The 137,531-nt window shown below is 49.2% G+C and overlaps 3 protein-coding genes across 4 annotated transcripts; 1 reads left to right on the forward strand and 2 right to left on the reverse strand.

Moving 5' to 3' along the window:
- Window positions 1–1,225: 1,225 nt before the first annotated feature.
- LOC141054025 (tubulin delta chain-like) lies at window positions 1,226–30,124 on the reverse strand. Its single transcript, XM_073551174.1, has 11 exons — window positions 29,723–30,124; window positions 26,157–26,257; window positions 25,669–25,764; window positions 24,492–24,553; window positions 23,608–23,745; window positions 8,497–8,638; window positions 6,499–6,684; window positions 6,327–6,422; window positions 5,847–5,922; window positions 4,925–5,066; window positions 1,226–4,842 (listed from the first exon to the last, which is right to left on the reverse strand). The coding sequence occupies exons 1-11, from the start codon at window positions 30,122–30,124 to the stop codon at window positions 4,607–4,609; spliced, it is 1,677 nt and encodes a 558-aa protein (XP_073407275.1). The 3' UTR covers window positions 1,226–4,606.
- Window positions 26,251–28,817, reverse strand: LOC141053986 (uncharacterized). Its single transcript, XM_073551129.1, has 3 exons — window positions 28,466–28,817; window positions 27,670–28,424; window positions 26,251–27,622 (listed from the first exon to the last, which is right to left on the reverse strand). The coding sequence occupies exons 1-3, from the start codon at window positions 28,815–28,817 to the stop codon at window positions 26,468–26,470; spliced, it is 2,262 nt and encodes a 753-aa protein (XP_073407230.1). The 3' UTR covers window positions 26,251–26,467.
- A 109-nt stretch (window positions 30,125–30,233) lies between the features above and the next one.
- SETD2 (SET domain containing 2, histone lysine methyltransferase) lies at window positions 30,234–111,700 on the forward strand. Of its 2 annotated transcripts, XM_073551163.1 has the most exons (22): window positions 30,234–32,016; window positions 39,360–39,416; window positions 56,693–56,711; window positions 63,592–68,864; window positions 69,375–69,506; window positions 71,523–71,651; window positions 72,251–72,374; window positions 72,988–73,065; window positions 73,154–73,251; window positions 73,550–73,676; window positions 73,965–74,099; window positions 74,644–74,772; window positions 100,485–101,132; window positions 101,374–101,419; window positions 103,977–104,136; window positions 104,682–105,366; window positions 105,658–105,792; window positions 105,869–106,014; window positions 106,191–106,305; window positions 109,434–109,514; window positions 110,169–110,270; window positions 110,893–111,700. In XM_073551163.1, exons 1-22 carry the CDS (start codon window positions 31,982–31,984, stop codon window positions 111,052–111,054), a joined length of 8,616 nt encoding a protein of 2,871 aa, XP_073407264.1. In that variant the 5' UTR covers window positions 30,234–31,981; the 3' UTR covers window positions 111,055–111,700. The 2 variants fall into 2 exon arrangements, with proteins under 2 accessions (XP_073407264.1, XP_073407265.1); XM_073551164.1 differs by lacking the exon at window positions 39,360–39,416.
- Window positions 111,701–137,531: the final 25,831 nt, after the last annotated feature.

A 137,531-nucleotide genomic window follows, 5' to 3' on the forward strand; every position in this document is an offset into this window, starting at 1 on the left:
CGGATCCTGGTGGTCTAGGGCAGTGAGGTGTTATTGTATGGATCCCTGGTGGGCTAGGACAGTGAGGGGTTACTGTACGGATCCCTGGTGGGCTAGGACAGTGAGGTGTTATTGTACGGATCCCTGGTGGTCTAGGACAGTGAGGGGTTATTGTACGGATCCCTGGTGGTCTACGGCAGCGAGGGATTATTGTACGCATCCCTGGTGGGCTAGGACAGTGAGGGGTTACTGTACGGATCCTGGTGGTCTAGGACAGTGAGGGGTTATTGTACGGATCCTGGTGGTCTAGGACAGTGAGGGGTTATTGTACGGATCCCTGGTGGTCTACGGCAGCGAGGGATTATTGTACGGATCCCTGGTGGGCTAGGGCAGCGAGGGGTTATTGTACGGATCCTGGTGGTCTGGGGCAGTGAGGGGTTATTGTACGGATCCTGGTGGTCTAGGGTAGTGAGGGGTTATTGTATGGATCCCTGGTGGTCTAGGGCAGTGAGGGGTTATTGTACGGATCCCTGGTGGTCTAGGGCAGTCAGGGGTTATTGTACGGATCCTGGTGGTCTGGGGCAGTGAGGGGTTATTGTACGGATCCTGGTGGTCTAGGGCAATCATATGCTTATATTACATATCCCTGGCGGAGGGAAGTGAATGTTTATCCTTATGCCCCGGGATCTGGTACTTTCCCACCTCTTTGGTCCCTGGCACTGTCCTTGCTTCAGACTGATCGCTCAGCTTCCTTTCTCCCTACGCTGACCATAGAGAGGGATAGAGGAGGGACGTTGCGGCTGCTCTATGGAGGACTGCACCGTTCACTCTGCCCAACCATATACAGGTGCCCGTTTATGGTCCTGGTCTCATGGGCCGGCGTGGTTAGCGCACCGGTTCTGTCCCTGCACAGCGTGCGTTCTGTCGGCAGCGTCCCCCCGATGCAGTGTGCTGCAGCCAATGCATTTTACTCACTTGTCGGCTAAGCGGCGGCACGTTTACCTCCGCAATGTGGGGACGATCGGCCCGGCCACATGGGCAATCACACATCAGGGGCCGTGCAAACAGGTAATAATGCTGCAAACTTCAGAGCTGACATCGCAGCATTCTGCCCGTGCCCGGTGTCATCTGATGCAGGAAATACTCCCTGCCCCTCTTCCCAGCTGTCTGTGCACATGCTTGTTGACAGTTTCCAATGAGATCATATGTTTGGTGTTTTGTCACCACATTCTCTCCGCAAACAATAGAAAAGAATAAGATTTAATAAACATTTTGAGGATATAAAAATTATTAATAAATATACTGAAATGAGAAGAAACGGGGGAGCCTTCAGCGAGCCCGACGGCACGAAGCAGTGACCCAGTCCTTGACTTGACAATTTTAGTTCCATCTGGTTCATGGAAAGCCGGGTGATCATCTGACCCTGATATTACCCCCGCTACTGCCCTCACCCATCAGGGTGCTGATATTACCCCCTCTACTGCCCTCACCCACCAGGGGTGCTGATATTACCCCCTCTACTGCCCTCACCCACCAGCGGTGCTGATATTACCCCTTCTACTGCCCTCGCCCACCAGGGGTGCTGATATTACCCCCTCTACTGCCCTCACCCACCAGCGGTGCTGATATTACCCCTTCTACTGCCCTCGCCCACCAGGGGAGCTGATATTACCCCCCTCTACTGCCCTCACCCAAAAGCGGTGCTGATATTACCCCCCTCTACTGCCCTTACCCAAAAGCGGTGCTGATATTACCCCCTCTACTGCCCTTACCCACCAGGGGTGCTGATATTACCCCCTCTACTGCCCTCACCCACCAGGGTGCTGATATTACCCCCTCTACTGCCCTCACCCACCAGGGTGCTGATATTACCCCCTCTACTGCCCTCACCCACCAGGGGTGCTGATATTACCCCCGCTACTGCCCTCACCCACCAGGGGTGCTGATATTACCCCCACTACTGCCCTCACCCATCAGGGGAGCTGATATTACCCCCCTCTACTGCCCTCACCCAAAAGCGGTGCTGATATTACCCCCGCTACTGCCCTCACCCACCAGGGGTGCTGATATTACCCCCTCTACTGCCCTTACCCACCAGGGGTGCTGATATTACCCCCTCTACTGCCCTCACCCACCAGGGTGCTGATATTACCCCCTCTACTGCCCTCACCCACCAGGGGTGCTGATATTACCCCCTCTACTGCCCTCACCCACCAGGGGTGCTGATATTACCCCCTCTACTGCCCTCACCCACCAGGGGTGCTGATATTACCCCCTCTACTGCCCTCACCCACCAGCGGTGCTGATATTACCCCTTCTACTGCCCTCGCCCACCAGGGGTGCTGATATTACCCCCCTCTACTGCCCTCACCCAAAAGCGGTGCTGATATTACCCCCTCTACTGCCCTCACCCACCAGGGGCGCTAATATTACCCCCTCTACTGCCCTCACCCACCAGGGGCGCTGATATTACCCCCTCTACTGCCCTCACCCACCAGGGTGCTGATATTACCCCCTCTACTGCCCTCGCCACCCACCAGGGGCGCTAATATTACCCCCTCTACTGCCCTCGCCACCCACCAGGGTGCTGATATTACCCCCTCTACTGCCCTCGCCACCCACCAGCGGTGCTGATATCACCCCCTCTACTGCCCTCGCCACCCACCAGGGGCGCTAATATTACCCCCTCTACTGCCCTCACCCAAAAGCGGTGCTGATATTACCCCCTCCACTGCCCTCGCCACCCACCAGCGGTGCTGATATTACCCCTTCTACTGCCCTCGCCCACCAGGGGCACTGATATTACCCCTTCTACTGTCGTCGCCCACCAGGGGCGCTGATATTACCCCATCTACTGCCCTCACCCACCAGCGGTGCTGATATTACCCCCTCTACTGCCTTCGCCACCCACCAGGTGTGCTGATATTACCCCCTCTACTGCCCTCGCCCACCAGGGACGCTGATATTACCCCCTCTACTGCCCTCGCCACCCACCAGGGGTGCTGATATTACCCCCTCTACTGCCCTCGCCCACCAGGGCCACTGATATTACCCCTTCTACTGCCCTCGCCCACCAGGGGTGCAGATATTACCCCCTTCTACTGCCCTCGCCCACCAGGGGTGCTGATATTACCGCCTCTACTGCCCTCGCCCACCAGGGGCGCTGATATTATCCCCTTAACCGCTAGGGCCGCTGCTATTATCCCTTCTACTGCCCTTGACCACCAGGGTTGCTGATATCCCCTCGCCCACCAAGGGCGCTGATATTATCCCAACCACTAGGGGGCGATGCTATTATCCCCTCGACCACTAGTATCAGGTACATTCACTGCAAAAAGCCCAAAGCTGAGGTCAGTAAACTGGTGAGCGGGTCAGTGACCACCGCGGCTTTTGGAGTTGGAGCAGCGGGTGACTCCCAGCTCATCCGATACTGATTGGTTGTTGTAATGGCCCCGTACACATCAGATGTAAGGAGTCTAAACCCTGGGATTTCAGCGGGATTTGCTGCCACTCCGTTTGGGGGTCTCCTAACTCCCCTTTTGATCGGTGAAGAGAGAAGCTGCTGCCGAGGAATAGGGACGACACAGGTGATTCTGTCAGCGGCTCTCGGAGAGCACAGGAGCGTTCCTGTGTGCGGCGGAGTCAGGAGAGACACCTATGTAATGTGTACATCACCTAATCTGACAGCAGCATTATGTGGGAGCAGAGCTCCTGATTCCAGTAATGTGTCACTTACTGGGCTGCTTGCTGTAGTTTTATCAGCAGGAGATTATCACCAGTAACCCTGCTGCCGTGTAGTCCTCCATATTCATTCTGTATTGCCCTATCACCCATCATTCATTGCCCGCTTTCTGCCTATGCACAGTGTACGCAGAAGGCTGCCAATCAGTTATTTTTATCACAACTTCAGCAAGCAGCCCGGTAAGTGTCACAGTGCTGGAATCAGGGTCTCGCCCCCCTCATCATGCTGCTGACATTGATTTTTAAGGGGTTGCCTGTTTTTCCCCACAGGCTCATAGATGTGTAAACTAATAAGCTGACCGGTACTTACCCTCCCCAGGTCCAGCATGGAGTCTTCGCCACTGCCCTGGTTTGTGTTTGGCTGCAGCGGTGACGTCACAGGGCTGTAGCCAAACACTAAGCTCAGCACGCTCTGCCAAAGTAAACCCTGTGAGTTGCTGAGCTCAGTGATTGTCTGCAGCGCTGTCGATCTGATGTCAATGCTGATCAACAAGAGACCAGGGCAGCAGCAAAGACACAGCTCTGGACCTGGGGAGGGCAAGCACAGCTCAGATTATCATTTTGTGGGTAAAAAATAAGTGAAAGCCGGTGACCGCGGTAAGGATCGGCCCTCCGGTTATTAGTCCCAATAAACCCTAAGACCACTGCTGATGACCCTGGGGTGATGACATTACCCCTTCTGCCCTACATTTACCATTCAGGACTGTAGCTAGGTGCTGGAGCCGCAGCAGCGGCCATACTGCTGGTCACCCAGCTTTCCTGGACACAGATGGGACTAAGGAATGGACATCGGGACAATTCACCCCCATTGGTCTGTCAGGCCTGCGGTGTTCACACATACGTGTGCCGAGGTTACGGAGCGTCGTAGTCATGGCTGCTCTGCCGCTCACGGGACCCCCAGACCCCGATATTCCTCCACTGTGGAGGTCAGGGTATCGAAGGACATCTGGAAGTGGTCGTCCTCGCAGCCGTACCCCCGGTACCAGTGCAGATAAGCTCCTGCGTTGTACATCGCCCGGGCCCTGGACAGGACGCCGCTCATCAGGTCAGCTGCACTGGAGTGATTGGCGCAGACCGTCAGGGAATGGCTGTGACACGAGGGGTCCAAAATGTTCTGGGGGTCTACGGAAAGATAACACAAAGACGTGAGCAAAGTGCATGACCCCGCGCTGGCTGTGGGGTAATAGTCTGAGCATGCACTCACCCGTCCAGCACTGGATGGCGGAGGGGTGCCACGGCACACAGCGGTACGCCTGCCGCAGCTTCATCAGCACCGAGTCCCGGGACAGCAGGAATGGATAGTCCTGGGAGTTACGAGCCACAGCCAATACGGACAGACTGTGATGCTGGGCAGGAAAGAGTTAACGATCGTGCTGACGTAGTGCAGTGCCACGTAACCTGCACTCCGGAGCCCGGGAAAGCTGGGTGACAGAAACAGCTGAGCATAGCACCTAGTAACCCTGCACGTCACCGACCATTTTTAATTTCTTTGCTTTGTTCTTTTTCCTCCTTTTCTTCCAAAAGTCTGAAAGGTTTAACCCCGCGGGCGGCACATAATAAGAGACGGCGATTTCCTCTATACACCCCATACTGGCTGTGAGGTATGGGAGAAGCGATCAAACGATCACAGGAGAAAATCCCCGAAGGGGAACTAAAGAATATAGCGGGAAAATAAACATTTTTTACAAAAAAATTATATATTTAAAAAAAAAAAAAAAAATTGTATCTCGATGTCTGAAAAAATACATAAATTATCATTTTAATAAAAAAAAAACACCAAGAACCCAGCTTCATAGCTGCCGCAACGCCACCAAAAAATTCAATAAAAGAAATCAAAACCTGGTGTAATCCCCAGGACGGCACCAGTAAAAGCGTCAGCTCCGCTTATCACGTGGGTTCATAAGTGGCCGAATGCAGCTCTGGATGTGACTGGAGTATGACACTTATCTGGATTGTGTATCTGTAGATGTTCTCAGTGTTGTTACACTGTAATGCAGGGCTGCACTCCAGTCACACCCAGAGCTGCGTCCAGGATATCAATATTTAAAGTAAAATTGTGATTCTATTAGAATTTTTAGAACGTTAGGAAGAATAAAAAGTGATATTGTAGTTGCAGGAAAGGATACGAGCCGGCCGTGTGGATCGGCTCGGGGGATCGTCTGCACCACGGAGCTCGTCACTTTGTCCCAGGAGGCCGTTCCCCTGTGGATACCATGAAACGAAAAGGAACCAGTGAAATAATCTGCAGCTGCCTTGTTCGGAGCAGATTGCCAGGGGTCCGCTGTTAGGACCGCCAGCGCTCAGCTTAAGGGCAGAGTCAGACGGTCGTATTTCTCCTGCGAGAATCACATGGTAAACCTCGTCCATCATGCTGTCTTGCTCAGGTCAGGAGAGGTGCTGGGCCAGTCCGTGCGATGCGATTCTCGAACGAGTTCTACGGCCGTCGGACTCTGCCCTAATAGAGAGGATCTGCACTTGGAGATCTTCTTGGCTTAATTTAAGGCAGTATCGGCGCCCGTGGTGGGGGTAAATGGCTGCCACAGTCGCCTGACTTGTCCAGAATTGCAGGAATTAGATACATGTATTTCAGGAAAGCCGCCCCTCACCTGTTACAGACCAGAGATGTGTGGAGGAACTTCATGGTGGACATCGGACATAGACAACGGATCAGCTCCCAGGGCTCCAGGCCTACACTCACCGAACTGAAATGACACAAAAGAGACGTCAGTGCAACACACCCAATATTTCATCACCCATACAGGACCCTTAAGACGGCACCTTCTGGTCCTCAGCGAATATACAGGACAGAAGAGCCCTGCAAGACAGGAGGCAATGTGCGTGTTCATAGAGGTCAGGGAGATGGATGGATGAAGCCCAGACGCAGGGAGTGTCTTGTTTTCCACAAAAGAGGCCGCTCTCTTCATTACCTCATCATTCTGGAACAGGAGGACCCCGTCACAGAACCTATGTTAAAAAAAAAAAAAATTATTGCATAGCTGAATGAGACCCCATTGCGGTACCTAAAAATAGGATTAAGGCTGTGTTCACACACAGCTTTTTTTTAACGGTTTTTACCGCGGTTTTCACTATAAACCGCTAAAAATAAGCTGCAGTCATTTCTATGCATTTTGCACTTTTTGTGCACATTGATGCGTTTTTACCGCGAAAAAACCGCATCGCGATAAAAAACGCAGCATGCTCATTAATTTTGCGGATTTTCCCCGTTTTAGGCCTCTTCCATGCGGTTTTAAACCGCTGCGGAAAAAAAACGCATCAAAACCGCCCAAAAAACGCAAGCGAAAAATAGGTGCGGTTTCTGGGAAGGGATTCAGGTTTTTGAGCAGAAAATTTCTGCAACGTGTGCACTTAGCCTAACTTCTACTTCCACTGAAACTGCCCTAAGGTCACCAATGACCTACTAGCCGCCAAAGCCAAGCGACACTACTCTGTCCTCCTCCTCCTGGACCCGTCTTCTGCCTTTGACACAGTGGACCTCTATGCTGATGACACACAGATCTACATCTCCGGACCAGATATCACCTCCCTACTAACCAGAATCCCTCAATGTCTGACTGCTATTTCATCCTTCTTCTCCGCTAGATTTCTAAAACTTAATATGGACAAAACAGAATTCATCCTCTTTCCCCCATCTCACTCGACTCCGCCAACGGACCTATCCATTAAAGTCAATGGCTGCTCACTCTTCCCAGTCCCACAAGCTCGCTGCCTCGGGGTAATCCTTGACTCCGATCTCTCCTACAAACCACATATCCAAGCCCTTTCCGCTTCCTGCCGACTTCAACTCAAAACTATTTCCTGGATCCGTACATGCCTCAACCAAGAATCTGCAAAAACCCTAGTCCATGCCCTCATCATCTCCTGCCTTGACTACTGCAACCTCCTGCTCTGTGGCCTCCCCTCTAACACTCTCGCTCTCCTCCAATCTATTCTAAACTCTGCTGCCTGACTAATCCACCTGTCCCCCCGCTATTCCCCGGCCTCTCCTCTCTGTCAATCCCTGCGCTGGCTCCCCATTACCCAGAGACCCCAGAACAAGACCCTAACCATGACATACAAAGCCATCCACAGCCTGAGTCCTCTGTACATCTGTGACCTCTACTTACCTACACGAAACCTCCGATCCTCACAAGATCTCCTTCTCTACTCCCCTCTTATCTCCTCTTCCCACAATCGCATACAAGATTTCTCCCGTGCTTCCCCCATACTCTGGAACTCTCTACCCCAACATATCAGACTCTCACCTACCATGGAAACCTTCAAAAAGAGCCTGAAGACCGACCTCTTCCGACAAGCCTACAACCTGCAGTAACCACCGATCCACCAAACCGCTGCACGACCAGCTCTACCCTCACCTACTGTATTATCACCCATCCCTTGTAGATTGTGAGCCCTCGCGGGCAGGGTCCTCTCTCCTCCTGGACCAGTCGTGACTTGTATTCATTAAGATTACTGTACTTGTATGTATTATGTACACCCCTCCTCACATGTAAAGTGCCATGGAATAAATGGCGCTATAATAATAAATAATAATAATAATCTATAAATGCAGCACTGGTCAGGACCCCAACGCAGTACCTAAAAAAGTGAATAATTGCTATAACTCAAACCAGTGAATAATTGATTGCATCAGTGACCAACTCTCCGCAGTACCCATAATATATGACTGTAGCTGTGTAAATGACCCCAGCAGAGTATGTAAGTCACTGCACTACCGGACAGGAGCACGTCGCAGAACCCAGATTCATATTGTGTTACCTTTGCATCCAGGTCAGGCAGAGCAGCGAGTTATAATGCTGGAGCGGAGAGTCGCCTGTGTCGTGTGGGGCTGCGGTGACAGACAAAATATACCCGGCGGGATATGCATCTCTTATCTCTTCACATAGTCGAGAACCCAAACCTGAGGGGCAGAACAAAGGACATCCCGATTTATTACATACTGTGTAGTCCAATAAAGTGTCCTTTCTGAAAGGGGTTTCATTAAAAGTGATTAATCACTGACGCAACAGAGAAAAGCGCTCGCCTGAGTGATGCACCCATTCCTCTGTACTCCGCTCTTGTCAAAAAATGCATAAAATAGCGGTGTACCTACCCATGTACCATCCATGGATCTATGAATGCTCAGCTTTCCAAGGAGGACTTAGCGCAGCTGATCACGACGAGAGCTCTCCGCAAGACATCAGAATGGTTCACAGAGACAGGGGGCTCCTAGAGGCAGGGGTCTCACAGCGGCAGGGGTCTCACAGCGGCAGGGGTCTCACAGAGGCAAGGGGCTCCTAGAGGCAGGGGTCTCACAGAGGCAGAGGTCTCACAGAGGCAGAGGTCTCACAGAGGCAGGGGTCTCACAGCGGCAGGGGTCTCACAGCGGCAGGGGTCTCACAGCGGCAGGGGTCTCACAGCGGCAGGGGTCTCACAGAGGCAAGGGGCTCCTAGAGGCAGGGGTCTTACAGAGGCAGGGGTCTCACAGAGGCAGGGGTCTCACAGAGGCAGGGGTCTCACAGAGGCAGGGGTCTCACAGAGGCAGGGGTCTCACAGAGGCAGGGGTCTCACAGCGGCAGGGGTCTCACAGCGGCAGGGGTCTCACAGCGGCAGGGGTCTCAGAGGCAGGGGTCTCACAGAGACAGGGGGCTCCTAGAGGCAGGGGTCTCACAGAGGCAGGGGTCTCACAGAGGCAGGGTTCACACAGAGGCAGGGTTCACACAGAGGCAGGGTTCACACAGAGGCAGGGTTCACACAGAGGCAGGGGTCTCACAGAGGCAGGGGTCTCACAGAGGCAGGGTTCACACAGAGGCAGGGTTCACACAGAGGCAGGGTTCACACAGAGGCAGGGTTCACACAGAGGCAGGGTTCACACAGAGGCAGGGGTCTCACAGAGGCAGGGGTCTCACAGAGGCAGGGGTCTCACAGAGGCAGGGTTCACACAGAGGCAGGGGTCTCACAGAGGCAGGGTTCACACAGAGGCAGGGTTCACACAGAGGCAGGGGTCTCACAGAGGCAGGGTTCACACAGAGGCAGGGTTCACACAGAGGCAGGGTTCACACAGAGGCAGGGTTCACACAGAGGCAGGGTTCACACAGAGGCAGAGGTCTCACAGAGGCAGGGTTCACACAGAGGCAGGGGTCTCACAGAGGCAGGGTTCACACAGAGGCAGGGTTCACACAGAGGCAGGGTTCACACAGAGGCAGGGTTCACACAGAGGCAGGGTTCACACAGAGGCAGAGGTCTCAGAGGCAGGGTTCACACAGAGGCAGGGGTCTCACAGAGGCAGGGTTCACACAGAGGCAGGGTTCACACAGAGGCAGGGGTCTCACAGAGGCAGGGTTCACACAGAGGCAGGGTTCACACAGAGGCAGGGGTCTCACAGAGGCAGGGTTCACACAGAGGCAGGGGTCTCACAGAGGCAGAGGTCTCACAGAGGCAGGGTTCACACAGAGGCAGGGTTCACACAGAGGCAGGGGTCTCACAGAGGCAGGGTTCACACAGAGGCAGGGTTCACACAGAGGCAGGGGTCTCACAGAGGCAGGGTTCACACAGAGGCAGGGTTCACACAGAGGCAGAGGTCTCACAGAGGCAGGGTTCACACAGAGGCAGGGGTCTCACAGAGGCAGGGTTCTCCCAGAAGCAGGGGTCTCACAGAGGCAGGGTTCACACAGAGGCAGGGTTCTCCCAGAAGCAGGGGGCTCCCAGAGGCAGAAACTTTTGAGCTTTCTATAAAAGCACAAAGAGGAGGACGGTCGGGGGCTCATCCCTAGAGCAGAACGGGAGACGCCATTGTCTGTTTTGCTTATTGGCCATTTCTTATTCCTATTAGCTGGTGGCCCTGAGTGTGGGGAGGAGGACTCCCAGACAGTGACCGGGCAGGTACCCAGGGGACCGCCATCAGGGTTCCTGACGGAACGATACTGGGAGGACATTAAAGGGAGAGACTTGACTAAAGTTGTCAGGGAAACAGGGGGCGGGGCAAGGATAAAAGGAGCAGGGGGCGCGCTGAGGTGGCAGTTGGGAGAGAGTGTGACAGGAGGCAGGAAGCCGGGTGACTTGGAGGGACACCGACAGGAGCCTGTGAGGAGGATACTGCGCACTCACCGACAAGGGAGACTTGAGAGACTTACCGGAGGCCGCTTCCCGCCCCCGTTCGCAGAGAGTCACGCCCGCCGCCCCCTGCCTTTGTGAGACTGATCCCTTACATAAGGTTGCGGCTGTGACTACACGTAAACCGGCCACAGAGGCCTGGACACTGCCCCCCGGCCTTCTCCCACTGCGGCGACCCTATCATCACCGGCCTCAGGGGACACCACCTCGTCCTAGGCGACATTAGAGGCCCATTTCCTGGCTGTGGAGGGACCCTTATCAGAGGACAGCTACTGGTCATTTGGGGAACTGCGTCATTACCGTGCCCCACCGACATCGTTTCTTCAGGGCCTGTTGCGCCCCACCGACATCGTTTCTTCAGGGCCTGTTGCGCCCCACAGACATCATTTCTTCAGGACCTGCTGCGCCCCACCGGCATCGTTCCTTCAGAGCCTGTTGCACCCCACCGGCATCGTTCCTTCAGAGCCTGTTGCACCCCACCGGCATCGTTCCTTCAGGGTATGTTGCGCCCCACCGGCATTGTTTCTTCAGGGCCTGTTGCGCCCCACCGGCATCATTTCTTCAGGACCTGCTGCGCCCCACCGGCATTGTTCCTTCAGGGCCTGTTGCGCCCCACCGCCATCGTTTTTTCAGGGCCTGTTGCGCCCCACCGTCATTGTTTCATCAGGGCCTGTTGCGCCCCACCGTCATTGTTTCTTCAGGACCTGCTGCGCCCCCACCGACATAATTTCTTCAGGGCTTGTTGCGCCCCACCGCCATCGTTTCTTCAGGGCCTGTTGTGCCCCACCGGCATCGTTTCTTCAGGGCCTGTCGAGCCCAAATCTTCCCGGAATATCGAGGTGTCAAGACAGCCACATCAACGATCTCTAAACGGCCGCATCTGCGATCCCGAGTGACGCAAGGAAGGATAAGTGGACTATAGCCATAAGTACTATAGTTTGGCCACGTTCCGGCTTTCTACATCTGGACTAGCCGGGGTACTCCCAGTTTCCTTAGAAAAGTATTGTTTGTTTTATTGAGTCCCTGCGAGGACAGATTTGTGTTTACCCCTTTCTGCCTGTTCAGCATGGCCCTAGGGGCTCCCATTTATATAGTTGATTATACAAGTTATACCCTGTCTTGTGTCTCGTCACTGCATCCTGAGAATCTGCTGGTCACTACACTTGGCGTAGTCGGCAGGATGCAGTCTCCGAGCGCAGACAGTGGTGCCCCCGATCAGGGCGGAGCTGTCATCTCTATAAATAATGAGGGTCCCCGCTCCAGCATTTCATTGGGAGCCATGCTGAACAACCTGCCTAGATTTTCCGGCTCCAATAATATGTTATGGAGCTGGACAGAGCGGATGCGGGGGCTCTTTCGGATGCACCCAATGACCCCTGATCTGGAAGCCGAGGTGGCACTCATGGCACTGGATGGGGAGGTGCGGAGGTCAGTGATGTTGAAACCTCCGGGGCACCGCAACACTTTTGAAAAAGTGTTGCAGATAGTAGAACAGACCCATGGGGAACCTACTATTGTGGGAGAGTTAAGGACCCATTTGTTTAGTCGGATGCAGGTAGAGGGGGAGACGATCACAGAGTATATGAATGTCCTCCAGGAATTGCATACGGCTATAGAAAGAAAGGACGGGGTAGGGGTAGGACCTGTTGACATTACCCTACGTGACCTACTGGTGACTGGTTTGCGAGATCCATTACTCAAACAGGCACTGCGGGAGCAGATCAGAATGAATCCCCGAATAGACTTTTCAGAGGTGGGAAGTCAGGCACGTGCTCGAGAGCGGGAGCAGGGGTTGGCGGTCCCCGTGGGGAAAATCTGAGGTGTGGAGGCCTCCGCGAATGTAGTCGAGGAGCCTCAGTGGGTGGAGGAGATGAAGCAAGAGCTGAAAAATATTAAGGGCGATTTGGCCGAAGTAAAGAGAAGAACCGAGACTGGACGACCTAGCTTTAACCCCGGCTCCTGGGGATCACGCTCCCCGTGGAGTGGTCAGCCTACACAGGCCCGGTGTTTTGAGTGTGGAGAACCAGGCCTCTTTGCCCGAGAGTGTCCGCGGCGTGGGAGACACCCACCCCGGCGGCCATTAAACTAAAGGTCTCCGGGCTGGGGGGATGCCGCTCGGAGCCGAAAACCACAACTAGGGGTGGTGGAAGTCCCGAAGATTTGGTAGCAAAGTGTCCGGTGGTTTGGGCAGAAGTGGAGGGCCGGGCCGTCCGGTGTCTGGTAGACACGGGGTCACAGGTAACCACCATGCCTGCAACGTACTTTCAACAAAACTTCCCGGAGGCAGCAAGACCCCAGTGGGGGCCCATGATTAGGCTAATAGCCGCCAACCAATTGCCGGTCCCGGTTGCCGGGGTAGTGTGGGTGCAGGTGACGTTGTGTGGCAAATCCCTTGGTCGCAGAGGGGTGGTGCTAACTCAAGGAGAAGCTGACCAACGGCACCCCGTCACCCTAGGCATGAATATTTTACAAGAGTTCAGCCACTTACTACTAAATGATCCCACACAGAAGATCCTGAAGCAGTGGGGTTCTCGCACAGCTCAGGGACAGGTATTCCAGTAGCTGGTACGAGGTGCGCGAGTGCATCAGGACTGCCGGGAGGGCGAGGCTCTGGGCAAGGTCATCGCGTCAGTGGCTCCCCTGCTTGTGCTACCTCCTGAACAGACAGTGGTGGCCCTGTCAATTCGAGCCCCGATACCTTTAGAGGGCGTGGAGGTGCAGGTGAAGCCGTGTCACTCAGAGCGCTTACCTCCTGGCATACTGGTGGCCCGTTCCCTGGCTACGGTGCAAAAAGGAACAGTCCTGGTACGCTGCGTTAACCTTGAAGACCAAGACACCGTTCTGAAAGCACGGACTGTACTGGCCAAACTAGTAAGGCCGTTAGAAGAAGTGCTGCCAGCTCCTGCGGTTCAATTACGAGTATACCCCGAGGATCCTTGAGAAGTAACAATACGAACCTTGCAGGCCCACGAAGTCTCGGCACAAGAGAAGGGCCAAAATATTTTGAAGCAGATGTGGGCCGAGCTTTATGGATTAACTGCAGCCCAACTCTCACAGATAAAAACATTGCTTGGACAGTACAATGAAGTTTTGCTAATCATGAGGACGATTTTGGGTGTACCACCGCCATCACTCATGAAGTCCCCACAGCAGGAGCGGCCCCTATCCGGGAACGATATCGACAGATTCCGCCACAACTCTATCAAGAGGTGAAAACACCAAGGTTACTTACCGGTAGCCGTTTTTTCCGGAGCCCATGACGGCACACATGAGAGGGGGGATCCGCCCAGTCAGGACAGAAACCCTACTGAAGATAAAAGGGGCGGTACCTCTCCCTCGCTTCAGTTGGTTTACAGAGCATGAGAGGCCCCCCAGGTTAGTACACATGGTAAAACTATCACCACATTATATCTAACTAAAAAAAGCACCCAAACTATAGTGCACACCAAAGAAGTGAAAAAGGGGGGGAATATACAGGTGCCGTCATGGGCTCCAGAAAAACCGGCTACCGGTAAGTAACCTTGGTGTTTTCCCGTCTCCCATGACGGCACACATGAGAGACTTTTGTAGAATAAGACACCTTAGGGAGGGACCACCGCTTGGAGCACCCTTCTACCAAAGGTTAGGTCAGTAGAGGAAGACAGATCAAGTCGGTAGTGCTTAAAAAAGGTGGAAGGTGAGGACCAAGTAGCGACTTTACAAATTTGTTCAATCGATACCTCAGCCTTCTCTGCCCAGGAGGTAGCCATGGCTCTGGTGGAGTGAGCCTTGATGCCTTCTGGAACCGGAGCGCCACTTGCGGAGTAGGATAACATAATAGCCTCCCTGATCCATCTGGCAATCGTACTCTTAGCTACCCCGTGCCCTTTTCTACTACCCTGAAAGGCTACAAAAAGGGACTGGACCTTTCCTCCACTGACTAGTTACTGACATATATTGTACTATGGCTCTTCTTACATCTAATGTATGGAACTTTTGCTCCCCAGGGTTTCTAGGATTGTTACAGAAAGATGGCAAGGAGATCTCCTGAGTCCTATGAAACTTTTGGACTACCTTGGGGAGATAGGCCGGGTCTGGTCTTAGAACCACTCGGTCATCCAAGATCTGTGTATATGGAGGACATATAGATAGAGCTTATAGGTCGCTTACTCTTCGGGCTGATGTTAAGGCTACCAGTAAGACAGTTTTAAGTGTAAGTAGCTTTGGTGACAGCTCTAGTAGTGGTTCAAAGGGGTCTTTGGTTAAGGCCTCTAAGACTAGGTTGAGGTCCCAGGGTGGTATCTTTGGGATAATGACCGGCCTTGACCTGCCACAGGACTTTATGAATCGGGACACCCACCTATTGGCTGCTAAATTGCAGTTATATAGGGCCCCCAAAGCTGAGACTTGGACTTTGAGTGTGTTAGTGGCTAACCCCAGTTGTAGCCCCGACTGTAAGAATTCTAGGATAGGTCCCTCTGGCGCTACATCCCCCAAGGGTTCCCCCAGGAAGCCTAGGACCTTTTTCCACGTTCTACTGTAGATTTGGGATGTTATAGGTTTCCTACTTTTCAACAGGGTGGAGACTAACCCTGAAGAGAATCCCTGGCGACTCAGTAGCGCCCTCTCAAATTCCAGGCTGCTAGATGGAAGCCCTTCACCTGAGAGTGGACCACTGGTCCCTGGGAAAGCAGGTCTGGAATCTCCGGTAATATCCATGGATCTGTCACCGACATGAGTCTCAGAAAGGAGAACCAAGGCCTCCTCGGCCAAAACGGAGCTATAAGAATTATTCTCGCTCGATCCTCCCTGATTTTCCTGACCACTACTGGGATCATTGTTATCGGGGGAAATGCATAGGCCAGGATGAACTTCCAGGGTATTTGTAGGGCATCTACTGTGAAGGGGTTTTCCCTTGGATTTAGTGAGCAGAACTTCCTGACCATCCAGTTGTGTGCAGTAGCGAACAGGTCTATTTCTGGTTTGCCCCAGGCCTGAACTATTTGTTGGAAGACTTGGGGGTTTAGGGACCATTCCCCTTGTCTTAGGTGCCTGCGACTCAGGAAGTCTGCCTGTATATTTTCTACCCCCTTTATGTGCAGTGCTGTGATGGATAACAGATGTTGTTCTCCTAGCTGGAAGAGTAGATCTGATATTTGCATGAGGCCCCGAGATCTCGTTCCCCCCTGGTGATTGATGTAGGCTACTACTGCCTGATTGTCCGTCATGACTCGGGTGTGGCGGCCCCGAAGTAAAGGAAGGAAATGTTTCACGGCTTTTTCCACTGCCCATAGTTCTTTTACATTTGAACCGTGATCCTTTTCTAGCGAGGACCAGGTCCCCTGTATTGAGTGGGATCTCAGGTGTGCTCCCCATCCTGTGGCACTCGCGTCTGTTGTAATGTCCTCGACTGGTTTTTGCCACGGGACACCAGCTGTTAAATTCTTTTCTACAGTCCACCAGAGCAGGGAATCTCTTACAGCCACTGAGAGACATAGTTTGCCTTCTAAATGCCCTTTTAATTGTTTCTGTGCTGACAGAACTTCCCACTGTAGTTGCCTTACGTGGTACTGCGCCCATGCTACTGCGGGTATGCATGATGTCAACGAGCCTAAAAGGGACATTGCGTTCCTCAGTGTCATATTTGGTCTTTGTATTGCTGTGCGAGCTAGGCCCCTTATCTTGGTCACTTTGCTCTCTGGTAGGAGGCAGTGTTGTTGCTCGGAGTCCAATATCAACCCTAGGAAGGATTGCTCTTTTGCTGGGGTTATCCTTGACTTGGGGATGTTTACTATCCATCCTAGTCCTACTAGAAGTGCTATCACTTCCTTCACTTGATGTGTGCAGTGGGACTCCGACCTCCCTATTACCAGAAAGTCGTCTAGGTATGGGACAATCAATATGTCCCTGGAACGCAGAAAAGACATTACTTCGGCCATCACTTTGGTGAATACTCTGGGGGCTGTAGACAGGCCAAACGGAAGGGCTGCGTACTGGTAGTGTTTCACCTGCCCCTGGACATAGAGTGCTACTCTCAAATATTTTTGATACTCCCGATGAATTGGGATGTGATAGTAGGCATCTTTTAAGTCTATCACTGCCATGAGGCAATGCTGGAACAGGATCTTTGTGGCCGTGTTGATTGACTCCATTTTGAAGGAGCAATTGTCTACCCACTGATTGAGTCTCCTCAGGTTGACAATGGTTCTCCAAGAGCCGTCTGGTTTTTGTATTAAGAAGAGGAGGGAGTAGAACCCCCTTCCTTCTTCTTGCACTGGGACTTCCTGTAGGACTTGTTTTTCCACTAGTCCCAAGACTTCCGTCTCCAGGGCCAGCTGTTGCTCTTGGGCTTTCCTTCTGGGTGTCACTATGAAGGTATGCCTGGGCGGACAGATGAATTTTATTTTTAAACCGTCCTTTATTATGTTTAGGACCCATGTACTGGGGGAGATATTCGCCCAGGCGGAAAGGAAGAGAGAAAGCCTTCCCCCTACCTCCGGCCCGATGTCATTGGGGAGATTTTTTGGAGGAAGTGGAGGGCCCTTTAAACATATAGCCCGATCCTCTTCTTTCTTTAAAGTCCCAGCTTTTTCTATCTCCCGGGGGACGACCCCTGTTAAATCTCCTCCTCCGAAAGGGCTGCTTTTTAGGTTCTCCCGGAAATCGGGGAAAGCTTTTCTTCCTATCCCCCGCATGTTCCAAAATCTCTTCTAGTTTTTTTCCGAAGAGGAATTGGCCATCGCATGGAATGGAACATAACCTATGCTTTGATGGTAAATCTCCGGGACACCCTTTAAGCCACAGGGCTCGTCTTGCCGCATTTGACAGACTTGCTGCTCTAGCTGTCAATCTTGCGGAGTCTGCAGAGGAATCTGCTAGGAAAGCCGCTGCTCCGTGTACCTGTGTCAAATTAGAGAGAATTTTGTCCCTAGGAACTCTATCCTTGATCTGGTCCTCTATTTGTTGCAGCCAGACCATGAGGGCACGAGCAGTACAGGTACCAGCTATCGGTGGCTTTAATCCACCTGCCGAAGCTTCCCAGATGTGCTTTAGGAAACCATCTGCTTTTTTATCAAGCGGGTCTTTCAACACGCCAGAGTCCTCTGATGGTAGAGATACCTTTTTTGAGGATCTGGCTACGGCCCCATCAATTTTAGGGACTTTTTCCCAGGTTTCTGAATCCTTTTGCTCAAAAGGGTACATCCTCTTTGATGTGGAAGGTAAGCCCCCTGACCTCTCCAGTTTTTTCCATTCCCTGTCAATTAGTGCTTTTATTTTATCATTTACAGGGAAGGTACGTTTTCTCTTTTCCTCCAGTTCTCCAAACATTACATCCTCTAATGATTTGGGAGTCTTTTCCTCTTTAAGGCCCATTGTAGCCCTGATAGCTTTGACCAGCTTTTCCATGTCCTCCGTTGGGAAACATGGACGGCCGCCTATATCGCTGTCCGAGGAGGATTCTGAGGACTGAGCAGAGGAAGAGGAGGTTGAGGGGGACAAGGATCTATCCCGCCCCTTCTGCCTTGGCGAGGCCTCTGAATCGGAGCTCCTTCTATTATCTTTCTTTTTAAGGGCTGCCTTTAGAGAACCTTTCACCTCCTGTTGTATTAACTCTTTAAGGCTAGTCACCAAATCAGGGGTCTCCTCCTGCATAGTTTTGTTTATACAGTCAGCGCAGAGGTCTTTCTGCCACTGATCTGCTAGCGGGTGTTTGCAAAGGGCGCATTCTCTATTCTTGGTTTTGCTGCTAGCCTTCCTCGACCCCTAGTGATCAAACAGAGAAAATGGAACCCCGTTACCATAAGGGTGACATTCACGTAGATCACTCACCACCGCTGTCAATCAGGGGTACCGATCTCGGAGGCTCCTCAGATGCACTCGTGACGTTTCTCCTGGATGTCTCAGAGTCATGCCGGTTGCGTTTATGACTGACGCTCCCACCAATCGAGCGACTGCTCCTAGCATGCTGGCGGCTCGGCCTGGCATCTGGCGAGAGGTCTTGCTGCTGACGCTGCTGTTGCTGACGCTGCTCATCTTGCCCCACTTCCATCATGAAGCCTTGGGCATGAGTGCGTCTTCTGTGGTCATCCCCCTTATGTAAGGGGGATCCACTGCACTCTCCGCCTCCTCCGGTTACCCCCACAGCCCTCCCCCCTCCTGCCATGCCGCCGGGATCTCCTTTCGCCGGCCGGCGTTGTTTGCTATGGGTGCCGCCATCTTGGATCACCGGCGCCGCCTCCCAATGCCACGCGGGCACGCCCCTTTCCCAGCGTGCCCTGCGTGTGACGTCAGAGGTGCGCGACCCAGAAACGGCCGCTCCCTGACGCTCCTGCGCTGCTTCTGGACGCGGCAGAGGGGGAGAGGGCGGCGCGGCAGCCACGGCAGAGCCCCAGGACCCCAGCCGTGCTGCTTCTGTGCCCGCTCGGACGCTGAGCCCCCGGGGGACCCGCGGACGGCGCTTCCCCCTCCCGACACACAGCGCTCAGGAACCAGCCTGATCTTCCACGCCGGCACGAGAGAGGGGCATGTATGTGATCTTCAGAACACGGGTCCCTGTCAGGACAGGAAACCCAACTGAAGCGGGAGAGGTACCGCCCCTTTTATCTTCAGTAGGGTTCCTGTCCTGACTGGGTGGATCCCCTCTCTCATGTGTGCCGTCATGGGAGACGGGAAAACTTTGCTGGCCCAAATGCTGCGAAAAGGAGTGATACGGGAAAGTCAAAGCCCCTGGGCGGCCCCAATCGTGTTGGTCCGGAAGAAAAATGGTACACTACGATTCTGTGTGGATTATCGTAAACTGAATGCTTGCACTATTAAAGACTCATACCCACTGCCCCGCATAGAAGAATCCCTGTCTGCCTTGGGGAAGGCAACATATTTTTCGACCCTGGACTTGGCCAGTGGGTACTGGCAGGTGCCCATGTCAGAAGAAGATAGAGCCAAGACGGCGTTCATAATGCCCATGGGACTGTTTGAGTTTTATCGGATGCCATTCGGGCTGGCCAATGCCCCCGGGACCTTTCAGTGATTGATGGAGCGATGTCTATGGGATCTCAATTTTAAGGCCACGTTGATCTACCTGGACGACATCATTGTCTATGCCGCCACCTTCGAGGACCACCTGAAGCGGTTGGGACAGGTACTCAGCCGGTTGCAAAAGTACGGGTTGAAGGTGAAGCCTCAGAAATGCCACCTATTTTGCTCTCAGATTGAGTATCTGGGTCATGTCGTTTCGGCAGAGGGTGTGAGGCCATCCCGAGAGAAGGTTGCTGCTATCCAGGAATGGCCTACCCCCGAGACGGTGAAAGATGTGTGGGCTTTTCTGGGGTTGGCCGGATATTACCGTTGCTTCGTAAAGAATTTTGCATGTCGAGCTCGAGCCTTGCACGACCTGCTGAAGGGGACTCCCGCTGGGGCCAATGGGCGAAGAATCCAGTGGCAACACCCTCAAGAAGAGGCCTTCCGAGACCTCAAGGCTGCGCTTTCGGATGCCCCAGTGTTGGCTTTTGCGGATTTCTCCCAACCGTTCATCTTGCACACTGACGGGAGTCTTCACGATCTGGGGGCTGTGTTGTCACAGGTTCAGGATGGCCAGGAGAGGGTGATCACATATGGAAGTCGCTCACTCCATGACTCCGAGCGTAACCCTGACAATAACAGCTCCTTTAAGCTCGAGCTCCTCGCAGTGGTGTGGGCTATGACGGAGAGATTCGCAGAGTACCTAGCGGGCTCCGAGGTGGTAGTGCGAACTGACAACAACCCGCTGGCTCATTTGGAACACGCCAAATTGGGGGCTCTGGAACAGCGACGGGTGGCCCGGATGGCGAAGTACAATTATAAGATTATCTACAAAAGAGGGGTCGAGAATGTCCATGAAGACGCCCTCTCCAGAATTCAACATACAACTCCAGGACGGAATCGAGACGAAGAATTAGAAGGAGAGGAAATACCGTTCGCTCTCACTGCTGCCGTGCTCACAACTGACAATAAAAAAATATCTTCCTCTGAGACCCCGAGGGGCATACTGGAACAATCCCGGGATAAGTGGATACAACAGCAACAAGAAGACGAAGAGGTTGGCCTTCTCAGGACATGGGTCGCCGCTGGGCAATTACCCCCTGACTTTCAACGGCAAAATTTGACTCAAGACCTGTTGCTTATGCTGCGACAATGGGAGAGGTTGGTTATCCGAAATGGATTATTGTATCGTAAAATAACATCACAAACAACCTCAATGACGGTTTTGCAGGTGGTTACGCCAGGAGCCCAACTTCACGTACTGGCTCGGGAGGCTCACAAAAAAGGGGCCCATTTCGGAACAAAAAAAACTTTGCAATGGCTGCACCCGCGCTTGCCGGCTGTTGTGGACGAAATTTGCCGGACCTGCCGCTTGTGTGAATTAGCCAAACCACCCGCTCAGCGAGCCGCAACACAGACTATTGTGACCTCAGCGCCCCTTGAGCTCCTGACGGTGGATTATCTGACCATTGGGCCTGCATTTCAGGGATACGAACACTGCCTCGTCATGGTGGATCACTTCACCAAGTTCGCTGTGGTCACCCCCACTCGGGATCAGACTGCAGAGTCAGCTGCCTCCGCAATTTGTAGAAACTTTATACAAATATACGGCTGTCCTCAACGAATACATTCTGATCAGGGAGCATGTTTTTTGGGAAAAGTCATGGAAGAACTACATCACCTCTATGGAACTGACAAATCCCGGACCACACCGTATCACCCGCAAGGGAATGGGGCTTGTGAACGATTTAATCAGACATTGATTCAGATGTTGCGCACTCTGGAGAGTGACAAGAAGGCCCGTTGACCCGAATATGTTTCTGAATTAGTTTGGGTTTATAACAATAGGGTACATCGAGTGACTGGCTATACCCCCTATTCCCTGTTGTTCGGACGAGAAGGTAAAGGGATCACGGAGGTGGAGTTAGACCCCAAAGAACCTCAGCCCTGGACTGGAGTGTCGTCTTGGGTCCAAAATCATCGCCACCGGCTGCAAACTCTTCACCGAATTGTACACACCAAGCTCCGAGACTGGGAGCACCCAGGGAAGAATGCAACCCCAGCTCCTCACCTCCAAAGCGGGGACCGGGTGCTTGTACTAGATCAACGCCCCCAGAACAAACTGGAGCCGCGTTGGGAAGAAAGTCCTTATCGGGTCTTACGCCGTATCCATACAGACGGACCGGTGTACGAAATACGACCTGAGGAGGATGAAACACTGCCCACTCGTATTGTGCATCGTAATATGTTACGCCCATGTACTTCCTCCGACCCGAAGCAACCGGAGCCTACCCCGTCGACATCCGAACCGTCTTCCATATGTTGGGACCCGGACGACGACGAAGATTGTCTCCCAGGACACAGAGGCCCTCCACTCAGTAATGAATCATATGACACAATTAGCCCGCCCGCACCAATCAGCCCACCGATGTCCACCACCCCAGACGACTCTGCCCCAGTTGAACTTAGACGCTCCAAGCGGTCAACAGCCGGCAAACCCCCTGAACGATATGAGCAAGATCAATTCATATGGCAACGAACATTGAAACCCCTACAGACCGATCTCAATAGACTAAGGCCCTCGCCCGAGGACTGATGAGCTTACAGGGTGGGGGAGTGTGGGGAGGAGGACTCCCAGACAGTGACCGGGCAGGTACCCAGGGGACCGCCATCAGGGTTCCTAAGGGAACGATACTGGGAGGACATTAAAGGGAGAGACTTGACTAAAGTTGTCAGGGAAACGGGGCGGGGCAAGGATAAAAGGAGCAGGGGGCGCGCTGAAGTGGCAGTTGGGAGAGAGTGTGACAGGAGTCAGGAAGCCGGGTGACTTGGAGGGACACCGACAGGAGCCTGTGAGGAGGATACTGCGCACTCACCGACAAGGGAGACGTGAGAGACTTTTACCGGAGGCCACTTCCCGCCCCCGTTCGCAGAGAATCACGCCCGCCGCCCCCTGCCTTTGTGAGACTGATCCCTTACCTCAGGTCGCAGCTGTGACTACACGTAAACCGGCCACAGAGGCCTGGACACTGCCCCCCGGCCTTCTCCCACCGCAGCAACCCTATAATCATCGGCCTCAGGGGACACCACCTCGTCCTAGGCGACATTAGAGTCCCATTTCCCGGCTGTGGAGGGACCCTTATCAGAGGACAGCTACTGGTCATTTGGGGAACTGCGCTATTACCGCGCCCCACCGACATCGTTTCTTCAGGGCCTGTTGCGCCCCACCATCATCGTTTCTTCAGGGCCTGTTGCGCCCCACCAGCATTGTTTCTTCAGGGCCTGTTGCGCCCCACCGACATTGTTTCTTCAGAGCCTGCTGCGCCCCACCGGCATCGTTCTTTCAGGGCCTGTTGCGCCCCCACCGACATCGTTTCTTCAGGGCCTGTTGCGCCCCACCGCCTTCGTTTCTTCAGGGCCTGTTGTGCCCCACCGGCATCATTTCTTGAGGGCCTGTCGAGCCCAAATCTTCCCGGGATATCGAGGCGTCAAGACAGCCGCATCAACAGCCACGTTCTGGCTTTCTACACCCGGACTAGCTGGGTACTCCCAGTTTCCTTAGAAAAGTATTGTTTGTTTTATTGAGTCCCTGCGAGGACAGATGTGTTTACCCCTTTCTGCCTGTTCAGCATGGCCCTAGGGGCTCCCATTTATAAAAGTTGATTATACAAGTTATACCCTGTCTCGTGTCTCGTCACTGCATCCTGAGAATCTGCTGGTCACAACATGAGTGTCGGTGGTCTCCACAGTATCCCCCCTTTTATACATTCTTGGACATACCGGATCCAGTGCCGCCACACAGGCTGTGCAGCATCACCGCGCCGCTGTAACAATCCCGCCTCTCCACCTCTCTCCGGACAGCCTCCATGGTTCTGTGCAGCAGACTCTCCTCCGCGCTGCTCGTAATCTCCTGGTATCCTATTAATCAAGTGGAGAACGGCAACATGAGTGATGGCGGAGCTATATTATAGACACTACGTGGCCACACACATGGCAGCGGGCCCTGGGCCGTCCTGTGCGTAGCCCCTGCTCTGGACGGCTCCTTCTGCAAAACCCTGAGATGAGGGCTACACAACAACGTGAGTCTCTGGCATCAGAGGTGATGATTCTCCATGGTGCCACATTGGGAACTTCGTCCTACGGTAACTGCAGGACTCTGTCCCATATACTTCACTGCATGTCACATGCGACCACAGCTCCATGACACATGCATGATGCAACTGTGCTACAGCGTGCTGCAACTGCTACAATGTGCGACAACTGTGCTACAGCGTGCTGCAACTGCTACAATGTGCGACAACAGTGCTACAGCGTGCTGCAACTGCTACAGCGTATTGCCACTGTGCTATAGAATGCATCAACTGCTACAACGTACAACTGTGCTACAGAGTGCTGCAACTGCTAAAACGTGCAGCAACTGTGCCACAACGTGCTGTACCTGCTACAGTGTGCTTCTACTGTGTTACAACGTGCGGCAACTGTGCTACAACTTGCGAGAACTGCTACGACAGCGTGCTGCAACTGTGCTACAGAGTGCTGCAACTGCTACAACTATGCTACAACGTGCGGCAACTGTGCTACAACGTGCGGCAACTGTGCTACAACGTGCGGCAACTCCTATAACTTGCCGTATACAGTACACAGCACCCCTGCCATCTTCTTACCATACGCCCAGTTGTTGCCTCTTCCTCTCTGTCCCACGATGACATTGGAGTCTCTGAAGTATCTGAATGAGAAGACACAAACGTTAGTCACAGCTGGACGAGGGTCGCGGTGCAGACCCCGGTGAGGACACCAGGGAGGGGGCTGCAGCATGGAGGCAGTGACGTCTGACGGTAATTATACCCCCACTTGGTGGGGATTTCCCCCCTTAGTGGGCTGTCCTAGTAAAGGTCTACGGAGGCGATATAGGGAGAGACGCCATTCTGGGCTGATTGCTGTATAACAAGTGACCTCCTCTGAGAACATAAGATGAGGACGCACTCGCCCCACAGCAACAATCAGAGCCGCTGAGCCCAGTGATTGGCTGCAGCAGTGATGCATGCTGCAACACGTCATCACCGCTGCAGCCAACACAAAGAGAGCAGACAAGGGAGGGCGAGTGCCGTTGTTATTTTACATGGTTGCCGGTGCTTGGGGTCCAGTGTAATTAACATGGGAAACCTCTCCTAGGGGCTGTCTATAGCCCCTTACTGCTGTGGCGCAGACGTCCGTCATGCTGATTCTATCGGGTATTGGTTCTGCATCCGTGCGATTAGCTGTCACTGATCAGCGAGCACACAGATCCCTACAGCTTAACCCTTCACATGCTGCAGTCAGTAGCGACTGCGCCGTCAGGTTCGCTATAGAAAAGGCGGAAGCCCACCGGCTGCATCTGATAATCACTGCAATGCAAAGGTATTAAATGGGGGATCGGGACCATTCAAGAACAAGTACCCAAGATGGACTACAATAAGATAAGAAAAAAGAAATTATATAAAAGTAGGAAAATATAAAAATATCAAAATTTGGCATCGCTATGATTGAACTGACCCAGTTACCTTATCACGTATCCCGCACAGTAAACACTGCAAAAAAAATGCAGAATTGCTGTTTTCTCCCCATTCAGTCCATGAGAAAATATTAAATGTTTTTCAACACATTAGATCTTCCCAGAAATTATTCCATTACATTAGAATTTGTGCAGCAAACAAAAAACACTCGTGGCATCAGCTGATGAGTAATAAAAAACTAAAATAGCTGTGTCCTTTTAAGGGTGAACTTTACTGTTGCAATAGTATACACACCCAGGTACAGCTCCCCAGACCCCCGGTGATCAGCCATCGTGGGAACCCTACTTACCCCCTCTTCACTTGCTGGCGGAGTTTTCGGATAACTTTAGGTTCTGTGTCCACACAGATGGCGTTAATGAATCCATCACGTGAGAAATACGGATACCTGTGAGAGATGAGAATGCAGCACGCTCAGCTCATCCGTACATGTGATCATTGGCAGCCGCTCCGCTTCAGAGCCGGAAGACCCCTCAGAAAATGGTCGAGGGGTAGGACAATATGGGATACGATGACTAAATACCTTTGGTCTGAAACGCGTCTGCCAGTGTGAACTCTCCTCTATAGGGTTAGTGGCTACTATGCTGTTATAATGGATTTTAAAAAATTTCAATAAACATTCATTTTATGGGATTTCTGCAGCTGGATCCTTTTTTCTTCACTCACCTGAAGACCCCTTCTCCCATAAATCAGCGGATACCATTAGGGGGCCACGGCCATTCTATTCCCTTAAAAGAGACTTACTGGAAAAAAACAGGCACAAGATGGTGGCCATCTTACCGGTCAGCGTCGGCGAGGTTGCTACTGAGGATTTGCCACCATTCCTGTCCGATCTGGTTGCCACATTGTCCAACCTGGAGCCAGATCAGCGACATTTCCAGCTGGGAAAAAAATGGATTAATTCTCACAGATTTTGGGGGTAAATGGATTAAAAACGGTAAAATTTTGATGTGTCAATATCGAATACTCAAGATTGCTGGACGGGCAACAGAACAGGAACATGAAGGAAGCATGCCAAATATACAAAGGGTTTTCTACAGCCTTTAACCCCTTCAAGCTCTATGACATATCTGTAGCGGGCTCAAGATCCTTCATAGACAGCCAGCATCTGCCGGTAACAGCAATGAGCGAGCATTTAAGTCAGGGGCACACCAACATAACCGTGATGTACTGATAGGTTGTCGTGAGCTTGGGGACCTACTGGCGTCTTCCATGGCAGGTGTGGACGTACTGACGGTTTCCACGGCAGCTGAGAGCCTACTGACGGCTTCCACGGCAGCTGGAGACCTACTGACGGCTTCCACCGCAGCTGGAGACCTACTGACGGCTTCCACGGCAGCTGGAGACCTACTGACGGCTTCCACGGCAGCTGGAGACCTACTGACGGCTTCCACGGCAGCTGGAGACCTACTGACGGCTTCCACGGCAGCTGGAGACCTACTGACGGCTTCCACGGCAGCTGGAGACCTACTGACGGCTTCCACGGCAGCTGGAGACCTACTGACGGCTTCCACGGCAGCTGGAGACCTACTGACGGCTTCCACGGCAGCTGGAGACCTACTGACGGCTTCCACGGCAGCTGGAGACCTACTGACGGCTTCCACGGCAGCTGGAGACCTACTGACGGCTTCCACGGCAGCTGGAGACCTACTGACGGCTTCCACGGCAGCTGGAGACCTACTGACGGCTTCCACGGCAGCTGGAGACCTACTGACGGCTTCCACGGCAGCTGGAGACCTACTGACGGCTTCCACGGCAGCTGGAGACCTACTGACGGCTTCCACGGCAGCTGGAGACCTACTGACGGCTTCCACGGCAGCTGGAGTCCTACTGACGGCTTCCACGGCAGCTGGAGACCTACTGACGGCTTCCACGGCAGCTGGAGTCCTACTGACTGCTTCCACGGCAGCTGGAGTCCTACTGACTGCTTCCACGGCAGCTGGAGACCTAATGGCGGCTTCCACGGCAGCTGGAGACCTACTGGCGGCTTCCACGGCAGCTGGAGACCTACTGGCGGCTTCCACGGCAGCTGGAGACCTACTGGCGGCTTCCAAGGCAGCTGGAGACCTACTGGCGGCTTCCACGGCAGCTGGAGACCTACTGGCGGCTTCCACGGCAGCTGGAGACCTACTGGCGGCTTCCACGGCAGCTGGAGACCTACTGGCGGCTTCCACGGCAGCTGGAGACCTAATGGCGGCTTCCACGGCAGCTGGGGACCTAATGGAGCTTCCACGGCAGCTGGGGACCTACTGACGGCTTCCACGGCAGCTGGAGACCTAATGGCGGCTTCCACGGCAGCTGGAGACCTAATGGCGGCTTCCACGGCAGCTGGAGACCTAATGGCGGCTTCCACGGCAGCTGGAGACCTAATGGCGGCTTCCACGGCAGCTGGAGACCTACTGGCGGCTTCCACGGCAGCTGGAGACCTACTGGCGGCTTCCACGGCAGCTGGAGACCTACTGGCGGCTTCCACGGCAGCTGGAGACCTACTGGCGGCTTCCACGGCAGCTGGAGACCTACTGGCGGCTTCCACGGCAGCTGGAGACCTACTGGCGGCTTCCACGGCAGCTGGAGACCTACTGGCGGCTTCCACGGCAGCTGGAGACCTACTGGCGGCTTCCACGGCAGCTGGAGACCTACTGGCGGCTTCCACGGCAGCTGGAGACCTACTGGCGGCTTCCACGGCAGCTGGAGACCTACTGGCGGCTTCCACGGCAGCTGGAGACCTACTGGCGGCTTCCACGGCAGCTGGAGACCTACTGGCGGCTTCCACGGCAGCTGGAGACCTACTGGCGGCTTCCACGGCAGCTGGAGACCTACTGGCGGCTTCCACGGCAGCTGGAGACCTACTGGCGGCTTCCACGGCAGCTGGAGACCTACTGGCGGCTTCCACGGCAGCTGGAGACCTACTGGCGGCTTCCAAGGCAGCTGGAGACCTACTGGCGGCTTCCAAGGCACCTGGAGACCTACTGGCGGCTTCCACGGCAGCTGGAGACCTAATGGCTGCTTCCACGGCAGCTGGTGACCTAATGGCGGCTTCCACGGCAGCTGGGGACCTAATGGAGCTTCCACGGCAGCTGGAGACCTACTGACGGCTTCCACGGCAGCTGGAGACCTAATGGCGGCTTCCACGGCAGCTGGAGACCTAATGGCGGCTTCCACGGCAGCTGGAGACCTAATGGCGGCTTCCACGGCAGCTGGTGACCTAATGGCTGCTTCCACGGCAGCTGGTGACCTAATGGCGACTTCCACGGCAGCTGGAGACCTACTGATGGCTTTCACGGCAACTGGGGACCTACTGACGACTTCCACAGCAGCTGGAGACCTACTAATGGCTTCCACGGCAGTTGGAGACCTAATGACGGCTTCCATGGCAGCTGGGGATTTACTGGCGGCTTCCATGGCAGCTGGGAATTTACTGGCGGCTTCCATGGCAGCCATCTTGGGCCTGCTGTGAAGCTGCAGGCTGAACTCCATAGAAGGCTGCGTACTGCAGGGTCCAGAACAGATGACCGCAGAATCCAGTCCCCTATGGGGTCTAAAATAAAGTCAAATACAAAAAAAAAGAAAGAAAGGAAAAGGTTTTTGCTGTTAATCGCTGTTCTTTGCTCAGCGCAGCCACCTCCACCCAAAAAAAAAGTAAAAGGCGACCGGAATGCTCTATGCGCCACGCGGAGGACGCGCCTCGCAGAAACACATTTTTTCACCATCACATTAGGAATTGTTTCCTCTTTCTCGGTACATTATATGGTAAAACTGAAGCAGCCATTCACAACTATGACACTTCCTACAAAAGTGAAAAACAACAACAGGCCTCATGAGGCGAGAGAGGGAAAAGGAAAGAGGTCCTGGCTTCAAAAACGGAAGTTGTCTGTGTCCTTCAGCAGTTAATAATTATCAATTTATTTACGCTAAAAACCACTGGACACAATAAGTTAATGTTATTGATAAGTTTCCCATAGCAACCAATCATATTTCCATCAATGGCTGCTGTCACACCTGCTTCTGTATTGTATAAATAAAGTTTATTGAAAGACAGACAATGGAGTCCATAGCAACCAATCAAAACATGTCTTTCATTCCGTATTCTTCAACGGCAGCAGAAGAGCTGGATTCGGATTGGTTGCTGTATGCGGGCGCTGTACTAACTTTCATTGTGTATAAATAAAGTTTATGGAAATTATTCGCGACCAATCAGTACGCTTCTTACATTTTCTAACTGAAGGGAAAAATATATGAGCTGGCATCTGATTGGTTGCCATAGGTAACAGGACTAGCTCTGAATAACATCGGGGCTGTGTGAGGCCCGGTTGGCGGCCACGGAGCCCCGAGAGTCGTGCGCTCACCTGTGTGCGGGGCCGTGCGCTGTCCTCGCCGCTGGGGGTGCAGTCTCCTCCCCTCCCCGTGTTACAGTTGTGACTGGAGGAAGTGGACGAGTTTGCGCCATTTCCGCTCCGTGTTCTGGGGAGGAGGAGCCGATCAGCCGGAGGCCGCAGAGCCGCGATCCTGCCGGGAAACCTTGCACCTTCCTCCGGCCTAGACTGGTAACTTGTCCCCGTCGTGTCTGCGGCCCTAACAACTCCGGACAAGCCGCGGCCTGTGGTAAGCGCGCAGCCCGAAACACTCTCCAAGTAGGCGGCCTTCCTAGAAAGCGGGAGCCGGGGACGCACAGGAGTGAGAGGCCGGAGGGAGAGCAGCGGCATCATGGCCTGAGAGCGGAGGACGGAGCCGCCGCCGCCATTGTCCATCCTGTCTGCAGCCCAGAATCACTGCTGAAAGGGGGAAGCCCTGCTAAAGACCGTGCACCCGCGGAGTCACTGCACGCCAGTCTCTGCACCCCCAGAGTCACTGCACCCCCGGATTCACTGCACCCCAGGTCTGTGCACCCCCCGGATTCACTGCACCCCTGGTCTCTGCACCCCCGAAGTCTCTGCACCCCCGGTCTGTGCACCCCCGGTCTGTGCACCCCCGGTCTGTGCACCCCCGGTCTGTGCACCCCCGAAGTCTCTGCCCCCCGGTGTCTCTGCACCCCCGAAGTCTGTGCACCCCCGGTCTGTGCACCCCCGAAGTCTCTGCACCCCCGGTCTGTGCACCCCCGAAGTCTCTGCACCCCAGGTCTGTGCACCCCCGAAGTCTCTGCACCCCAGGTCTGTGCACCCCCGAAGTCTCTGCACCCCCGAAGTCTCTGCACCCCCGAAGTCTCTGCACCCCCGAAGTCTCTGCACCCCCGAAGTCTCTGCACCCCCGAAGTCTCTGCACCCCCAGAGTCACTGCACCCCCAGATTCTCTGCACCCCCGAAGTCTCTGCACCCCAGGTCTCTGCACCCCCGAAGTCTCTGCACCCCAGGTCTGTGCACCCCCGAAGTCTCTGCACCCCAGGTCTGTGCACCCCCGAAGTCTCTGCACCCCAGGTCTGTGCACCTCCGAAGTCTCTGCACCCCAGGTCTGTGCACCACCCCCAGAGTCACTGCACCCCCAGGCCTGTGCACCACCCCGAAGTCACTACATGCTCAGGTCTGTGCAACACCCAAAGACACTGCACCCCAGTTCCGTGCTCCCCCAAAATCACTGCTGGAAGGGAGAAGCTCTACTAACGTCGCTGCACCCCAGAGTTACTGCTGCAATGGGGAAGCCCTGCTAGAGTCTGTGCACCGCACCCCAAAGTCACCACCAGCCAATGAGAGGGAAGCCCTGCTAAAGTCTGCACCCCCAAATCACTGGTGGAACGAGATAAACTCCTTCTGAAATCTGCACCCCCAAAGTCAAGGACTGATGAGAGGGGAGACTTGCTGGAGACTGCACCTCAGGTCAGTGCATTCCCAAAATCCCTGGAGCCGTGCTGAAATCTGCACCCAAAGTCTCTGTTCCCCAAAACCACTGCTGAAAGCAGCGCCCTGCTGAAAAGTCTGCACCCCAAATCTGTGCACTGTCACCAGCGGCTGATGGAAGGAGAGGGAGGCTGCACCCTAAAATCACTGATGGAAGGAGGGGATCTCTATTGAGCAACACTTCTGCACCATAATATCTAGGAAAATCTATTGTGCCCCCCAAAGTCATCAGGACCTTTGTCAGATTGTAGTTGAGGGCCTTGAACACAAATCTTTAGGGAACCCTGCTGTGTGCACCCTGATATCAGGAATTAATCCTTTTGTAAGCACCTTAATATCTGGAACTCCTTCACCCCGATACCTTAAAGCTGTTTGCAGTTCGCTGCGCTCAGTCTCTAGAGGCTCTCTGTGTGCACCCTAATATTTGCCATTGATAAGGACTTCTTCACTCTCTTGAAGCTTCAGCATCCCTCTGAAGGTGTTTTTCCTGCACCCACCCAGTCTGAGGATATGTGAGCCCCCCCAATATCTGGAGATAACATTATCTGGAGCTCCTTCACCCCAATATCTTTGGATCATCTTATCTGGAGTTATTTTCTGCGTGAACCCCAATATTTGACATTGACGACGTCTCTAGGATCTGTTCTCCCTCTGGATCCCTGTTTCCAGGGGTGTCCGGTGATTGACCCATTTGAAGTCCTCCTTTCCTGCACCCCGTCTCTCTGGAGTCGCTCCCCCACCTCTCCACAGGCTGGATGCCTTGCTCCACCACTGACAATGGGGGATTTCTATGATCCTGAACACCCAACTGAGTAAGTATATCTCGCCTGTCTGTTAGTCGCACCCCAAAATGATCAGGGGCCTGCCCCCTCCATATCACTCCGTGATCCACCTCTGAAGGTTCACAGTGTTGTATGGAGGGGAGATATGTATGATGATTATAAGCCTGCGATGGGTGTGTATTTGTGGGGTATTAATGATCTCCCCCCCCCCCCCCTCACTTCCTGCCCCGACATGTGAGACCGTTATCTCCGAGCCGCACCTCATCTCTGCTACATTCCTATGTATCCCTAACTATCTAATATTAACTACAACTCCCAGCATGACTTGCCTGCCTTCTGGGATTTGTAGTGACCCACAGAGGCATGTTAGTGTCCTCAGCTGATGGAAATGTATGATTGTAAGAAGTGGCCCACGGTCACCTGTAATATACTGTGTATGTGATAAGAGTAGAGTGTGTGCAGAACGCCATAGATGTGATACAACATGGGGGCGCTCATATTTACTTAGTGACTTATAAGCTCGGTGTATCCAGCTGCCCTCGGTCTCAGTGGATAAGTGCAGATTCCAGCGGTCATCCATCCATTATGCCGGCCTTCCTGTTAGGTGTAGTTGTCAGCGGTCAGGCTGATAGCTGATGTGAATGGGGGTTAAGATAGGAAAATAATGACCCTATAAAATATATAGTGGCCTCCAAATCGGGACATTTTTTATCTTTAACAATGCAATATGCGTTTAGTCAGCACCAGCAAAAGCATTCTTATTACCCCGGACAATGAGATATCGACTACAAGTCTTGTCAAAGCAGTAAAAAGTTCAAAGTGCAATGAATTAGTGATGCCTAGATTATCCAATGTAACATCAATATTCAGTCAATACAACTGGAAGGGGGAAAGGGAAGAAAGAGGAAGGGGGAAAGGCAGAACAACATCTTCTTAAGCCAACATGGTGACAGTCGTCCCATGCAGCCCAGTTACGGTTAAATGAATGAAGCCCGCTTGGAGCGTCTCCATCTGCCTGGTCTCCATGATCCTCGCTGGTGCTCCTTAATAATGGGAGCAGATGTTTTCTCCCATTGGGAGGCAATAAGGCATTTAGCCGTTGTTCATATATAGAGGAGCAGCCTGGCAGGATGTTTTCCCATAGAGCGAGGAGGTACATTGAGCAGGGAGGTCAGAGGATCTAGCACCAGGAATTAATTTCCTGGAAGAAGTCGGGGACATTATGTCTATACAGAGACTCAAAAGACCCCATTATAAAGACACCAAGGTATTTGCGTTTGTCTCTCCAGGCGAATTTAAGTTTTCCTCGTGGGACCCGCACTGCTGAGTGAGGTTATTGGGGGGGGGGGGGGGGGGGCTTCAGTTTTTGTAGTTTTTACTTTATATCCTGAAATGCTCCATATTCCATTAAAGTAGCATGTAATTGGGTAAGGAGACTTGTGGATTGCATAAAGTGAGAAGAATGTCGTCTGCTAAAAGACAACTTGAAGTCCTACCCCTTTACTGGGAATCCCTGAATGTTCTGGTTATACCTTATGTTGCAGGCCAAGGGGAGATGGGGGCATCACTGTCTAGATCCATTAAAAATATTATTACGTGAGGGAGCGTAACTACTTAACTGGGTGAGGAGTAGAGCGTTATGGCTTAGAGCAAAGGACCCGAGAAACCGGATCTGTTTAAAGGCGCAAATCAAGACGGCCACTTCAGCCTATCAGGCACCTTCAAAGCAGCGAGACTGAAGGCCCCGTCACACATAGCGAGATCGCTGTAGCGTCACCGATTTGGTGACGCGACCTCGCCAGCGATCTCGCTAAGTGTGACATGTAGCGGCAACCAGGCCCCCGCTGTGATGTCGCTGATCATGCTGGAATGTCCTGCGCCATTTTTTGATCGCTGTTGACCCGCTGGCCAGCATGCATCGCTGTGTTTGACACCGACGAGCGACCTCGTTAGCGACTCAGAAATCGTGGACGCAGGTGGGAGTCGTCAGAATCGCTGCTGTGTGACAAGGTCCCAACGACCGCCGAGGTCATTATATGGATCGTTGCTGCATTGTTGAATAAATCTGCCTTTTTGACGGCCATGTAGCGACGGACCAGCGATCCTTACCAGGTCGTATCATTGTCAGGATCGCTGGTGCGTCGCTTAGTGTAACGGTACCTTAAGTAAAAGACCAGACCGTTCGCATCTTTTAAGAACATCAGCTCAGTAGTGAGCGTGGACATGTAAAAGCTGAGATCCAGAGATTAGGAACAGGACATTTACAGGACATTTCATAGCTTTCCCATCTTTCATAAAAACCCCTTACATCACATCCTGCAGTGTCGGAGGCAGTCCATTTTACTTAGAATCCACCAAAATGGACACTGACTCCGAGACTCCCGACTCCACAGCCCTGGAAGGCACATAAGTATAAATCTGATCATACGCTTGGGGATTGGTGTAAATATGGGGTGTAGTAATTGTGACCCAAGCCAGATGTGTATGAGGAGGACTGACACCGACTTGCCAGGGTTCTCGCCTTTTGTTTGGTGCACACATCATCAGCATTGTAGATAGGGTTTAGTAGAGTGTCATCCGTGTGCTGCTGAAAAAATCCAGGGGAAGAGGAAACCCGCAGCCTTTCCATCAGTGTGGATTTTTATTGCAGTAATTCACACTTGCTGTCTGGTTTACCAGCAACAGGAGCAGAATTTCCGCCCTCATTAGCTCCACGTGGTCGTCCCCTTAGAGCGCAGCGTAGCCCTGTATATATGTGAGTGGATATAACTGTCTGCTCAGGCTCTGTGGACCTGCCAAGTGCAGGTCCTGGTCCAGTCTCCTGTACATAAAGCTCTCGGGTTCTCCGGCATCATCGCGTGCCCGTCCACATTAGGCCTGTTTCACACATCAGTTTTTTCAACAGTTAAAATCCGCCAAAATGGCGGACAACGGATCCGTTCCTGTACTGACCACAACGTTTGGCACCGGACCGTTGTTTTAACGGATCCGGTGAAGGAGGAATTTTAAAGGAACCGCTTCCCAGGGAAGAGAGAGAGAGAATTTTTTTTCAGACGCCAGAACTGAGTTTAGGGTTAAATTACCGACACAGGCATTTCTCCCGGGCATGCGCAGTAGAAAATGCGGAGCCGGCCGGGGAAAAAACATTTCATTGTCCTTCCTGCCCGCTCAGCGGACGGCAAAATCTTGGCGGATCCGTTAAAAAACGGATCGAACGGATGACCATCCGTCAAGATCCGCCGTTAATACAAGTCAATGGGGAAAAAACGGTTCCGCCAAGAAAAATGGCGGATCCGTTTTTTTTGCAAAACGGCAGATTTTGACTGATGGGGGGAAAAACGGATGTGTGAAACAGGCCTTAGGAGGTGACCGGCGCAGATGGACATGCAGCGGCAGATTCTCGCCAGGACAGGAGGCACACACATTCTTGCGGGAATCTGCCGATGCAGCGCCATCCGCGCCTGTCACCTCCCAATGTGGATGTGCCGGGATCCCTATATCATTGTGCAGTGAAAGGTTGACTTTGGCTATGTACGCACATTAAGTATTTGCTGCGGTTTTTTTTCTTTACAGATTTGCCACAAAAACTGAAGCATTTCCTTGTGCCAGCAAAGTACTGAGATCCCTGTAGCCTCGTGCACACCGCACTTAGTTGCTTATCTTGCAGATTTGAAGCAGTTTCATTTCTGCAGCCTCAGTCCTTTCAGCATATTTGCAGCATTTTTCACTATTCTAATGGGGAAAAATGCTTCAAAAAGCCACGTATTTTTTGCTGTGTTTTTCTACCAACACATCAGAATTTACAGCTGATGTTTCTGCTGCACGTACACACTGTGGGGAACTTATTAAAGGGATCCTGTCACCAGTTTTGGCCGATATAAGATACGGCCATCACCTTTCAGGGCTGATGTACAGCATTCTGTAGTGCTGTAGATAAGCCCCATATCTTACCTGCAAGAGAAGAAAAATGAGCTTCACTATTCTCACCTGTGGGGCGGTCCGGTCTGATGGGTTTCGCTCTTCTTGGTCCAGCGCCTTCCATCTTCTTGCGATGCCGCCGTCCTGCTTGCTTCATGTGGATGACGCGTCCCTGCATCATCCACACAGGCGTACTTCTCTGCCTTGTTGAGGGCAGAGCAAAGTACTGCAGTGCACAGGCTCTGGGAAAGGTCAGAGAGGCCCAGATTGGTAGAGATCTCAGCTGTCAGACACCAAATTATCTGGGGGGCCTCTGCTATTCTGTGGATCGGTGATTACATGATCTTAATGGAATACCACTTTAAGCTTAGAAAACTTTGTAGCTGCCTCTGGTCTATGCAGTGGGCGCTACGTCAGACCTCCCCCAAAAGGCTGGTGCTAGGGTGAGGATGTGAATCACGAGGCCGTTGGGACCATTGATGGCAGCAATTGGGTTCAGATTCATCAAGATGAGTGATCCTGTGGCGGTAAATTAGATCAGTCCCGTCACTCCCAGATCCTGCAGTCGGGGTTGGCGTCCTGGCTGTACATGGCAGTAGAGGGAGACCCTTGATCTTGATTTGGGGGACCACCTTTAAGGTCCTTTTACACAGACAAACCATTGGCACAATATATGATGGTCAATCAGTAAACTTCTAGGCAGAGAGTAAATGATGCACACTGTAGTAGATCGCTCCGCGCATAGGCCGCCGTTGTTCTTGGGAGCGCATAGAGGATGATGCTCGGACGTGAGCGAATATCCCTTATGCTGCACAGAAGATTGTTTCATCCGATGAGCGAGTGTTTTGCTCATTCATCTGGTGCTCGGCAGCCTGTTTATATGGCAAGATAATCGTGAAATGTTTTTCGCCATGAACGTTTTATTCAGTGTAAATTCCCCTCTAGGGTCCAGGCGGTCATGCACTTTGACCTCCCGGATGACATTGGTATGTATAACTGATAATCGGCCACCGATGATGGGCAGACGGGCTCTGGGCCGGGGAGAGTTGTTAGTCCAGTCCAGGGTGGACGTCGTCAGTTGGATCAGGGTTATGCACTTAAAGGTCTGCAGAATTGTGACACATCTTGCTTTATCCTGCAGTTGCTCTGGGGAAGGGGCGCGTTTATACTGCCGTCCATGAATGATGGGTTTCAGGCCTGTCCTCCTTCTCCGGACTCCCTGGATGGGTCCGGCACTCGGCTGTTCTACTCGCATCGCTCCTCGGCCGCTGTCTTAGATGCTTAACATTGCTGAGCAGCAGTCAGCAAGGCTTTTAATAGCTTGTGCCTTAAGCGACTGGTCCAACAACTGGATCTCAGGGTCGTCCATGGATGAGCCGAGAGAAATGTCCATTGTAGATCACATCAATGGTTTGCAATCATGGCAGCTCGTCATAACCCAAATGCTATGGGTAGCTCCATTGTATTGTCGTGGAGAGACTCTGTGCTTCCTATACTTTATACCTCCATGGAGAGAGAAGTGTAACACCTGTTTGTATCCTTCACCCTCCTGTGACAGAGCGACGTTGCAGGAGAGGCACTCTGATGACTACAGGTTGTGTCTTATGGGAGTTGTAGTCCTGTAGGGTCGGCAGAGCACTCGAGCCCCCCCAGCGTCTCGTGACCTCAGATGATCACAGTCACTTAGTGTAAAGTCTGCAGCTGTAACGGGGGCCAACGTGACCCCATAGACGTAAGATAATCTGCTTAACCCAGAGCCGCAGCTGAATATCTGATGTGATTATCTGATAGGTAGCAGTTGAGGAGGAAGAGGATGGGACATATTTAATTTCAGCATGCTCCATCCATTTTTTCCTTTGGCGATCTGTCTGGCAACGACTTATCCTCCATTGCACCTTGTAGAGACCGATCCGCTGAACCCGATGTGAATAACGGGATCGGGAGGAATTGCTGAACTCCCCACAAACCCCAAATAAACAGCAGTCTGTGTCTCCATGTATATGACTGAGCCCGGAGCTGAACTCCCCATAAACCCCAAATAAACAGCAGTCTGTGTCTCCATGTATATGGCTGAGCCCGGAGCTGAACTCCCCATAAACCCCAAATAAACAGCAGCCTGTGTCTCCGTGTATATGGCTGAGCCCGGAGCTGAACTCCCCATAAACTCCAAATAAACAGCAGCCTGTGTCTCCCTGTATATGGCTGAGCCCGGAGCTAAACTCCTCACAAACCCCAAATAAGCAGCAGCCTGTGTCTCCCTGTATATGGCTGAGCCTGGAGCTGAACTCCTCACAAACCCCAAATAAAAAGCAGCCTTTATCTCCCTGTATATGGCTGAGCCCGGAGCTAAACTCACAAACCCCAAATAAGCAGCAGTCTGTGTCTCTATGTATATGGCTGAGCCTGGAGCTGAACTCCCCATAAACCCCAAATAAACAGCAGCCTGTGTCTCCCTGTATATGGCTAAGCCCGGAGCTGAACTCCCCATAAACCCCAAATAAAGAGCAGCCTGTGTCTCCATGTATATGGCTGAGCCTGGAGCTGAACGCCCCATAAACCCCAAATAAACAGCAGCCTGTGTCTCCCTGTATATGGCTGAGCCCGGAGCTAAACTCACAAACCCCAAATAAGCAGCAGCCTGTGTCTCCCTGTATATGGCTAAGCCCGGAGCTGAACTCCCCACAAACCCCAAATAAACAGCAGCCTGTGTCTCCCTGTATATGGCTGAGCCCGGAGCTGAACTCCCCACAAACCCCAAATAAACAGCAGCCTGTGTCTCCCTGTATATGGCTGAGCCCGGAGCTGAACTCCCCACAAACCCCAAATAAACAGCAGCCTGTGTCTCCCTGTATATGGCTGAGCCCGGAGCTGAACTCCTCACAAACCCCAAATAAGCAGCAGTCTGTGTCTCCCTGTATATGGCTGAACTCCCCTCAAACTCAAATAAATGGCAGCCTGTGTCTCCCTGTATATGGCTGATCCCGGAGCAGTACTCTCCACAGACCCCCGACCCCCCCCCCCCCCCCCAAAAAAAAAAAAAAAGAAGAAAAAGCAGCCTGTGTCTCCCTGTATGTGGCTTATTCCGGAGCTGAACTCACTCCCCACAAACCCCAAGTAAATGGCAGCTTATGTCTCCCTGTATAGGACTGAGCCCGGAGCTGAACTCCCCACAAACCCCCCCCCCCCCCCCCCCCTCGAAAAAAAAGAAAAAAAGTCAGCCTGTGTCTCCATGTATATGGCTTAACCCAGAGCTGGACTTGCTGTATTGTGTCCCTTACCTGTCATCAGCCCATGGCAGCATTCACTATATAGAACCATGTCGGATGGCCCTCAGGTCGCTGCACAGCCATTAGCACTGTTATATTAGGGGCGTGAACACTTTTTTTTTTTTTTTTCACTTTTACCCTTTAAATCATGCGGCTTGTATTCTTAATGTGTGTGTATTTGTCTTTCAGGGCAGAAAAAGATGATGAGACAGAACAGGAGGAATCGCAGAGGCCTCCTGACCAACAGTAAATGCACTTGTTTGTGACTATACATATATGTGACTACATCATTATCTGCAGTCTCTGCACCCCCCACCCCAGTACATAAGGGGAAGGGGAAAGACGCCACAATGGAGGCCCCTGCTGTGTCTGATAAGGCCTGTGGTTTCTGTCATCCATATGTGTAGTAATGGGGCGTTCTTATTTAGCGGTTTTCTACCCAGCGTGTAATAAGTAGAGTCCATAAAACCTCCCATAGATCAGAATCCCAGAGCTGTACTCGCTGTTCTGCTGGTGCAGTTACTGTGCACATACTTTACCTTACTTATTCTGTACTGATCCTGAGTAACATCCTGTATTATACCCCAGAGCTGCACTCACTATTCTGCTGGTGCAGTCTCTGTGTACATACATTACATTACTGATCCTGAGTTACATCCTGTATTATACCCCAGAGCTGCACTCACTATTCTGCTGGTGCAGTCTCTGTGTACATACATTACATTACTGATCCTGTGTTACATCCTGTATTATACCCCAGAGCTGCACTCACTATTCTGCTGGGACAGTCACTGTGTATATACATTACATTACTGATCCTGAGTTACCTCCTGTATCCCCAGAGCTGCGCTCACTATTCTGCTGGTGCAGTCACTGTGTACATACATTACATTACTGATCCTGAGTTACATCCTGTATTATACCCCAGAGCTGCGCTCACTATTCTGCTGGTGCAGTCACTGTGTACATACATTACATTACTGATCCTGAGTTACATCCTGTATTATACTCCAGAGCTGCACTCACTATTCTGCTGGTGCAGTCACTGTGTACATACATTACATTACTGATCCTGAGTTACATCCTGTATTATACTCCAGAGCTGCACTCACTATTCTGCTGGTGCAGTCACTGTGTACGTACATTACATTACTGATCCTGAGTTACATACTGTATTATACTCCAGAGCTGTACTCTGTAGTTTTCAACTTCTGAGGTGAAGTCTTCCATTATTTGCTGTTTGTTCGGTGTCTGCACATTGTGTGTTCGGGACGGGGTCTCTCTGTGTAGCTGCTTGCTGAGCGGTGAGGACGGGGTCTCTCCGTGTCGCTGCTTGTTGAGCGGTGAGGATGGGGTCTCTCCGTGTCGCTGCTTGCTGAGCGGTGAGGACGGGGTCTCTCCGTGTCGCTGCTTGTTGAGCGGTGAGGACGGGGTCTCTCCGTGTCGCTGCTTGCTGAGCGGTGAGGAGGGGGTCTCTCCGTGTCGCTGCTTGCTGAGCGGTGAGGACGGGGTCTCTCCGTGTAGCTGCTTGCTGAGCGGTGTGGACGGGGTCTCTCCGTGTCGCTGCTTGCTGAGCGGTGAGGGCAGGGTCTCTCCGTGTAGCTGCTTGCTGAGCGGTGAGGACGGGGTCTCTCCGTGTCGCTGCTTGCTGAGCGGTGAGGGCGGGGTCTCTCCGTGTTCCTGCTTGCTGAGCGGTGAGGGCAGGGTCTCTCCGTGTAGCTGCTTGCTGAGCGGTGTGGACGGGGTCTCTCCGTGTCGCTGCTTGCTGAGCGGTGAGGACGGGGTCTCTCCGTGTCGCTGCTTGCTGAGCGGTGAGGACGGGGTCTCTCCGTGTCGCTGCTTGCTAAGCGGTGAGGGCGGGGTCTCTCCGTGTCGCTTTTTGCTGAGCGGTGAGGGCGGGGTCTCTCCGTGTCGCTGCTTGCTGAGCGGTGAGGGCGGGGTCTCTCTGTGTCGCTGCTTGCTGAGCGGTGAGGGCGGGGTCTCTCTGTGTCGCTGCTTGCTGAGCGGTGAGGGCGGGGTCTCTCTGTGTCGCTGCTTGCTGAGCGGTGAGGGCGGGGTCTCTCTGTGTCGCTGCTTGCTGAGCGGTGAGGGCGGGGTCTCCGTGTCGCTGCTTGCTGAGCGGTGAGGGCGGGGTCTCTCCGTGTCGCTGCTTGCTGAGCGGTGAGGGCGGGGTCTCTCCGTGTCGCTGCTTGCTGAGCGGTGAGGGCGGGGTCTCTCCGTGTCGCTGCTTGCTGAGCGGTGAGGGCGGGGTCTCCGTGTCGCTGCTTGCTGAGCGGTGAGGACGGGGTCTCTCCGTGTCGCTGCTTGCTGAGCGGTGAGGGCGGGGTCTCTCCGTGTCGGTGCTTGCTGAGCGGTGAGGACGGGGTCTCTCCGTGTCGCTGCTTGCTGAGCGGTGAGGGCGGGGTCTCTCCGTGTCGCTGCTTGCTGAGCGGTGAGGGCGGGGTCTCTTCTGGGCGGACCTCCCTCCTGATCCTGTGATACCGTTGGTCCAGGCCCGTTTTGCGGTTGTGTATTACGGCTCTTGTGACTCTGGCTTCGTGGAGCTGTGTCTGGCTGGTTTTGGGGCCGCCGTCTGCTGTGTCTTCTGCTTGTTGGGCTCCGGCTTTTGGTCTGGATACATTTTTCTGGACTCTATTTTTCTACTTCTTCGGGGCTTGTGCACACGTCGTAGGTTTGATGCGGTTTTGCCATGCAGATTTGCTAGCATAACCTGAGGCAATCCTGATGCCAGCAAAGTGAATGAGAAACCTGGAGTGTCATGCACACGCTGCTTACTTGTGCCTTGCAGAAAATAATCTGCAGCGTCGATTCATTTTTGCAGCATTTTTCACCATTGACTTCACTCAAATTAGTCAAAAGTGCAGGAAAAAGCGCATCAGAACATGGCAATAACACGCGTTTTTGAAGCAGCATTTTTCCTGCCAAGAGCTGCAGAAAGTTCTCTATCTGTTTCCTCGTGGTGCGCACATAGCTGCTGACATCTGCTGACCACATGGTAACGCCTCCTCTGTGTACGCCGTCCCCCATACATGACGTGTGATCTGACCTCTCGGACTCGTCTTGAACCTTGAACCCGACCGTCCCCTCGTGTCGGAGGCTGCACTTTCTTATAGACCTTTTCTCTCTTGTGCCAGAACTCGTTTTTTTTTCTGCTGGATGTTTCCTTAAATAAAATGCATTTTTGCATCGACATTTGGGTGGGAGTCAAGTACCACCTGCCGCCTCCTGGCTCTGGCATCACTGAAAATTCCCTGTTGCTATGACGACAGTCGCCCGTCCGTCACGGGGTGCAGTATAATGCCAGCTCTGTGATTTAGTGGAATTGCTGATGTCACCATGCGAGCGCAGGCGGGGAGAGCGTCCATCTGTCAAGGCCGTAGAGGGTTAATCCTGGGTTCATTACCCATCAGTGTTACTGAGGGCAGAAGTCTACAATGCCCACCTTACTCCAGCACTTGTGATCTTGTGGGGGAGATGTTAGCGACTCCTGGTGACTTTTGGGTTGTTGGCAGCTCGCCCTATGGCAGGATTCAGGTGAGGTGGAAAAACTAAACTTGCGCTCGGTGTCAGATCCATTGCAGGGTCTCACAGGAAGCTCAAAGGATGAGAAAGGGGCACCATTACATTTGGCTAAAAATCATTTTTAAATTAGGTTTTATTATAAATATTGTGGAGTTTGTCTTCTACATCTAATATGCATCATTGTGCATGGCAGACTGCAGAGCGAGTTACCGGTGGTCGCTCAGTGAGCTCATTCTCAGGTCTGTAATGTGGATCTCTATCCTCTGTGTATCACCATGCATGGCAGGTACAGAGCGGGTCACCAGTGATCAATCAGGTAACTGTCACAGAACAGATGAGATCACTGGTGGCTCATTCTGCTGCTGCTATGTACAGTAATGCATAGCGGATGTAGAAGAGAGATAAGTCACTGACTGGAAGCTAGTGCACTGTCTGACTAGTAACCCATTCTATGTACAGTGATACAGAAAAGATGTAGAATTGAAATTGTCCAAAAAATTTTATCAAAACCCCTTTTTGCCAAAGTATTAATGGAATTGCCAATTAAAGACGACCAAAAAACGCGTTGAGGCAGCAGATGAGAAAGGTGTCAGACTCTGGGAAATCCGGAAACCACGAAGGCCCGTCTCCTTCCACTTCTCAGGACATTCTCCATCTGGCATCAATGTGTTGTCAGATTGTTAAAAGAATTGTCCACACTCATATTATTTTTTATTTTTTTTTTTTTTTTAGTCTGCAGGCATACTTCTTCAAAAAAAAAAAAAGTAGTGAAATTGTCTTTACATACTCGCTGCTGCCCCTAGTTTCTGTGTATTTGGCTGCTGTGGTGAAAATCCATCTACAGCACATGATCGTCTGCAGCGGTCAGATGCTATAGTCGTGATGTCACCACAACAATCTCAACAAGACTAGTTGGGCAGCAGTGAGGCATCACTGGGATGTCGTGGAAGTACGGCTGATTGTCTTTAAACCTTCGACTAAAAAACATGAAGTTGAAAACCCCTTTAATCTGTAGTCCACAGCAGATGTCTGATGGCTGCCCTCACCTGGCCTAATGCCGCACCATGGCAAATAGCCGTTCACCTGCCATATTGAGTTTCTTTATTTTTCTTTTATGGACGCTGTTGTGGAAAGACTGTTCATAGCGAATGACCACTGTGCGTCTTATCATTAGCCGCCCAAACCACGGGTCACTGCGGAGAGCAGTTCATCATGGTGTCCAAAGTGTCATCGGTGGCCAATACACCAACCCTGAACGACTAGAAGAAGTGACCGCAGTGTGTACGTGTGGTGGGGAGGCGCCATTGAGGCCCTCTGTGGACAGCGGGTGACGAGAAACACACAAGGGCAAGAAGCGCAAAGGCCTGGGTTGAACTATAGGGACACCCCACTTTTTTGGCTCAAATAGGTTGGTTGGTTGTGGTATCTGTACGTGGAAGATCGGCTAAAGACGTCGTATCAGCAGTTTCTGGATATCTCCGGTGTGCTCCAATAATATGTTCGAGTCCCTGCAGCTGTCAGACGTGCGGGATTGCCTAACAAACAGGCAATCCCCACGTGTGTTGGATAACTCTTGAGCGTGCTCGGATGACATAATATCCGAGCACGCTCGCTCATCACTTGTCATCAAAAATCAGGAAATTGTCTGATCGCTTCTGGACAATGACCACCAAAGTCAGGGTGGTCTGTCTGCAGTCAGAAGACCTGCAACAGATGGTGTATCCTCCACTGAGCCTAAATATGGCTGCGGTGAGGCCGTAACGACCAAGGCCACGTGTGGAGATCAGACTCTGGATCCGTGAGCTGCAGCCGAGAGTAATACATCTTGACAATTTTTGTACTTTGTGCCATTCTGAAGCGTCTTCAGCATATCGCTCCACACCTGACTTTTCAGGACAAGTCCTCAAACAGTTGTGTGAAAGAGTTCACCCCTTTACTATTCTTCTGCATGTTTGTCACACTTTACATGTCTTATGTTTGTCTAATATTTACATTTGTTTGATGATCTGAGACATTAATCACAAAATGCAGTTTATAAATGAACGTCTTTATTATTAATCTAAAAAGAAATCCAACCCTACAGAGCCTGTGTGAAAAAGTGATTACACCCCTCCTTTTAAAATATATTAATTGGTTTATCACATCTTTGGGAAGCTGAGGTCACATCCCCTATCCACACCCAGGCCTGATTACTGCCATACCGGTTCTCAATCAAGAAATCACTTAAATAGGAAGTGCCTGACAAAGTGAAGTAGACCAAAAGATCCTCAAAAGCTAGACATAATTCCACAGTCTTGATAAATTCTAGAACAAATGAGAAACCAAGTACCATATTTTTCGGACCATAAGACGCACTTTTTTCCCCCAACATTTTGGGGAAAAGTGGGGGGTGCGTCTTATGGTCGCAATGTACTAACCTCCGAGGCTGGTGCGGGGGCTCTGTAGTGCAGTGGTGGCAGCAGGCTGTGACCCGGTGCAGGGGTAGCGGCTCTCTGTGCTCCGGTGCAGGGGCGGCGGCTCCGCCGGCATTTCCTCCAAGACCGGAGGCCCCCCGCACATCCCTTGCTGGCCGCCGCCATGTTGCGGTGGCCTCCGGGAACATGGACGCTGGGAAGATGGCCGCCGGTCCAGGGACGGCGCATGCGCAGGTTCAGATCTCATCCCGAGATCTCGGGTGACGAGATCTCATTGCCGAGATTTGAATCTGCCCAGCTGCCCCAACCCAGCTTCCCCAGCCCGAGCACAGCCCATCTGCCCCAGCCCACCTGCCCCAGCACAGCCCAGCTGCTCCAGCACAACCAACCTGCCACCACCGCACGAGCCTGGAGCACTTAATGACCCCTGTGACCACTCCTCCACCTGTGACTGATCCCTTCCCAGGTAAGCTGAATTCGGACTGTAAGACGGACCCCCATTTGACACATTATTATTTTTTTCCCTATTTTCCTTCTGAAAATTGGGGTGCGTCTTATGGTCCGGTGCGTCTTATAGTCCGAAAAATACTGTAATTGAGATCTATTAGTCTGGAAAAAGTTATAAAGCCATTTCTAAAGCTTTGCGGCTCCAGCGAACCACAGTGAGAACCATTATCCACAAATGGTAAAAACATGGAACAGTGGTGAACCTTCCAAGGAGTGGCCAGACGACCAAAATTACCCCAAGAGCACAGCGCAGACACATCCAAGAGGTCACAGAAGACCCAACAACAGCATCCATAGAACTGATCCATAGAACTGCAGGCCTCACTTGCCTCAGTTAAGGTCAGTGTTCATGACTCCACCATAGGAAAGAGAGCCGGCAAAAATGGCCTGCATGGCAGAGTCCCAAGATGAAAACCACTGCTGATCAATAAGAACATAAAGGTTTGTCTCCGTTTTGCCAGAAAACATCTTGATGATCCCCAAGACTTTTGGGAGAATACTCTGTGGACTGGCGAGACCAAAAGTTGAACTTTTTGGAAGGTTTATGTCCCATTACATCTGGCGTAGAAGTAACAGCATTTCAGAAAAGGAACATCATACCAACAGTAAAATATGGTGGTGGTTGTCTGTTTTTCCACTTCAGGACCTGGAATGGTTGATGTGGAAAATGGAACCTTGAATTCTGCTGTCTACCAAAAAATCCTGAAAGAGAATGTCCGGCCATCTGTTCCTGACCTCAAGCTGAAGCACACTTGTGTTATACAGGACAATGATCCAAACACACACCTGCAAGTCCACCTTTGAATAGCTGAAGAAAAACGAAATTAAGACTTTGGAGTGGCCTAGTCAAAGTTCTGACCATAATCCTATTGAGATGCTGTAATGACCTTAAAAAAGCGGTTCATGCTCAGAAACCTCCAATGTGGCTGAATTACAATAATTCTGCAGAGATGAGCGGCCAGAATCCCTCCAGAGCGTTGTAAAAGCCTCATTGCAAATTATAGCAAACACTTGGTTGCAGTTGTTGCCGCAAAGGGCAGCCCAACCAGTTATTAGGTTTAGTGTGCAAAGACTTTCTCACACAGGGCCCTGTAGGTTTGGATTTCTTTTTCCCTCAATAAAGACCTTCATTTATAAACTGCATTGTGTTATCTTTGTCTAGTATTTACATTTGTTTGGTGATTGGAAATATTTAAGTGTGACAAACATGGAAAAGAAAAGGAAATCAGGAAGGGGGCGAACACTTTTTCACACAACTGTACGTGTAAATTGTGATGGTCCATAGACGCCCAGGAGCCCAGAGATCTCTCAGCGAGTCGCTGCAGGACATTCACAGGGTGAGGATTTGCAAAAGCAAATTCCATGGTGGATTTGTGGTGAAATCTGCAGCTGCTGTTCGGGATTGATGTTCCTGGTCTGGATTGTAAAAGCCACGTCCCGGTCTTAAGTATTTGCAGATCATCTGAAATGTGGGATAAAAAAAAATTCTCATACGTCGTCAGCAGAATCCTTTGTGTGAACGTGGCCTTAGTGACTTCTGGCAGCTTTACTGAAAGCTTTCACAAGCCGAACGATCCCAGGGTATTGAAGCCATTGGATCTCTATGCCATAGACCTGGCGCTGCATAGATGGACCGATAAATGTATCTGCATCATCCTGAATGAGCTTCTCCGGGGGCCACATATAGCTGCATGGCTATTATACCGCCATACCCTCCCGCATGAGCCGCAGGACTTCTGTGGGGGATATGGAGGCTAGGAATTAGGTTAGGTGCTTTACATAAGCCGGTAATTTCCAACACTCAACTTAGCAAAAAGTTTTCATTTTAAAGTGACAGCATAAAGTTGTGACAGATTCTGATTGCAGCCACTTCTGTCACATGTTCGATGTCCTGCAGGCGATGAAGTCGCCCTGTATTGGCTGCAGCGTGACCCCCCCCCCCCCATCTTATCGCTGATTTGACCGTTTTCTCTCTAATCTGTGGATGTTAGCTGTCTGCGGCAAGGGGGGCGAGTAGCAAGAAAATAGAGCAGACTGCTGGACGCGCTCGCTCGCCTTTGAGCAGACTGCTGGGCGCGCTCGCTCGCCTTTGAGCAGACTGCTGGGCGCGCTCGCTCGCCTTTGAGCAGACTGCTGGGCGCGCTCGCTCGCCTTTGAGCAGACTGCTGGGCGCGCTCGCTCGCCTTTGAGCAGACTGCTGGGCGCGCTCGCTCGCCTTTGAGCAGACTGCTGGGCGCGCTCGCTCGCCTTTGAGCAGACTGCTGGGCGCGCTCGCTCGCCTTTGAGCAGACTGCTGGGCGCGCTCGCTCGCTTTAGAGCAGACTGCTGGGCGCGCTCGCTCGCCTTAGAGCAGACTGCTGGGCGCTGCCATACGTAATCGCCAGAGCTCAGTTCACACCTCAGCTGCTGTTTTATGAAAACTGCAGTGAGACATCTAGCAAGTGATAAAGCCCCAGGCGGCTGCCTAAACCTGGCCACAGATTCCCTCTACAGATCTTAGTTTGGGTTTGCAGCTGACTGGTCTGTCTCCATGGTAACAGACAACAAAACAGGCTGCGTAGTCTGATCCTGCTCTACTTATTAATACAACACGTGTGTTACAATTAATGAGGAGGTGAATGGGCAGGAGCGGGCGTGCAGAAAAAGGTGTACACCATAAATAGATGTATACCTGTGTGCTAGTATGTCCTTCCCAGGAACACGTAGGACCCATAACAAGTGTGCTAAATTACAGAAAATGTTACGTATATATGTAAATCCACACCAATGCAAACAAAAGGCTGTATATGTGCACTGTACACTCGATAGCAAGCTTAGGGGTAGGTGACAAACCGGAGCACAAACAGGTAATCTATAAATATAGGCGTATGGAGGTCAGCCTAGTTTGCCCAATCTGCCATCATAGCTTACGTGCCAATATGTATCTGGTTACACGGTAAAAAATGCAACAAACCTAGTGCGAAACACTGTACAGTAACAAAGTAATTACCATATTCACCGCTCTGCAGTCCAGCAAAGTTCTTAGTGGCATCCACTGTAAAGAAGAGTCGCAGGACTAGGACTGTCGATCGTGGACTGCGTGACGTCACACGCTGCTGTACCTGTGACCGCATTACCCTGTATTTGTGCGTTCAGCCACCCCACCGGCCGGGGCCGCCAGTCTGCTACGTCGCATCTCTACTTGCGTCATTATTTGGCCAGGGTCCTCCGCACGTTAGCTGCGATGTCATGGTGGGAAAACTGATCTCCTTAGGTATTTTATTAAAAAAAATAGAAGTGTTTGTAGCTTTTTTCCCATACGCTGTCCTTCTCTGAAGGATTTTAGCACAGGCGTCTCTCGTTTGGTGTCTGTTACCGTATTACTCAGCTCAGCAACCGTGGATGCGGAAAAAAAATTTATAAAGTAATTCTTTTTTTTTTTTTTTTTCAGTTTGACAAAACACTTCCCCCACCCCGACCACATATATGGGGCCTGCAGGAGATTAAAATGTGAAGCCATTGTCACATACCCGCTTCTTGGCACGTGACTTGGGGTTGCGCCTGCAAGGGTTAATCTATCTCCTCTCACTCAGTCCAGCATTCAACCTCTGTCCTATGCTGCAATGGGAGCATAAATCACACCCCGACACAGATCACACACCGAATACACAGGCGATGAGTCCCAGAAGTACCACTCTACTGTCTGCCAATCCCCAGGATCACACACTAAAGTTACTGTCACACTTAGCGATGTACCAGCGATATGACGCGGTCAGGATCGCTGGTACATCGCTAAGTGGTCGCTAGTGAGCTGCCACACAGGCAGATCTCACCAGCGACATCGCTGGGGACGGGGGGTCGCTACTTACCTGTCACACTAGGCGATCCTGACGTCCTCCCGCCCGGCTCCACACTCGTCTCTCCACAGGAAGCTGACGACGAGAAGCGGTCCTGAACGTTCTCGCGCGATCAGCGATAACCAACGGGTCGTAGGTAAGTATCACACACAGCGATATCGCTAGCAATATCGCTATGACGGCACTAGTTATAGCGATATTGCTAGCGATATCGCTTAGTGTGACAGTACCTTAAGGCTATGGATTCTTTAGAGCATACAAGGTTCAAACTTATTAAAGTTTTAAGCTTTAATAGGATGTGGAAATAAAAAGTGACATACAAACATGCAAAACAGTTATAAAAATAAAAGGGAGAAACTTACCGAAATATCAAAACTTTGCAGTCTGGTATTCTGCTCCCTGAGGGGGGAGGAATATGAAATGGATTACACCAGCTTGACTGTCCCTCAGTCTGTGAACATCTTTCTTTGTGTAAAGGCCTAATTTATAGATTTAGCCTGGAGATCAGATTTCTAGACCAGCCTCTCATGTTAATAATCTAATTCCTGGTTTGAGACTGGACCATGGCTACTTATCAATGAATACATTTAGGTTCTTGTCTTAGATTGTCAGGCTGCAAATAGGTCTCATTTGTCTTCTGTCTTCAAGGGATCCCAGGTGTGAAATGTTTCCAATTTTGTGTGTTCCCAGGAAAGCCCCCTGGGGTCTGAGACCAGGAAAACTACCTTTTCTCAGGATAATATGTTATCACCTTTGTGAGACCTGCAGCTTAAGGACAGATGCTAGTTAACTGCCGGACATATATCACCTACAAACACATTTCCACTACATCCATCAATACATTTTATATCTTCTATCTGTTGCTGCATTCCTGAGAATTTGGTGTTTTCATTCATGTGCAAATGATCAGTAAGTGCTCTGGGTGTGGTCAAGAACTTCCCAACACTCTACCTCCACAGGGAAATCACTTTGGGAGACAGTGACTCCTTAAGTGCTGTCACACCCTTTACAAAGGGTTTTCTAGTACCTGGACAGCCACCTTTGAAAATAAAAGCTCCTCCTATCCCCCCACTTGCATAGTTCCAGCGATGTTGGAGCCCGTGTGGCGCATCGTTCCAGCGATGTTGGAGCCCGTGTGGCGCATCGTTCCAGCGATGTTGGAGCCCGTGTGGCGCTTCGTTCCAGCGATGTTGGAGCCCGTGTGGCGCATCGTTCCAGCGATGTTGGAGCCCGCGTGGCGCATCGTTCCAGCGATGTTGGAGCCCGCGTGGCGCATCGTTCCAGCGATGTTGGAGCCCGCGTGGCGCATCGTTCCAGCGATGTTGGAGCCCGCGTGGCGCATCGTTCCAGCGATGTTGGAGCCCGCGTGGCGCATCGTTCCAGCGATGTTGGAGCCCGCGTGGCGCATCGTTCCAGCGATGTTGGAGCCCGCGTGGCGCATCGTTCCAGCGATGTTGGAGCCCGCGTGGCGCACCGTTCCAGCGATGTTGGAGCCCGCGTGGCGCACCGTTCCAGCGATGTTGGAGCCCGCGTGGCGCACCGTTCCAGCGATGTTGGAGCCCGCGTGGCGCACCGTTCCAGCGATGTTGGAGCCCGCGTGGCGCACCGTTCCAGCGATGTTGGAGCCCGCGTGGCGCACCGTTCCAGCTATGTTGGAGCCCGCGTGGCACTGTCCGTTATTGGGCAGAGGCATTCTCTTGATTGAGCCTTGGACAAGCAGAAGTAACTCGGCAGCCCCATCAGTGTCTGATTGGCCGCAGCGCCCACGTGGCAGAACATTGCCGCAGGACACCTGACGACACCATTGCTGTAGACACGCTGTGTGGGAAGTGGGTATCTGTTATTTTATGACTACTTTTATAAAGAGGTTCTCCAGGGAGACTCATTTGCACATGACAGAAAATGCTAAGGACTCAGGAAGCAGCAACATTTGATCTAAAGGTGTTGATGAATTTACATTTCACATACCTTCATGCCCCTATATTTGGAGTGTGGGAGGAAACTGGAGAACCCGGAGGAAACCCAGGAAACATGGGGAGAACATACAAATTCCTTGCAAATGTCCTTGGGTTGGATTTAAGCACAGGACCCCAGCGCTGCAAGGCTGTAGTGCTTACCACTGAGCCGACGACTGCTAATCACTGAGCCACCGTGCTGCTCATCTTACTGATGTATACCCTTTAATTTATTGGATAAGAACCTGAGCATTTCTAGACCATTTGTGAAGGTTTGTGGAGCGTTGATGTGATTCTGTGCGGGGTTTTCCTTTTCCCTGCAGCCACATACAGGTGCTTCTCAGAAAATTAGAATAGTGTTTATTTCTGTTAATGTTGAGGATTATGGCTTACAGCCACTGAAAACCCAAAATTCATTATCTCAGTAAATTGGAATACTTTATTACACCAGCTTGAAAAAATAATTGTAAAATCCGAAATGTTGTTCTACTCAAATGTATGTAAATGTACTTGGTCGGGGCTCCTACTGCATCAATTCCTGTATCAATGCGGCGTGGCATGGAGGCGATCAGCCTGTGGCACTGCTGAGGGGTTATGGAAGCCCAGGTTGCTTTGATAGCAGCCTTCAGCTCGTCTGCATTGTTGGGTCTGGTGTCTCTCATCTTCCTCCTGACAATACTCCATAGATTCTCTATGGGGTTAAGGTCAGGCGAGTTTGCTGCCAATCAAGCCCAGTGATACTGTTGTGTGTACACCAGGTATTGGTACTTTTGGCAGTGTGGACAGGGGCCAAGTCCTGCTGGAGAATGACATTTCCATCTCCATAAAGCTTGTCAGCAGAGGGAAGCACGAAGAGCTCTAAAATGCCCTGGTAGACGGCTGCGCTGACTTTGGTCTTGATAAAACACAGTGGACCTACACCAGCAGATGACATGGCTCCTCAAACCATCACTGATGGTGGAGACTTCACACTAGACCTCCAGCAGCTTGGATTGTGGCCTCTCCACTCTGAGTCTTCCTCCAGACTCTGGGACCACTGACAACAGTCCGGTTCTTCGTTTCCTTGGCCCCGGTAAGACGCTTCTGGCGTTGTCTATTGGTCATGAGTGAGTGACCCAAGGAATGTGACACTTGTAGCCCATGTCCTGGATACGTCTGTGTGTGGTGTGAAGCAATGATTCCAGCAGCAGTCCACTCCTTGTGAATCTCCCCCACATTACTGAATGGCCTTTTCTTAACAATCCTTTCCAGGCTGCGGTTATCCCGGTTCCTTGTGCACCTTTTTCTACCACACTTTTTCCTTCCACTCCATTTTCCATTAATCTGCTTGGATCCAGCACTCTTTGAACAGCCGGCTTCTCTAGCAATGACCTTTTGTGGCTTCCCCTCCTTGTGGAGTGTGTCAGTGACTGCCTTCTGGACATCTGTCAGGTCAGCAGTCTTCCCCATGATTGTTGAGCTACTGAAACAGACTATGGGGCCTTTATAAACACTTGGGAAGGTGTTTTTTTTTTTTGTTAATTATTCTAATTTCCTGAGATAATGACTTTTGGGTTCTCATTGGCTGTAAGCCATAATCACCAACATTACCAGAAATAAACCCGTGAGATAGATCACTCTGTGTGTAATGACTCGATAGAATAGAGGAGAGTCACTTTTTGTATATTGTGAGAAGCTTCCTGTATCAGTAACATGTGGATGGTTGCACATGAGTACAGGTCTCCCTCGTGTGACCACCACTACCCTCCTGTGTAATGATCGGCTCCGATAAGGTTTTATTTGTTCCTGGAGAGAACTAATCCCATTTGCGGTGAAATGAGCTGAGTCAGCTGAAATGAACAACGGTGAAATGTGGCGGGAAGTGTGAATACTGTATCAGACCGGAGGCCTGAGTTTTTAGCAGGCTTGTACTAAACGCTTAGTCAGGGGTAACCATTATCCCCTTAGTGATGGGGACAAATTTTTGAAATCTGATCAATGTCACATTGTGCTAATATCTCTTGAACACTTCAACAAATCCCAGTGGTTTTGAGATTTTTTTTTTCGTGGCACATTATGTTTTATGATAATGCTAAATTTAGGTTGATATGTTTTGTGTTAGGGTTATTCACAAAAAATATCAGAAATTTGAGAAAAAATGTTAAAAAATTAGCAATTTTCAAACTTTGATTATCTCTTTAATCCAGATAGTCATACCATAGAAAAACCTTAATAAATAACATTTTCTCCATCTCTGCTTTACATCAGCACCATTTGTAAAATGTTCTTTTATTTTGTTAGCATTTCAGGAAGTTTCAAAATGGAGCAGCAATTTTTCGTTTTTTCAAGGAAATTTACAAAAATTTATTTTTTTAGGGACCTATCCAGGTTTGAAGTGACTTTTAGGGGTCCTATATATTGGTAAACCCCCAAAAGTGATAGCATTTTAAAAACAGCACCCCCTGATGTATTGAAAACTGCAGTCAGGTAGTTTATTAACTCTTCAGGTAATTTTCAGGAATTAATACAAAGTGACATGACCGGAATGAAAAAAGTGTTTTTTATCACCCAAATGTCGGTAACTTCTGAACAGGTCGTTACAGCTGACAGACTCTAAGGCCGCTATTTGGCCAAGAATTGCCACTGCAAACATCAGGACCACACAATCATGATCTCGGTGCAGATTGGGATAAAGAGAAAGCGCCCACACTCTGTTAACCATTTATATGATGTAATCACTATTGACAGCAGCATTTAATGGGGTGAACAGATGTGGTCGGTGCCAACACTGATCGTGGCTGATGCAGCAAGTTGTCAGCTGTAGTGGACAGCCAACAGCTGCTGGATTGTCCCTTGTATGGGGAGGCTATTCTCTTATATCTCAGGTCAGTAAAAAGACGTATTGGCGGTCATTAAGGGGTTAAATCTGTGCCTGGACCAGTGCATCTGGGGCACTCCTGGTGTGGCTGGTATCTGTCAGTGATCACAGGACCCATTGTGTACCAGCGAGCGAGGCCCTATAAATCTTATGTTCACTCATTGCATAGAAAAGTTTACAGCTCCCATGCAGACCTGTTATGAATGGGTCACCGAGGAGGATAGCAGGGCCAGGCTAAGCCACAGAAAACCAGAGAGGTTGGTAACTAAGCGGATGCAGACCCCTGATCCTATCCACACAACTAGCAGTAGCCGTGGAGCGTACCTACGATGCCTTAGACGCCTCGGCACAGCCGGAGAGCTAACTAAGCCTAAAGCAAGAAAGGGGAAATCTAAACTGCCCCTGAGCAGACTCCAAAAGGAATAGATAGCCCCCAAATACATATTGTCGGTGAGACAAGATGAAAGCACAAACGCAGGCAGAAAAATAGACTGGGCAAACGATGGGGCCCACACTGACTAGACAGGAAAGGAAAGACACTGTCTGCAATCACGCAAAAAACTCTGCAAAAAGGTCCAACACATCTGATGCAAAAACACTGAAGTCACACGACTTCGCCCCCCACTATATCAGCACTCTGGTATATTCTGAAAGCAAAGCAAAAAGAGACCAATATAAAAGGGGACAAAACAAACTGGCACATGCAGTAACATATGGGCGGTGATTCAGCCCCAGCCGGAGCTAGCTGACCCGCACAAAGCAGAGATAAAACCAGATCAAATGCAAACAGAATAGCAAATGAACCACTTAGCTGAACATGCAGGGAAAGAGCAGGAGACATCAGACCTCAGGACGCACAGGAAAAAAAAATCACCAGCAGGGATAGAGGGAGTCAGCTGTCTTAAATCCCAATCAGAAACCCCAGATCTCCAATCGTCTTGCTCATTATCAGGTGGCAAGCCTCTGTTAGTCACATCAGCTCCACTGCCTCCAGTAACCACCAGAGGGAGCCCAGAAAGAGAACTCTCAATCTGACCAGCTCCACTATCTTCAGTAATCACCAGAGGGAAGCCAGAGAGAGAATTCACAACACAGACCTGTCGGTCTCCAAAGAGACACCATAAACTTTGCACCTCCCTCTGTTTCCCTCTACAATTGATATTCACACAATGCCCAAAGCAAACAAACTACAAAAGTTTGTTTCCTGTCAACTAGCGCGGAGATTCAGGCTGTGTGCCCACGTAGCGTTTCTTTTTAAGCGTTTTTGATGCGTTTTTCGGGGTCAAACCGCATCAAAAACGCTGCCTGGTTCCCCACTGGTCTCTGTACCTCCTCTTATTGAGCCCCGCAGCACCTCTAATAACTCTGCCTGGTTCCCCGCTGGTCTCTGTACCTCCTCTTATTGAGCCCCGCAGCACCTCTAATAACACTGCCTGGTTCCCCGCCGGTCTCTGTACCTCCTCTTGTTGAGCCCCGCAGCACCTCTAATAACACTGCCTGGTTCCCCGCCGGTCTCTGTACCTCCTCTTATTGAGCCCCGCAGCACCTCTAATAACACTGCCTGGTTCCCCGCCGGTCTCTGTACCTCCTCTTATTGAGGCCTGCAGCACCTCTAATAACGCTGCCTGGTTCCCCGCTGGTCTCTGTACCTCCTCTTATTGAGCCCCGCAGCACCTCTAATAACACTGCCTGGTTCCCCGCCGGTCTCTGTACCTCCTCTTATTGAGGCCTGCAGCACCTCTAATAACGCTGCCTGGTTCCCCGCCGGTCTCTGTACCTCCTCTTATTGAGCCCCGCAGCACCTCTAATAACGCTGCCTGGTTCCCCGCCGGTCTCTGTACCTCCTCTTATTGAGCCCCGCAGCACCTCTAATAACGCTGCCTGGTTACCCGCCAGTGTCTGTACCTCCTCTTATTGAGGCCTGCAGCACCTCTAATAACGCTGCCTGGTTCCCCGCTGGTCTCTGTACCTCCTCTTATTGAGCCCCGCAGCACCTCTAATAACACTGCCTGGTTCCCCGCCGGTCTCTGTACCTCCTCTTATTGAGCCCCGCAGCACCTCTAATAATGCTGCCTGGTTCACCGACGGTCTCTGTACCTCCTCTTATTGAGCCCCGCAGCACCTCTAATAACGCCTGGTTCCCCGCCGGTCTCTGTACCGCCTCTCCTGGCCGTATAGATATGTTACCTCTGCAGCCAGTCACTCCCCAATCAGAGGAAGTCCAGAGACCGGCAGGAGAGTCGCAGAAAGGTAAGTCTTTGTCACCATTGTTCTTGTGAAAGCTGCAGCCGCCGTACAGATACATGTGAGGACATGGCGGCTTTTGTTAATACATGAGAGTAACCAGAAATCTTTCTTTATTTCCTATAATAATTACATCTTTTTTCTTTTTTTTTTTTTTTTCCATGTTTTTCTCCTTGAATGACGACAGAGAAGAGGACGACAATGAGGTGAGACTCCTAAATCTCATAACTACGTACCTTGATGTAGCCCTTCAGTTCTCAATGCAAATCTGTTATCTGCAATTAGATTCCAGTTGTTACAAAAATTCCCACTTAGTGTTAGTTGTGATTTATTGTTTTGTAGCATAGTATGGAGGAGTATAATATTTATTTATTATTATAGCGCCATTTATTCCAATGGTGCTTTACATGTGAGGAGGGGTATACATAATAAAAACAAGGACTATAATCTTAATACAAGTCACGACTGGTCCAGGAGGAGAGAGGACCCTGCCCACGAGGGCTCACAATCTACAAGGGATGGGTGAGGATACAGTAGGTGAGGGCAGAGCTGATCGTGCAGCGGTTGGGTGGATCGGTGGTTACTGCAGGTTGTAGGCTTGTCGGAAGAGGTAGGTCTTTAGGTTGCTTTTGAAGGTTTCTATGGTAGGCGAGAGTCTATGTTTGGGTAGAGAGTTCTAGAGTAGGGGGGATGCGCGGGAGAAATCTTGTATGCGATTTGTGGGAGGAGGAGATAAGAGGGGAGTACAGGAGGAGATCTTGTGAGGATCAGAGGTTGCGTGCAGGTAAGTACCGGGAGACGAGGTCACAGAATTATGGAGGAGACAGGTTGTGGATGGCTTTGTATGCCATGGTTGAAGGGGTTGTCAAGTACTAAGGCAACCCCTTTTAACCTTTTTCCACAACAGACGTAATAGTACGGCGATGTCTGACTTCCCCTGTTTGGTGCGGGCTTCGGCCCTGGAGCCCACACCTTTCCAGGCACATGACAGCTGATCTATACAACTGACATGTGCCTGCAACAGCCGTAGATGGAATCACTATCCAACCGTGGCTGTTAACTAGTTAAAAGCTGCTGTAAATTTCTGACAGCAGCATATTACAAAAATAAAAATGTAAAAATCATCCCCCTTTTGCCCCATTCAAAATAAAACAATTTAAAAAAAAATCAAATATACACATTTGGTATCACTGTGTTCAGAATCGCCCGATCTATCAATTTAAAAAAAAAAAAAAATTAACCCGATGGCTAAACAGCGTAACTAGAAAAAACTCAAAATGCCAGAATGACTTTTGTTTGGTTGCCCCAACATTGCATTAAAATGCACTAATGGGCGATCAAAAGATCGTATCTGCACCAAAATGGTGTCAATAAAAACATCAGTTCAGCGAACAAAAAATAAGCCCTCACTCAACCCCAGATCCCGAAAAATGGAGACGCTACAGGTCTTGGAAAATGTTTTTAATTTTTTTTTTTTTTTTTTTAAATCAAACTTTGGAATTTTTTCCACCACTTAAATAAAAAAAGAACCTAGACATGTTTGATGTCTGTAAACTCGTAATAACCTGGAGGATCATAATGGCAGGTCAGTTTTAGCATTTAGTAAATATGGTAAAAAAGCTGTGGAATTGCACTTTTTTTTGGAATTTTTTTCCCGTTTTCCAGTACACAATATGTTAAAAGCAATGGTGTCGTTTGAAAGTACAACTCGTCCCACAAAAAACAAGCCATATTGACCGAAAAATAAAAAAAGTTATGGCTCTGGAAAGGAGGGGTCGCAAAATTCAAAATACCTCTGGTCGTGAAGGGGTTAAATGTTCACCCTCAATAAAATAACGCTTATCCTCTCCTCCCATGCCGGTTCCGTTCCTGGGGCTGTGATGCGGTGTTGTGACATATATCGCTGGTGCCCAATCAGCGCTGGCGTCATTGTCTCCACCTTTGGACAACCTGACATGAAGAGGAAGCCGGGGATCAGCCGTAGTCCAGACTTCCTCTTCATGTTCTGCTTGTCCGAAGGTGGAGACAGGGAGGTAAGTATAGGCTTTATTTTATTGGCACCAAACATTTGGTTTAAGGGGGGGTTGTCCTAGTAGTGGACAATCCCTTTAAGCTTTTGAACTGCACTCTCTGGGAAATTGGGAGCCAGAGAAGGTATTGACAGAGAGGAGAGGCATGGAATAGTGGGTGGATAGATGTGTTAGGCAGCAGAGTTTAGGACTGATTGGAGGGGTGCAAGAGTGTTAAAGGGGAGGCCACAGTGCAGGAGGTTGCAGTAGTCGAGGCGGGAGATGATGAGGGCAAGCACTAGTATTTTTTTTGCAGATTCTTGGTTCAGGAATGTGCGGATACGGGAAATATTTTCTGTTGTAGTCGGCAGGAGGTAGAAAGGTCTTGGATATGTGATCTGAAGGTGAGATCAGAGTCCAGGGTTCCCCTGAGGCAACGAGATTGCGGGACTGGGGAGAGAAGGCAGCCATTGACTTTGATGGATAGGACGGGTCCGTTGGGGGGTCGAGTGAGATGGGGGGGGGGGGAGATGATGAATTCTGTTTTATCCATATTAAGTTTTAGAAAACTAGCGGAGAAGGATGAGTTAGTGGACAGACGTGGGATTCTGGTTAGTAAGGAGGTGATATCAGGTCCAGAGATGTAGATGTTTGTCATCAGCATAGAGGTGATACTGCAAGCGGTGGGACTCTATCACTCTGAGCTGTTCCAGGCCGAAGGTGTAGATGGAGAAGAGCAGGGGCCCTAAGACTGAATCTTGGGGAAACCAACAGATAGTGGGTGAGATGAGGAGGTGGTGTGTGAGGGGGAGACGCTGAATATCCGGTTTATTAGGTATGACGAGATCCAAGATAGGGCCAAGTCTGTGATGCCAAGAAATGAGGGTCTGTAGCAATAGTGAATGGTCCATTTTGTCAAAGTCAGAGGACCGGTACAGGAGGAAGAGGACAGAGTAATATAAAAGGCAGAGTACAGATCCAGGAGGAGGAGGACAGAGTAATAAAGAAGGCAGAGGACATGTCCAGGAGGAGGAGGGCAGAGTAGTGTTGCTTGGCTTTGGTTTCAGTGAAATTATGGTTTCAGAAGACAGATTGTAAGCGGTCAGAGGGAGCAGGAGGAGAGGTGGGAAGACAGTTCAAGATGGATGTGTTGTTCCGCTATTTTTGAGGCATAGGGGAGAAATAATATGGGGCGATAGCTAGACACACAGCATGGGTTAAGGGAGGGCTTTTTGATGGGATGGGTGTGATCGAGGCATGCTTTAAGCAAGAAGGGAAGACACTAGTTGTTGGTAACAGGTTGAAGACATGGGTTAGGGTTCTAATGAAGACGACTGCGGTTTGGGATGAGGTAGGACGGAATCGGGTCAAGAGAACAAGTTTTGTGATGTGATCTGGAGAGTAGAGCGGAAAGTTGATCTTTAATGGAGGGAAGCTGGTTTTGGAAGAGATTAGTTATCAGGAGGGGTTTTGGGGACTGTAGGTCAAAACTTTGTCTGATGTTATCAATCTTCTGCTTGAAGAATGAGCCAAAGTCTTCAGCTGAGAGGAGTGGCTGTTTAGGGTTGTGAGACAGGGAGGAAATGAAATATGAGAAGTTTTGTTTTGCAGCAGCGAGTGTGGCCTTGAAAGTAGTGAGGGACTGTTTGAATGTGATGAAGTGCTTGTTGGAGTGTGATCTTTTCCATCTCCACTCAGCAACCCTGGAAGGCTGCTTCAGTTCTTTAGTCACACTGGTGTGCCAAGGTTGCCTGTTGATTGTGCTTGCTTTGGTATGTGTGGAGAGGGTAACCGATTTGAGAGCTGCCGCTGTTGTGGAGTGATATGAAGCGGCAGTAGCATCTGCATTGTGTAAGGAACTTATGTCAGCAAGAGGGAGAAGGTATTCAGAGAGTGAGTGTAAATCAAGGTGTTTTGAGATTTCTGCGATGGTGTGAAAGTTTTAGTGGAGATTGTGCACCTGGAGAGGGAAGGTAATGTAAGTGAGTTGTGGTCAGAAAAGGGCAGAGGTGAGTTGGAGAGGTTAGATAGGGAGCAGAGGCGGGTGAAGATGAGGTCCAGTGTGTGGCCATCTTTGTGAGTGGCTGCAGAAGACCATTGCTTGAGACCGAAGGAAGAAGTGAGAGACGCTTAGAGACAGCTGAGTGAGAATTATCAATGGAGATGTTGAAGTCACAAAAGTTAATAGTAAGGATGTCAGCGGAAAGGAAGTTAAATAGCCAGGTGGTGAAGTGGTCAAAGAGAGGTGGTGGCTGACCCTGGGGGTGGTGAATGACAACCAGTTGGAAGTTTTAGAAGAAGTAGATGCCCACATAGTGCACCTCCAAAAGACAGAAGGTTAACGGAAGGTGGCAGTGGAATTTGGGTGAAGGAGCAGTTATCTGACAGGAGAAAACCAACTCCTCCACCATGCTTGCTGATGAGACTGGTGGTGTGGGAAAGGTGGAATTCACCATAAGAAAGTGCAGCTGGAGAGGCTGTGTCAGAGGGGGTGAGCCAGGTTTTGGTGAGGAATGAAAGTTTGTTAGTAATGAAAAGATCATGGATGTAGGAAAGTTTGTTGCAGACGAGCGAGCGTTCTACAGACCTCCTGTTGGCGGGACTGGGGAAGCGGGAGTGGTGCGAATGAGTATAAGGTTAGAAAGGTTGTGGAGATTTTTGTGCACCGGGTTCTATCACTTTTCTATAATGTGATTGAGTCCTGATTCTCCCACTACCAAAAATGATTGACAACTCTACATATATACGCTGGGAAGCCAAGACTCTCTGGCTTCCTCTATAAGTAGGAGGAGCAGGACTCTCAGGCTGTTTCATGAGTAGGTGGGATGAGGAGGACTCTCAGGGTTTCTCTGAGTAGGGGAGAAGATCAGGATTCTCCAGCTTTCTTTGTGTGTATGCAGGAGGTGCAGGACTCTCAGGCCTTCTCTGTGGGTAGGCGGGAGGAGCAGGGGGGTCTCATGGCTTCTTTCAGTATGCGAGATGATCAGGACTCAGGCTTTCTCTTTGAGTAGGTGGGAAGAGCGGGACTCTCAGGCTTTCTCTATGAGTAGACGGGAAGTGCAGGATTCTCCAGGTTTTCTCTGTGAGTAGGTGAAATGATCAGGACTCGGGCTTTCTTTGTGAGTAGTTGGGATGAATAGGTCTCAGGCTTTTTCTGTGAGTAGGTGGGATGATCAGGATTCGGGCTTTCTCTGTGTGTAAGCGGGAAGAGTAGGACTCTCAGGCTTTCTCTGTGTGTAAGCGGGAAGAGTAGGACTCTCAGGCTTTCTCTGTGTGTAAGGGGGAAGAGTAGGGCTCTCAGGCTTTCTCTGTGTGTAAGCGGGAAGAGTAGGGCTCTCAGGCTTTCTCTGTGTGTAAGCGGGAAGAGTAGGACTCTCAGGCTTTCTCTGTGTGCAAGCGGGAAGAGTAGGACTCTCAGGCTTTCTCTGTGTGTAAGCGGGAAGAGTAGGACTCTCAGGCTTTCTCTGTGTGTAAGCGGGAAGAGTAGGACTCTCAGGCTTTCTCTGTGTGTAAGCGGGAAGAGTAGAACTCTCAGGCTTTCTCTGTGTGTAAGCGGGAAGAGTAGGACTCTCAGGCTTTCTCTGTGTGTAAGCGGGAAGAGTAGGACTCTCAGGCTTTCTCTGTGTGTAAGCGGGAAGAGTAGGACTCTCAGGCTTTCTCTGTGTGTAAGCGGGAAGAGTAGGGCTCTCAGGCTTTCTCTGTGTGTAAGCGGGAAGAGTAGGACTCTCAGTCTTTCTCTGTGTGTAAGCGGGAAGAGTAGGACTCTCAGGCTTTCTCTGTGTGTAAGGCCTCTTTCACACTTCAGTTTTTTGCATCAGTTCAAATCCGCCAAAAAGTCATACAAGCGGATCCGTTGTTAACTGATGTGAACGGATGGCACAGGATTCGTTTTTAGACGGATCCTGAAAATGCGGAAATTGAGAGAGAGAGAAAGCGAGAGAGAGAGAATTTTTTTTTTTTTTTTGTCCGGCACCCAGAAAGAATTTCGGGTTAAATGAGTGTCTGGAGGATCCGCCAGAGGAAAAAACGTTACAAGCTCCCTTTTTAAATCTTTGAGGATGTTGGCGGATCCTCAAAAAAAACGGATGCAACGGACAGCAATCCGCCATTAATGCAAGTCAATGGGGAAAAAAACGGATCCTCAAAAAAAATTTGAGGATCCGTTTTTTCAAAACCTGGCGGATTGTGACTAATTGTAAAAAACGGAAGTGTGAAAGAGGCCTAAGCGGGAAGAGTAGGACTCTCAGGCTTTCTCTGTGTGTAAGCGGGAAGAGTAGGACTCTCAGGCTTTCTCTGTGTGTAAGCGGGAAGAGTAGGACTCTCAGGCTTTCTCTGTGTGTAAGCGGGAAGAGTAGGACTCTCAGGCTTTCTCTGTGTGTAAGCGGGAAGAGTAGGACTCTCAGGCTTTCTCTGTGAGTAGGCAGGATGTGTACTACAGGAGTCTCCAGGCTTTCTCTGTGAGTAGTCAGGACTCGGGCTTTCTCTGTGATTTAGCAGGAGGAGTAGGACTCTTAGGATTTCTCAGTGTGTAATCTAAGGAAGTGGGACCCTCAGACTTTTTATATATGAGTATTGGGCTTTTTTCACTGCCTTCCAGCTTTTCACATGAAAATCCAGAAAAATCTTAGAATCTATATATCCTCAAACTCGTCATCTGCCCCTGTTTCCTGTGGTGCTCTTCGATAGACCCGACAGAGCTGTTATTAGTAAGATAAGATCAGTATACTCCTGTCATGCAAATATCTGTGCTGCTGTATTTTCCCTTTGTCCATTCACAGGATGAGGACATGGGCCACTTGGGACCCAGTTACTTCCTGCATCATTGCATCCAATATGTGTATGGAAAATACAGTGAAAAAATATTGCAGCGTGCCCTAGTCTGATTGGATTAATGGAGCAGGCGAGGGCTTGGGAGGAGCAGGCGAGGGCTGGGAGGTGCAGGCAGCTGTTACACTCCATCTTGCAGTTTCATTGTGAAGCCTTGTGAGCCATGTCCGCGTGCATTGGGGGTCTCTGTCCTCTCCGTGTGCATTGCAGGGGTGTGTCCATATCACTCATTGGTTTTCTTCTTTTGTAGGCCAAGAGCGATGGATCGTCAAAAGGGTTTGGAAAATCGGCAGGCGCATTTAAGGGTATTTCCTCAAGTAGATTTCTACCTAAAGGAACCAAATCAAAGGTGAACTTGGAAGAACAGGGGAGGCAGAAGGTGTCCTTCAGTTTCAGCTTCACAAAAAAAACCTTCCAGAACAGATTACTGACACCTTTAGTCAGCGACAAGCAAAATGAGCCGCAGAGTAATCCGCTCGCACTCGGCTCCGCAGAGCAAATCTCAAAGCTCAAGATGGACTTTGTGGAATCTACTGGTGGAGTCATGGAAGTTTCTCCACCAAAGCCCAAGGTGGAACTGGGAAAAATTCATTTCAAAAAGCATCTTCTAAGCGTTACAAGCAAACTACCAGCACCCCAATCTCCTCCACCCCCACCTCCGCCACCTCCTCCTATAATATCTGCCCCCATATCCCACTCACACTCACCCCAAGAGGCACAGATAGAACGCATGAAATCCTCTCCAGATGTTGAAGTGGTGCCATTTCCAGCAAACACATCTTTCACAAAGTCACCGTTGAAAGAACATACAAGCTCTGCTTCCTCAAAAGAACGGTTATCGCCATCCCCATCATCAAGCAGAACTGGCACAAAGGAAAGCAGAGAGTGGTCTTTAATTTCTGTTGTAGAAATCCCGAGCACTCAGATGGTCGTCGACAAAGTGGAGACGACTGCGATAAAAGAATATTCCCATATTGGGAAGGAAGAGAAGAGTTATACCAGTGTGCAAAGCGTCAAATCTAATCCTAGCCCAGAAAAACCCAGATCCAAATCGTCTCACTCAGAAACTATAGTTGTTGGCTCAGAGTCTGATGAAGATTCAGTCCAGACCTCCTCCAGCCATCGCTCCCATGAGTTAAAACACGCTTCCAGTAAAGAAAGGGACTCTAAAAGGTGCTCTATGTCCTTGAGAAGCGAGGACAGTGGGAAGTATACGTCATCAAGATCGAGGTCTGGAAAGGATCAGAAACATTCTGGTTATTCCAGGTCAGACAGAGACTCCAAATATTCGTCGTCTTATTCTCACTGTAGGTCAGACCGTGAACGCAGGAGAAGCAAATCCCGTTCCAGGTCACGATCAAGGTCTAGATCGGACAGAGGTCCAAGAAGTAGCTTATCATTTTCTAGATCTGAACGTTCACATCATTACGAGTCTGAGCGGAGATATCACAGGAGTTCTCCTTATCGAACGAGATACTCACGCTCCTATGCAGACAGTAGGGCCAGGGACAGTTCTGATTCTGAAGATGATTATCGAAGATCCTATTCCAGACCTAGCGATTCCCGACATCCTCCATCATCTTCTCATTCTTACAGAGAAACCAGGATGATATCGTCTTCACACTCAAAATACGACAAAGATCTCAAATTCGATTCTTCGCATTATTCTGATCGCAGAGGAACTACGACGTCCAGCAGAACTGGAAAAGATAGCAAGTCTCCTGCCGGAGAATCTTCTAGGAGAGGTTCTCCTCCAAAAGAAGCGAACATTAAACATGGGTCCTCACATTGGAGGGTCGAGAACTTAAAGTCCATTTTCCCAAAATCCTCAGATTCCAAATCGGACTCTGTGACTTCAGGAAGAAAAATTTCTAAATGGGATTTGGAAGAAAGACCGGTCCCGAAAGATGAGCGTAAAACGGTCAAAAAAGATGAAAGTTCCCCATTGAACATACCCGTCCACAAGAAGGCAGCTTCTCCTCTCTTTTATAGGCATAAGGTGACTTCTACCATCGAAAACAAAATGGTGACTAGTTTTGATCCTAACTTGGAAGACACTGAGCAGTTTATAGATGATCAGCAAAGTAACAGTTCCCCCCGAACCAACGATGATCTCCCCCATGGGCGAGGATGGCATTTCGTTACTCTCAGTTCTACGGAAAATTTTCACTCTGAGGATCCGAACGAAACACCCGACTCTGAAAACTGTAATTCAGACGTTCCTGAAATGAGCTTTGATAGCAGTGAAACTGAACAACTTGATAAGTCTGATGAGGACCTCGGGGCGCATGCGCTTAGCAGGCTGTATGCCGTCTCAGAAGACGGTGAGAAAATCCCTCCAAGTGAAGCACATCGCTGTTATGTTACAGTGCATGAAGATTCCATGTCGCCATCAGAGTCAAAAAACCACCTAGAAAGCATTACCAAAGACTCACGTCCTTGTCATGATTCCAACGAGACGGACTGTAAAACACCGGACCCCGGGGACGAATTCTGTCATTCCACGGGCCGGGAGCAAATCGGTGACAATCACACTTCTGTAATTCACCTTCAGCCTGAGCCTCGAATAACAAACTTAATTTTGCAAAAGTCCAGTCTAGCTATGAGCTTCTTTGCTGAGCGGGATTTACCTTCTGAAACTACTGCCCCCAAAATCTGTTATCTACAAAGTACACACAGTGAGGCGCCAGCTGAAGAAACCCCAGAGAAGAACAAAACTAGTGACAAAAATGACTGTGTCCCCAATGAAGTGACTGTGGGAGAAGTCCTGCCGTCGTCACCACAAGTTTGCAAATCAAAAAATTCTTTAGCGATCAAAAATTCTTCAACAGGTAATGTGGAAGAAAACGAAAAGTCTTCTGCTTCTCTTGAAATTGCGGCTGAATGGATCGAAGTCCATGTAGAAAATGAGTTTTCCAAGCAGGAGCTCGACACGTGTGAGGTCCTCCACACTGAGGCAGTGGAGGAGACTATTAATGATGGATCACAGTTACCCTCTGACAGCATGGTGCCGTCCATGAACTTCATCAGCGCCGTCCAGGCGTATTACTCTGACAGCGAAGAGCGTGAAAGCGCCAATAGTGAATCGGAGGATACAGATTCTGATGACAGTGGCCTCCCCAGGAATCGTTTGCAATCGGTCGTGGTGGTTCCTAAAACCTCTATACTAACCATGGAAGAATCTATAATGTCTCCAGTCGCTCCAGAAGAAGGTCAGCAGTTTACATTACTCATGGAGGAAGGTCAGACATCTATAACTATCAAAGATGGTGAAATGTCGTCAATGTCCGTGGAAGTAGCGGAACCTTCTGCAATTAACGCGGATGATGCAAACCTAGCTGAATTTAGTATGAATAGTGCTAAAATACCTGCAGTGACCATGGAAAAACTTTCTATATTTACCATTGAAAGCATGAATCCAGCTGCGGTGACCATGGAAGATGCAGGACCAGCTGCGGTGACCTTGGAAGGTGCAGGACGAGCTGCGGTGACCTTGGAAGGTGCAGGACGAGCTGCGGTGACCATGGAAGGTGCAGGACGAGCTGCGGTGACCATGGAAGGTGCAGGACAAGCTGCGGTGACCATGGAAGGTGCGGGACCAGCTGCGGTGACCATGGAAGGTGCGGGACCAGCTGTGGTGACATTGGGAGGTTCAAAACTGGCTGCAGTGACCAAGGAAGGTGCACGACCCACTGCAGTGACCACGGAAGGTGCACGACCCACTGCAGTGACCATGGAAAGTGCACGACCCGCTGCAGTGATCATAGAAGATGCAAAACCAGCTGCAATAACCAAGGAAAGTGCACGACCCACTGCAGTGAGCATAGAAGCTGCAATAACTAAGGAAAGTGTAGGACCAGAAGCAGTGACCATGGAAGGATTGAGACCAACAGCAGTGACTATAGAAAGGTCAAGACCGACATCGGTAACTATGGAGGATGCAGGCCTTGCTGTATTGAGCGTGAAGGGCGCCAGACCGACTGCGTTGGCTGTGGAGGGCAAAAAACTGACATCACTTATCATTGAGGGTGAAGGCCTGGCTGCTGTGACCATAGAAAGTGTGAGACCGGCTACGGTGACCATGGAAGGTTCAATACCGACTGCAGTAATCGTAGATGATGCAACACCGGCAGTGGTGACAATGGATAGTGTGACACCGGCCGTGGTAACCATGGAAGGGGCAAGACCAACTCTAATATCCACAGAAGAAGAAAAGCCATTGGCATTGATCATGGATGAAGTGAAGTCATTATTACGGATCATGGATATTAAACCATCGGCATTATCTGCCAAGGAAGCACAAACGTCATCCTCATTCAGGGAAGGTGCAGATCTGTCTCCGATAACCATGGAAGAACCTAAAATCCATATATTATCCATTGAGACAATTCAAAATGATCATAATCTTCAAGAAAGCAGATCAGAACACTTTAAGGAGAGAAACTCTGTGCACATCCCTATCCCCAGCACGCCTGCCATACTGGAAGATAACAGAAAGAACGTTCCCGTTCCAAAAACAGAGAACCAGCACCCTTCTTCCGATTCCAATGTCAGCACCAGCCGTCCTGTACCCATAAAACCTAAAAACAAAGGCAAAGCCCTCATAGAGGGTAACGCAGCACAAGAGAGCCAAATGCTTGGCCCAGCCAAACCCAAGGAGCCAGAAAAGCCTGCAACGCCCGCCGCTCCGTCCATACACCCCACAGTAGAAAAGCAGCTGGTGGCGAGCTTTGTAGAGAGGCCGGACAGTCGGCACCAGGGACCCGGATACAATCGAGCCCCCGGGCACGGAGACTACTCGCGAGTGGATGGATTCCAGGCAGCAGAAGACTTGTCTGACCTAGGATGGGACTTCTCTCAGCCTGAAAAGCCGAGCAGCACTTACCAGCCCCCGGACAGTAGCTACATGTACTTTTGCTACCAACAAGGAAGCAGCGGCCACGATCCTTCACACAATTATGTCGGTGACAACGGATATTGGAATTCTAGCTACCCCAGCAAGCACGACGACAAGTACAGCAAGCCGTCCGGCCAACTCCCCGACTCCGTCACCCACTGCTATAATGAAGATGACGACGATGAAGAGTACGATTACTCCTGGAATAAGGATCACATGCACGAGATCGGACACCATCCTAAAGCTTTCCCCAATAAATCCAGGGAGAGCAGCTCGGTGCAAGCGCATGAGATCAGCAGCAACTCCATAAAGGACCACGGACCGCGCACTGACAAGAGAGAGACGCTGGCCCGCGAGCGGTCAGACATGAAGGAACGAGGACCACCTAAGAAAAGGAGGCAGGAGTTAGAGAGCGACTTGGAGAACGATGCTGAAGCGCTAGAGAGAAGGAAAATGAAGGCTGAAGCCGGTCTAGTGGACTCGCCAGCCTCAAAGCATGGCCACACGGGACCCATCTGCTGCATGGAGGACTTCAGGGACCCACAGCACTGGAAGGATTGCTACAAGCTGGGGAAGATGCCGACATACTTCGACCTGATAGAGGAGAATGTCTACCTGACTGAGAGGTATGGCCAGCACTTACTGCACCTACCCCAAATCTGCTGATTGTGTCTCTGCAGAGCATCGCTCCTCACCTCCTGACAGTGATATATCCTGCAGATTATTACACCACTGACCTCTCTGCAGAGCATCGCTCCTCCACCTCTTGACATAGTGATTTATCCTGCAGATTATTACAGCACTGACCTCTCTGCAGAGCATCGCTCCTCCACCTCCTGACAGATACATAGTGATATATCCTGGAGATTATTACACCACTGACCTCTCTGCAGAGCATCGCTCCTCCACCTCCTGACAGATACAGTGATATATCCTGCAGATTATTACACCACTGACCTCTCTGCAGAGCATCGCTCCTCCACCTCCTGACAGATACATAGTGATATATCCTGCAGATTATTACACCACTGACCTCTCTGCAGAGCATCGCTCCTTCACTTGCTTCATATTACACACTGACTTCTCTCCTTCCCCGTTGCAGACTATCTGTCCCTACTGTGATTTCTGTTTTGTAGGAAGAAGAATAAAAGTCACCGGGATATAAAGCGAATGCAGTGCGAGTGCCCGCTGCTGTCTAAGGAGGAGCGGTCTCAGGGCGAGGTGGCCTGCGGAGAAGACTGTCTCAACCGCCTGCTCATGATTGAATGGTAACTGCTCCTGTGCCCGGCACAATCTCGCCATCTGTAGATCTGCACCTCTGACCACTGTTTTCTGTAGAGTCAATCTGTCCGCGCTTGACCAGTGTGCACATGTCTGTAAAAATTCGGGATTGCCATCAGTCCCCAAATAATTTTGTTCAAAAAACTGGAAATCACCAATGAGGAGAGAAGGGGATGCGGCTGCAGCTTCTCATTGTGAGATGAGCTAAGCATTCTGTGAGAGGGAAACGGGGAGAAGGCATCGCAGGCCGGGGTGCTGGGCGCAGGCCGTGGGGAGAAGGCGTCGCAGGCCGGGGTGCTGGGCGCAGGCCGTGGGGAGAAGGCGTCGCAGGCCGGGGTGCTGGGCGCAGGCCGTGGGGAGAAGGCGTCGCAGGCCGGGGTGCTGGGCGCAGGCCGTGGGGAGAAGGCGTCGCAGGCCGGGGTGCTGGGCGCAGGCCGTGGGGAGAAGGCGTTGCAGGCCGGGGTGCTGGGCGCAGGCCGTGGGGAGAAGGCGTCGCAGGCCGGGGTGCTGGGCGCAGGCCGTGGGGAGAAGGCGTCGCAGGCCGGGGTGCTGGGCGCAGGCCGTGGGGAGAAGGCGTCGCAGGCCGGGGTGCTGGGCGCAGGCCGTGGGGAGAAGGCGTCGCAGGCCGGGGTGCTGGGCGCAGGCCGTGGGGAGAAGGCGTCGCAGGCCGGGGTGCTGGGCGCAGGCCGTGGGGAGAAGGAGTCGCAGGCCGGGGTGCTGGGCGCAGGCCGTGGGGAGAAGGCGTCGCAGGCCGGGGTGCTGGGCGCAGGCCGTGGGGAAAAGGCGTCGCAGGCCGGGGTGCTGGGCGCAGGCCGTGGGGAGAAGGCGTCGCAGGCCGGGGTGCTGGGCGCAGGCCGTGGGGAGAAGGCGTCGCAGGCCGGGGTGCTGGGCGCAGGCCGTGGGGAGAAGGTGTCGCAGGCCGGGGTGCTGGGCGCAGGCCGTGGGGAGAAGGTGTCGCAGGCCGGGGTGCTGGGCGCAGGCCGTGGGGAAAAAGCGTCGCAGGCCGGGGTGCTGGGCGCAGGCTGTGGGGAGAAGGCGTCGCAGGCCGGGGTGCTGGGCGCAGGCCGGGGTGCTGGGCGCAGGCCGTGGGGAAAAGGCGTCGCAGGCCGGGGTGCTGGGCGCAGGCTGTGGGGAGAAGGCGTCGCAGGCCGGGGTGCTGGGCGCAGGCCGTGGGGAGAAGGCGTCGCAGGCCGGGGTGCTGGGCGCAGGCCGTGGGGAGAAGGTGTCGCAGGCCGTGGGGAGAAGGTGTCGCAGCCCGGGGTGCTGGGCGCAGGCCGTGGGGAGAAGTCGTCGCAGGCCGGGGTGCTGGGCGCAGGGATATCAGAAGTGCATGTGGCCAAGAGAACAAGCAACTCATCAGCTGGAGCCAGTAGGTCTGGCAGCATGGGGGTCTCTGCACAAAGCAAGAGAAGGTACCCCAATGTATTCAAGGTTATGTTCACACGTAGGGTTTTTTCATGTGGCTTTTAGTGGTTTGCATGAAACATATAGGCTATGACCAGAAAGCTGCAACAGAAGTTTTAAGTGTGTTTTGGTGCTAACACATTTTTGATCTCCATGGTGTAAAACTGCAGTAAAAACACTCCTAGAATTGCTTTGCTGCTTTAAGAAAAAAAAAAAAGCACCACAGGTCACAAACCGCAAAGGAAAAAATCCGCCTTGTGACTCAGACTTTATAGAATTGTTTCAGATTGCAGCTGCTGTAAACCGCTTTTTATTCCGCATTCAAAAACGCTGTGTGTGAACAATCTCTTATTTCCTGTCTCACCGGGGGTATTAATATGAAATCTGCGTCTGGTGGGGGATGCGAGACACTGCGCTCAGCGAGGAGGCCCCCCGAGAGCGACAGCTAGGGTCTGCAGTTGTATATTACAAATGAAGCCCATTATAAGGACTTATTAGGAATTAGCGGATTGTTGTAGATCTGCATGCGCATGAGGGAGAGCCGAGCATATGGATCTGTGTGCCGCTCGTCTCATGACTCTTCTCCTGTTATTTCCCAGCTCATCGAGGTGCCCGAATGGAGATTATTGCTCCAACCGACGTTTCCAGAGGAAGCAACATGCCGACGTTGAATGCATCCTGACTGATAAGAAGGGCTGGGGCCTCCGAGCCGGCAGAGACCTAAAACCGTAAGCTTATGGTAGATCCACCTGCCCTGAGGGGTTAACAGGGCCCGGCTGGTATTGGGGTTGCTAGCCAAAGTTGTCTGCCATTTCTGCATTCTGAAGAGCCGCCTGATCTCACCCATGGAACATTCGATTTGGTCTCAATCTTCATCTAATTACTTCCAGTCCACCCGTAGACTTACAATGTTTGGGTCAGCCGCATGTTACTCAGCAACGATGATCTGAAGCATCACCGCCTAACAAGCGGTGGCCTGAGATCGGAGCGGGGAGCCGCTGTCAGACACAGCCAGACTCCACATAGAGAAAGCAGAGAGGCTTTATTATCACCTCTGCCTTCCTGGTCACGCTATACACCACGCTGGACAAGCGTTCCTTCTCCAGACCAAGCAATCGTGTGATCGCCAGGTGCTTGGGGGGGCGCAGGAGCAAATTATTACAAATGTTAGGCCCCACGCATGATGACAAAAAAAAACCACAAAAATGATTTATGTATATTCAAAGGAGAAAAATATTAAATCTCATGAAAACCGCAAAAAACATCAAAATGTACCAGGAACGAGGAAAATGTCTGTCTTGGATGATTCTGGATTTCCTTCCCACAGGAACACGTTTGTGCTGGAGTACTGCGGAGAGGTACTGGACCACAAGGAGTTCAAAGGCCGCGTGAAGGAGTATGCCCGCAGCAAGAACATCCACTATTATTTCATGGCTCTGAAAAATGATGAGGTGAGAGGAGTAGTCTGGGGGGCAGTAATAGAGGGAGGATGGACGCGACGGAGTGTGTAGGCGAGGATGGAGTCGATGGAGGGGGCGGCAGAGCAGGCAGGGGAGGATGGAGGTGGCATGGCGGAGGGGGCGTGCAGGTGAGGATGGAGTCGGCGGCGAGGCGTGCAAGGGAGGATGGAGTCGGCGGCGGGGCGTGAAGGGGAGGATGGAGTCGGCGGCGGGGCGTGAAGGGGAGGATGAATTTAGGGGCTAGCAGAGGAGAATGGAGGTGGCGGGGCGTGGAGGGGGCGCGCAGGCGAGGATGGAGTCTGCGGCGGGGCGCGCAGGCTAGGATGGAGTCTGCGGCGGGGCGCGCAGGCTAGGATGGAGTCGGCGGCGGGGCGCGCAGGCGAGGATGGAGTCGGCGGCGGGGCGCGCAGGCGAGGATGGAGTCGGCGGCGGGGCGCGCAGGCGAGGATGGAGTCGGCGGCGGGGCGCGCCGGCGAGGATGGAGGGGGCGGGCATGTGAGTATATGCTGCTCACGTCCATCCTGGGGCAGCGGCCATCTCTCCCAGACAGTCCAATCTCTTCCAGCGATGTCTTCATTGATCACGTTCTGTGTTTTTCCCACAGATTATTGACGCAACGCAGAAGGGAAACTGTTCGCGCTTTATGAATCATAGCTGTGACCCCAACTGTGAGACACAGAAGGTGAGGCTGGAGCTGGGGGGCACGAACCATCGTGCCTGCAGCTGGGTGGATCCTGACCTAATGTCACTCTGCTTTCTGCCCTGTGTAGTGGACGGTTAATGGACAGCTCAGGGTGGGCTTTTTTACCACCAGACTGGTGCCAGCTGGCGCTGAGCTGACATTTGACTACCAGTTCCAGCGATACGGGTAAGGACCACTCTTATAACATACCATAGAAAATTCAATATTATTTATACTTTTTTTTGTTTCTCTCTTTGGGACCTCATGTTGGTTTCCAGCACCAAATGACTGGGTGCTTTTTGTCCTTGCAATATCGGAGGGATAGCCAGACCCATATCCTCCGTCGCCCCTGTGGTGTTCACCTTACAGGGCTGCTCCCATCCTGTTCTCCGCTCCTGTATGGCAACCATATTGGCTTTCTGGCTCATGTATTTCAATGCTCTTAGCGATTGTAATAATTCCCATTCTCTCTCATATGTTGCAGTAAGGAGGCTCAGAAATGCTTCTGTGGATCGGCGAACTGCAGAGGATACCTCGGAGGGGAGAATCGTGTCAGTGTCCGAGCAGCTGGGGGCAAGATGAAGAAAGAAAGGTCCCGCAAGAAGGATTCTGTGAGTGTCCCGTGTACTGGAGAGAGAGCCTCAGTGTAATGATGGTCCCTTATTTCAGCACCAGTCCTCTTATCCCACCATGTGGAAGGTCCTGACAGGACTTCTGTAGCCTCATTGCCTGGCGTCTGTGTCCCTGTACATTGTAGGCCCCATCGTAGAGATGTCAGACTCCTCACATAAGTGTATCTGTGTGCATCCAAAGTTCTGATAGTCCAGAACTCTTAGTGTTCTGGATTGTGCCGGATTTTCAGAATGTCACATCACATTTCCTCTCTGCTGTGAATCCAGGTGGACGGAGAGCTGGAGGCCCTGCTGGAGAACGGAGAAGGTCTGTCGGACAAGAACCAGGTGCTCAGCTTATCGAGGCTCATGGTCCGAATTGAGACTTTAGAGCAGAAGCAAACCTGCCTGAAGCTGATCCGGGTGAGAATCCAGAACGGCTCCGCTGTTATAGGAGTGTGCGGCTGTTACTGAACACGGGGCGTCCACATTGTGTGTTAAATAACATCAGAGTTTATTCCGAGACCGCAGCATTTCTGCACAGTTTGGGAAATAGTTGACCAAAAAAAGCATCACACAACTGCCTTGTGAGGCTGTGCCATCAGCCCAGGAGACCCCCCCCCCCGAGGTCCAGATACACCCACCCGGTCCGAGCTCAGCCCATTTTCTCTTGCCCCAAGGGATTGTGCACAGTGGGATATATTTACCATGCACAAGTAATTGTTCCAACACTAGCAAGCAAGTCGTGCACCTGATTAGTCTGGAGGTTTAGACACTTCATACACCTCCTTGGATATGTCAATCAGTAGGGTGTGAAGCACATGGCTGCACTCTCCCCTCTAGTGATAGGGGTCCACTGCTCTGTACCCCACCAATTACCTCTGTGGTGATGTATACATATGGTTTATGTGCTGCAGATTATGGCCGTCGGCTCCAGGTTCACCCTCTGCCGCTTTTCTCTCCTCAGAATACACAGTCTCAGTCCTGCCTCAAGTTTTTCCTGGAGTGTCACGGATTGTCGCTCTTGTGGATCTGGATGGCCGAACTTGGAGACAACCAGGGGAACACAAGTTCCAGCATCCGGCTGCAGCTAGAGGTCAGGGCTCTGTGAGCACTTTATTTATTAATCTTCTACCTATGCCTTATTATGTCTGGTCTTTTACTCCAGTCACACCAAAAGCTGCACCAGATGTCACCGCCAATCCCTGATCTTTCTATCTGGCACTTGCTGCTTGGGATCTTGGCTTTATTAGCAGAGTTGTGAATGCTGCTCTGGAAATTGCTGAAGCAAACATCCTGTGCAGTATCCGTAAATGTCGGGCTCTATTCATATGATCTGCAGTTTCTGCGATAGAAATTCCCCCTGACCTATATGCCCAATGCACTAATAGACTTAATGAACCAATACACAAGAGTATCGTGGGGTAGAGTATTTCTGAGTGCCCGACGTCCACAGATGGGGGTTGTGCTTACAGCCCAACACCATGCAGGACACTTGGCATTTGCCACAGCACACCAGGATTGGCAAATTAGCCACTGGCGCCCTGTGCTCTTCACAGATGAAAGGAGGTTCACACTGAGCACATGTGACAGACGTGACAGAGTCTGGAGACGCCGTGGAGAGCGCTCTGCTGCCTGCAACATCCTTCAGCATGACCGGTTTGGCAGTGGGTCAGTAATGTTGTGGGGAGGCATTTCTTTGGAGGGCCACACGGTGTTGGGCTATGAGCCCAACCCCCATCTGTGGACGTCAGGCACTCAGACCATCCTCATGGAGTTGGTTTCTAACCGTTTGTGCAGATACATGCACATTTGTGGCCTACTGGAGGTCATTTTGCAGGGCTTTGGCAGTGCTCCTCCTGTTACTCCTTGCACAAAGGCGTAGGTAGCGGTCCTGCTGCTGGGTTGTTGCCCTCTTACGGCCCCCTCCACGTCTCCTGGTGTACTGGCCTGTCTCCTGGTAGCGGTTAAAAAAGGCGCCCTGTTAGTCTGTGGGGACTTTAACATCACCCTTTGCCCCAACATTGACAAATCGGTACCCCCTCAAAAGAAACAAAATACCTGATCACTCTCTCAGACCCTCCTAGCGGAAGAACTCTGGCGGGTTCTGCAGACTCTGAGTGGGATTACACCTTCTACTCACACTCACATAGTTTATTCCAGAACTGATCTAATGGTCACAGATAAATGGTTATTACAGGACATCCAAAAGGCCACGATAGGGAACATCACCTGGTTGGACCACGCCCCAGTCTCCTGCCAAATTACAGAGGGATACAACTACCCGACATATTCCCCATGGAGAGTGAATAACTATCTAATCGCGTCCCATAAAATTATGCCCCATTTACAGGACGTACTAACAAAATTCTTCACAATTAATAACACACCTGATGTGCCCACATCTACAGTATGGTGCGCCCACAAGGCCAGCATCCGGGGTAAACTGCTCCAAATAGCGTCCCAAAATAAAAAAAGTGAGACTACACCAAATAGAGGAAATTAATCAAAACATAACCGCAATAGAAGAGACACACAAACATAGCGCCACAAACACAATATTCCAAGAATTACAGAAACGAAAGTATGAATTATACCAAATGCTCCAACATGAATATGAGCACAATCTACGGAAAAGGAAAGCCAAATATTACTGGCCGGGTAACAAAGCGGGCAAAATATTAGCCAACAGAATTACTCCCAAAATGACCACACAACGGTTATCCCACATACAGAACAACCAAAAAATAAAATGTATAACCCTAAGGAGATCGCTAGTACCTTCTCACATTATTACTCCTCCCTCCATAATCTGCAGGAAAATACCGCAATACCACAACCCACCCCCCAACTAATAAATCAGCTCTTAGAGAGTGTAAAACTGCTTAAAATACCAGAGGACACAATTACATACAGTGGGTACGGAAAGTATTCAGACCCCTTTAAATTTTTCACTCTTTGTTTCATTGCAGCCATTTGGTAAATTCAAGAACGTTCATGTTTTTCTCAACCCATCTTAACTGATAAAAAAAAACAAATGTAGAAATGTTTGCAAATTAATTAAAAAAAAACAAAAAACTGAAATCTCACATGGTCATAAGTATTGTGTCCAGTTTTGGGCACCACATTTTAAAAAAGACATCAACAAACTGGAGCAAGTTCAGAAAAGAGCGACCAGAATGGTGACCGGTCTGCAAACCCTGTCTTATGAGGAAAGGTTGCAGGATTTGGGAATGTTTAGTTTGCAAAAGAGAAGACTGAGAGGAGACTTAATAGCTGTCTACAAATATCTCAAGGGCTGTCACATTGTAGAAGGATCAACTTTATTCTCATTTGCACAAGGAAAGACTAGAAGCAATGGGATGAAACTGAATGGGAGGAGACACAGATTAGATATTAGAAAAAACTTTTTGACAGTTAGAGTGATCAATGAGTGGAACAGGCTGCCACGAGAAGTGGTGAGTCCTCCTTCAATGGAAGTCTTCAAACAGAGGCTGGACAGACATCTGACCGGGATGATTTAGCGAATCCTGCTTTGAGCAGGGGGTTGGACCAGATGGCCCAGGAGGTCCCTTCCAACTCTACAATTCTATGATTCTATTCAGTCTCTTTGCTCAGACACGCATATGTAAGTCACATGCTGTCCATTTCCTTGTGATCCTCCTTGAGATGGTTCTACTCCACTGGAGTTCAGCTGTGTGTAATTACACTGATAGGACTTGATTTGTAAAGGCGCACACCTGTCTATATATATATATATATATATATATATATATATATATATATATATATCTCTAGTTTTACATTTGCGTCTTTGTGCGCAAGTAGAAACGCATGCAAAAACGCACATGCGCTTTTGTTTTGTTAAAACGCTTGCGCATAAAAAACGCAGTTTCTAGACATGTTTACTCTTGAAACGCATGCATATGCATGTCCATGCGCACATCTGCGTTCCCATAGACTGTAATGCGTTGTTTTGACGCATTCCGTGCACAAGCGTACGCATGCGTTTTTTTGACGCCTTTGGGCGGACCCAAAAATGCAACATGTTTCGTCCTGCGCGTCTAGACGCACACCTGGAAAAAACGCATGCGCACGAAAATGCAGACAAACGCATGCAAACACAAGACCATGCATACGCCATGTTAAACATAGGTACGCATGCGCACGGATGCGCTGCGCACAAAAACGCTAATGTGAAACCAGCCTAAGACCTCACAGCTCACAGTGCATATCACACCAAATGAGAATAATGAAGTCAAAGGAACTGGCCAAGGAGCTCAGAGACAGAATTGTGGCAAGGCACAGATCTGGCCAAGGTTGCAAAAGAATTTCTGCAGCACTCAAGGTTCCTAAGAGCACAGTGGCCTCCAAAATCCTTACATGGAAGAAGTTTGGGACCACCAGAAGTCTTGCTAGACCTGGCCGTCCAGCCAAACTGAGCAATCGTGGGAGAAGAACCTTGGTGAGAGAGGTAAAGAAGAACCCCAAGATCACTGTGGCTGAGCTCCACAGATGTAGTAGGGAGATGGGAGAAAGTTCCACAAAGTCAACTATGACTGCAGCCCTCCATCAGTCAGGCCTTTATGGCAGAGTGGCGCGACGGAAGCCTCTCCTCAGTGCAAGACATATAAAAGCCCGCATAGAGTTTGCTAAAAAAAAACACATGAAGGGCTCCCAGACTATGAGAAATAAGATTCTCTGGTCTGATCAGATGAAGATAGAACTTTTTTGTGATAATTCTATGCGGTATGTGTGGAGAAAACCAGGCACTGCTCATCATCTGCCCAATACAATCCCAACAGTGAAACATGGTGGTGGCAGCCTCATGCTATGGGGGTGTTTTTCAGCTGCTGGGACAGGACGACTGGTTGCAATTCAAGGAAACATGACTGCGGCCAAGTACAGAGATATCCTGGATGAAAACCTCTTCCAGAGTGCTCTGGACCTCAGACTTGGCCGAAGGTTCACCTTCCAACAAGACAATGACCCTAAGGGTCCAGTTTCACTTAGCGACGCACCAGCAATCCCGACAACTATACGACCTGGTAAGGATTGCTGGTGCGATCCTCGGCGGTCGTTGGTACCTTGTCACACAGCAGCTTTTCTGAACGATTCCTGCCTGAGTTCTGCGTCGCCAACGAGGTTGCTCGTCGGGTCAAACACAGCGATGCGCGCTGGGAAGCGGGACACCGACGATGAAAAAATGGCCCAGGACATTCGAGCACGATCAGCGATATACAGCGGGGGGGCCGGTCGCCGCTGCGTGTCACATGTAGCGAGATCGCTGGCGCGTCACAAAATCGATGACGCTTCAGCAATCTCACTATGTGAGACTGGGGCTTTAGCACGCAGGTAAAATAACAAAGGAGTGGCTTCACAACAACTCTGTGACCGTTCTTGACTGGCCCAGCCAGAGCCCTGACCTAAACCCAATGGAGCATCTCTGGAGAGACCTGAAAATGGCTGTCCACCAACGCTCACCATCCAACCTGACGGAACTGGAGAGGATCTGCAAGGAAGAATAGCAGAGGATCCCCAAACCCAGGGGTGAAAAACTTGTGGCCTCATTCCCAAGAAGACTCATGGCTGTACTAGCTCAGAAGGTGCCTCTCCTCAATACTGAGCAAAGGGGCTGAATACTCATGGCCATGTGAGATTTAAGGTTTTCTTTTTTAATAAATTTGCAACAATTTCTACACTTCTGTTTTTTTCTGTCGAGATGGGGAGCAGAGTGTAGATTTATGAGAAAAAAACTTTTTTGAATTTACCAAATGGCTGCAATGAAACAAAGAATGAAAAATTTAAAGGGGTCTGAATACTTTCCGTACCCACTGTATATTAAACCAACCAATATCCCAAACAGAAATACAGCAAACAATTAGAGAAATAACAAATCCCCCGGCCCTGATGGACTAACGAGCAATTAATTCAAAACATTTCAAGACCTGCTAATCCCTCACATGACGTCAATTTTCCCAAATTTTATGCAAACCGGGAAAATTCCAAAAGAGAGGATACAGGCAACAATTATACCCGTCCCCAAACCAGGGAAAACCCCTGATCGGACCTTCAATTTTAGGCCGATTTCATTATTGAATTACAGACCTTTAAAATTTATTCCAAAATCCTAACCAATAGGATCTCAGAAATAATCCCGGCGTTAGTGCATAAAGACCAAGTGGGATTTGTTAACTCTTGACAGACCCTGGATAGTACGAGGAGGATGATTGATATCATCCATATGGCTGGAGGGAGACAGACCCCTCTATATTACTCTGTTTAGATGCCAAAAAGGCGTTCAATCGTGTGCATTAGAGGTTTTTATTCGAAGTGCTGTCCAGATTTGGGTTTGACAGTAATATACTTCGAGCGATCGCCCCTCTACACTCCGGCCGGTCGCCCCTCTACACTCCGGCCGGTCGCCCCTCTACACTCCGGCCGGTCGGCCCTCTACACTCCGGCCGGTCGCCCCTCTACACTCCGGCCGGTCGCCCCTCTACACTCCGGCCGGTCGCCCCTCTACACTCCGGCCGGTCGCCCCTCTACACTCCGGCCGGTCGCCCCTCTACACTCCGGCCGCTCGCCCCTCTACACTCCGGCCGGTCGCCCCTCTACACTCCGGCCGGTCGCCCCTCTACACTCCGGCCGGTCGCCCCTCTACACTCCGGCCGGTCGCCCCTCTACACTCCGGCCGGTCGCCCCTCTACACTCTAACCCATCAGCCTCCGTTCTTATTTCAGGAATGATGTCAGATACATTTGATATCACTAATAGAACAAGGCAGGGGTGCCCACATTCTCCTCTAATATTTGTGCTAAGAATCAAACCCTTAGCTAAAAAAATTAGATCACATCCTGAAATAACCAGTATTGAAATTGGTAATACAGAGCACAAAATCGGGTTTTTTGCTGACGACCTTATTTTATCCCTTATCAATCTCGAAGAGTCGCTCAATTGAGTAATGGAAGTGATTTAGAATCCTTTACCCAAGTATCATATTAAAAATTGAATGTCCCTAAATGCCAAATTCGGAATCTAACGCCCTCCATACCACACCCTGTAAACCTAAAACCTAAGTACCTCTTTAAGTGGGATAATGAAAATATAACATATCTTGGAATCCGCTTGGCCTCCTCAGTAAATATAATGCTGTCATTAAATGATGAAGCTCTCAGATAAAAGATCAAAGGCGACATGCTGCGCATGAAGCAGCACGACATGTCCTGGTTAGGAACAACAGCGTCCGCAAAAATGTCCATATTCCCTCAAATATTGTACGTATTCCTCAATCTTCCTATCACAGTCCCCATGAAAATACTCAAAGAATTACAAAGAATCATATTAAAATAAATGTCAGGAAAAACAACACAGTTAAAGCAGATATACTACTATATATCCCAATAACAGAAGGAGGACTGGGCTGCCCCTCAGTGGTGAGATACTATAGAGCAGCCATATTATACATCCCAATAACAGGAGGACTGGGCTGCCCCTCAGTAGTGAGATATTATAGGGCAGCCATACTATACATCCCAATAACAGAGGGAGGACAGGGCTGCCCCTCAGTGGTGAGATATTATAGGGCAGCCATATTATACACCCCAATAACAGAGGGAGGACTGGGCTGCCCCTCAGTGGTGAGATATTATAGAGCAGCCATATTATACATCCCAATAACAGAGGGAGGACTGGGCTGCCCCTCAGTGGTGAGATATTATAGGGCAGCCATATTATACATCCCAATAACAGAGGGAGGACTGGGCTGCCCCTCAGTGGTGAGATATTATAGAGCAGCCATATTATACATCCCAATAACAGAGGGAGGACTGGGCTGCCCCTCAGTGGTGAGATATTATAGAGCAGCCATATTATACATCCCAATAACAGAGGGAGGACTGGGCTGCCCCTCAGTGGTGAGATATTATAGAGCAGCCATATTATACATCCCAATAACAGAGGGAGGACTGGGCTGCCCCTCAGTGGTGAGATATTATAGGGCAGCCATATTATACACCCCAATAACAGAGGGAGGACTGGGCTGCCCCTCAGTGGTGAGATATTATAGGGCAGCCATACTATACATCCCAATAACAGAAGGAGGACTGGGCTGCCCCTCAGTGGTGAGATATTATAGGGCAGCCATATTATACATCCCAATAACAGAGGGAGGACTGGGCTGCCCCTCAGTGGTGAGATATTATAGGGCAGCCATACTATACATCCCAATAACAGAGGGAGGACTGGGCTGCCCCTCAGTGGTGAGATATTATAGGGCAGCCATATTATACATCCCAATAACAGAAGGAGGACTGGGCTGCCCCTCAGTGGTGAGATATTATAGGGCAGCCATACTATACATCCCAATAACAGAGGGAGGACTGGGCTGCCCCTCAGTGGTGAGATATTATAGGGCAGCCATATTATACATCCCAATAACAGAGGGAGGACTGGGCTGCCCCTCAGTGGTGAGATATTATAGAGCAGCCGTACTATACATCCCAATAACAGAGGGAGGACTGGGCTGTCCCTAAGTGGTGAGATATTATAGAGCAGCCATATTATACATCCCAATAACAGAGGGAGGACTGGGCTGCCCCTCAGTGGTGAGATATTATAGGGCAGCCATATTATACATCCCAATAACAGAGGGAGGACTGGGCTGCCCCTCAGTGGTGAGATATTATAGAGCAGCCGTACTATACATCCCAATAACAGAGGGAGGACTGGGCTGTCCCTAAGTGGTGAGATATTATAGAGCAGCCATATTATACATCCCAATAACAGAGGGAGGACTGGGCTGTCCCTAAGTGGTGAGATATTATAGAGCAGCCATATTATACATCCCAATAACAGAGGGAGGACTGGGCTGCCCCTCAGTGGTGAGATATTATAGGGCAGCCATACTATACATCCCAATAACAGAGGGAGGACTGGGCTGCCCCTCAGTGGTGAGATATTATAGGGCAGCCATATTATACACCCCAATAACAGAGGGAGGACTGGGCTGCCCCTCAGTGGTGAGATATTATAGGGCAGCCGTACTATACATCCCAATAACAGAGGGAGGACTGGGCTGTCCCTAAGTGGTGAGATATTATAGGGCAGCCATATTATACATCCCAATAACAGAGGGAGGACTGGGCTGCCCCTCAGTGGTGACATATTATAGGGCAGCCATATTATACATCCCAATAACAGAAGGAGGACTGGGCTGCCCCTCAGTGGTGAGATATTATAGGGCAGCCATACTATACATCCCAATAACAGAGGGAGGACTGGGCTGCCCCTCAGTGGTGAGATATTATAGGGCAGCCATATTATACATCCCAATAACAGAGGGAGGACTGGGCTGCCCCTCAGTGGTGAGATATTATAGAGCAGCCGTACTATACATCCCAATAACAGAGGGAGGACTGGGCTGTCCCTAAGTGGTGAGATATTATAGAGCAGCCATATTATACATCCCAATAACAGAGGGAGGACTGGGCTGCCCCTAAGTGGTGAGATATTATAGAGCAGCCATATTATACATCCCAATAACAGAGGGAGGACTGGGCTGCCCCTCAGTGGTGAGATATTATAGGGCAGCCATATTATACATCCCAATAACAGAGGGAGGACTGGGCTGCCCCTCAGTGGTGAGATATTATAGAGCAGACGTACTATACATCCCAATAACAGAGGGAGGACTGGGCTGTCCCTAAGTGGTGAGATATTATAGAGCAGCCATATTATACATCCCAATAACAGAGGGAGGACTGGGCTGTCCCTAAGTGGTGAGATATTATAGAGCAGCCATATTATACATCCCAATAACAGAGGGAGGACTGGGCTGCCCCTCAGTGGTGAGATATTATAGGGCAGCCATACTATACATCCCAATAACAGAGGGAGGACTGGGCTGCCCCTCAGTGGTGAGATATTATAGGGCAGCCATATTATACACCCCAATAACAGAGGGAGGACTGGGCTGCCCCTCAGTGGTGAGATATTATAGGGCAGCCGTACTATACATCCCAATAACAGAGGGAGGACTGGGCTGTCCCTAAGTGGTGAGATATTATAGGGCAGCCATATTATACATCCCAATAACAGAGGGAGGACTGGGCTGCCCCTCAGTGGTGACATATTATAGGGCAGCCATATTATACATCCCAATAACAGAAGGAGGACTGGGCTGCCCCTCAGTGGTGAGATATTATAGGGCAGCCATACTATACATCCCAATAACAGAGGGAGGACTGGGCTGCCCCTCAGTGGTGAGATATTATAGGGCAGCCATATTATACATCCCAATAACAGAGGGAGGACTGGGCTGCCCCTCAGTGGTGAGATATTATAGAGCAGCCGTACTATACATCCCAATAACAGAGGGAGGACTGGGCTGTCCCTAAGTGGTGAGATATTATAGAGCAGCCATATTATACATCCCAATAACAGAGGGAGGACTGGGCTGCCCCTAAGTGGTGAGATATTATAGAGCAGCCATATTATACATCCCAATAACAGAGGGAGGACTGGGCTGCCCCTCAGTGGTGAGATATTATAGGGCAGCCATATTATACATCCCAATAACAGAGGGAGGACTGGGCTGCCCCTCAGTGGTGAGATATTATAGAGCAGCCGTACTATACATCCCAATAACAGAGGGAGGACTGGGCTGTCCCTAAGTGGTGAGATATTATAGAGCAGCCATATTATACATCCCAATAACAGAGGGAGGACTGGGCTGTCCCTAAGTGGTGAGATATTATAGAGCAGCCATATTATACATCCCAATAACAGAGGGAGGACTGGGCTGCCCCTCAGTGGTGAGATATTATAGGGCAGCCATACTATACATCCCAATAACAGAGGGAGGACTGGGCTGCCCCTCAGTGGTGAGATATTATAGGGCAGCCATATTATACACCCCAATAACAGAGGGAGGACTGGGCTGCCCCTCAGTGGTGAGATATTATAGGGCAGCCGTACTATACATCCCAATAACAGAGGGAGGACTGGGCTGTCCCTAAGTGGTGAGATATTATAGAGCAGCCATATTATACATCCCAATAACAGAGGGAGGACTGGGCTGCCCCTCAGTGGTGAGATATTATAGGGCAGCCATACTATACATCCCAATAACAGAGGGAGGACTGGGCTGCCCCTCAGTGGTGAGATATTATAGGGCAGCCATATTATACATCCCAATAACAGAGGGAGGACTGGGCTGCCCCTCAGTGGTGAGGTATTATAGGGCAGCCATATTATACATCCCAATAACAGAGGGAGGACTGGGCTGCCCCTCAGTGGTGAGATATTATAGAGCAGCCATATTATACATCCCAATAACAGAGGGAGGACTGGGCTGCCCCTCAGTGGTGAGGTATTATAGGGCAGCCATATTATACATCCCAATAACAGGAGGACTGGGCTGCCCCTCAGTGGTGAGATATTATAGAGCAGCCATATTATACTTCCCAATAACAGAGGGAGGTCTGGGCTACCCCTCAGTGGTGAGATATTATAGAGCAGCCATATTATACTTCCCAATAACAGAGGGAGGACTGGGCTGCCCCTCAGTGGTGAGATATTATAGGGCAGCCATATTATACATCCCAATAACAGGAGGACTGGGCTGCCCCTCAGTGGTGAGATATTATAGAGCAGCCATATTATACATCCCAATAACAGAGGGAGGACTGGGCTGTCCCTAAGTGGTGAGATATTATAGGGCAGCCATATTATACATCCCAATAACAGGAGGACTGGGCTGCCCCTCAGTGGTGAGATATTATAGAGCAGCCATATTATACTTCCCAATAACAGAGGGAGGTCTGGGCTACCCCTCAGTGGTGAGATATTATAGAGCAGCCATATTATACTTCCCAATAACAGAGGGAGGACTGGGCTACCCCTCAGTGGTGAGATGATATAGGGCAGCCATATTATACATCCCAATAACAGGAGGACTGGGCTGCCCCTCAGTGGTGAGATATTATAGAGCAGCCATATTATACATCCCAATAACAGAGGGAGGACTGGGCTGTCCCTAAGTGGTGAGATATTATAGGGCAGCCATATTATACATCCCAATAACAGAGGGAGGACTGGGCTGCCCCTCAGTGGTGAGACAATATACAGCAGCCATATTATATATCCCAATAAGAGGAGGACTGGGCTGCCCATCAGTGGTGAGATATTATAGGGCAGCCATACTATACATCCCAATAACAGAGGGAGGACTGGGCTGCCCCTCAGTGGTGAGATATTATAGAGCAGCCATATTATACATCCCAATAACAGGAGGACTGGGCTGCCCATCAGTGGTGAGATATTATAGGGCAGCCGTACTATACATCCCAATAACAGAGGGAGGACTGGGCTGTCCCTAAGTGGTGAGATATTATAGAGCAGCCATATTATACATCCCAATAACAGAGGGAGGACTGGGCTGCCCCTCAGTGGTGAGATATTATAGGGCAGCCATACTATACATCCCAATAACAGAGGGAGGACTGGGCTGCCCCTCAGTGGTGAGATATTATAGAGCAGCCATATTATACATCCCAATAACAGAGGGAGGACTGGGCTGTCCCTCAGTGGTGAGATATTATAGGGCAGCCATACTATACATCCCAATAACAGAGGGAGGACTGGGCTGCCCCTCAGTGGTGAGATATTATAGAGCAGCCATATTATACATCCCAATAACAGAGGGAGGACTGGGCTGCCCCTCAGTGGTGAGGTATTATAGGGCAGCCATATTATACATCCCAATAACAGGAGGACTGGGCTGCCCCTCAGTGGTGAGATATTATAGGGCAGCCATATTATACATCCCAATAACAGAGGGAGGACTGGGCTGCCCCTCAGTGGTGAGATATTATAGGGCAGCCATATTATACATCCCAATAACAGGAGGACTGGGCTGCCCCTCAGTGGTGAGATATTATAGAGCAGCCATATTATACATCCCAATAACAGAGGGAGGACTGGGCTACCCCTCAGTGGTGAGATATTATAGAGCAGCCATATTATACTTCCCAATAACAGAGGGAGGACTGGGCTACCCCTCAGTGGTGAGATATTATAGGGCAGCCATATTATACATCCCAATAACAGAGGGAGGACTGGGCTGCCCCTCAGTGGTGAGATATTATAGAGCAGCCATATTATACATCCCAATAACAGAGGGAGGACTGGGCTGTCCCTAAGTGGTGAGATATTATAGGGCAGCCATATTATACATCCCAATAACAGAGGGAGGACTGGGCTGCCCCTCAGTGGTGAGACAATATACAGCAGCCATATTATATATCCCAATAAGAGGAGGACTGGGCTGCCCATCAGTGGTGAGATATTATAGGGCAGCCATACTATACATCCCAATAACAGAGGGAGGACTGGGCTGCCCCTCAGTGGTGAGATATTATAGAGCAGCCATATTATACATCCCAATAACAGGAGGACTGGGCTGCCCCTCAGTGGTGAGATATTATAGAGCAGCCATATTATACATCCCAATAACAGGAGGACTGGGCTGCCCATCAGTGGTGAGATATTATAGGGCAGCCATACTATACATCCCAATAACAGAGGGAGGACTGGGCTGCCCCTCAGTGGTGAGATATTATAGAGCAGCCATACTATACATCCCAATAACAGAGGGAGGACTGGGCTGCCCCTCAGTGGTGAGATGATATAGGGCAGCCATATTATACATCCCAATAACAGGAGGACTGGGCTGCCCCTCAGTGGTGAGATATTATAGAGCAGCCATATTATACATCCCAATAACAGAGGGAGGACTGGGCTGCCCCTCAGTGGTGAGATATTATAGAGCAGCCATATTATACATCCCAATAACAGAGGGAGGACTGGGCTGCCCCTCGGTGAGATATTATAGGGCAGCCATATTATACATCAAAATAACAGAGGGAGGACTGGGCTGCCTCTCAGTGGTGAGATATTATAGGGCAGCCATATTATACTTCCCAATAACAGAGGGAGGTCTGGGCTACCCCTCAGTGGTGAGATATTATAGAGCAGCCATATTATACTTCCCAATAACAGAGGGAGGACTGGGCTACCCCTCAGTGGTGAGATATTATAGGGCAGCCATATTATACATCCCAATAACAGGAGGACTGGGCTGTCCCTAAGTGGTGAGATATTATAGGGCAGCCATATTATACATCCCAATAACAGAGGGAGGACTGGGCTGCCCCTCAGTGGTGAGACAATATACAGCAGCCATATTATATATCCCAATAACAGGAGGACTGGGCTGCCCATCAGTGGTGAGATATTATAGGGCAGCCATACTATACATCCCAATAACAGAGGGAGGACTGGGCTGTCCCTCAGTGGTGAGATATTATAGAGCAGCCATATTATACATCCCAATAACAGGAGGACTGGGCTGCCCCTCAGTGGTGAGATATTATAGAGCAGCCATATTATACATCCCAATAACAGGAGGACTGGGGTGCCCCTCAGTGGTGAGATATTATAGAGCAGCCATACTATACATCCCAATAACAGAGGGAGGACTGGGCTGCCCCTCAGTGGTGAGATATTATAGGGCAGCCATACTATACATCCCAATAACAGAGGGAGGACTGGGCTGTCCCTCAGTGGTGAGATATTATAGAGCAGCCATACTATACATCCCAATAACAGAGGGAGGACTGGGCTGCCCCTCAGTGGTGAGATGATATAGGGCAGCCATATTATACATCCCAATAACAGGAGGACTGGGCTGCCCCTCAGTGGTGAGATGATATAGGGCAGCCATATTATACATCCCAATAACAGGAGGACTGGGCTGCCCATCAGTGGTGAGATATTATAGGGCAGCCATACTATACATCCCAATAACAGAGGGAGGACTGGGCTGCCCCTCAGTGGTGAGATATTATAGAGCAGCCATACTATACATCCCAATAACAGAGGGAGGACTGGGCTGCCCCTCAGTGGTGAGATGATATAGGGCAGCCATATTATACATCCCAATAACAGGAGGACTGGGCTGCCCCTCAGTGGTGAGATATTATAGAGCAGCCATATTATACATCCCAAAAACAGAGGGAGGACTGGGCTGCCCCTCAGTGGTGAGATATTATAGAGCAGCCATATTTTACACCCCAATAACAGAGGGAGGACTGGGCTGCCTCTCAGTGGTGAGATACTATAGGGCAGCCATATTATACATCCAAATAACAGAGGGACGACTGGGCTACCGCTCAGTGGTGAAATACTATAGGGCAGCCATATTATACATCCCAATAACAGAGGGAGGACTGGGCTGTCCCTCAGTGGTGAGATATTATAGGGCAGCCATATTATACATCAAAATAACAGAGGGAGGACTGGGCTGCCTCTCAGTGGTGAGATACTATAGGGCAGCCATATTATACATCAAAATAACAGAGGGAGGACTGGGCTGCCTCTAAGTGGTGAGATATTATAGGGCAGCTATATTATACATCCCAATAACAGAGGGAGGACTGGGCTGCCCCTCAGTGGTGAGATACTATAGGGCAGTCATATTATACATCCCTATAACAGAAGGACTGGGCTGCCCCTCAGTGGTGAGATATTATAGGGCAGCCATATTATACATCCCAATAACAGAAGGAGGACAGGGCTGCCCCTCAGTGGTGAGATATTATAGAGCAGCCATATTATACATCCCAATAACAGAAGGAGGACAGGGCTGCCCCTCAGTGGTGAGATATTATAGAGCAGCCATATTTTACACCCCAATAACAGAGGGAGGACTGGGCTGCCCCTCAGTGGTGAGATATTATAGGGCAGCCATACTATACATCCCAATAACAGAGGGAGGACTCGGCTGCCCCTCAGTGGTGAGATATTATAGGGCAGCCATATTATACATCCCAATAACAGAGGGAGGACTCGGCTGCCCCTCAGTGGTGAGATTATAGAGCAGCCATATTATACACCCCAATAACAGAGGGAGGACTGGGCTGCCCCTCAGTGGTGAGATATTATAGAGCACCCATATTATACACCCCAATAACAGAGGGAGGACTGGGCTGCCCCTCAGTGGTGAGATATTATAGGGCAGCCATACTAAACATCCCAATAACAGAAGGAGGACTGGGCTGCCCCTCAGTGGTGAGATATTATAGGGCACCCATATTATACACCCCAATAACAGAGGGAGGACTGGGCTGCCCCTCAGTGGTGAGATATTATAGGGCAGCCATACTAAACATCCCAATAACAGGAGGAGGACTGGGCTGCCCCTCAGTGGTGAGATATTATAGGGCAGCCATACTATACATCCCAATAACAGAAGGAGGACTGGGATGCCCCTCAGTGGTGAGATACTATAGGGCAGCCATACTATACATCCCAATAACAGGGAGGACTGGGCTGCCCCTCAGTGATGAGATATTATAGGGCAGAAAAATACTATACATCCCAATAACAGAAGGAGGACTGGGATGCCCCTCAGTGGTGAGATATTATAGGGCAGAAAAATACTATACATCCCAATAACAGAAGGAGGACTGGGATGCCCCTCAGTGGTGAGATATTATAGGGCAGCCATACTATACATCCCAATAACAGGAGGAGGACTGGGCTGCCTCTCAGTGGTGAGATATTATAGGGCAGCCATACTATACATCCCAATAACAGGAGGACGACTGGGCTGCCCCTCAGTGGTGAGATATTATAGGGCAGCCATATTATACATCCCAATAACAGAGGGAGGACTGGGCTGCCCCTCAGTGGTGAGATATTATAGGGCAGCCATATTATACATCCCAATAACAGAAGGAGGACTGGGCTGCCCCTCAGTGGTGAGATATTATAGGGCAGCCATACTATACATCCCAATAACAGGAGGACGACTGGGCTGCCCCTCAGTGGTGAGATATTATAGGGCAGCCATATTATACATCCCAATAACAGAGGGAGGACTGGGCTGCCTCTCAGTGGTGAGATATTATAGGGCAGCCATACTATACATCCCAATAACAGGAGGACGACTGGGCTGCCCCTCAGTGGTGAGATACTATAGGGCAGCCGTATTATACACCCCAATAACAGAGGGAAGACTGGGCTGCCCCTCAGTGGTGAGATACTATAGGGCAGCCTTATTATACACCCCAATAACAGGAGGAGGACTGGGCTGCCCCTCAGTGATGAGATATTATAGGGCAGCCATATTATACATCCCATTAACAGAAGGAGGACTGGGCTGCCCCTCAGTGGTGAGATATTATAGGGCAGCCATATTATACATCCCAATAACAGAAGGAGGACTGGGCTGCCCCTCAGTGGTGAGATAATATAGGGCAGCCATATTATACATCCCAATAACAGGAGGAGGACTGGGCTGTCCCTCAGTGGTGAGATACTATGGAGCAGCCATACTATACATCCCAATAACAGAAGGAGGACTGGGCTGCCCCTCAGTGGTGAGATATTATAGGGCAGCCATATTATACATCCCATTAACAGAAGGAGGACTGGGCTGCCCCTCAGTGGTGAGATATTATAGGGCAGCCATATTATACATCCCAATAACAGAAGGAGGACTGGGCTGCCCCTCAGTGGTGAGATAATATAGGGCAGCCATATTATACATCCCAATAACAGGAGGAGGACTGGGCTGCCCCTCAGTGGTGAGATACTATGGAGCAGCCATATTATACATCCCAATAACAGGAGGAGGACTGGGCTGCCCCTCAGTGGTGAGATACTATGGAGCAGCCATATTATACATCCCAATAACAGAAGGAGGACTGGGCTGCCCCTCAGTGGTGATACTATAGGGCAGCCGTATTATACACCCCAATAACAGAGGGAGGACTGGGCTGCCCCTCAGTGGTGAGATACTATAGGGCAGCCTTATTATACACCCCAATAACAGAAGGAGGACTGGGCTGCCCCTCAGTGATGAGATATTATAGGGCAGCCATATTATACATCCCATTAACAGAAGGAGGACTGGGCTGCCCCTCAGTGGTGAGATACTATGGAGCAGCCATACTATACATCCCAATAACAGAAGGAGGACTGGGCTGCCCCTCAGTGGTGAGATATTATAGGGCAGCCATACTATACATCCCAATAACAGGAGGAGGACTGGGCTGCCCCTCAGTGGTGAGATATTATAGGGCAGCCATATTATACATCCCAATAACAGAAGGAGGACTGGGCTGCCCCTCAGTGGTGAGATACTATAGGGCAGCCTTGTTATACACCCCAATAACAGAAGGAGGACTGGGCTGCCCCTCAGTGATGAGATATTATAGGGCAGCCATATTATACACCCCAATAACAGAAGGAGGACTGGGCTGCCCCTCAGTGGTGAGATATTATAGAGCAGACATATTATACATCCCAATAACAGAAGGAGGACTGGGCTGCCCCTCAGTGGTGAGATATTATAGGGCAGCCATACTATACATCCCAATAACAGGAGGAGGACTGGGCTGCCCCTCAGTGGTGAGATATTATAGGGCAGCCATATTATACATCCCAATTACAGAGTCAGGACTGGGCTGCCCCTCAGTGGTGAGATATTATAAGGCAGCCATACTATACATCCCAATAACAGAGGGAGGACTGGGCTGTCCCTCAGTGGTGAGATATTATAGGGCAGCCATACTATACATCCCAATAACAGAGGGAGGACTGGGCTGTCCCTCAGTGGTGAGATATTATAGGGCAGCCATATTATACATCCCAAATACAGAAGGAGGACTGGGCTGCCCCTCAGTGATGAGATATTATAGGGTAGCCATACTATACATCCCAATAACAGGAGGACTGGGCTGCACCTCAGTGGTGAGATATTATAGGGCAGTCATACTATACATCTCCATAACAGAGGGAGGACTGGGCTGTCCCTCAGTGGTGAGATATTATAGGGCAGCCATATTATACATCCCAAATACAGAGGGAGGACTGGGCTGCCCCTCAGTGGTGAGATATAGGGCAGCCATACTAAACATCCCAATAACAGAAGGAGGACTGGGCTGCCCCTCAGTGGTGAGATATTACAGGGCAGCCATACTATACATCCCAATAACAGGAGGAGGACTGGGCTGCCCCTCAGTGGTGAGATACTATAGGGCAGCCATACTATACATCCCAATAACAGAAGGAGGACTGGGCTGCCCCTCAGTGGTGAGATATTATAGGGCAGCCATACTATACATCCCAATAACAGGAGGAGGACTGGGCTGCCCCTCAGTGGTGAGATACTATAGGGCAGCCATACTATACATCCCAATAACAGGGAGGACTGGGCTGCCCCTCAGTGATGAGATATTATAGGGCAGAAAAATACTATACATCCCAATAACAGAAGGAGGACTGGGCTGCCCCTCAGTGGTGATACTATAGGGCAGCCGTATTATACACCCCAATAACAGAGGGAAGACTGGGCTGCCCCTCAGTGGTGAGATACTATAGGGCAGCCTTATTATACACCCCAATAACAGAGGGAGGACTGGGCTGCCCCTCAGTGGTGAGATATTATAGGGCAGCCATACTATACATCCCAATAACAGGGAGGACTGGGCTGCCCCTCAGTGGTGAGATATTATAGAGCAGCCATATCATACATCCCAATAACAGAAGGAGGACTGGGCTGCCCCTCAGTGGTGAGATACTATAGGGCAGCCTTATTATACACCCCAATAACAGAGGGAGGACTGGGCTGCCCCTCAGTGGTGAGATATTATAGGGCAGCCATACTATACATCCCAATAACAGGGAGGACTGGGCTGCCCCTCAGTGGTGAGATATTATAGGGCAGCCATATTATACATCCCAATAACAGAAGGAGGACTGGGCTGCCCCTCAGTGGTGAGATATTATAGGGCAGCCATATTATACATCCCAATAACAGGAGGAGGACTGGGCTGCCCCTCAGTGGTGAGATATTATAGGGCAGCCATACTATACATCCCAATAACAGAGGGAGGACTGGGCTGCCCCTCAGTGGTGAGATATTATAGGGCAGCCATATTATACATCCCAATAACAGGAGGAGGGCTGGGCTGCCGCTCAGTGGTGAGATATTATAGAGCAGCCATATTATACATCCCAATTACAGAGGGAGGACTGGGCTGTCCCTCAGTGGTGAGATATTATAGGGCAGCCATATTATACATCCCAATAACAGAGGGAGGACTGGGCTGCCCCTCAGTGGTGAGATATTATAGGGCAGCCATATTATACATCCCAAATACAGAAGGAGGACTGGGCTGTCCCTCAGTGGTGAGATATTATAGGGCAGCCATACTATACGTCTCAATTACAGAGGGAGGACTGGGCTGTCCCTCAGTGGTGAGATATTATATGGCAGCCATATTATACATCCCAATTACAGAGGGAGGACTGGGCTGTCCCTCAGTGGTGAGATATTATAGGGCAGCCATATTATACATCCCAAATACAGAAGGAGGACTGGGCTGCCCCTCAGTGGTGAGATATTATAGGGCAGCTATACTATACTTCCCAATAACAGGAGGAGGACTGGGCTGCCGCTCAGTGGTGAGATATTATAGGGCAGCCATACTATACACCCCAATAACAGAGGGCGGACTGGGCTGTCCCTCAGTGGTGAGATGATATTATAGGGCAGCCATATTATACATCCCAATTACAGAGGGAGGACTGGGCTGTCCCTCAGTGGTGAGATATTATAGGGCAGCCATATTATACATCCCAAATACAGAAGGAGGACTGGGCTGCCCCTCAGTGGTGAGATATTATAGGGCAGCCATATTATACATCCCAATCACAGAAGGAGGACTGGGCTGCCCCTCAGTGGTGAGATATTATAGGGCAGCCATATTATACATCCCAATTACAGAGGGAGGACTGGGCTGCCCCTCAGTGGTGAGATATTATAGGGCAGCCATACTATACTTCCCAATAACAGGAGGAGGACTGGGCTGCCGCTCAGTGGTGAGATATTATAGGGCAGCCATACTATACTTCCCAATAACAGGAGGAGGACTGGGCTGCCCCTCAGTGGTGAGATATTATAGGGCAGCCATATTATACATCCCAATAACAGAGGGCGGACTGGGCTGTCCCTCAGTGGTGAGATGATATTATAGGGCAGCCATATTATACATCCCAATTACAGAGGGAGGACTGGGCTGTCCCTCAGTGGTGAGATATTATAGGGCAGCCATATTATAAATCCCAATTACAGAGGGAGGACTGGGCTGCCCCTCAGTGGTGAGATATTATAGGGCAGCCATATTATACATCCCAATAACAGAAGGAGGACTGGGCTGCCCCTCAGTGGTGAGATATTATAGGGCAGCCATATTATACATCCCAATAACAGAAGGAGGACTGGGCTGCCCCTCAGTGGTGAGATATTATAGGGCAGCCATATTATACATCCCAATAACAGGAGGAGGACTGGGCTGCCCCTCAGTGGTGAGATATTATCGGGCAGCCATACTATACATCCCAATAACAGGAGGAGGACTGGGCTGCCCCTCAGTGGTGAGATATTATAGGGCAGCCATATTATACATCCCAATTACAGAGGGAGGACTGGGCTGTCCCTCAGTGGTGAGATATTATAGGGCAGCCATATTATACATCCCAAATACAGAAGGAGGACTGGGCTGCCCCTCAGTGGTGAGATATTATAGGGCAGCCATATTATACATCCCAATCACAGAAGGAGGACTGGGCTGCCCCTCAGTGGTGAGATATTATAGGGCAGCCATATTATACATCCCAATTACAGAGGGAGGACTGGGCTGCCCCTCAGTGGTGAGATATTATAGGGCAGCCATACTATACTTCCCAATAACAGGAGGAGGACTGGGCTGCCGCTCAGTGGTGAGATATTATAGGGCAGCCATACTATACTTCCCAATAACAGGAGGAGGACTGGGCTGCCCCTCAGTGGTGAGATATTATAGGGCAGCCATATTATACATCCCAATAACAGAGGGCGGACTGGGCTGTCCCTCAGTGGTGAGATGATATTATAGGGCAGCCATATTATACATCCCAATTACAGAGGGAGGACTGGGCTGTCCCTCAGTGGTGAGATATTATAGGGCAGCCATATTATAAATCCCAATTACAGAGGGAGGACTGGGCTGCCCCTCAGTGGTGAGATATTATAGGGCAGCCATATTATACATCCCAATAACAGAAGGAGGACTGGGCTGCCCCTCAGTGGTGAGATATTATAGGGCAGCCATATTATACATCCCAATAACAGAAGGAGGACTGGGCTGCCCCTCAGTGGTGAGATATTATAGGGCAGCCATATTATACATCCCAAATACAGAAGGAGGACTGGGCTGCCCCTCAGTGGTGAGATATTATAGGGCAGCCATACTATACTTCCCAATAACAGGAGGAGGACTGGGCTGCCGCTCAGTGGTGAGATATTATAGGGCAGCCATGCTATACTTCCCAATAACAGGAGGAGGACTGGGCTGCCCCTCAGTGGTGAGATATTATAGGGCAGCCATATTATACATCCCAATAACAGAGGGCGGACTGGGCTGTCCCTCAGTGGTGAGATGATATTATAGGGCAGCCATATTATACATCCCAATTACAGAGGGAGGACTGGGCTGTCCCTCAGTGGTGAGATATTATAGGGCAGCCATATTATACATCCCAAATACAGAAGGAGGACTGGGCTGCCCCTCAGTGGTGAGATATTATAGGGCAGCCATACTATACTTCCCAATAACAGGAGGAGGACTGGGCTGCCGCTCAGTGGTGAGATATTATAGGGCAGCCATACTATACTTCCCAATAACAGGAGGAGGACTGGGCTGCCCCTCAGTGGTGAGATATTATAGGGCAGCCATACTATACATCCCAATAACAGAGGGCGGACTGGGCTGTCCCTCAGTGGTGAGATGATATTATAGGGCAGCCATATTATACATCCCAATTACAGAGGGAGGACTGGGCTGTCCCTCAGTGGTGAGATATTATAGGGCAGCCATATTATACATCCCAAATACAGAAGGAGGACTGGGCTGCCCCTCAGTGGTGAGATATTATAGGGCAGCCATACTATACTTCCCAATAACAGGAGGAGGACTGGGCTGCCGCTCAGTGGTGAGATATTATAGGGCAGCCATACTATACTTCCCAATAACAGGAGGAGGACTGGGCTGCCCCTCAGTGGTGAGATATTATAGGGCAGCCATACTATACACCCCAATAACAGAGGGCGGACTGGGCTGTCCCTCAGTGGTGAGATGATATTATAGGGCAGCCATATTATACATCCCAATTACAGAGGGAGGACTGGGCTGTCCCTCAGTGGTGAGATATTATAGGGCAGCCATATTATACATCCCAAATACAGAAGGAGGACTGGGCTGCCCCTCAGTGGTGAGATATTATAGGGCAGCCATATTATACATCCCAATCACAGAAGGAGGACTGGGCTGCCCCTCAGTGGTGAGATATTATAGGGCAGCCATATTATACATCCCAATTACAGAGGGAGGACTGGGCTGCCCCTCAGTGGTGAGATATTATAGGGCAGCCATACTATACTTCCCAATAACAGGAGGAGGACTGGGCTGCCGCTCAGTGGTGAGATATTATAGGGCAGCCATACTATACTTCCCAATAACAGGAGGAGGACTGGGCTGCCCCTCAGTGGTGAGATATTATAGGGCAGCCATACTATACATCCCAATAACAGAGGGCGGACTGGGCTGTCCCTCAGTGGTGAGATGATATTATAGGGCAGCCATATTATACATCCCAATTACAGAGGGAGGACTGGGCTGTCCCTCAGTGGTGAGATATTATAGGGCAGCCATATTATAAATCCCAATTACAGAGGGAGGACTGGGCTGCCCCTCAGTGGTGAGATATTATAGGGCAGCCATATTATACATCCCAATAACAGAAGGAGGACTGGGCTGCCCCTCAGTGGTGAGATATTATAGGGCAGCCATATTATACATCCCAATAACAGAAGGAGGACTGGGCTGCCCCTCAGTGGTGAGATATTATAGGGCAGCCATATTATACATCCCAATAACAGGAGGAGGACTGGGCTGCCCCTCAGTGGTGAGATATTATCGGGCAGCCATACTATACATCCCAATAACAGAAGGAGGACTGGGCTGCCCCTCAGTGGTGAGATATTATAGGGCAGCCATACTATACATCCCAATAACAGAGGGAGGACTGGGCTGCCCCTCAGTGGTGAGATATTACAGGGCAGCCATATTTGAGCAACTAAGACTGATGTGGAATTATAAGGATAACAGGCATTGGATAGAAATCGGGAAACATATCATAAAGTCCACCAAATATTGCATCGTTCTGATACTCATATATGATTACTGGATCTAACCCCGGCGATGGTAGATTCATATCTGGGAGTCCTGTTGGTTGGAGATATTTATGAGGACGGAATATTGTTATCCTTCTCTATGATCAGAGGGAAATATCTCCTTTCACATAAAGATCATTATAAATATCTACAAGTAAGACATTTTCTACAGGGAAAAAATAATCTCACAACCCTACACGATGCTCCTCACCCCAGCGCGGCAGGTGAGAGCGCTGCCTGTAAGCTACAACCATACGCTGGAGGAGACGTTCCCCTCTCTGGACTCGTATCTCCACAAATGGGAGACTGATCTACAATGCGGGATCACCCCGGGTCAGTGGCGGACGTCCTTCTCAATGATAAGGACACACTCTAAGTGCCCCAATCACCTGGAGAACACCAGAAAGCTGCTGTGCAGGTGGTACTTCACACCATACAGCTTGTCTAAGATCTACCGCAGCTCCCCAGATGTGTGCTGGAGGTGCGGAGACGCCAACGCAGATGTGTCACATGTCTGGTGGAGGTGCCATAAAGTGAAGCAGCTCTGGGACGCAATCTCCCATCTAGTGTCTCAGATTAGCGGTATCCCAATGAATATTGGGAAGGAGCAGGCGCTTCTGGGCATTGACCTGGTTTTGGTCCCGTACGAGTTTAGGACGGTGATTACACACATCCTCATAGCTACTAGAAATAAAATGGCAGGAAAACCCCCAAATGTCCGTCACTGACTGAGATCGTGGCATTGGTGAATGACAACTGGTTATCAGAGAAGATAATTGCTGCATCCGCCAATAATACAACATGCTATCTCAGGAGATGGGACAGCTGGCGACCATTCACACTACACACTGTGGTCACAGAGATGTGATAGAGCGGTTCTTGGTAATACACGGAGATAGTGATCCGATGTCAGCACCCCTGCCCTTCCCCCTTCACTTTCCCAATATTATTCAGTTGTGTTAAAATACTATTATATTTAGCTGATAAATGTTGAGAGTTTTTGTATCGATATACAGTGACTGGAGGCTACATGGTTGTTAAAATAACTTTATTTAAAATCAATAAAAAGTTTATGGTTAAAAAGAAAATTTGAACTCGTAATGACCTGGGGAATCATGGCAGGTCAGTTTTAACACTTTGTGAGCACGGTAAAAAAAAAAAAAACTGGAATTGAACTTTTTTTTTTTTTTGGCAATTTAACCGCACTTGGAATTTTTTTTCCCATTTTCCAGTACACGATATGCTAAAACGTGCTTTAAAAAGTACAATTCGCCCTGCAAAAAACAAACCCTCACATGGCCATATTGACGGAAAAATAAAAAGTTATGGCTCTGGGAAGAAGGGGAGCAAAAAACGGACATGCCTCTGGTGATGAAGAGGTTAAGGGTCCTAGGTGTCAAGGGTTCTGGGGCTTTACTTCTTTACTTTCACTTTCCTATCATGTCTGGACGTCTCTAAAGTGCCCGTTACACACAGCGATCTCTCCAGCGAGATCGCTGTGTGTGACATCCAGCAGCGACCGCCCCCCCACGGGGTATCACTGATCATACTGGATCGTCCTGGCCCGTTTTTTCATTGCTGGCCTCCCGTTGGCCAGCGCGCATCGCTGCGTGTGGCAGCGGGAGCCAGCGATGAGCAATGCTGCACGTTGGTTACCAACGTAAACATCGGGTTTCTAAGGGCCGCGGGGCCCTTAGAAACCCGATGTTTACCCTAGATACCAGCGTGCACTGCAGGCAGGGCGGGAGGTGGAGGCAGAGCGGCGCACAGACCGGAGTAGCTCTGTTACCTGCTACTCCAGTCTGTCAGACCGGAGTAGCAGATGGCAGAGCTGCGCCGCTCTGCCTCCACCTCCCGCCCTGCCTGCAGTGCACGCTGGTATCTAGGGTAACATCGGGTTTCTAAGGGCCCCGCGGCTCGCTGGTCCTGATCGCTGGAGGGGCTGTCTATGTGACAGCTCACCAGCGCTCAGCTAACAATGTCCCAGCGATCCCATCCACGTCGGATCGTTGGTGGGATCGCTGGGACATCGTTATGTGTAACGGTACCCTTAGAAATTGCTCATACTTCTTATCTCAACACTTACGCAGACCCCACTATAGAAAGCAGGAGACGCACATAGAATAACCAAAATGGGGTCAGGATAGATAAACAACTCCTGCTCTCACAAGAGATAAGGGTTACAGACCAGAGATGAGCTCACTGACTGAGCTTTGGTAGCTCATTCTGCAGTCTTCTGCACAGTGATACATAGAGGATGGAGAAGAGAGATAAGGGTTACAGACCAGAGATGAGCTCACTGACTGATCTCTGATTGCTCATTCTGCAGTCTTCTGCACAGTGATACATAGAGGATGGAGAAGCCAAGCACCTATGAATGTTTCCATGTAACCCTATATACCTGCCCCTGGCCAGAATGCCTCCATGGCCTGTAAGGATTTTCTTTCTTGTCTCCGTTGCATCAGATCATAAAGACGCTGGAATTGCTTCCCATCCCCAATAAGAACATGCTGGAGGAGAGCAAGATTCTCCCCATCATCCAGCGATGGGCGCAGACCAAGATGGCCATCCCGCAGCTGAGCGAGGGCGACGGCTACTCCAGCGAGAACACGTCCCGTGCCCACACTCCCCTCAATACTCCGGCAAACACCCCTGACCCGGCAGCCAAGCTGAGTGTGGAGATAGAGGGAGAGACCCCCAAGAAACTGATCCTGCGGAGACTGAAGATCATCAGCGAGAACAGCATGGACAGCGCCATGTCCGACCCTGCCATCGAGCTCGAGGTGAAGGAAACGCCAGCTAAGCCGGAGACGCATGCCGCTGAGGAGCAGAAGAACGGCCACCAACACAAAGTCGACGTGAAAGCAGAAGACGTCCCACCATCAGAGGAGCCGCCGCCTCCACCCATCAAAGCCGATGATGAGTCAACAGCTGGAATAGAGACCTGCGAGACTGAAACCAAGGAGACCACCAAAGCAGAAGAGACCCCATCCCAGGACGAGGAGGAAGGTGTATCTGATGTAGAAAGCGAGCGCAGCCAAGAACCCACTGACAAGATGCTGGATATGAGCGAACTCGCCCACAAGCTGCTGGATGGCTGGAAGGATCTGAAGGTAGGAAAGTGGCGCCCACATCGGGGGTACACATCTGGGCTTCTGGGTGAGAGCCACTGATGTATGCTCCACACCATGCTCACTATTGGGGTAGATCAGAGCGGGGCCTATGGTGATAAATTATCTGGGGATGAATCTAGGACTGGGCAGGCCGATTGCAGGGGGCCGATTACAGGGGGTGGGTTCTGCACTCTGGCTCCTCCTGGGACATCTCACCCCATCTCTCTGTTCTTTTATGTAGGAAGTTTATCGGATCCCTAAGAAAACCCAAGTGGAGAAGGAAAATAGTAAGTATCACCTCGCGCCCCCCCATTATCAGCACCCACAGCCCTGAAACTGCCATCATCACCCCATTATCGGCACTTACAGCCCAGAGACTGCCATCATCACCCACATCTCCACACTCACCGCCATCACACACCTCTGTTATAATCACAGTCACTGAACACACCTCTATTATAATCACAGTCACCGGACACACTCTATTATCACAGTCACCGAACACCTATTATCATCACAGTCACCGGACACACTCCTCTATTATCATCACAGTCACCGGACACACTCCTCTATTATCATCACAGTCACCGGACACACTCCTCTATTATCATCACAGTCACCGGACACACTCCTCTGTTATCACAGTCACTGAACACACCTCTATTATCACAGTCACCGGACACACTCCTCTATTATCATCACAGTCACCGGACACACTCCTCTATTATCATCACAGTCACCGAACACCTATTATCATCACAGTCACCGGACACACTCCTCTATTATCATCACAGTCACCGGACACACTCCTCTATTATCATCACAGTCACCGGACACACTCCTCTATTATCATCACAGTCACCGGACACACTCCTCTATTATCATCACAGTCACCGGACACACTCCTCTATTATCATCACAGTCACCGGACACACTCCTCTGTTATCACAGTCACTGAACACACCTCTATTATCATCACAGTCACCGGACACACTCCTCTATTATCATCACAGTCACCGAACACCTATTATCATCACAGTCACCGGACACACTCCTCTATTATCACAGTCACCGGACACACTCCTCTATCATCACAGTCACCGGACACACTCCTCTATTATCATCACAGTCACCGGACACACACCTCTATTATCACAGTCACCGGACACACTCCTCTATCATCACAGTCACCGGACACACACCTCTATTATCATCACAGTCACCGGACACACTCCTCTATTATCATCACAGTCACCGGACACACTCCTCTATTATCATCACAGTCACCGGACACACTCCTCTGTTATCACAGTCACTGAACACACTTCTATTATCATCACAGTCACCGGACACACTCCTCTATTATCATCACAGTCACCGGACACACTCCTCTATTATCATCACAGTCACCGGACACACACCTCTATTATCATCACAGTCACCGGACACACTCCTCTATTATCATCACAGTCACCGGACACACTCCTCTGTTATCACAGTCACTGAACACACCTCTATTATCATCACAGTCACCGGACACACTCCTCTATTATCATCACAGTCACCGGACACGCTCCTCTATTATCACAGTCACCGGACACACTCCTCTATTATCATCACAGTCACCGGACACACACCTCTATTATCACAGTCACCGGACACACTCCTCTGTTATCATCACAGTCACCGGACACACTCCTCTATTATCATCACAGTCACCGGACACACTCCTCTGTTATCATCACAGTCACCGGACACACTCCTCTATTATCATCACAGTCACCGGACACACACCTCTATTATCATCACAGTCACCGGACACACTCCTCTATTATCATCACAGTCACCGGACACACACCTCTGTTATCATCACAGTCACCGGACACACTCCTCTATTATCATCACAGTCACCGGACACACTCCTCTGTTATCATCACAGTCACCGGACACACTCCTCTATTATCATCACAGTCACCGGACACACACCTCTGTTATCATCACAGTCACCGGACACACACCTTTATTATCATCACAGTCACCGGACACACTCCTCTGTTATCATCACAGTCACCGGACACACACCTCTGTTATCATCACAGTCACCGGACACACACCTCTGTTATCATCACAGTCACCGGACACACACCTCTGTTATCATCACAGTCACCGGACACACACCTTTATTATCATCACAGTCACCGGACACACTCCTCTGTTATCATCACAGTCACCGGACACACTCCTCTATTATCATCACAGTCACCGGACACACACCTCTGTTATCATCACAGTCACCGGACACACACCTCTGTTATCATCACAGTCACCGGACACACACCTCTATTATCATCACAGTCACCGGACACACACCTTTATTATCATCACAGTCACCGGACACACTCCTCTATTATCATCACAGTCATCGGACACACCTCTTTTATCATCACAGTCACCGGACACACACCTCTATTATCATCACAGTCACCGGACACACACCTCTATTATCATCACAGTCACCGGACACACACCTCTGTTATCATCACAGTCACCGGACACACTCCTCTGTTATCATCACAGTCACCGAACACCTATTATCATCACAGTCACCGGACACACCTCTATTATCATCACAGTCACCAGACACACTCCACTATTATCGTCACAATCACCAGGCACACACCTCTGTTATCACAGTCACCGGGCACTACTGTATTATCGGTCATTACAATCACCACACGCCTCTCTATTATCAATCATCGTTGGCGCACTCGCATACACGGTGGGTTTGTTCTCTGCTGTCACTATGTGACTATCATGGCGTCTTACATGTCTTCTGCTCCATAGATGACCGCTGGAGAGATCCCTCTAGTGTAGGTTACCAGACTCCGACCTCCAAGATCCCGAGCCGGGAGCGGGACTCTGATCGGCAAAGCCAGAAGAAGCGCAAAAAATCCCCTTCTCCACCGTCCTTCTATGAACGCAGTGCAAAGAGAGGAGAGGACAGGTGAGAACAGCGCGTCCAACGTGTGACTGCAGCCTAAACAAGGGGTTAATCACAGGGGATCACAGACCACTGGAAGGAAGGGTGAGGGCAAAGTGTAAAACACTAATCCCATCCAGAGCTGCAAATTAGTGTCATATCCTCTGTTCACACACACAGATGCATACTAGTGTCCTATCCTGTATTCGCATGCAGAGCTGCATACTAGTGTCCTATCCTCTGTTCACATTCAGAGCTGCATACTAATGTCCTAGCCTCTGTTCACACCCAGAGCAGCATACCAGTGTTGTATCCTCTGTTCACACACAGAGATGCGTAATAGTGTCCTATCCTCTGTTCATACCCAGAGCTGCATACTATTGTTGTATCCTCTGTTCACACCTAGCGCTGCATACTTGTGTCGTATCCTCTGTTCACTTCAAAGCTGTATACTAGTGTTGTATCCTCTGTACACACCCAGAGCTGCACACCAATGCCTCATCCTCCGTTGGTGCAGCTCTGGGTGTATCTGGAGACGTGATATAGTCGCCTTCCTCGTGTCTCGGCAGGTATGACACCCCGGCCTCCTCTAAGAAGAAGGGACGCCTGCAGGACCGGAACAAGTTGTCCACGGAGGAGCGCAGGAAGCTGTTTGAGCAGGAGGTGGCGCAGAGGGAAGCGCAGAAGCAGCAGCAGCAGATGCAAAGCATTGGCATCACGTCCCCCCTACCCTACGACTCCATGGCCTATGGTGGCCAGATCCCCCCGCCCTTCGTCACGTACCCGCAGGGATATCCCATCCAGTCCTATGTGGATCCCACCAACCCTAATATGGGTAAAATCCTGTTACCGACTCCACCTCCCCTGGAAGGAGTGACGTCCCCCAACAGCTATGACCCTTCCCAGGCCGTGGTGAACCCGGCCATGATCACCCCTCAGCCAGTGACCGTAGTCCAGCACGTGCCGGACCCCATAGATGTCCCCGCGCAGCAGTATGTAGCCCAACCCGAGCCAATGGTCCCCCAAGATGCCAGTGTGACTGTGATGCCGGTGCCGGCCCCCAGCTCCATCCCCGTGCAGACCTATAGTGTGTGGGACCCCAACCAGCAAGCGGTGGCAGTGCCGCAGCATCAGACTCAGCCCCAGTACCCAGCGGCCCCTGCCCAGCCAGCAATCTACTACCCTGGGCAGGCCTGCCCCACCGTCTATGGAGTGCCCGCCGCCTACACACAGACAGCACAACCGATGGTGCAGGTAGGTCACCATCCTCGTACCACCTCACAGCTGAGGGTCTGTTGCACTGCTGTCTCAGTTGTGAGCCGTCGTGAGCCCTTGATATCATACTTTGTGTCCCTGCCCCCCGTTGTTACATCGCGGCCCCCAGGTTGGATTTTTGTGTTCTCGCCACAAGCGTTAATGATGCCAGGACCAGTGGGTTGGTGGTCCGTCGCAGTGGGCATGTAACCTGGCATGTGGCTGCAGTATAAGAGGGCAGCCCGTCCTCCTCTCATGGGGGTCGTCACTAACTCTCCGCTGTTTTTACAGGGTTACACGCAGCCCGGGTTGCAGTACATGCCGGGGCAGCAGATCTATGCTCCGCACCCACAAGGGGTCGTCATTCAGCCGGCGCCTCCTGTGGCGGCCATCGTTCCTCCTGGGCAGCCGCCGGCCATGCAGCAGGTAGGTGGTCGTCTTCGTTCGTGGAGACCCCTACCGTGGTGACTCGTCTTCTCATGTGGTGTTTGTGGCTTTTTAGTCGGAGATGGGAATGGCTCCCCCCAACGGCATCATGGACCTCCCACCGCCTTCCCCTCCAAAACCCAAAACCATCGTCCTCCCACCCAGCTGGAAGACGGCGCGGGATCCCGAGGGCAAAATCTATTATTACCATGTAATAACCAGGTGAGTGACTGGAATTTATCAGATAGGTGCTGGGGGGAGGCTGAGACAGTAGGAAAACGTCTACACATCCGCAAGGGTGCCATGTAACAAACCCTCAGCTGTGAGAAGTGTCTGCCTTCAGTCTTACTGTGGCAGGAAACTTGTTATGTCTCACCCCGAGTCTTCTGCCTTTCCAGACAGACACAGTGGGATCCGCCAACATGGGACAGCCCCGGGGAAGAAGGACTGGGCATGGACCACGAGGCCGAGATGGACCTGGGAACACCGACCTATGACGAGAATCCTATGAAGGTAATAGCCCGATACACAGTGATGCACCCCCTCCATATAACTGCATCGTGGCCCTGTACACAGTGATGCACCCCCTCCATATAACTGCATCGTGGCCCTGTACACAGTGATGCACCCCCTCCATATAACTGCATCGTGGCCCTGTACACAGTGATGCACTCTCTCCATATAACTGCATCGTGGCCTTGTACACAGTGATGCACCCCCTCCATATAACTGCATCGTGGCCCTGTACACAGTGATGCACTCTCTCCATATAAGTGCATCGTGGCCCTGTACACAGTGATGCACTCTCTCCATATAACTGCATCGTGGCCCTGTACACAGTGATGCACTCTCTCCATATAACTGCATCGTGGCCCTGTACACAGTGATGCACTCTCTCCATATAACTGCATCGTGGCCCTGTACACAGTGATGCACTCTCTCCATATAACTGCATCGTGGCCCTGTACACAGTGATGCACTCTGTCCATATAACTGCATCGTGGCCCTGTACACAGTGATGCACCCCCTACATATAACTGCATCGTGGCCCTGTACACAGTGATGCACCCCCTACATATAACTGCATCGTGGCCCTGTACACAGTGATGCACTCTCTCCATATAACTGCATCGTGGCCCTGTACACAGTGATGCACCCCCTACATATAACTGCATCGTGGCCCTGTACACAGTGATGCACTCTCTCCATATAACTGCATCGTGGCCCTGTACACAGTGATGCACCCCCTACTTATAACTGCATCGTGGCCCTGTACACAGTGATGCACCCCCTACATATAACTGCATCGTGGCCCTGTACACAGTGATGCACTCTCTCCATATAACTGCATCGTGGCCCTGTACACAGTGATGCACTCTCTCCATATAACTGCATCGTGGCCCTGTACACAGTGATGCACCCCCTACATATAACTGCATCGTGGCCCTGTACACAGTGATGCACTCTCTCCATATAAGTGCATCGTGGCCCTGTACACAGTGATGCACTCTCTCCATATAACTGCATCGTGGCCCTGTACACAGTGATGCACTCTCTCCATATAACTGCATCGTGGCCCTGTACACAGTGATGCACTCTCTCCATATAACTGCATCGTGGCCCTGTACACAGTGATGCACTCTCTCCATATAACTGCATCGTGGCCCTGTATACAGTGATGCACTCTCTCCATATAACTGCATCGTGGCCCTGTATACAGTGATGCACTCTCTCCATATAACTGCATCGTGGCCCTGTATACAGTGATGCACTCTCTCCATATAACTGCATCGTGGCCCTGTACACAGTGATGCACTCTCTCCATATAACTGCATCGTGGCACTGTACACAGTGATGCACTCTCTCCATATAACTGCATCGTGGCCCTGTACACAGTGATGCACTCTCTCCATATAACTGCATCGTGGCCCTGTACACAGTGATGCACTCTCTCCATATAACTGCAGCATGGCCCTATACACAGTGTCCGCTCTATATAACTGCAGCATGATACCCTGCGCTTGTGTCTGAGATCACAGGCGCTCCGGCAGCTCCTGTCTCCTCCTCCTCCTGCATTAGTAGCAGGTGACAGATCATCCCTTTAATGTGCCATTACTGAGCAGAAAAGTGCCGTCCCCGGTGCCCCCGCCATCCTCCATGCTGCCGATGTACCGCCCTGATGCTCGGGATTCGCACTCATGTCTCCGCTCACCACTTTCCTTTATGGACATAAGCTGACACATCACCACCTCTGCTTGATGACCTGACGGAGCGGCGCTGAAGCCGCACCGGTGCTCCGCAATGTCACACAGAAGGGGTTAAACAGCCGGTGCTGCCGAGGAATAGACGGGATGGGAAGGAGGTCACCACGAATCTGCAAAGGAATCCCTGGGAGAGAACGTCACCCATCTTTCCCACAGCCCTGCAGGGCTTCTAGTTCCTGCAGATAGGGAAGACTGGGTGACACCTTATAAGCTGCCGTTAGCAGTTTCCCCACTGATGGGCACCCAGCTCTCATCTTCCTGAGCAGTAAATGTCTTCTGCCCCTTTATGGGTGATGTGTGCAATTGTGGTCAGGTGTGAGCTGCCAGGACCTGTCTGTCACTGGGCGCAGGGAGCCGGGGCCATGGCCTGTAATCAGAGGAGGTGAGAGGCCGCCGCAGAGCCACTCCGTGCACGCTGCGCTGCCAGACCCTGAATCAGCTGCCGGTCTGCACTGCCGCTCTGCGGACTTCTCCGCCTGCTGCAGTGTGGTGTCTGTGGACCACGAGTGGCGCTGCTGTATGGCGTCAGATACTTTTCTCCCCATTGTGGGTAAGTGCCCCCCCTGCATTCATGTCTGTTCTCTGCAGTTACCGCAGATAATCCCTGGGGGGCGCAGTAACGCAGGCCTTTGTGAGGCGTCTTCTCGAGCCCCCCTCCCAGCTTGAAGCTCCTTATTACCACGTCTCCCACTTCGTAGAGAATCCTGCAGAACGTCCCAGACTCACAAACTGTAAACCAGGAGCCGCCACCGGCCACTTCCCCAATTAAAGCCTGGGCTTTAATTACAATGCTGACGGGACCCCGCTCCTTCATTAAGACCCTCGACATCTTCATAAACGACGCATTCAGCCGCCCCAGACTGCGGAGCGTTTATGAGCCCAAATACAACATGGAAGCGTTTGTTATGGAGGGGCCCGAGGCCGGAGCTGGCTGCCAGCCACTGCCATATTAAATCCATACATTCTGTATAATACGCCCCCTCCCCCACACCCTAAACGTCGCTGTACGCCCCCAGCTGTCCGCCATGTGGCCATCCTGCGCAGCCACCGCTCTGTTACACAGGCAACGGACAAAGGGCGGCTTGTGTCAGGCTGGGTGACTACCAAAGTGGCCGCCAGACCTCGCTAGCCAGGTGTCCTCCGCTCCTACAGCTCTGCAGGAGTCTGGGAAAGCTGGGTGAGTGCGGAGCTGAACGTTTCCATACGTGACCCCACTGCTGACATTTCACCCTCTTATATATGTGCTTCCCTCGTCCTCTCTACGGTCACCCCCCCTCCATGTCCGGGATGTCTAAGCTCCACACTGTTGGGGTCCAGGCTAGTTTTTCCGCTGCAGCTGCCTCCTCCACTCTACTGTTTAATTTATTTTTTTTCTAGTCTTCCAAAAAGGCAAAAACTGCAGAAGCAGATACATCGAGTGAGCTGGCGAAGAGGAGCAAAGAAGTCTTCAGAAAGGAGGTGAGGAGCAGAGCGGCCACTGCCGACCCCTTAACACACACGAGAGCCGCCCCACTCACGCTGCTGCAGGGCACCCATTGTGTCAGCAGAGGGTGCTCATACACTGTAACAAACCCTCATCTGTGTGAGCAGGAGTTGCTTCCGGATCAGTTTCAGCCTCTGCAAATAAATCAACTAATATTTCTCTTCGCTTAAAGCAAACAGAGGCTGGAAATGGAGAGAAGTTTAGATAACGAAATTCTCTGCAGAACTTCTGCCTCATTTATATAAGCCAGGACCGGTCCTTTAAATTGTAAAACTTTGCTCATTTCAAGGCCCTAGTGGTGGCTGTGAGAACAGCGTTGCCGCCTCTCCAGACGTTGCGCTGCGGACGCTGCCGCCTCTCCAGACGTTGCGCTGCGGACGCTGCCGCCTCTCCAGACGTTGCGCTGCGGACGCTGCCGCCTCTCCTGACGTTGCGCTGCCGCCTCTCCTGACGTTGCGCTGCGGGCGCTGCCTCCTCTCCAGACGTTGCCCTGCGGGCGCTGCCTCCTCTCCAGACTTTGCGCTGCCGCCTCTCCAGACGTTGCGCTGCCGCCTCTCCAGACGTTGCGCTATAGCGCGGAGATATTACTTTTCTATTAATTTTCTCTGTTTTTTCTTCTATCCGCCCAGATGTCGCAGTTCATTGTGCAATGTCTGAACCCGTACAGGAAGCCGGACTGCAAAATCGGGAGGATAAACACCACTGAGGACTTCAAGCACTTGGCACGGAAGGTGCGACTCTACACGACGGGGGGGCGCTCTGCTGCGGTGCATTTAAAAGGGCACTCCCCCAGTACGAGGCAGTACTGGCCAGCTGTGTGCTGCCCCTTGTCCGCCCGCTGACTGACAGCGGCACAGGAAGCAGTAGCCATAGCTTGGCAGCATTCACACGGTGCATGTGCAAATTTAAAGGCTGTGAAGTAGCTATGCAAGAGTCACAGTGCAGAATGTCCCATGTGTATGCAGCACCTATGCAGAGCTATGTACGTTCCAATCCTACGTCGTCTGTGTATTTCCTTACTATTCTGTTTTCACAATATTCCCCTTTCCTGATCTCGGCTCTGCTACATCTCAGTACATGTCACGCTTGCTCTGTGGTCGCCATGGTAGCATGAATGGAGTAACGCTCCTTGTGGACTTGCCGACCTGTGATCATCTAGTCTTGGCGCTCCCTGACATCAGGTCCTTGCCGCCAGTCCATTACTGTGGTCATGGCAACCCCAGAGCGAGCGCAATATCTACATACTGCAACAAAGAGAAACAAATGACACTTGTGTAATTATTGCATTGTGGAGATGGTGGGCGCTGACGCCGCAGTATCAGGGTGATGACGACTCCTCTCTTCACCCCACAGCTGACTCACGGCGTCATGAACAAGGAGCTGAAATACTGCAAGAACCCCGAGGACCTCGACTGCAACGAGAACGTGAAGCATAAAACCAAGGAGTACATCAAGAAGTACATGCAGAAGTTCGGCTCCATCTACAAGCCCAAAGAGGATGTGGACTTTGAATAGCGCCCTCCAGAGGCCGAGCCATAAATTACGCCCCAGTGATGGGGCACCCCCCCCCCCCACGACTGAACGGTCCATCCCCCAATATTAAATCTGACCGCACATTTCACGTGGTCACGTGGCGGGCCGTGGCCATAAGTTCTGAGATTCCTCCCCTCACTGGATCGACAAGAGGCTTTGAGCGTCAGCTCTATGGTCCTAGATCTCCGACTTAACTCTTCCTACAACCGGCTCCTTTCTCCGCTGTAGAGCGCAATAAATTGTGCCGTTTTTTTTTCCCCCCTTTTAGTTTTTTTCGCTCCTCCGCCCGCGGGCCTGTATTATATTTTATCATATCTGTGAATATAATGTTATATATTTTTGTTTCATAATCAAGGAACCACCAGAACCAGGACTTTCCTACAGCGCAAATACCCCACATGCCCCCTGTAAATAGCATGTCGCTCATTTTTTCTTTTGTAATTTTTTTCCCTTTGTGCATTCACTGTTTTTTTTGTGTTTGTTTTTTTTAAGGCAGAATTGTGCATTACTGACTAATTTGTTTTTCCTTTTTTTTTCATTGTACTGCCTATAACGTTTTACTTCAAATTTTTACTGAATTTTTTATGTATAAAAGAAAAAAAAGAGAATAAAATACATTTGGCTACAAGGGAATGAAAGACTCTATGACTCGCTGAAGAGCACTAAAAGGAAAAACTTATGTAGGGGCAGTATTATAGTAGTTATATTCTTGTACATAGGGAGCAGTATTATAGTAGTTATATTCTTGTACATAGGGGCAGTATTATAGTAGTTATATTCTTGTACATAGGAGCAGTATTATAGTAGTTATATTCTTGTACATAGGGGCAGTATTATAGTAGTTCTATTGTTGTACATAGGAGCAGTATTATAGTAGTTATATTCTTGTACATAGGAGCAGTATTATAGTAGTTATATTCTTGTACATAGGAGCAGTATTATAGTAGTTATATTCTTGTACATAGGAGCAGTATTATAGTAGTTATATTCTTGTATATAGGGACAGTATTATAGTAGTTATATTCTTGTACATTGGAGCAGTATTATAGTAGTTATATTCTTGTACATAGGAGCAGTATTATAGTAGTTATATTCTTGTACATAGGAGCAGTATTATAGTAGTTATATTCTTGTACATAGGAGCAGTATTATAGTAGTTATATTCTTGTACATAGGAGCAGTATTATAGTAGTTATATTCTTGTATATAGGGACAGTATTATAGTAGTTATATTCTTGTACATTGGAGCAGTATTATAGTAGTTATATTCTTGTACATAGGAGCAGTATTATAGTAGTTATATTCTTGTACATAGGAGCAGTATTATAGTAGTTATATTCTTGTACATAGGAGCAGTATTATAGTAGTTATATTCTTGTACATAGGGGCAGTATTATAGTAGTTATATTCTTGTACATAGGAGCAGTATTATAGTAGTTATATTCTTGTACATAGGGGCAGTATTATAGTAGTTATATTCTTGTACATAGGGACAGTATTATAGTAGTTATATTCTTGTACATAGGAGCAGTATTATAGTAGTTATATTCTTGTACATAGGAGCAGTATTATAGTAGTTATATTCTTGTACATAGGGGCAGTATTATAGTAGTTATATTCTTGTACATAGGAGCAGTATTATAGTAGTTATATTCTTGTACATAGGGGCAGTATTATAGTAGTTATATTCTTGTACATAGGAGCAGTATTATAGTAGTTATATTCTTGTACATAGGGGCAGTATTATAGTAGTTATATTCTTGTACATAGGGACAGTATTATAGTAGTTATATTCTTGTACATAGGAGCAGTATTATAGTAGTTATATTCTTGTACATAGGGGCAGTATTATAGTAGTTATATTCTTGTACATAGGGGCAGTATTATAGTAGTTATATTCTTGTACATACGAGCAGTATTATAGTAGTTATATTCTTGTACATAGGAGCAGTATTATAGTAGTTATATTCTTGTACATAGGAGCAGTATTATAGTAGTTATATTCTTGTACATAGGGGCAGTATTATAGTAGTTATATTCTTGTACATAGGAGCAGTATTATAGTAGTTATATTCTTGTATATAGGAGCAGTATTATAGCAGTTATATTCTTGTACATAGGGGGCAGTATTATAGTAGTTATATTCTTGTACATAGGGGGCAGTATTATAGTAGTTATATTCTTGTACATAGGGGGCAGTATTATAGTAGTTATATTCTTGTACATAGGGGGCAGTATTATAGTAGTTATATTCTTGTACATAGGGGCAGTATTATAGTAGTTATATTCTTGTACATAGGGGGCAGTATTATAGTAGTTATATTCTTGTACATAGGGGGCAGTATTATAGTAGTTATATTCTTGTACATAGGGGCAGTATTATAGTAGTTATATTCTTGTACATAGGAGCAGTATTATAGTAGGTATATTGTATATAGAGGGCAGTATTATAGTAGTTATATTCTTGTACATAGGGGCAGTATTATAGTAGTTATATTCTTGTACATAGGAGCAGTATTATAGTAGTTATATTCTTGTACATAGGAGCAGTATTATAGCAGTTATATTCTTGTACATAGGGGGCAGTATTATAGTAGTTATATTCTTGTACATAGGGGGCAGTATTATAGTAGTTATATTCTTGTACATAGGGGGCAGTATTATAGTAGTTATATTCTTGTACATAGGGGCAGTATTATAGTAGTTATATTCTTGTACATAGGGGGCAGTATTATAGTAGTTATATTCTTGTACATAGGGGGCAGTATTATAGTAGTTATATTCTTGTACATAGGGGCAGTATTATAGTAGTTATATTCTTGTACATAGGAGCAGTATTATAGTAGGTATATTCTTGTATATAGAGGGCAGTATTATAGTAGTTATATTCTTGTACATAGGAGGCAGTATTATAGTAGTTATATTCTTGTACATAGGAGCAGTATTATAGTAGTTATATTCTTGTACATAGGGGGCAGTATTATAGTAGTTATATTCTTGTACATAGGGGCAGTATTATAGTAGTTATATTCTTGTACATAGGAGCAGTATTATAGTAGGTATATTCTTGTACATAGAGGCAGTATTATAGTAGTTATATTCTTGTACATAGGGGCAGTATTATAGTAGTTATATTCTTGTACATAGGAGCAGTATTATAGTAATTATATTCTTATAAATAGGGGGCAGTATTATAGTAGTTATATTCTTGTACATAGGGGCAGTATTTTAGTAGTTATATTCTTGTACATAGGGGCAGTATTATAGTAGTTATATTCTTGTACATAGGGGCAGTATTATAGTAGTTATATTCTTGTACATAGGGGCAGTATTATAGTAGTTATATTCTTGTATATAGGGGGCAGTATTATAGTAGTTATATTCTTGTACATAGGGGCAGTATTATAGTAGTTATATTCTTGTATATAGGGGGCAGTATTATAGTAGTTATATTCTTGTACATAGGGGCAGTATTATAGTAGTTATATTCTTGTACATAGGGGCAGTATTATAGTAGTTATATTCTTGTATATAGGGGGCAGTATTATAGTAGTTATATTCTTGTACATAGGGGCAGTATTATAGTAGTTATATTCTTGTACATAGGGGCAGTATTATAGTAGTTATATTCTTGTACATAGGGGCAGTATTATAGTAGTTATATTCTTGTATATAGGGAGCAGTATTATAGTAGTTATATTCTTGTACATAGGAGCAGTATTATAGTAGTTATATTCTTGTACATAGGGGGCAGTATTATAGTAATTATATTGTTGTACATAGGGGGCAGTATTATAGTAGTTATATTCTTGTACATAGGAGCAGTATTATAGTAGTTATATTCTTGTACATAGGGGGCAGTATTATAGTAGTTATATTCTTGTACATAGGAGCAGTATTATAGTAGTTATATTCTTGTACATAGGGGGCAGTATTATAGTAGTTATATTCCTGTACATAGGGGGCAGTATTATAGTAGTTATATTCTTGTACATAGGGGGCAGTATTATAGTAATTATATTGTTGTACATAGGGGGGCAATATTATAGTAATTATATTGTTGTACATAGGGGCAGTATTATAGTAGTTATATTCTTGTACATAGGGGCAGTATTATAGTAATTATATTGTTGTACATAGGGGGCAGTATTATAGTAGTTATATTCTTGTACATAGGAGCAGTATTATAGTAGTTATATTCTTGTACATAGGGGGCAGTATTATAGTAGTTATATTCTTGTACATAGGAGCAGTATTATAGTAGTTATATTCTTGTACATAGGGGGCAGTATTATAGTAGTTATATTCCTGTACATAGGGGGCAGTATTATAGTAGTTATATTCTTGTACATAGGGGGCAGTATTATAGTAATTATATTGTTGTACATAGGGGGGCAGTATTATAGTAATTATATTGTTGTACATAGGGGGCAGTATTATAGTAATTATATTGTTGTACATAGGGGGCAGTATTATAGTAGTTATATTCTTGTACATAGGGGCAGTATTATAGTAGTTATATTCTTGTACATGGGGGCAGTATTATAGTAGTTATATTCTTGTACATAGGAGCAGTATTATAGTAGTTATATTCTTGTACATAGGGGCAGTATTATAGTAGATATATTCTTGTCCATAGGAGAGGATAGACGTGTGTTTGTGAGCTCCCAGCAGGGTGGAGGCATGGCTTCTGACCCAGGTGGAGGGGAGGGAAGCTGGGCTGATGATGCAGGGAAAGCCCCTAGCCTGCCGCATGGACCTGATGGTAATGGAAAACTGGAAATGGTGGCTGGTGAGTCTTCTAAACCTGTTTGTTATGTTGCTGGATTGAGTGGTAAAGTTACAAGGCAAAGCATTTTTAAGCTGGAAATGCAAATCAGCAAATTACAAGATGAAATTAAGAATGAGACTGATCCAAAGATAAAACTGATGAAATGTGAGATCCTGGATGTTTGCAGACGAGAGCTGGACATTCGGAAAGGAAACCTGGACAAAGATGTGAACTCTGTGCCCAGAAAGGAAACTTGGGCTATGGAGAAAAAGAGGTGAGCCAGAGCCCAGAAGGAGAATAGAAAACATTCCATTAGTAAGGACATTAAATCTGAAATTGTGCACAGTGTGGGGCAAGGACGTCTGGTAAGAAATGCAGCACTTATATCAGCCGCACAATGTGAGGGGTCTGAGGCAGCAGATAATGCTGGGAGCGCTGCAGAGGAAAGTGTGTCAGCAACCGAGGGGTTAACCACAGTGGACTCTGTGTGCAGCAATGAAGGGAGCTCAGCTCCTGTAAGAGATGAAGTAAGTGTCCCCTGTACTGTCACTGTGTGCGAGACCCCGCTCAGTGCTGTGAGTGAGACTCCACTTGGTGCTGTGTGTAAGACCCCGGTCACTGGTGCTAGTGAATGTATGTCTGCAACAGATACAAACATTATAATGGACTCTGAACCCTCCATGTCAGTGAATGGAGACCACACTGCAGTAATAATGGACTCTGAACCCTCCATGTCAGTGAATGGAGACCACACTGCAATAATAATGGACTCTGAACAGTCAGTGGTAATGGACTCTGAACCCTCCATGTCAATGAATGAAGATCACATTGTGCAACAATCAGTAGTGGATCTGGGCATTTTTTCAGCACAAACACGTGTCAGTGATCATGGGGCTATTGAGAGTTCCAGCACTGATCGTCCTGCAGCTGGGGAGAGCTCCGGCACTGATCCACCTGCAGCTGGGGAGAGCTCCAGCACTGATCCACCTGCAGCTGGGGAGAGCTCCAGCACTGATCCTCCTGCGGCTGGGGAGGGCTCCGGCACTGATCCTCCTGCAGTTGGGGAGCACTCCGGCACTGATCCTCCTGCAGCTGGGGAGAGTTCCAGCACTGATCGTCTTGCAGCTGGGGAGAGTTCCAGCACTGATCGTCCTGCAGCTGGGGAAGGCTCCAGCACTGATCCCCCTGCGGCTGGGGAGAGCTCCAGAACTGATCCTCCTGCAGCTGGGGAGAGCTCCAGCACTGATCGTCCTGCAGCTGGGGAGAGTTCCAGCACTGATCGTCCTGCAGCTGGGGAGAGTTCCAGCACTGATCGTCCTGCAGCTGGGGAAGGCTCCAGCACTGATCCCCCTGCGGCTGGGGAGAGCTCCAGCACTGATCCTCCTGCGGCTGGGGAGAGCTCCAGCACTGATCGACCTGCAGCTGGGGAGAGTTCCAGCACTGATCGTCCTGCAGCTGGGGAGAGTTCCAGCACTGATCGTCCTGCAGCTGGGGAAGGCTCCAGCACTGATCCCCCTGCAGTTGGGGAGCGCTCCAGCACTGCTCCACCTGCGGCTCGGGAAACCTCCGGCACCGATCCTCCTGCTGACCAACATCAGTTCAGGAGACTGTTCTCCAATGTCACAAGACTAGTGAACCCTCCACCTCAGAGGAGGAATGCAGTCAGGATAAAGTACACGGGACCAGAGGAGAACATCCCATCCAGAATTTTTATTGGAAAAGTTCTTCTGAAAGACTTTATGAGGTTCAAGGCATCTGAGGTCTACGCACTGATCCATGTTCCATCCAGCAGGATCTTTGACATCAGCTTTAAGCTTCAGTGTGATCTGGATATGTCCTGGAACATCTATAATGACACTAGAGATGATGAGATCTGGGATCATCTCCATTGTATCCAGCTGTCTAAGCCGCAGGAAATAACGGCCACTGTCCTGTTCCAGTCTGAGGTGGTGAATCTGGCGGATCTGCAGCACTGGTTGAGCCGGCAGTGCATGGTGAGAAGTCATCCCCAGAAGATCTATGATGAGGAGCAAATAAGGAATGGAGGATATTCTGTGAAAATCCAGCTACTACAGGAGAATGGTGTGACCAGACACCTGTCACACTCCTTCTACCTGGGCTCAGAGAGGGGGATATGCTATTACCCCGGTCAGCCACGTCTGTGCCATAGATGTGGGGGCAGGCACCTCGCCATGAACTGCTCTCGTATCACGTGCTCATTGTGTGGACAGTTCGGGCATGCAAAGGACAAATGCACCGGAACCGTCATCTGTAACCTGTGCTCAGGACCCGGGCATACGTTTCGTGATTGCCCTCATGCAGAGCATAATAAATATAATGGCCTGACCTCCGTGGAAATTATGGGAAAAGAAACCACAAGAGGTGCAGATGTTGTCCAAGAAGCCGGCACTGATGAGGTGATAAGTCACAGTAACAGCGAGCCTGCTCCAGAGTCTGATATAATATCGATGGATGCTGCACTATTAGGACCACCAGCCACTGAAGAAACACCTAAAGTACCACCAGCTAGAGCTAAGCCACCATCAGCCAGTAAAGTGAGATCTAAGCAATGTTCAGCCACTAAATTAAGATCTAAAATACTAGTCACTAAGGTGTCCAGAAAACCTGTCACCAAACCATCCAAGCTTCAGCCCAGTACATCTGTAGAAGTAGATAAATTGTCCGCAGTGTCCAGCGTGGATGACGAAGGTTTTGTGACTATAAAAAGGAAAAAAGCCTTTGTGGATTCCTCCAGGAAAATCACAACAGTCCAGAAAACCTCTGAGCCTCCAGTCCAGTACGTTACAATGTACTGGGAGAAGAAGATGAAGAAGAAGAGGCACAAATGGAGCAAGGTTCTTCATACATCATAGAAAATGACTCTGATGAGGTGGATCCTGACCCTCCCGTGTCCACAAAGAGATGGGGCACTGCAGGTGACAGCAGTGGAAGGAGAAAGAAGACCAGAAAGTCTAAGTGATCAGGATGCGGCTGAGACTAAGCTCTATTAATGTGAACAGTGTGAGGACTGGTAGCCGGCGGCAGGCGATCTACCAGCGATTGTCTGATGAGAGATCTGACGTCTTCTTCTTACAGGAGACGTATCTGAAATGTAATGCCCATGTGTATGCAGCCAAGAGAGACTGGAGACTAGGTCCATCATTCTGGTCCTTCGGGCTGGAGAGGAATGACGGTGTGGGAATCCTCTTTAATACCATGGATGTCTAGGTGGACAGAGTCCTGGAGATCTGTCCAGGCCGCTGTCTGATGCTGGACTTTGTACTGGACTCCATCCATTTTAGAGCAATAAACATTTATGCTCCACAGACAAGGAAAGAGTGGAGGGAACTGTTTGACCATATGAAGCCATATTGCTTTACCTCTAAAGTGTTTATATTGTGTGGGGATTTTAATAATGTGTCTTGTAATGTGGATAGATCCAGTAGTCACAAGAAACTGAGATATGATGAGACGTTTCTTAATAATATAGTCCAGCAGGCCCATCTAGTAGACCCCTATGGTTCCCACCATACCAGTAAGACATACACATACCATAAGGGTGGTAATGCCAGCAGAATAGACCGGGTATATATAAAGAGAGAGGCGAGATGCTCTCAGTACAGGATCAGCCCTCTGGAGTTCTCTGACCATTGCATGGTGAGCGTGACGCTGGATTTGGCCCAAGCTGTGGTCTGTGGAAAGGGGTACTGGAAGGTGAATAGCTCCGTGATCCAAGATCCACGGTTCAGAGAGGCCTTCACCACCTTCTATAACGATCGTAGGACCACCCAATGTATGTGTGATGACACAGCTGAGTGGTGGGAGACCATGAAAAGTGACATCAAGCAGTTTATTATACGAGCAGCCAGGAGACCTAGTAATATGGATTATATGAGATACTCTGCCCTGAGACTGCAACTGAGCCGGCTATATAGCAGGATGAATGGTGGTGAGGAGGTGGATGGACGGAGCGTCAGCCATATAAAGCAGCGAATGAGGGAGCTGCAGTATGATCGCCTCAAGTCTCTCAAGGCAGAGGGACAGTTTGATAATTGGGGTGTTCATAACCCAGATCCTTTCATTTCCTGTAAAAACAGGGTTAGTAAGGCCTCTTTCACACTTCCGTTTTTTACAATCAGTCACAATCCGCCAGGTTTTGAAAAAAACGGATCCTCAATTTTCTTTTGAGGATCCGTTTTTTTCCCCATTGACTTGCATTAATGGCGGATTGTGACGGATTGCCGTCCGTTGCATCCGTTTTTTGTGAGTATCCGCCAAAAGTTGCTGTCCGTCACCATCCTCAAAGATTTCAAAACGGAGCTTGCAACGTTTTTTTCTGTGGCGGATCCACCAGACACTGATTTAACCCGAAATTCTTTCTGTGTGCCGGACAAAATATTCATTCTCTCTCTCTCTTTCTCTCTCTTTCTCTCTCTTTCTCTCTCTTTCTCTCTCTTTTTCTCTCTCTTTTTCTCTCTCTTTTTCTCTCTCTCTTTCTCCTTCTCCTTCTCCTTCCCGGCCAGCAGTTCCTTTATATTTCCTCATTTTCAGGATCCGTCTGAAAACGGATCCTGTGCCATCCGTTCGCATCAGTTCAGAACGGATCCGCTTCTCTACCTTTTTGGCGGATTTGAACTGATGCTAAAAAACTGAAGTGTGAAAGAGGCCTAAGAAGCTAATCACTGGTTTGTTGGATGAGAATGGGGTGGAGCAGTCAGAGCCAGAGAAAGTCCACAAGATCATTGCTGATTATTATAGAGATCTCTATAAAGGGGCTCATATTGATAAGGAAGCCATTAATGCCTACCTGAAGGGGGTGTCCCTACCAACACTAGACCCCACACAGGCAGATAGTATGGCCGGTCCCATAACTGAGGAGGAGGTGAAGAAGAGCATTGACTCCTTAAAGGCCAACAAGAGCCCGGGGCTGGACGGCCTGACCAGCGAGTTTTATAGAGAGTTCCGGGACTTATTAGCTCCAGCCCTGGTGCAGGTCTATAATGATTGCCTCTCTGCAGGGAAGCTTCTACCGTCCCAGTATAAATCTGTTCTGGTCCTTTTGGCAAAAAAAGGAAATCTAAAAGATATAAAGAACTGGCGTCCATTGTCTCTGCTGAACACAGATTATAAAATTCTGGCCAAGATCTTGTATTATCGGCTGAGTGAGGTGGCGGGTGAGCTCATCATCGCCAACCAGACGTGTGGTGTGAAGGGTCGGACGATAGAGGACTCATTGTTGTTGGTGAGAGAAGCCGTGACGTACATGAAGCAGCACCATGTGGGGGCGTATATTGTGGGCTTAGACCAGAGTAAAGCCTTTGATAGAGTCCATCATGATTACCTGTATCAGGTGTTGTTACAGTATGGCCTCCCGATGCGGTTTGTGCAGCGGCTGCGATTTCTGTATGAGGAAGCTATAAGCCTGCCGCTGATTAATGGTCACTTGGCCGAGCCCTTTGCGATCATGTCAGGGGTGAGGCAGGGCTGTCCTCTCAGCCCATTGTTGTATGTTTTCAGTCTGGATCCTTTCCTCAGAAAACTGCAGGATCATAGAGATTTTACAGGGCTGAGGTGTCACCTCCAAAGTATGGTAGAGGAGGTAAAGTTCTGTGCCTATGCGGATGATGTGTCGGTTGTGGTGTCTTCTAGAGATGATTGTGCGGCTCTACAGCAGGAGATCACAGCCTTCTCCCAAGTGTCTAACTCCTCTGTGAACATGGAGAAGAGCGAGGCGTTGTGGCTGGGGAGTGACCGTGATGTCTTCTCGGTGCCCTTCAGAACAGTTCAGGATCAGATAAAGATTTTGGGAGTTGTGTTTGGTGCTGTAGATGATGGGAAGGTGAACTGGGAGGAGAAGCTGGTGGTGTGTGAGCGGAAGGTGCAGAGCCGGAGACACTGGAAGCTGACATATCTGGAGAAGATCCGCCTGCTGAAGACCTTCCTGCTCCCGCTGTTCCTCTATATCAGTGTGGTGTTCCCGCTGCCAGATACGTTGCTCCCCAGACTCACCAATGTCTTCTTTCACTTCTTGTGGGGCAACAGGGTGAATGTGGTCAGGAGAAACATTGTCTATCTCCTTCATAAGGATGGTGGTCTCGCCATGCCTTGTCCGGAGCTCTTCTTTAATCTTTTGTTTCTCATGAAGAATTTTTCGTTTTGTAAGAATTCAGAGAAGGTGCCATGGTCGTGTTTAAGAGCCAGATCCAGCAGTTTGTGTCTGTGTGGTCGGTAGGGGACCCCATCAAGAGAATCTCAGGACGACTAAAGAATAATGTTTCTTGGTATGGTGTCCACATAATAAGTAAGGTCATCAGATGGAGGATCTTGTATGATGACGTCAAGCAGCTTAGTAGGAAGGAGCTGTATAAGAATGTCCTGTCATCTCACTTCAGTGTCCAGGTACAACTGAGGGGCGCTCCGAGTCTGGATGTAAAATGGGCTGTAAAAAACGTGCTCGATCCCAGAGTTCCCCCTCATATGAGAGACGTAGCGTGGCTGGCACTCCATGGTAAGATGTACGTTAGAGATAATCTAAAGTGCAGGAATGTATCAGACAGATCCTGTCCCAGAGAAGAGTGCCCCCATATACTGGAGACGATGGACCATCTGCTGTTAGTGCCCCTTCAGTATGCAGGTATGGGAGTCTGTGTCCTTGTCCCTAAAGTTACCGCACCTGGTGGGTCAGTCGTATGGTCAGCTGCTGTACGGAGACTTCCAGCCTGAGCTCAGGGCGTATGACAGAAGCTCTCTGTATATAGTAAATGTGGTGACCATCTACCATCTGTGGTGTGCACGGTGCTGCCTGCTCATCAATAAGGAAGTCCTGTCCTGTGATACTGTCAGGTATAAGATCCTAGAAAGTCTCAAGGCCGTATATAAGAAGGATATAAAGGGGAACCCAGGGAATGTGAACTGGAGGAACATCTGGGATTGGTCAATGTTTGCTAATGCTATTGTTTAAGTGATGTAACAACACAATATCTATCTCCTTTACTATTTATTGCTTTGAGATTTTAATGTAACATTTTTGTAATATATGGTTGCCAGTTTTTAAATAAAAAGATCATAGAATCATAGAATCATAGAATCATAGAATCGTAGAGTTGGAAGGGACCTCCTGGGCCATCTGGTCCAACCCCCTGCTCAAAGCAGGATTCGCTAAATCATCCCGGTCAGATGTCTGTCCAGCCTCTGTTTGAAGACTTCCATTGAAGGAGAACTCACCACTTCTCGTGGCAGCCTGTTCCACTCATTGATCACTCTAACTGTCAAAAAGTTTTTTCTAATATCTAATCTGTGTCTCCTCCCATTCAGTTTCATCCCATTGCTTCTAGTCTTTCCTTGTGCAAATGAGAATAAAGTTGATCCTTCTACAATGTGACAGCCCTTTAGATATTTGTAGACAGCTATTAAGTCTCCTCTCAGTCTTCTCTTTTGCAAACTAAACATTCCCAAATCCTGCAACCTTTCCTCATAAGACAGGGTTTGCAGACCGGTCACCATTCTGGTCGCTCTTTTCTGAACTTGCTCCAGTTTGTTGATGTCTTTTTTAAAATGTGGTGCCCAAAACTGGACACAATATTCCAGATGAGGTCTGACCAAAGAGGAGTAGAGGGAAATAATGACTTCACGTGATCTAGACTGTATGCTTCTGTTAATACATCCTAGAATTGCATTTGCCTTTTTTGCTGCTGCATCACACTGTTGACTCATATTCAGTCTGTGATCTATTAGTATACCCAAGTCTTTTTCACATGTGCTGTCACTTAGCCCTATTCCTCCCATTCTGTATATGCTTTTTTCATTTTTATTGCCCAGATGTAGTACTTTGCATTTCTCCCTGTTAAAAACCATTCTGTTAGTTGCTGCCCACTTCTCCAGTTTATTTAAATCTTTTTGAATCCTCTCTCTCTCTTCTCTAGTATTAGCTATCCCTCCTAGCTTTGTGTCATCAGCAAATTTAATCAGTTTACCCTCAATTCCTTCATCTAAATCGTTGATAAAGATGTTGAACAATACAGGGCCCAGGACAGAGCCCTGTGGTACCCCACTTGAGACATTCTTCCAACTGGATGTGCAGCCATTTACGACCACTCTTTGGGTCCGATCACTAAGCCAGTTATGAATCCACCTAACAGTTGCCTTGTCCATTCCATACTTAGTCATTTTTTCAATAAGGATTGTATGAGAGACTTTGTCAAATGCTTTGCTGAAGTCAAGATATACTATATCTACAGCATTTCCTTGATCCACCCAATCAGTGATTCCATCATAGAAGGAAATTAAGTTAGTCTGACATGACTTATTAGTTACAAACCCATGCTGACTCTGGTTAATCACTTCATTCTTATCCAGGTACTGACATACATGTTGTTTAATAATTTGTTCAAAGATCTTTCCTGGTATAGAAGTCAGACTCACCGGCCTATAGTTGCCTGGGTCCACCTTCTTCCCCTTTTTGAAGATAGGAACAACATTTGCTCTTCTCCAGTCTTCTGGCACTTCTCCTGTTCTCCAAGATCATTATAGTAGTTATATTCTTGTACATAGGGGCAGTATTATAGTAGTTATATTCTTGTACATAGGGGCAGTATTATAGTAGTTATATTCTGGTACATAGGGGCAGTATTATCGTAGTTATATTCTTGTACATAGGGGGCAGTATTATAGTAGTTATATTCTTGTACATAGGAGCAGTATTATAGTAGTGATATTCTTGTACATAGGGGAAGTATTATAGTAGTTATATTCTTGTACATAGGGGCAGTATTATAGTAGTTATATTCTTGTACATAGGAGCAGTATTATAGTAGTTATATTCTTGTACATAGGGGCAGTATTATAGTAGTGATATTCTTGTACATAGGGGCAGTATTATAGTAGTGATATTCTTGTACACAGGGGAAGTATTATAGTAGTTATATTCTTGTACATAGGGGAAGTATTATAGTAGTTATATTCTTGTACATAGGAGCAGTATTATAGTAGTTATATTCTTGTACATAGGGGCAGTATTATAGTAGTGATATTCTTGTACACTTCCCAGATCAATACGATTAGTCCCCAATCCCCACAATTTTAAGCGTGTCCTGAAAACGCATTTATTCAGACTGGCCTATCGCCTCAACACATTAACCTAACCTATCCCTGTGTGGCAGAGCCAAAAATTTTACCATAACCAGGTTCCCAGCATCATGTTCCCACATGCTTTATGCATCCATTAGCCCTCTGTGTCTGTACTGTTACACACTTAACATTATGACTGGTCCATACAATCAGGGCAACTGTTACCACCCACCTTTCGTGTCTACCTCTTTCCTCATAGACTGTAAGCTTGCGAGCAGGGCCCTCACTCCTCTTGGTATTTGTTATAATCTACTGTATGTGATTATTGTTATGCTGTAATGTCTATTGTCTGTACAAATCCCCTCTGAAATGTAAAGTGCTGCGGAATATGTCGGCACTATAAAAATAAAATTTATAAAAATAAAATTTATTTAAATTTATTTACATAGGGGAAGTATTATAGTAGTGATATTCTTGTACATAGGGGAAGTATTATAGTAGTTATATTCTTGTACATAGGAGCAGTATTATAGTAGTTATATTCTTGTACATAGGGGGCAGTATTATAGTAGTTATATTCTTGTACATAGGGGCAGTATTATAGTAGTGATATTCTTGTACATAGGGGAAGTATTATAGTAGTTATATTCTTGTACATAGGAGCAGTATTATAGTAGTTATATTCTTGTACATAGGAGCAGTATTATAGTAGTTATATTCTTGTACATAGGGGCAGTATTATAGTAGTGATATTCTTGTACATAGGGGAAGTATTATAGTAGTGATATTCTTGTACATAGGGGAAGTATTATAGTAGTTATATTCTTGTACATAGGAGCAGTATTATAGTAGTTATATTCTTGCACATAGGAGCAGTATTATAGTAGTTATATTCTTGTACATAGGAGCAGTATTATAGTAGTTATATTCTTGTACATAGGGGCAGTATTATAGTAGTTATATTCTTGTACATAGGAGCAGTATTATAGTAGTTATATTCTTGTACATAGGGGCAGTATTATAGTAGTTATATTCTTGTACATAGGGGCAGTATTATAGTAGTTATATTCTTGTACATAGGAGCAGTATTATAGTAGTTATATTCTTGTACATAGGGGCAGTATTATAGTAGTTATATTCTTGTTCATAGGGAGCAGTATTGTAGTAGTTATATTCTTGTACATAGGGGCAGTATTATAGTAGTTATATCCTTGCACATAGGAGCAGTATTATAGTAGTTATATTCTTGTACATAGGAGCAGTATTATAGTAGTTATATTCTTGTACATAGGAGCAGTATTATAGTAGTTATATTCTTGTACATAGGGGCAGTATTATAGTAGTGATATTCTTGTACATAGGGGAAGTATTATAGTAGTTATATTATTGTACATAGGAGCAGTATTATAGTAGTTATATTCTTGTACATAGGAGCAGTATTATAGTAGTTATATTCTTGTACATAGGAGCAGTATTATAGTAGTTATATTCTTGTACATAGGAGCAGTATTATAGTAGTTATATTCTGGTACATAGGGGCAGTATTATAGTAGTTATATTCTTGTACATAGGAGCAGTATTATAGTAGTTATATTCTTGTACATAGGAGGCAGTATTATAGTAGTTATATTCTTGTACATAGGGGCAGTATTATAGTAGTTATATTCTTGTACATAGGAGGCAGTATTATAGTAGTTATATTCTTGTACATAGGGGCAGTATTATAGTAGTTATATTCTTGTACATAGGGGCAGTATTATAGTAGTTATATTCTTGTACATAGGGGCAGTATTATAGTAGTTATATTCTTGTACATAGGAGCAGTATTATAGTAGTTATATTCTTGTATATAGGGGCAGTATTATAGTAGTTATATTCTTGTACATAGGGGCAGTATTATAGTAGTTATATTCTTGTACATAGGAGCAGTATTATAGTAGTTATATTCTTGTATATAGGGGCAGTATTATAGTAGTTATATTCTTGTACATAGGAGGCAGTATTATAGTAGTTATATTCTTGTATATAGGGGCAGTATTATAGTAGTTATATTCTTGTACATAGGGGCAGTATTATAGTAGTTATATTCTTGTACATAGGAGCAGTATTATAGTAGTTATATTCTTGTTCATAGGGAGCAGTATTGTAGTAGTTATATTCTTGTACATAGGGGCAGTATTATAGTAGTTATATCCTTGCACATAGGAGCAGTATTATAGTAGTTATATTCTTGTACATAGGAGCAGTATTATAGTAGTTATATTCTTGTACATAGGAGCAGTATTATAGTAGTTATATTCTTGTACATAGGGGCAGTATTATAGTAGTGATATTCTTGTACATAGGGGAAGTATTATAGTAGTTATATTATTGTACATAGGAGCAGTATTATAGTAGTTATATTCTTGTACATAGGAGCAGTATTATAGTAGTTATATTCTTGTACATAGGAGCAGTATTATAGTAGTTATATTCTTGTACATAGGAGCAGTATTATAGTAGTTATATTCTGGTACATAGGGGCAGTATTATAGTAGTTATATTCTTGTACATAGGAGCAGTATTATAGTAGTTATATTCTTGTACATAGGAGGCAGTATTATAGTAGTTATATTCTTGTACATAGGGGCAGTATTATAGTAGTTATATTCTTGTACATAGGAGGCAGTATTATAGTAGTTATATTCTTGTACATAGGGGCAGTATTATAGTAGTTATATTCTTGTACATAGGGGCAGTATTATAGTAGTTATATTCTTGTACATAGGGGCAGTATTATAGTAGTTATATTCTTGTACATAGGAGCAGTATTATAGTAGTTATATTCTTGTATATAGGGGCAGTATTATAGTAGTTATATTCTTGTACATAGGGGCAGTATTATAGTAGTTATATTCTTGTACATAGGAGCAGTATTATAGTAGTTATATTCTTGTATATAGGGGCAGTATTATAGTAGTTATATTCTTGTACATAGGAGGCAGTATTATAGTAGTTATATTCTTGTATATAGGGGCAGTATTATAGTAGTTATATTCTTGTACATAGGGGCAGTATTATAGTAGTTATATTCTTGTACATAGGAGCAGTATTATAGTAGTTATATTCTTGTACATAGGAGGCAGTATTATAGTAGTTATATTCTTGTACATAGGAGGCAGTATTATAGTAGTTATATTCTTGTACATAGGAGGCAGTATTATAGTAGTTATATTCTTGTATATAGGGGCAGTATTATAGTAGTTATATTCTTGTACATAGGGGCAGTATTATAGTAGTTATATTCTTGTACATAGGAGGCAGTATTATAGTAGTTATATTCTTGTATATAGGGGCAGTATTATAGTAGTTATATTCTTGTACATAGGGGCAGTATTATAGTAGTTATATTCTTGTATATAGGGGCAGTATTATAGTAGTTATATTCTTGTACATAGGAGGCAGTATTATAGTAGTTATATTCTTGTATATAGGGGCAGTATTATAGTAGTTATATTCTTGTACATAGGGGCAGTATTATAGTAGTTATATTCTTGTACATAGGAGCAGTATTATAGTAGTTATATTCTTGTACATAGGGGCAGTATTATAGTAGTTATATTCTTGTACATAGGAGCAGTATTATAGTAGTTATATTCTTGTACATAGGAGGCAGTATTATAGTAGTTATATTCTGGTACATAGGAGCAGTATTATAGTAGTTATATCCTTGCACATAGGAGCAGTATTATAGTAGTTATATTCTTGTACCTGGGGGCAGTATTATTTATAGTAGTTATATTTCGTTATTGACTATTTTGCCAGTAGGGGGCAGTATTAGTTTAGCTGATCATGCAGGTCGGGGTAGCATGTTATGTAGGGCAGTGGCTGGTCAGGTACATGATGATTAGTCGTGTATAGTCGCGGGTGTATTACACATATTGCAGTTTTCCCATTAGCGTTTTGTCTTGGTAATTAAATGAATGAAAACAGCCCTATCCTGCATGTTGATAGTTTCCTAGTTGCAGAGTGAACAGCCATGTTGACCTGAGGCTGCTCTTGGCCTTTGGTGTTGGTGCGGTTACGGTTGTGTGGACTGGTTGTCGGTTCCCCTCCCACTTCTTGTATCCTGCACATTACTCCGGAGCGATACTGGATATTGAATCTAAAATCTTCTTTTTCTGCCTGTTTGTGGTAAGAAGTGACGATCCCCCAGGAGAGGCCGTCTGCGCTCACGCTGCGTGTTCTGTGCGTTCCCTGATGTCCCACAAATGGCGGCATGATTGTTTTCCTCTGTGACTCTCCTAGAAATCCGCTGCCTCCGCCATAAGGATGAGATCACATCAGACCTCGGGGGCAGATCCACATTTATGCTGCAGCCGGACAGCGACCCCCAACATCCAGTCAGTGTCACTAAGAAGGAGGCGTCCCGGGGGCGATGATCTCCCATCATCCCGTCTGTCTAGGGTCCGCACCAGCCTCATACACAGGAGATCTGGGGGATACAAGATGTCAGGAGCAACCGCCGGCCGAGACCCTCCATAACCAGTGTACGACGAGAAGAACTGATGGAGGCGACGGGCGGTCACCAGTCACTGATGATGGAGGCGACGGGCGGTCACCAGATACTGATGATGGAGGCGACGGGCGGTCACCAGATACTGATGATGGAGGCGACGGGCGGTCACCAGATACTGATGATGGAGGCGGCGGGCGGTCACCAGATACTGATGATGGAGGCGGCGGGCGGTCACCAGATACTGATGATGGAGGCGACGGCCGGTCACCAGATACTGATGTTGGAGGCGATGGGCAGTCACCAGATACTGATGATGGAGGCGGCGGGCGGTCACCAGATACTGATGATGGAGGCGATGGGCAGTCACCAGATACTGATGATGGAGGAGACGGGCAGTCACCAGATACTGATGATGGAGGAGACGGGCAGTCACCAGATAGTGACATAAGACTGGACGAATGGTTTTAATGGGTAATGGAATCTGTGCCCCTCTTCAGCACCATTTTCCTTCCACAAAAAGCACAGCAGAATTGTTTCTTCTGTGTTTATCGGGGTCCATAGCATTTCCTTAAAAGATAATACAATCCATCAGCAACAACTCTCCTGCTTGCTGAATGGTTTCCAGAACTGCAGGTGATGTACACTAACAGTTATGGTTATGTAAAACAAAAAACGCTGTGCACATGCTGCAGATTTTTCCGCGCAGATTTGGTGCGGATTTAAAACTGCAGCATGTCACTTCTTTTGTGCAGCTTCTGCAGACGGCATAGCAGCAGACCATCTCCCACCAATAACTGGACCCGGCGCTATGGGATTGTCTGGAGCCGGACTGGAAAGGGTCATAGTGTTAGTAAAGGTTTCCACTGACTTACAGCAAGCGGGGATGTAAAGTGGAGGAAACCGGAAGCAACGTACAGGAGCTTCTCACAAAGTTAGAATATCATCAAAAAGTGAATTTATTTCAGTTCTTCAATACAGACAGTGCCTCTCCTCTATTCTACAGAGTCATTACACACAGAGTGATCTATCTCACGGGTTTATTTCTGGTAATGTTGGTGATTATGGCTTACAGCCAATGAAAACCCAAAAGTCATTATCTCAGGAAATTAGAATAATTATCAATAAACCCCTGTTAAGGCTCCTAAGTGTTTATAAAGGTCCTTTAGTCTGTTTCACACTAGCGTTCTTGGGCGCAGCGCAGGGCCGCCGCTAATCCCCGCCCCCAGCCGCACCCCTCCAATCAGCTCCTCCTCTGATCGCATGAGGCTGCATGCGATCAGCGTATCCTATATTTAGCGTTGGATACGCTGATCGTGCACTGACCTGATTTTGCTGACGCTGCGCCCAGAGCACAAAAATGCAACACAGCGCCAGCAAAAATCAGACTAGTGCACGGTCAGCGTATCCAACGCTAAATATAGGATACGCTGATCGCATGCAGCCTCATGCGATCAGAGGAGGAGCTGACCGGAGGGGGCGTGGCCGGGGGCAGGGCTTACCAGTGGCGGCCCTGCGCTGAGCCCAAGAACGCTAGTGTGAAACTAGCCTTAGTCTGTTTCAGTAGCTCCACAATCATGGGGAAGACTGCTGACCTGACAGATGTCCAGAAGGCAGTCACTGACACACTCCACAAGGAGGGGAAGCCACAGAAGGTCATTGCTAAAGAAGCCGGCTGTTCACAGAGCGCTGTATCCAAGGTGCACAAGCAACCGGGATAACCGCAGCCTGGAAAGGATTGTTAAGGCCATTCAGTAATGTGGGGGAGATGCACAAGGAGCGGACTGCTGCGGGAGTCATTGCTTCACACCACACACAGACGTCTCCAGGACATGGGCTACAAGTGTCACATTCCTTGTGTCACCCACTCATGACCAATAGACAACGCCAGAAGCGTCTTACCGGGGCCAAGGAGAAGAAGATCCGGACTGTGGTCAGTGGTCCCAGAGTCTGGAGGAAGAGTGGAGGCCACAATCCAAGCTGCTGGAGGTCTAGTGTGAAGTCTCCACCATCAGTGATGGTTTGGGGAGCCATGTCATCTGCTGGTGTAGGTCCACTGTGTTTTATCAAGACCAAAGTCAGCGCAGCCGTCTACCAGGACATGTTAGAGCTCTTCATGCTTCCCTCTGCCGACAAGCTTTATGGAGATGGAAATGTCATTCTCCAGCAGGACTTGGCCCCTGTCCACACGGCCAAAAGTACCAATACCTGGTGTACACACAACAGTATCACTGGGCTTGATTGGCAGCAAACTCGCCTGACCTTAACCCCATAGAGAATCTATGGAGTATTGTCAGGAGGAAGATGAGAGACACCAGACCCAACAATGCAGACGAGCTGAAGGCTGCTATCAAAGCAACCTGGGCTTCCATAACCCCTCAGCAGTGCCACAGGCTGATCGCCTCCATGCCACGCCGCATTGATGCAGTAATTGATGCAAAAGGAGCCCGACCAAGTATTGAGGTCATTTACTGATCATACATTTCATTAGGACAACATTTCAGATTTTACAATCATTTTTCCAGCTGGTGTTATAAAGTATTCTAATGTACTGAGATAATGACTTTTGGGTTGTCATTGGCTGTAAGCCGTAATCACCAACATTACCAGAAATAAACCCGTGGAATAGATCACTCTGTGTGTAATGTCTCTATAGAATATAGGAGAGTCACTGTCTGTATTGAAGAACTGAAATAAATTCACTTTCTGATGATATTCTAGTTTAGTGAGAAGCTCTTGTATAATATACAGTGGGGAAAAAAGTATTTAGTCGCCACCAATTGTACAAGTTTTCCCACTTATAAAGATGAGAGCGGCCTGTAATTAACATCATAGGTGACCACAACTATGAGAAAACAAATCCAGAAAATCACCTTGTCTGATACTGGTAAGATTTATTTTGCAAATTATGGTGGAAAATAAGTATTTGGTCACCTAGAAACATGGAAGATTTCTGGCTCTCACAGACCTGTAACTTCTTCTTTAAGAGGCTCCTCTGTCCTCCACTCATTACCTGTAGTAATTGCCCCTGTCTGAACTTGTTATCAGTATAAAAGACACCTGTCCACAACGTCAGTCACACTCCAGACTCCACTATGGTGAAGACCAGAGAGCTGTGGAAGGACACCAGAAACAAACCCGTAGCCCTGCACCAGGCTGGGAAGACATACAAGACCACTGATAATCTCCCTCCATCTGGTGCTCCACACAAGATCTCACCCCGTGGGGTCAAATGATCACAAGAACGGTGAGCAAAAATCACAGACCCACACGGGGGACCTAGTGAATGACCTGCAAAGAGCTGGGACCAATGTAACAAAGGCTACCATCAGTAACACACTACGCCACCAGGGACTCAGATCCTGCAGTGCCCGACGTGTCCCTCTGCTTAAGCCTGTACATGTCCAGGCCCGTCTGAAGTTTGCTAGAGAGCATTTGGATGATCCAGAAGATTATTGGGAGAATGTCATATGGTCTGATGAAACCAAAGTAGAACTGTTTGGTAGAAACAAAACTCGTCGTGTATGGAGGAGACAGAATGCTGAGTTGCATCCAAAGAACACCATACCTACTGTGAAGCATGGGGGTGGCAACATTACATCATGCTTTGGGGCTGTTTCTCTGCAAAGGGACCAGGATGACCGATCCGTGTACATGAAAGAATGAATGGGGCCATGTATCGTGAGATGTTGAGTGCAAACCTTTTCCATCAGCAAGGGCATTGAAGATGAAACGTGGATGGGTCTTTCAGCATGATAATGATCCCAAGCACACCGCCAGGGCAGCGAAGGAGTGGCTTCATAAGACGCATATGAAGGTCCTGGAGTGGCCTAGCCAGTCTCCAGATCTCAGCCCCATAGAAAACTTTTGGAGGGATTGGATTTGTTGCCCAGCGACAGACCCAAAACATCGCTGCTCTAGAGGAGATCTGCATGGAGGAATGGGCCAACATACCACCAACTGTGTGTGCCAACCTTGCGAAGACTTAAGGTATCCACGGGCCTTATTACATCCGGATTTTCTGCAGATTGAATGCTGCATACAGCCGCGGCGTTTAATCCACAGCGTCCAGATGTTACAGCATAGTGGAGGGGATTTCATGAAATCCCGTCTCCACTATGCGCCCTAATACGCGGGTGACACACACCGTCTTTGCAAGGTAAATAACCCGGTCTACGTATGCGGTGAGACTGCTTGTGTTCAATGAGCGCATCCGGAACCACCGGGAGAACAGAAGGAGGCGGAGCAGGGTGTCCACTCCGCCCAAAGCGCAAGGAATGTGCTACGTGGAAGATCACCCAGAAAACGTCCGACCTCTGTCACTGCCAACAAAGGGTAAATAACAAAACGCTGAGATGAAATGTTAATGACCAAATACTTAATTTTCCCAACTGTAACAGCGATATCCACAGTGCCCCCATAATAACAGCGATATCCACAGTGCCCCCATAATAACAGCGATATCCACAGTGCCCCCATAATAACAGCGATATCCACAGTGCCCCCATAATAACAGCGATATCCACAGTGCCCCCATAATAACAGCGATATCCACAGTGCCCCCATAATAACAGCGATATCCACAGTGCCCTCATAATAACAGCGATATCCACAGTGCCCCCATAACAGTGATATCCACAGTGCTCCCATAACAGTGATATCCACAGTGCCCCCATAACAGTGATATCCACAGTGTCCCCATAACAGCGATATCCACAGTGCCCCCATAACAGCGATATCCACAGTGCCCCCATAACAGTGATATCCACAGTGCTCCCATAACAGTGATATCCACAGTGCTCCCATAACAGCGATATCCACAGTGTCCCCATAACAGCGATATCCACAGTGCCCCCATAACAGCGATATCCACAGTGCCCCCATAACAGCGATATCCACAGTGTCCCCATAATAACAGCGATATCCACAGTGCCCCCATAATAACAGCGATATCCACAGTGCCCCCATAATAACAGCGATATCCACAGTGCCCCCATAATAACAGCGATATCCACAGTGCCCCCATAATAACAGCGATATCCACAGTGCCCCCATAATAACAGCGATATCCACAGTGCCCTCATAATAACAGCGATATCCACAGTGCCCCCATAATAACAGCGATATCCACAGTGCCCCCATAATAACAGCGATATCCACAGTGCCCCCATAATAACAGCGATATCCAGTGTCCCCATAATAACAGCGATATCCACAGTGTCCCCATAATAACAGTGATATCCACAGTGCCCCCATAATAACAGCGATATCCACAGTGCCCCCATAATAACAGCGATATCCAGTGTCCCCATAATAACAGCGATATCCACAGTGTCCCCATAATAACAGTGATATCCACAGTGCCCCCATAATAACAGTGATATCCACAGTGCCCCCATAATAACAGCGATATCCACAGTGCCCTCATAATAACAGCGATATCCACAGTGCCCCCATAATAACAGCGATATCCACAGTGTCCCCATAATAACAGCGATATCCACAGTGCCCCCATAATAACAGTGATATCCACAGTGCCCCCATAATAACAGCGATATCCACAGTGCCCCCATAATAACAGCGATATCCACAGTGCCCCCATAATAACAGCGATATCCACAGTGCCCCCATAATAACAGCGATATCCACAGTGCCCCCATCACAGTGACGCAGTAATATAATGGGTGCTGTACCCGCCGTGTTCCTCATGCAAAACAAAGCCCCTCAGAGCAGAGGCGCAGCTGTCTCTCTCTCTCTCTCTCTCTGACCTCTCACATTTCTCCTCTCATTTTCTTTTTTCTCGCACCTGTTCAGTCCCACAGAAAAAAAAGTCACGAACAACAACGAAAACTGCAGCTAAAGAAATGAAGCTGGAACAGCTGCACCCAACGATAGATAGATATGAGATACATGGATAGATGATAGATAATAGATGGACGGATGGATAGATGATAGATAATAGATGGACGGATGGATAGATGATAGATAATAGATCGATCATTGCTCCTTGTTAGCGCAGCATGGATCCGGAGAAAATTGACAAAAAAAAAAAAAGTTAGAGAAGGATCCACGTGGCCGGATGGATAGTAAATCTGTAACTTCCTTTCTCGTGACTTTGTTCTGGTTTTTCGATCTTTTTTTAACCGTGTGAAGTTACATATTTGTGTCGCTCGGCCATGTGGATCCTTTTCTTTTTTGTCGATCATAGATTCTTCTCCATTTTGGGTCGTGGCCTCCTGATTCTCTGACTCGGAGGACGGTTAATGTGGCGCAGACCTGAACCCTCTCTCCGGGGGACATTCCGGGATTCTTCTGTGAGACCCTCCTCATCCTCCATCACTATTACCAGATGCTCAGAGTTGGCGCAGTAACTTATTACAGATGACAGACCCTGGAGGTGGGGGCCACTGGGGGGCGCAGCCTGTCAGACAGCCAGACACCGATCACACGGCCCATAGGGGGCAGACACACGGGTCCTCTGCATCTGGGGGAAATCAGCGCTGCTCCGCAGTATCGTAGAGTCACAGCAGATGAGGGGTCGGAGAAGGAAGAAACCAAGAATCGAAGCCACATCAGAGCCTGGGAAGCGTCACTAACGAAAGATACAAAATGTATCAGGACGCTGATCCCGATCGCTCTGGTCCTTACATCATGGCCGCACCACAATCATCGGAACGCTGATCCCGATCGCTCTGGTCCTTACATCATGGCCGCACCACAATCATCAGGACGCTGATCCCGATCGTTCTGGTCCTTACATCATGGCCGCACCACAATCATCAGGACGCTGATCCCGATCGCTCTGGTCCTTACATCATGGCCGCACCACAATCATCAGGACGCTGATCCCGATCGCTCTGGTCCTTACATCATGGCCGCACCACAATCATCGGGACGCTGATCCCGATCGCTCTGGTCCTTACATCATGGCCGCACCACAATCATCAGGACGCTGATCCCGATCGCTCTGGTCCTTACATCATGGCCGCACCACAATCATCAGGACGCTGATCCCGATCGCTCTGGTCCTTACATCATGGCCGCACCACAATCATCAGGACGCTGATCCCGATCGTTCTGGTCCTTACATCATGGCCGCACCACAATCATCAGGACGCTGATCCCGATCGTTCTGGTCCTTACATCATGGCCGCACCACAATCATCGGGACGCTGATCCCGATCGTTCTGGTCCTTACATCATGGCCGCACCACAATCATCAGGACGCTGATCCCGATCGCTCTGGTCCTTACATCATGGCCGCACCACAATCATCAGGACGCTGATCCCGATCGCTCTGGTCCTTACATCATGGCCGCACCACAATCATCGGGACGCTGATCCCGATCGCTCTGGTCCTTACATCATGGCCGCACCACAATCATCAGGACGCTGATCCCGATCGCTCTGGTCCTTACATCATGGCCGCACCACAATCATCAGGACGCTGATCCCGATCGCTCTGGTCCTTACATCATGGCCGCACCACAATCAGGACGCTGATCCCGATCGCTCTGGTCCTTACATCATGGCCGCACCACAATCATCGGGACGCTGATCCCGATCGTTCCGGTCCTTACATCATGGCCGCACCACAATCATCGGGACGCTGATCCCGATCGTTCCGGTCCTTACATCATGGCCGCACCACAATCATCAGGACGCTGATCCCGATCGCTCCGGTCCTTACACCATGGCCGCACCACAATCATCGGGACGCTGATCCCGATCGCTCCGGTCCTTACACCATGGCCGCACCACAATCATCGGGACGCTGATCCCGATCGCTCCGGTCCTTACACCATGGCCGCACCACAATCATCGGGACGCTGATCCCGATCGTTCCGGTCCTTACATCATGGCCGCACCACAATCATCGGGACGCTGATCCCGATCGTTCCGGTCCTTACATCATGGCCGCACCACAATCATCAGGACGCTGATCCCGATCGCTCCGGTCCTTACACCATGGCCGCACCACAATCATCAGGACGCTGATCCCGATCGCTCTGGTCCTTACATCATGGCCGCACCACAATCATCAGGACGCTGATCCCGATCGCTCTGGTCCTTACATCATGGCCGCACCACAATCATCGGGACGCTGATCCCGATCGTTCTGGTCCT

This window comes from Dendrobates tinctorius, unplaced genomic scaffold (assembly GCF_039654945.1).
Source record: "Dendrobates tinctorius isolate UK_male_01 unplaced genomic scaffold, ASM3965494v1 ptg000173l, whole genome shotgun sequence".
Classification (NCBI taxonomy): Eukaryota; Metazoa; Chordata; class Amphibia; order Anura; family Dendrobatidae; genus Dendrobates; species Dendrobates tinctorius.

What these genes read in the sequence shown, in the direction of transcription:
- LOC141053986 (XM_073551129.1), bottom strand. Translation starts at nt 28,817, where the DNA reads ATGGCTGCCATGGAAGCCGCCAGTAAATTCCCAGCTGCCATGGAAGCC. An exon ending in AGCTGCCGTGGAAGCCGTCA is followed by an intron (nt 28,425 to 28,465) that starts GTAGGTCTCCAG and finishes TTAGGTCCCCAG; the next exon opens with CTGCCGTGGAAGCCGCCATT. An exon ending in CCATTAGGTCTCCAGCTGCC is followed by an intron (nt 27,623 to 27,669) that starts GTGGAAGCCGCC and finishes AGCCGTCAGTAG; the next exon opens with GTCCCCAGCTGCCGTGGAAG.
- SETD2 (XM_073551163.1), top strand. Translation starts at nt 31,982, where the DNA reads ATGGGGGATTTCTATGATCCTGAACACCCAACTGA. An exon ending in CCTGCCTGAAGCTGATCCGG is followed by an intron (nt 74,100 to 74,643) that starts GTGAGAATCCAG and finishes TTCTCTCCTCAG; the next exon opens with AATACACAGTCTCAGTCCTG. An exon ending in CAGCACAACCGATGGTGCAG is followed by an intron (nt 105,367 to 105,657) that starts GTAGGTCACCAT and finishes CTGTTTTTACAG; the next exon opens with GGTTACACGCAGCCCGGGTT.
- LOC141054025 (XM_073551174.1), bottom strand. Translation starts at nt 30,124, where the DNA reads ATGGACAATGGCGGCGGCGGCTCCGTCCTCCGCTCTCAGGCCATGATG. An exon ending in AACCTCGCCGACGCTGACCG is followed by an intron (nt 25,765 to 26,156) that starts GTAAGATGGCCA and finishes CATCTCTCACAG; the next exon opens with GTATCCGTATTTCTCACGTG. An exon ending in TATTCGCTGAGGACCAGAAG is followed by an intron (nt 6,423 to 6,498) that starts GTGCCGTCTTAA and finishes GTGTCATTTCAG; the next exon opens with TTCGGTGAGTGTAGGCCTGG.